Below are 120,186 nucleotides of genomic sequence, written 5' to 3'. Positions count from 1 at the left end.
CGGCGAGGCGCCATCGCGCGCCGATGCCCCGGCGACAGCCGGACGCCCGCGCCGGGGCCGCCCTCCTCCTGGAACTCGGCCCCGGGAAACCGCCACCAAAGCCTGTTCCTTGCTGCTGTCGCCGCCGAGCCTCCGGAGGGGACACGCTCTATAAAAGCGGCCGCCAGGTGGCACCCGACAACCGGCGCGAACGACAGCGGGACAGATCCGGGCGGCGAGGCCGTCAGGACGCCTCGGATCTCGCCTCTCGGCCCGGGGACGGGCGGAGGGCCCCGGGAGCACTCCTAGGACAGCAACGGATGCACTGTTTTTTCTCGTGTCCCTCCTTTTTCTTTTTAGGATTTAATTTGTATATTTAGAAGAGGAAGGAAGGAGGGAGGGAGGGAGGGGAGGGAGGGAGGGAGGCCACGAAGGAGGTCTGAACCAAAGGCGCTGGAGAGGACGGTGTGTGTCCCCCCCCCCCACCACCACCACCACCACCTTCACCTCCACCCTCTTGGTGTCTGGGACCTGACACACAACCACCCGCCCCCCACCCCCACCCCCCACCCTCACCCCCGAGGAGGAGGACGACCTTGACGGGCGGGGGCTGCGGACCCAGGAACCAACGGGGAGGAACCAACCGGGAGGCCGACTACATCAGTTGCCAGTCTGGGCTGAGGACTAGTCACATTCATGGTGAAAGTCCGGACCCAGAGTTGATCAGGGCAAGCCAAGAACCCAGACTAGGAAAAACTGGCTTCCCTGGGGCCTGCCTAAGAAGGTGCTCTCCCCTGATCCCGCCTCTCTAGGTCAGGAACAGACCAAGCTACATCAGCTTAGAGGAAACGCCATGCAGCCCACGCTCTGGTCTCTTCTGAGGCCCAACGTAGGTGATCTCGAGCAGCATTTGAGGTTCTGTCCCTCTGGGTTCTATCTGCAGTGGGGACGTTGGCGGACGACTCCATGGCATACTGATCTTCTAAAAGCTCCGAGTGGAGAGAAATGCTGGTGTTGCTCAGCTACTGGAATGTGTTGAAGTTGCCAATGCTCTGCCCCGCGTCCCAACCAACCAATGATATTTTGAAGCCTAGAACCTTTTTCTGTGTGGTCCCTGAAGTCCTTTGTCCTGCACAACTTCCCGAGGGGATGGGTGTCTCTGGGCTGAGCGCCAGACCCTGTTCTTCCCAGTGGCCCGTGGTTTGGAAGCCGACTACAGTGCCCATCCTCGTGTCTCTGGGGTGGAAAGGAATCATCCACCCTGACCCCGGGTGAGGCCTGCCTGGACCGTGCTGACGCCCCAGGAAGGCAGAACGGATACTTTTGTACAGTCCCCGCTGCGATCCTTCCGGGGTAGAAGCGTCTCAGACAACACAACCGTTTGTTTCCCGTCTCTACCTGTTGTTCAGCACGGGCCCGGAGGGTCCTGGGCCGGCAGTTCCACGGGTGACTCTCCGCCCCATACACAGCACAGGGCCCGAGGCTCGCCTCGACTACCGGCGTGTTTTGGGAATGTCACTGCTCCTCTCGGAGCTTCCTTTTCCTCCTCTGGGAAGGGCTGTGGAAGACGACGAACCTCAAGGGAGAGAGGGAGGGAGGGAGGGAGGGAGGGAGGGAGGGAGGGAGGGAGGCCACGAAGGAGGTCTGAACCAAAGGCACTGGAGAGGACGGTGTGTCCCCCCCTCCCCCGCACCACCTTCACCTCCACCCTCTCAGCGTCTGGGACCTGACCCCCCCCCTTCCCCAAATACTTGTCTATTGGGTTGAATGAGAAGAGGTTGTGGAAGAGGAACTCCATGGGGGGGGGGGGAGGCTCAAAGAACATAAGGATTTTCTCTTTTCTTTTCTTTTCTTTTCTTTTCTTTTCTTTTCTTTCTTTTCTTTTCTATAACACAATCTGTTTCTCCAGAATTCTCCTGCACTACCCTAACCCTAACCCGAACCCGAACCCTAAATCGTAACCTAACCCGAACACTAACCCTAATTCTAACCCGTAACCAACCCTAACCCTAACCCATACCCTAACCCTAACCATAACCCTAACCTTAACCCATACCCTAACCCTAACCCTAAAACTAACCAGTACCCTAACCCTAACCCGTACCCTAACTCTAACCCTAAACCTAACCCGTATCTTAAACTAACCCTAAACCTAAACCTAACCCTAACCTGTACCCTAACCATTACCCTAACCCTAACCCGTACCCTCACCCTAACCCTAATCGTAATCGTAACCCGTACCCTAACCGTAACGCTAACCCTAATCTGTACCCGAACTCTAACCCTAACCAGTACGCTAAACCTAACCCTAACCCGTACCGTAACCCGTACTCTAACCCTAACCCTAACCCGTAACCTAACCCTAACCCTCACCAGTACCCTAACTCTAACCCTAACCCTAACCCTAACCCTAACCCCCTAACCCTAACCCTAACCCTAACACGTACCCTATCCCTAACCCTAAATCGAAACCTGACCCTAACCCTAACCCTCACCCGTACCCTAACCCTAACCCTAACCCTCACCCATACCCTAATCCAAACCCTAACCCTAACCAGTACCCTAACCCTAAACCTATCGCTAACCCGTACCCCAACCCGTCCCCTAACCCTGATCCTAACCCGGACCCTAACCCTAACCCTAACCTGTACCTTAACCCTAACCTAACCCTAACCCGTACCCTAAACCTAACCCTAATCCTAACTCATACCCTAACCCTAACCCGTACCCTAACATATACCCAGCCCTAACCCTAACCTGTAACCTAACCCTAACCCTAACCCTACCCCTAATGCGTACACTCACCTTAACCCTAACACGTACCCTAACCGTAGCTCGTACCCTAACCCTAAACCTTACTCTAACCCTAACCCGTTCCCCATCCCTAACACTAACCTTAACCCTAACCCCTACACTAACCATAACCCTAAGCCTTAACAGTACCCTTACCCTAACCCTAACCTGTTACCGAACCCTAACCCGTACCCTAACCAATACCCAGCCCTAACCCTAACCCTAACCTAACCCTAACACTAACCCTACCCCTAACCCGTATACTCACCCTAACCGTAACCCGTACCCTAGCCCTAACCCGTACCCTAACCCTAACCCTTTTTGTAAACCTGACACGTACCCTAACCCTAACCCTAACCAGTACCATAACCCTAACCCTAACCTTAACCCTAACCCGTACCCTAACACTAACCCTACCCCTAACCCGTACACTAACCTAAACCTAACCCTAAACTTATTGCTAAGCCATACCCTAACCCTAACCCTAACCCTAACACTAAGCCTAACCCGTACCCTAACCATAACCCTAAACTGTAACCTAATTCTAACCCTAAACCTAACCCTATCCCTAACCTTAACACTAACCCGTACCCTAAACCTAACCCTAACCCTAAGCCTACGCTATCCCTAACCCTAACCAGTACCCTAACCCTAACCCTAACCCAGACACTAACACTAACCCTAACGCGTAACCTTACACTAACCCTAACACTAACACTAACCGTATCCTAACCCTAACCCTAACCCTAACCTGTATCCTAACCCTAAACCTAACCCTAACACGACCCCTAACCCTAACCCTAACCCTAACCCTAAAGCTAACCCTAACCTTAAACCAGTACCCTAACCCTAACCCTCCCCCTAAAACCTAACCCTAACCCAAACCCTAACCCTAACCCTAACCTGTAACCATAACCCTAACCCTAACCATACCCTAACCTTACCCTAACCCTAACCCAAATCCTAAACCCTATCCAAACCCTAACCAATACCCTAACCCTATCCCTAAACCGTACCGTAACCCATTCCCTATATCTAAATAAAACCCTAAACCCGTAACCTAACCCTTACCCTAACCCTACCCCTATGCGTAACTCTCACCTAACCCTAACACGCTACCCTAACCGTGTAGCTCTTACCCTTCACCTAATTCCTTACTCTAACCAATAATCCCGCGTCCCCATCCCTAACACTAACATTACACCCTCCTAACCCCTACACTATCACCATAACCCTAAGCCTTATACAGGTACATTACTCTAACCCTAACCTGTTACGAACCCCTAACCGTACCCTAACCAATACCACTGCCCTTACCCTAACCCTAACCTAACCCTAACACTAACCCTACCCCTAACCGTATACTCACCCTACCGTAACGTAACCTAGCCAAACCCGTACCCTAACCTAACCCTTTTTGTAAACCTGTCACGTACCCTAACCCTAACCCTAACCGTACCATAACCCTAAACCCTAACATTAAACCCTACACCGTACCCTAACACTAACCCTACCCTCCTAACCCGTACACTAAACCTAACCTAACCCTAAACTTATTGCTAAGCCATACCCTTAACCTAACCCTAACCTAACACTAAGCCTAAACCCGGTACCCTAACCATAACCTAAACTGTAACCTAATTCTATCCCTATAACTAACCTATCCCTATCCTTAACTCTATCCCGTACCCTAAATTTACCCTTACTAAGCCTACGCTATCCATACCCTAACCAGTACACAACCCTAACCCTAACCCAGGACACTAACACTACACCCTAACGCGTAACCTTACCCCCCCCACTAACCCCTAACACTAATCTCTAACGTATCTATACCTAACCTAACCCTAACTGTATCCTAACCCTAAACCTAAACCCTAACACGACCCTTACCCTAACCCTAACCCAACCCTAAAGCTAACCCTAACATTATACCAGTACCTAACCCTTACCCGTCCCCTAATACCTACCCTACCCTAACCCTAACCCTATCCCTAACCTGGACCATAACCCTAACCCTAACCAGTTCCCTAACCCTTACCATATCCCTAATCCTAACCTATCCTTACCATAACAATACCTAACCCTATCCTTAACCGTACCGTAACCCATACCCTTATAAATCTAACCCTAACCAGTAACATTTCCATTTCCCTTACATTTAAAGCCTAGTACAGTAACACATACCTTACCCTAACCCTAAACCTAACTCGTTCCCTACCCTAACTAACCCTCTCCACGTTACCTATCCCTAACTCTAACACATAACAGTACCCTTAAAAACTAATCCTAACCCTAACCGGAACAACTAACCCGTAACCTAACCCTATCCCTACGAGTACCCTAACCCTAACCCTAACCCTAAACCAAGCCAGTACCCTAATCCTAAACCTAACCCTAACCCTTTACCGCACCCTAACCCTAACCCTAACCCTAACACTCACCCTAACCGTAACCTAACCCTAACCCGTACCCTAACCCTAACCCTAACACAAACCATAACCTGTACCCTAACCCTAACACTAACCCTAACCAGTACCCTAACCCTAACCCTAACACAAACCCTAACCTTTACCCTAACCCTAACCCTAACCATAACCAGTACCCTAACCCTAACCCTAACCCTAACCCTAACCCGTAACCTAACGCTAACCCTAACCCTAACCCGTATCCTAACCCTCACCCTAACCCTATCCTGTACCCTAAACCTAACCCTAAAGTTAACCCGTACCCTAACCCGTACCCTAACCCTAACCCTAACCCTAAACCTATCCCGTACACTCACACTTACCCTAAGCCCTACCCTAACCCTTACCCGTACCCTAACCCTAACCCTTACACTAACCCTAAACCGTTCCTTAACCCTAACCTTAACCTTAACCTGTACCCTAAACCTAACACTAACCCTAAGCCTACTAGTACCCTTACCCTAACCCTAACCCTAATCATAACCCATACCCTAACCCTAACCCTAACCCTAATCCGAACCCTCACACTAAACATATCCCTAACAAGTACCCTAACCCTAACCCTAAACCTAACCCTAACCCGTACCCTAACCCTATCCCTAACCCATTCCCTAAACCATACCCTAACCGTAACCCTAACCTGTTCCCTAACCCGTACCTTAAACCTAACCCTAACCCATACCCTAACCTGTACCCTAACCATAACCCGTTTCCTAACCCGTACGCTAACCCTAACAATAACCCTAAGCCTAACCCTAACCCGTACCCCAATCCTAACACTACCCTAACCAGTACCCTAACCCTAACTCTAACCATAACCCGTACCATATCCCTAACCGAACCCTAACCCTAAATCCTATCCAAACCCGGATCCTAACCCTAAACCTAACCCTAACCTGTATCCTAACCCTAACCCTAATCCTAACCCTAACCCGAACCCTAATCGTAACCCTCAACCTAATCCTAAACTGTACCCTAACCCTAACCCTAACCCTAACCCTAACTCTTAACCTAACCCTAACCCTAACCATTACCCTAACCCTACCCCATACAGTAAAACGTACCCTAACCCTAACCCTAACACGTAACCTTACCCTAACCCTAACCCTAACTGAAACGTAACCAGTACCCTAACCCTAAACCTAACCCGTAACCTAAACCTAACCCTAACCCGAACCCGAACCCGAACCCTAACCCTAACCCTAAACTGAACCCGTACACTCAGCCTAACCCTAAACCGTACCCTAACCATAATCCGTACCCTAACACTAACCCTTACACTAAACCTAACCAGGAATCCTAAACCTAACCCGTACCCTAACCCGTACCCTAACCCATAACGTAACCCTAACCCTAATCCTAAACCTATACCGTACCCTAATCCTAACCTGTACACTGACCCGTACGCTAACCCATACCCAGCCCTAACCCAAACCCATAATGTAACCCTAACCCTAAACCTAACCGTAACCCGTAAACTCACCCTACACCTAACCCACCCTAACCCTAATCCACACACTAACCCTAACCAGTACCCTTACCCTAACCCTAAGCAGTATACTAACCCTAATCCTAACCCTACACCGTACCCTAACCCTAACCCTTACACTAACCCTAACCCGTACCCTAATCCTAACCCTAATCAGTACCCTAACCCTAACCCTAACCATAAACCTTACCCTAACCCTAACCCGAACCATAACCCTAACCCGTAACCTTACCCTAACCCTATCACTAACCCGTACACTAACCCTAACAATTCCCCTCACCCGTATCCTAACCCGTACCCAGCCCTAACCCGTCCACTAAACCTAAACCTAACCCTCACCCTATTGCTAACCCGTACCCTAACCCTAAACCTAACACTAACCCTAACCCATACCCTAACCCGTATCCTAAGCGTAACTCTAACCCGTACCCTAACGCTAACCCTAACAGTAACCCTAACCCTAACTTTAACACTAACCAGTACCCTAAACCTAACCCTAACTCTAACCCTAACCCCTACCCTAACCCTAACCCTAATCAGTACCCTAACCCTAACCCTAGCGCTAACCCTAACCCGTACCATAACCCTAACCCTAACGCGTTCCCGTACCCTAACCCTAAACCCAACCAGAACACTAACCCTAACCCTAACCCAAAACCGTACCCTAAACCTAACCTTAACCCTAACCCTAACACTAACCCGTATCCTAACCCTAACCCTAAACCGTACACTAACCATAACCCTAACCCTAACACTAACCCGAACCCTAACCCTACCATAACCAGTACCCTAACCCTAACATTAACCCTAACCCGTAACCTAACCCTAACCCTAACCCATACCCATACCCTAACACTAACCCTAACTCGTACACTAACACTAACCCTAACCCTAACCCCAACCAGTGACCTTAACCTACCCCTATCCCGTACCCTAACCCTAACCCTAACACGTTCTGTAACCCTAACCCTACCCGAACCAGTACCCTAACCCTAACCCTAACCCTAAACAGTACCCCAAACCTAAACCTAAACCTTACCCTAACAATAACCCTAACCCATACCCTACCCCGAACCTTAACCCTAACCCTCACCCGTACCCTAACCCTAACGCTAACCCTAAACCTAACCCTAAACACTGTCCTTACTCTAACCCTAAACCTATCCCGTACCCTAACCCGTACCCAGCCCTAACCCTAACCCGTAACCTAACCCTAACCTTAACCCTATGCTAACCGATACACTCACCCTAAACCTAACCCATATCCTAACCCTAATCCATACCCTACCCTTAAACCTTACTCTAACCCTAACCCGTACACTAACCCTAACCCTAACCAGTCCCGCAACCCTAAACTTAACCCTAATAGGTACCCTAACCCTTACCCTAACCCTAAACCTGACACGACCCTTACCCTGACCCTAACCCTTACCCATACCCTACCCCTAACTCTTACCCATACACTAAACCTAAACCTAACCCTATCCCTTTTGCTAACCCATACCCTAACCCTAACCCTAACCCAAACCCTAACCCGTACCCTAACCCGTACCCTAAAGGTAACCCTAAACCGTACCCTAAAGGTAACCCTAACCCTAAACCTAACCCTAAACTTAACCCTAACCCTAACCCTAACCCTAACGCTAACCCTAACCCTAACCTTAACCCCTACCCTAACCCTACCCCTAACCCTAACAGTACCCTAACGCTAACCCTAACCCTAACCCTAACCCTAACCCCTAACCCTAACCCTAACCCTAACCCTAACCCTAACCCCTAACCCTAACCCTAACCCTAACCCTAACCCTAACGAGTACCCTAACCCTAACCCTAACCCATACACTAAACCTAAACCTAACCCTAACCCTATTGCTAACCCGTACCCTAACCCTAACCCTAACACTAACCCTAAACCGTACCCTAACCCGTACCCTAACCGTAACCCAAACCCGTAACCTAACGCTACCCTAAACCTAACCCTAACCCTAACCTTAACCCTAACCCATACCCTAAACCTAACCCTAACCCTAACCCGAACCCTGACCCTAACCCTAACCCCTAACCCTAACCCTAACCCTAACCCCTAACCCTAACCCCTAACCCTAACCCCTAACCCTAACCCTAACCCTAACCCTAACCCCTAACCCTAACCCTAACCCTAACCCTAACCCCTAACCCTAACCCTAACCCTAACCCTAACCCTAACCCTAACCCTAACCCTAACCCTGCAGACCCGGGATCGAAACCCACGTCAGGCTCCCGGTGCATGGAGCCTGCTTCTCCCTCTGCCTTCTCTGTCTCTTGTAAGAAAAGTCATTGAACTTAAAGCCCACCTTAATTTGGTACAAACTCATCTTGATCCTTAATTTAATTAGCAAAGACCCTATTTCCAAATAAGGTCACATTCTGATGTTCTGGGTCTATATAGATTTTAGGGAGACAGTATTCAACCCGTTATAGTTGTGTTTCAATAAATCACTTTTTAAGAATATACTGTCAGGACGCATGGGTGGCTCAGCTTCGTTCAATGATGGTTGAACGTCTGCCTTCGGCTCAGGACGTGATCCTGGAGTCATGGGATCAAGTTCCCCATCGGGTCCTGCATGGAGCCTGCTTCTCCCTCTCCCTATGTCTCTGCTTCTCTGTCTTTCATGAATAAATAAATAAAATCTTTTTAAAAAAGAATATACTGTCAAAATAATATTTATTATTTAAGTTAATCAAGTTTTTAATACTCATGGGGGTGCAGTAGTTTTAAGCTAAATCTATTTAATGGGACAATGGAATTGTGTTTTGGGTCCTGTTTTATCATCTATAAGAATCATGTAAATAAGCATACGTATATATTTTTCTAATAAAAATGTTTCTACCATATTTGGAGGATATAAATATTTTCCAACATTTGTACTAGATTTTGCTTATCTTCTTTTGACTATGATACAATAGATTTATAATTTTAAATTTGTCAAAATGGAAAAACAAAACAAAACTGATTTCAGGATATTAACTTTTAGTACTACATTTATAAACTTAACATTAGCGATCATAAGAATGAATGTACTGATATTATACTGTTCATAATGCTATACCTTATTGTTCTACAAAACTGAATGTGATCTTTAAAGTTAAATTTGAAAACCAAAAAGGCTTTATTTCTAATATTGGCACACAATTTTAAAAACTATCTCAAACATACATCAAATTAAAGATACTTATCATATAAATATATAATTATAGCTATCTTACTGATAAAAATTGTTTTTTTTTTTATTTTTTATTTTTTATTTTATTTTTTTTTTACCCTATGAGTTTCTTTTTTTTTTTTTTATTTATGATAGTCACAGAGAGAGAGAGAGAGAGAGGCAGAGACATAGGCAGAGGGAGAAGCAGGCTCCATGCACCGGGAGCCTGATATGGGATTCGATCCCAGGGTCTTCAGGATCGCGCCCCAGGGCCAAAGGCAGGCGCCAAACTGCTGCGCCACCCAGGGATCCCTGTTTTTTTTTTTTTTTTTTTTTTAATTCTAGAGACAGTTTTAGATTTAGGTCTTACTTTTTCACAAACTAATTCCTTTCTCATTTTACATGCTATATGTTCATCATGATTTTCTATGTGGTATACTAGAATAACGAATTGTCTTTACTTAATTCATATAGCTTTTAAACTAAATCTCAATTTCCAAATTAAGAAAGGAGTGTCTTAGCATTGATTGTTTATATGCATGCCAAAATGCCTTATCTTGGTTTTATGATGTTGTTTGTAAACTCTGGAGACAATAATGCTAATTTCATCTTTGTTACATCTTGGATAATCTGTTCTGAGGCTTTGTGTATTGCTGACATACAATGTTCAGATTTTATTTTTCCTTAGTGAATCCTGTTTAGTCCTGCTATCACTAAAGCTTGTTATTGTTTATCCTATTCACACAGCTGCAAGGTTCAATCTCTGTCCATCATGTTCTTTGATGCCCAATGCTTGTACTTCCTTTTTGTTTTTCTTCATTGACATAAGCTTTTTCCTCTTTGAAAACATCATAGCTGCTCTAATGGTAAGAATAGCTTAAAGATATTCTTTCATTTTTAAAATATAGGTTAGTCTTTATATAGAGAAAGAGGGAGGGAGGGAGAAGGTAATGGTATTTTTCAATAATAATACATTTAAAATAGTAATTAATTAGAGATAGCTCCTGGAAAACAAATTTAGTCAGTATAGAATTATAGCATTAGGCCACCAATATATAAAAAAAGGAACATGAAACACCCCCCGCATAACATTGGCCTTTCAAATCATCTGGGAAAATAACTATTAAACAACAGAATTGTATTGGAAAAACTATGCCACTGGTTGTATGAAGACTAGTTAATAAAGTTATGAAATAGGATGGTAAACTTTGTCATCCCCAAATGCATGGATTAACAAAAATATTTGATAAAGCATCATACTTCAGATGGGGAAAATTTTTTCTATTCTATACCATTTGTATATAATTGAATTGATAAAAGACAGTTGTAAGGTGTGTGGCAGATGTTACAGGTGTCCCATTCCATATTATCTTGGCACAAAACATGCCAGGCATTCAGAAGTCTTGCTAATGCAAACTTCCGCAACTCTTCGCCTGATGACTTTCCCACAAGTATTTAGCTCAAAAGCAAACTGAAAAAGCCAGGCAAGATGCCCAAGGAGCAGCCCTCATCCATTGACAGACAATGGTAGGAAACAATTTTGGCATCTTCTCTGCCATGGGTGGGAAAACATATACATATAACTCTAATCCAGTTATCTTAGGTCTGTATACCATCAGCATCAGCTAGGAGGCTGTTGGAAATTCTAGGGCTCCAACCAAGCCCTACTATGTCAGAATCTTTGGGGACAAGCTTCAAAATCTGCTTTAACTGGATTTTTAGGTAGTACTTATATCTGTTAAAATTTAAGAAGAGTTATTTTACACCAGGAATAAGAAAACAGTTTTTCCTGTAAAGGGTCATGTATTAGTTTCTTATGTTGCCTCGCCAATTTATCACAAACTAAAGTGGTTTAAAACAATTAAATTTTATTATCTTATGGTTCTAGAGGTCAGAAGCTCAACATCAGTCTCACTGGGCTAAAGTCAAGGTGTTAGTAGGACTAGTTCCTTCTGGAGGCTCTACAAGAGAATCTGTTTCCTTGGCTTTGTTAGTCTTAGAGGCTATACGTTTTTTCTTGAAATGTGGTCCCCTTCTCTATTTTCAAATACCATATGATTTCACTCATGTGGAATTTAAGAAACAAAAGAGATGAACATAGGGAAAGGGAAGGAAAAATAAAATAAGATAAAAGCAGAGAGGAAGGCAAACTATGAGATGCCTAACTATAGGAAATAAACTGAGAGATACAGAAGGAGAGGTATATGGGGAATGGGGTAACTAGGTGATGGGCATTAAGGAGGGCATGTGATGCAATGAGCACAAGATGTTATAAGCAATTGATGAATCACTAAATTCTACCTCTGAAACGAATAATACACCATCTGTTAAATAAATTGAATTTAATTTTTAAAAAGTGCAGTGACATTATATTTCCTTCACTGACAATTTCTTTTGTTACATTGCCATCTTTTATTTGACTTTCCTGCATCTCTCTTATAAGGACCCTTGTAATTACATTGGGTACACAGGATAATCAGGATAATCTCAAGATCCTTAAATTAGTTACATCTATAAGGCCCCTTTTGCCAGGTAAGGTAACATATTCATAATTTCTGGGGATTAGGACATATGCATCTTTGGGGAGGATATTATTCAGCCCATCATAGGCCAGGTGATGATTATTTTTAGCATTTTCTGCCAAGAGGCAAGGTTGAGTATATTATGTAGATACTTATATAACAAGATAGAAAACACTTGTCCTGCCTCATTTTCCTGGGATGAGCCATCCCAGATGGTGGGCCTGTTTTGGCTCAAGTGGAAAAATTCTCCGGAAAAAGAACTGGTCAAGAGGGGTACCTGGTAGTGGGAAATGCTGGCTATCTCCTCATCAGTTTCATTCTCTATCCAAGGAATCCCTGCATTTCCTTCTCTTCTCCTAAAGAGTTTTCCAAACCCAATTTGGGCAGTTGGACAGAGATGAGGTGACATTCAGAGCTCCTGATACTCAGCCTGAGATTCCAAAGCTAGGTGTCCAAAAGTTGTCAACATGGAGAAGTGCCAAATGTGAAGGTGGCCACTGGCACAGACCCCATGCAGGACTATGGTGCAGCCATTGGCCAGGGTGACAGGTGCTGGGAGCATAGGGAGGGCATCTAAACTTGGTTTCTGTGGCTCACAGTGCCAGACTGCTGGAATGGTGCCCCTGACTGCAGGGGGTACCAAAATAGGTGATGTAGCAGGTTTTACCTGAAGGCTATAATTTCCTAACTTGTGTTGTACACCATATTTCAGAAGTTACTGTTGGATTTGAGCTCCAGTTGCCTATAGCAATGACCTGCTCATATCTGCATGCTCTATTTACTTCCTTCCCTTCCCTATCTCATTTTCTGCCCACCCCCAACCCCTGCAATGCTTCCTGAAATAACTTCCCAAATAAACTACTTGCACTTAAATCTTTCCTTCGGGAGCACTGCTGGGATAACACAACTAGAATATGCTATGACCAGAAATGGTAACGACAATGTTTTTAAAAGTCACTTCTTTTTATCAAATATATACCAATTATTAACTTAATTTTTCATGTAATATCAGGTTTTTAGTAGCTGGAAAAACATGTGCTTTCCCTCCAAACACCTTTGTGTTACCCACTTTTTCCCAGTGTGTTTGTTTGCTTATTGTCTTTGTACTGTATATAGATGAGAGAATACAGTAATATTAATAATGCAAAAATCTATGGAGGATTGCTAAATGAAGTAAACAATAGAGGGAGAAATTCTCTAGAAATACCAGAAAATTAATGATGACTAAAAGACCACTCTGCATTGCAATTTGTTGATTGACCTCTAATACTTGAAAATCATTCCAGAAGAATGAAGAGCTAGTTGTGTTTTGCCCACTTGGCAAGATATTTTCTAAGTTCACGAGTAGTGCTCTCCTGAAAGCCTGAATAATGTTTCTCCAGTACAAAGTCAAAATGCAAACTGGAGGTCAGAAAAAATGTTTGTTTCAATCAGATGAAAGGAGGTACTATTTTAAAACCACCTTCTTATTTATGAAGAAGGTATTTTCCTGTCCTAAGGCAAAAAAACAACAACAAAAAAAAAGAGGCCAGGGATGGAATATTCAGGAAAATAATTTATATATTTCAGGTATGATTTAATCTGTTTTGGTGAAAAAATAAAATCTAGATTTTTATCCAATGCCAAGGAACACTATATATACTTTTTTTTTCAAAAATATGTAGCTAAGTGCAAGAATAACATACATTTTACAAGTTTTATCTAGTCAAGCTAACAGTTTTCACAACATATCTTCTTCTAATATCATAATTAGAAGGAAACATTTCATGTAGTGTGATTGTCACTAGAAAGATTCCAATTTAACTATAATAGCATTAGTGAGTAACAGGGCATGGAAATGAGCTGTACAAACTAGCACAAGGAAAAGATGTTATATCCACACTCTATTTAGAATGTGATCTCTACTATCTTTGTGTCTCTGTGATTCCTAAGTTTCTCAGATAAGAATAAACTTAACATAGTTAAACAATTAACATTTAAAATGAAAAATTCAAGTTTCTATTGAGTCAGAATTTGAGGCAAAGATACAATTAATGTTTCCTTTACCTGCACTCTCCTCCATACACACATAACTAAAATCAATTAAGACCTATCATCTCAATTAATAATAAATTTCATGTAGACTAAAATATGCTCATCTATTTTAAGCTATTCTTTTGTCTCAGATTTTCAGCACACTTGGTTACATACAGGTATAGATATAGATTAAGACTACATAAGGTATCTGCAATATAGGGACTTAGGCAGATATGAACAAAGTGATGGAAGTACATTTTAATTGATTAATATTAATATTAATAATTAATTCTCATAACTTTTTGACGTATGACAAGGAGGTAATTCCCAAACTGGGAAACATTTCCATTATCTTTCCAACCCATGCATTCTGAGAGGTAGTTTTAATAACATTTACCACTAATAGAATACATTTGACTGTTTATTGATTGATTGATTTTTGTTTTATTTTATTTCTTATTAAGTAGGCTCCACACCCAGCATGGAGCCCAACACAGGGCTGGAACTCACAACCCTGAGATCAAAACCTAAACTGAGATCAAGAGTAGGTCGCTTAACTGACTAATCCACCCAGGTGCCCATAAGTTTGACTATAAAAAAATAAATGAAATATTGTTTCTCTAAATCAAACCATAATAATTGAAGGGTACTAAATTTCAGTCTGTAGTGAGCTATTTTTTTTTAATTTTTTTTTTATTTTTTTTTTTTTTGTAGTGAGCTATTAATTAAAGATGAACATATCTGTGTATTTCAACAGAGCAGAAGGTGTTGAATTTCAGGAAATTTGCAGGCCTAGGAGATATTTGCATTTTTAAAAGGAATCACAAGAAACACTATTCTATGAATTTTACACCCACGGATCTCCTAAATTTTAAAATGAAACCAATAATGTGTCTTGTTCCAAAAGTATGATTGATTTAATGTGTTGAAGTTTTTTTTTTTAAATATATATAGTTTTTCCATGACCAATTAGTTGATATACAATGGCCTGTGTCTTCTCCTACAGTATGTGATACATTTTTGGTGAACATGCACTATATTTGCTGCTTCCATAATAAATCTTCAAGTTATCTAACAGAAAGTTGTTTATACAATGGGTACAGATGGTACAGACTGACAAATTTTTAGACATTACTTCTTAACACAGTGTCTTTTATTTAACACAGCTTCTCTGGAATTTTGCATATAGGAATTCTAGTTAGAGAAAACATATGTAAACTATGTCTTATATTAAAAGGTAATTTTTTAATCTTTATATTTGTTGTTTAAATGGGATTGCTAATGTCTCTGTTTTAGCCTTTATGCTAGTTTTATTTTTTGAGATGTAATTAACTACAATAAAGTCTAATTTATAGTTAGAATTTGGTAAGTTGTGACAATATATCAACCTGTGAAACAATTAATACAATCAGGATATTGAACCCATCTCCATAACCTACAAAAATTTGTGTCTTCCCTTGGTAATCACAGTTCCCAACCAAGCTACCCCCAACCTTTCCTAGGCAATAACTGATTTTATTTCTGACATCTTTTATTGGTTTGAATTTTCTAAAATTTTCTTTTCTTTTTTTTTTAAAGATTTATTTATTTATTTATTTATTTATTTATTTATTTATTTATTTATTTATGATAGACATAGAGAGAGAGAGAGAGGCAGAGACACAGGCAGAGAGAGAAGCAGGCTCCATGCACTGGGAGCCCGACGTGGGATTCGATCCTGGATCTCCAGGATCGCGCCCTGGGCCAAAGGCAGGCACCAAACCGCTGCGCCACCCAGGGATCCCTAAAATTTTCTTTAGTTAGGTCCTATAGTATATGCTTTTTTGCATGTGTCTTATTTTTTTTTAAGATTTTATTTATTCATGGGAGACACACACAGAGAGAGAGAGAGGCAGAGACATGAGCAGAGGGAGAAGCAGATTCCCTGGGGGGACCCTGATGTGGGACTTGATCCCAAGAACCCAGGATCATGACCTCACCCAAAGGCAGATGCTCAACCACTGAGCCACCCAAGTGCCCCTCAGTTTTAAGATATTATGAATAATAATATTATGAATCTTATGAATAAAACTACAAATAATTTGCATATAAATCTTTGTATAGGTATTGCTTTTTTTTTTTTTTCCTCTCAGGTATATGTCTCAGATAATACAATAGTGTTATGTTTAACCATTCAAGGTTTAAATCTTACTATTTTTGTTTCCATTTTTCCATGTGTTCTTTGTTGCCTTTTTCTTCTCTTTAATTTATATTAATTGGATATTTTTATGAATTCACATATCACTTTTGTTCACCAATTAACTATAAATACTTATTTTAGTGATTGCAGGTTGATGGTATATACGTTTAACTTTTCAACACTTCAAGTAATATTAAACCATTTCATGTAAAGTGTGAGAACCTTATAATAGTATACTTCCATTTCTATCCTCATGGCCATTTGTTATTGTTGTCATACATTTATTTCCCCATATGTTAGAAACTCCACACCACATTGTTATTATTTTTGCTTTAACAGTAAATAATCATTTTTTCCAGTTTTTAAAATTGTGGTAAAATATACATGATATATTAAAATTGACCATCTTGAGGGGATCCCTGGGTGGCTCAGTGGTTTAGTGCCTGCCTTCGGTCCAGGGCAAGATCTCGGAGTCCTGGGATCAAGTCCTGCATCGGGCTCCCTGCATGGAGCCTGCGTCTCCCTCTGCCTGTGTCTCTGCCTCTCTCTCTCACTCTCTCTCTCTCTGTGTCTGTCATGAATAAATAAATAAAATCTTAAAACACACACACATACACACACACACACACACCTCCCTGTTTATCTACAAGGGCTGTGCAAATTTGCATTCTGATCAACAGTGCACAAGGGTTCCAATTTCCTGGAAAATATCCCATGTACACTTGAAAAGAATGATTGTTGTTGGGTAGAGAACTCTATATATATGTTTGTTAGATGTAACTGGTTTAGTTGTGTGGTTCAAGTCCTCTATTTCCTTCTTCCCTCTCCAGAGAAATCTCTTCTGATTTTTCTAATCATTATTGAGAGTGAAGTATTAAAGCATCAAACTATTATTGCAAAACTATTTCTTTAAGGTTTCTTCCAAGAAGAAAGATTAGATTACCAAGGGAAGACAACCTTGCTTTATATATTTTGATTGATATTAGGTATATAAATGTTTATAATTTTGTATCATGCCGTATGAACATTAATATATAATGTCCCTTAACTTTTATTACCTTTTTTTCATTTAAAGTTTATTTTTTCTAGTGTTACTATAGCCACCCTCTCCTCTTTTGGTTACTATTTGCAAGGGTTTTTTCCATCTTTTCACTTTCCACACATTCGTGTCTTGGATCTAAAGTGAGTCTCTTATAGACAGCAAATAGTTTAACCATGTTTTAACCCATTCAGCCATTCTCTATGTTTGGATTGGAGAATTTAATCAATTTATATTTAATGTAATTACTGATAAAGACTTCTGTCATTTTGCTATTTGATTTACATCAAATATGTCTTATAGCTTTTTTGTCCCTCATTTCTTGCATTACCATATTCTTTCATGTTTAGTTGATTCTTTTAGTGAAACATTTAAAGTCCTGTCTAACCCCCTTTTGTGTGTATTCTAAAGCTATTTTATTTGTGAATACTATGAGGATTATATTTAAAATTATACCTGAAACTATAATAATATGCTAATTTGAATTTGTCAATACTATATGAAAGCTCTGCTCCTTTATAGCTCTATCCCTATTCCTTTCAGGTGCTGATGTCACAAAATTACATCTTTATATGCTGTATATCCAAAACCGTAAGTTGATATTTTTTTTAATTCACCAGTTTTTTTAAATTATGTAGAAAACAAAATGTGGAATTACAAACCAAACTTCCAATGATACTTTTAGACTAATAATTGTATTTTAAAAAGTTTTCATTTCTTAATCATATAAAAAACAGAAAGTAAAGTTACCAACTATTGTTACAGTAATAATAGCTTTTGTAATTGCTTATATATTTATGTTTACTGAAATCCTTGTTTCTTCATACATCTTTCAGTTACCATCTATTATATTTTCCTTTTGACATTCAAGACTCTAGTATTTCTTGCAGAGCATGTGTAGTGGTAACAAATTCCCTCAGATTTTTATAAGACAAAAATCTTAATTTATGACATTTTTGAAGTACAATTTTGCTGGATATATTATTCTTGGTTTATACTTTTTCTTCTTTTAGAACTTGGAATATATCAGCTCACTTTCTTATGGCCTCCAAAATTTCTGGTGAGAAATCTGCTTATAATTTTAGTGAAGATCCCTTATATATGATAAGTCATTTCTCTTTTGTTACCTACAAGATTCTCTGGTTTTGGCTTTTGGCAGTTTGATTAAAATGGGTCTTGATGTGGGTCTTTGAGTTTATCCTGAATAGATTTGGTTGAGCCTCCTATACTGGCTTGAATAGTAATCTCCCAAAATATATATCCACTCAGAACCCATGCAGGTGACTTTATTTGAAAGTGGTGTCTTTGTAGATACAATCAAGTTAAGATGAAAACATAGTGGATTAAGGTGGAGCTTAAATCCAATATGACTGGTGTTCTCATAAGAAGAAAGAGATTTAGAAACAAATCCAAAAGGAGAGCACCATGTAAAGACAAAGGCAGAGAGTGGAGTGATCTATCTACAAGTCAAGTAATTTCAAGAATGGCCAGCAACCACCAGGAACAAGGAGAGAACCTCCAGTCACCACCAATCTTGTCAACACTTTAATTTGAACTTCCAATCTTCTGAATTATGAGAAAATAAATTTTTGTTGTTTTAAGCTACCCAATTTTTAGTAGTTTGTTACAGTGGCCCTAAGAAACTAATAAAACTCCCCTTAGTCTTTAGATGCATAAGGTTGCAGCTGAATTTGGAACTTCAGTTGTAGACGTATTGGAATATGTTTCTTTCACAAATTAGAATAGCAAATTAATGGAATCCTTATTTCCTAGTGATGAAGTTTAGGTAATGTGAGATTATATAGTGTCATGGTGTTTGAAAAATGTATGAAGAGTTTTAGGTTTATGTGGATGTAAACTCGGGGTCCTTGCTTTCTGTTGCCCTTTTAAGATGCGTCTAGGGTTACTGTACAAAAAGAAGGACTTTCCAGAGAGTGGAGACAAGGATAAAGAAGAAAAGATCTGAGAGCTATTTCTAAGGAGGAAAATATGGCCTACCCCAATATTGATTCCCTCCCTTATGTTTTCCAGAAATATTTCAGGATTTCTATGAGCCATTGTCTGCTATAAGCTTATCACTCTTACTCTTCCCTAAAATACTTACTTATTATGACTATCTGATATAAATTCACCATAATATTTTAGTTTAAGGAAATAAGTTCATTTTTTACTGTATTATTATTGTCACTGTTACTATTTTCAATAACAAGCTGTCAATTTAATTGGGAGCAGATATGACTTAACACACTTGAGTAGAAAAGATAACTCTAAGTTTCTACCAGCTATCTTGCTTTGTCTTTTTGCCAACAGAGATGTCCCAAGCAGAGATTGTTCTTTTAATCACAGTCCATAATGGAAAGGCATATAAAGCATACACACATACAGCTCCTGATTAAAAGTAAATGTACTTAAAATTACTAAAAGTAATGTTTTATGCCACTGAAGTTTGGGGGCTATTTGTTACCAAAGCAAATCTATCTAAAAACAGTCTTTAAAAATAAAAATGTAACAACTTTTACGAGACTAATTTTAATGGTTGGCAGATGATTAATGGGTAAAATGAAATTTTGTAAATTTCTTCATCTTTCACAGCTTAGATGGAATATATATTGTTGTAATTGAAATATCACAAAAAATAAAAACTAGAACTATTACCATTTAATATTTCTTTCTTAATTCTCTCTCCTATTAGTAGCCTTAAGTAACATTTATTAGATTTAGCAAATGTGTATGCATTGTAATAGGACTTTATGGAAACTCATATCATGGTTTGGAATCACTTTCCACATTTATGATTTGGAATCATTTTCCACATTCATGATTTTTCACATCCTTGTGATGTGCTCTGCGCAATAAAATATAAGGGAAATCACAGTGGATCAGTTATGCATTTAGGCCTCAAGTGTTATTGAATACCTCTGCCTATTTTCTGGAACTCCTTCTATGACTATGAGAGAAAGCCAAAGATCGCTTATTGGAAGATGAGAGACAGGGGGGATACTAGAGCCAGCTCTTATTGACTTGGAGGAGCCAATCATGTGTATCTTTTACGAACTTCACATTCAGCTAAATCACATCGTCGTTGCTAGACCAAAATTACCAAGGCTGAACACTGATCTGCCTTTCTGAGTCAAAATGTTTTCTCAATGTTATCTCTTTGTATTGGGGTCTTAATTCGGTAAATTTTTTCAACATTTGCTCACTTGCCGCAGCCGGCCCACGCTCCGCGTCCTCCCGCCGCTCGACTTCCACGTCCACGACCACCGCCTCCGCCGATTGCCATGGAAGAGGAGATCCTGCGCTCGTCATCGACAATGGCTCCGGCATGTGCAAGGCGGGCTTCGCCGGGGATGACGCCCCCCGAGCCGTGTTCCCGTCCATCGTCGGGCAACCCCGGCACCAGGGCGTGATGGTGGGCATGGGCCAGAAGGACTCCTACGTGGGCGACGAGGCCCAGAGCAAGCGGGGCATCCTGACCCTCAAGTACCCCATTGAGCACGGCATCGTCACCTACTGGGACGACATGGAGAAGATCTGGCACCACACCTTCTACAACGAGCTGCGCGTGGCCCCCGAGGAGCACCCCGTGCTGCTGACCGAGGCCCCCTGAACCCCAAGGCCAACGGTGAGAAGATGACTCAGATCATGTTTGAGACATTCAACACCCCAGCCATGTACGTGGCCATCCAGGCCGTGCTGTCCCTGTACGCCTCTGGCCGCACCACTGGTATTGTCATGGACTCTGGGGATGGCGTCACCCACACTGTGCCCATCTACTAGGGGTACGCCTTGCCCCACGCCATCCTGCGTCTGGACCTGGCTGGCCGGGACCTGACCGACTACCTCATGAAGATCCTCACGGAGCGTGGCTACAGCTTCACCACCACTGCAGAGCGGGAGATAGTGCATGACATCAAGGAGAAGCTCTGCTACGTCGCCCTGGACTTCAAGCAGGAGATGGCCACAGCCACGTCCTCGTCCTCCCTGGAGAAGAGCTACGAGCTGCCCAACGGGCAGGTGATCACCATCGGCAATGAGCGGTTCCGCTGTCCAGAGGCGCTCTTCCACCCTTCCTTCCTGGGTATGGAGTCCTGCGGCATCCACGAGACCACCTTCAACTCCATCATGAAGTGTGATGTGGACATCCGGAAGGACCTTTACGCCAACACGGTGCTGTCTGGCGGGACCACCATGTACCCCAGCATCGCTGACAGGATGCAGAAGGAGATCACAGCCCTGGCCCCCAGCATGATGAAGATCAAGATCATTGCTCCTCCTGAACGCAAGTACTCTGTGTGGATCGGAGGCTCACTGTCCACCTTCCAGCAGATGTGGATCAGCAAGCAGGAGTACGATGAGTCGGGCCCCTCCATCGTCCACCGCAAATGCTTCTAAATGGACTGAGAGCAGATGCGTAGCATTTGCTGCATGAGTGAATTCCGAAGTATAAATTTGCCCTGGCAAATGTATACACCTCATGCTAGCCTCATGAAACTGGAATAAACCTTTGAAAAGAAATTTGTCCTTGAAGCTTGTATCTGATATCAGCACTGGATTGTAGAACTTGTTGCTGATCTTGACCTTGTATCCAAGTTAACTGTTCCCTTGGTATATGTTTAATACCCTGTACATATCTTTGATTTAAACCCTTAGCACATGCGGCTCGGTCACTTCACGGCTGAGGTTGAGAACATGTTTATGGGAGAGAAATGAACTGATTTGGAGAATCCACAAGACCATCGGGTTCTTGATCTGTGCAGGGTATTCACGCATAAGAGCCGCCTATTCCAGGATTTCTCTAGAGGCTGGCAAGAGTCTGAACCAGTTGTCATTTCTGTCTTGCCGGTCTAACAGGGTTGGGAAGGTCCAAGCCTTAGTACCCACTTTCCTGTCTTACCCGATGTTTTCCTGCCAGAACACCGTGGGTGGTTAATTGCCTTGAGTTGGAAAACGGTTTGCATTTACAACTGTAATTTTATTCATCCTTTTAATTTATGTAAGGTTTTTTGTACACAATTCTCAATTCTTTAAGAGATGACAACATATTTTGGTTTTCTACTGTCATGTGAGAACATTAGGCCCCAGCAACGCGTCATTGTGTGAGGAAAATAAAGTGTTGCAGTAAAAAAAAAAAAAAAAAAAAAAAAAAAATTCAACATTTGAAATCACTGAGTTTCTGAAATCTCTATTTTATTTTTTATTCCTACTTGCAAACTGGCCACTTTTTTTCAGTTTGCCTCTTTTTTCAAAATACATTTCTTAAAGAAATCACCCCAAACTGAAACATACTACCAATGCCAATCTTTAGATCTAAACATTTCTTAGTTATCCAGTCTTCCTTGTAAATTATTTCAAAAAACAATTTTATCAAATATTTCACCAATGCAGTCTTTAACTTCTGATTAAAGTTGTCTTTTACAATCTGGAGAATTTATAAGCCAATGCCACATACTTTATTTTTTAAGGCACCACTTTACTTTTGATACTATGAACTGGGAGGTTTGTCTCAACATTATACTCCCTCAAGAATATAATTTGGTGACGATTCTACTGTCTGCAGTGATGTAGATTGCTGTGGTAGTGAAAGGGGACATTGCAAATTATGTCCTATTTCTTAGAGGTTTCTACTCTAAGAAGCACATGACTTCATATAATGTGTGGAGTGGCAAAGAATAATACTATCATTTTCTCAAAAAGAGGGAAAGCAAAAATCTACAATAGCATTAATGATTACTACGGTAGCTATTAAAAGAAGAAATAATAGAATATCACATATACCAGATCTAAAGAATGACATGATTTGAGGAAGAAAGACATGTGGCTATTTGTTTTGGAATACAATGATATAATCACATGCAGAGTGCAGGATGCAATATTGGATGTGAAAAGAGAGCCAGCATCTGGATGCTGCACAGAAACAGTATCAATGACCAGTTAGTCTTAACAAGAGCAGCAGGGTAAAGAAAAGAAAACTACAGCAATATTCATATGAGTAACTACATGTCCTGTTCCATTTTGGCACGGAAGGGGGCTCAGAATATCAAGATAGCAAAAAGTAAAAGATGTATGCCTCAGTTTCATTCTTGGGATAGCTATCTGGCTAGTTTTGTGGGAAAGAAGGAGGCAAGCATTAAAATGAATATGAAACTGAAGCTTTAAACTTGGCCAAATTTTTGTTTATAATTGAAATGACCATAAAATTGGAAATGTGCACAAGACAGGCACTACTGTGGAGTTAGAAGGGAGATTTTAAAATATTGCTGAAGGCAGTGTTTGTACACAAACAAGTGAGGTACAGCCATTTCTTATTATTGGTGGATAGTTATGTTCTATAAAGTGAACACATGCCAAAATAGCAAATACAGAACCACTTTTCCTAAGGATAATGCAGGGATATATTCCTGAGAACTGATCACAACATCTTTATGAACTGATCAATATATAAGTTTGTTTTATGTTTCTGTTTAAAAATACTTTCTTTAATATATATTGTTGACTGATTAACATTGAATTAATGGCAAATAGCACTATCACTCTTGTCTGAATGCAGCTTACCACATGTATTCTCTTGGTAAGACACATTGTACACTTTTGCACATAGGAACACTAGACAGCACTTCAGCATGATATTGGAGACCGAAAGAAGCTAAATCAATGATAAAAAGCTTAAATATGTAAAAACAAAACAAAGAATAAAAACCAAAGTATGACACCAAATAGACTAAGGGATATGGCAGGAAGAAGGATTATTAAGTTGAGACTATTTCACTTACACGTGAGAAACGTCGACCGTACCTTGATTCTAAGGTTTCGTAAAAATGCAAAAGTCTAAGACTCTGAGAAGTGTTGTGAGAACAGAGCAAATAAGATATTTCTGTGGTCGGAGTAGTGAGTTCTAGTTTGGAGTTCGAGAAGAACTTTTCAAAGTTCTTTTCAAGGATAATTTTGAATAAATAATAAATGTATACATATATATTTGTATGCAAATGTATTTATAATTGTAAGAAATCATGAAACGTCAGGAATATAAAAAATGAGCTATCTCTCTTACTCAAGTCCTCCTACTATTCAGAACTCCTTATTGGATGACACATAGTGTTACAAAGAGGGAAGGAATCTAGAAGGACATGGCATTTGAACAGGGCTTTAATAGGTCTTCTGGATTTGGAGAGATGAAGATGCATTATCAGTGCATTTATAGAGACATGCGAAAATCTTGATTGAGGGGATCCCTGGGTGGCTCAGCGGTTTAGCGCCTGCCTTTGGCCCAGGGCGGGATCCCGGAGTCCCGGGATCGAGTCCCACCTTGGGCTCCCTGCAGGGAGCCTGCTTCTCCCTCTGCCTGTGTCTCTGCCTCTCTCTCTCTCTCTCTCTGTGTGTGTCTCTCATGAATAAATAAATAAAATATTAAAAAAAAGAAAATTGCCAATTATAGATTTAGTGAGAAGTTCTAAGTTACATGATCATATTACAATTCTCTTTTGAATCATGAGTTAAATATGCCAAGAAGTAGAAATTATATCAGTGGATCTCAGAAGTATATTCTTAATTTCCCTTCACTGTTAAAATTGTTCCTTAATATCCCATGAAAATCTTTACCTATTAATTTCATCCTAGTGACTTATTTTAGTACGAAAAGGATTATATAAGACTACAAGAAAGCCAAATCAAACAGTAAAAAGAAATTAATAAAATACAACCTTGTTTGAATTAACTGTTATTTCTGATAGTTTCAAAAACCTTTGGGGTTTTAAACAAACTCAATTGAAATAGTTCTACAGTCCCATGAAGTAGGTGCAGGCATTATAATCTCTATATTACAGCTGGGAACCTTGAGGCACAAAGCCATTTAAGGGATATGTCAGAGGTCACTGAGCAAGTAAGTCACTGGTGAGGCCAAAAATAGAATCCCAATTCTTCAGCTAGTTCTTTGTTCAGAAGACCATATTGGTTTTTTTATTACCCCAAGGATAAAATTTAGCTTTATATCAGAGGATATTTCTTCTTACATGCCAACCAAAAAATCAACATTTAAAAAAATCATTAAATGGGGATCCCTCGTGGCGCAGTGGTTTGGTGCCTGCCTTTGGCCCAGGGCGTGATCCTGGAGACCCGGGATCGAATCCCACATCAGGCTCCCGGTGCATGGAGCCTGCTTCTCCCTCTGCCTGTGTCTCTGCCTCTCTCTCTCTCTCTGTGACTATCATAAATAAATACAAATATTAAAAAAATTAACATAAGATAAAATAAAATAAAATAATTAAAAAATCACTAAATGGATATTAAATCAAATCATATTTCATGCTTGAGATTTTCAAGTTACTCTCAGAAAAGTGTTTTCTTGTTGTTTAAGAGGAGAATACCCATACATAGTTTTTTGCTGTCATCATCTCAATTCATAAAACTTTTTTCCCTCCCCTAAATATTTAATGACTCTATTTAACTATGAGTATGTTCTGGTTTCTGCACAAGAAAATGCAAGCCATAGTAATTGGCTTTGCCTTCAGACAGCTGAGTCAGCAAGAAATCAGAGAGCCTATAGAAACTTTTTTATTTTCTATCAGTTTTTCAGAGTTTTAAGCCATTGAAATATATTGAAAAAATCTGGGAGGGAACTAAACCATGCAAATTAACCTTACATCTGCTGTATACAACTCTTGAACCTCCAGATTTGTAATTCCTTATCTGTGGCTGCTCAAACAATTTTCTGGTTCATAATGCTGTCAGTGCCATGGTAGGAAAGGAAAGTGGATTATAGTCTGAAGCACATGTTTGTCTCAAAGTGCTTCTATTTTTCCAGTCATGAAAAGAATATTTTCCCTCTCTTGTGGGAATCCTTGAGAGCTAGAAATTCTATGTTTGAAGTTTCATATCTACGCATATGGATTTTGTGGAAATGATTTTATAAAGTTCAAAGTTGTTAAATATCTTAAAAGAAATATATGCTCCTACACTCTAAAAAAGGACTATAGATATATTTATCTCTCTTTATACACTATATGCCTATCACATATAAACTCATATAGACATACATTTACACAAATGTAACATATGCCATTTTAGAATTACAAGCAATTATAATAATAGATAGCATTTACTAAGCAATCACTTTTACCAGACACTCTGTGAAAGTTTTTGTATATAATATCTTATTTGTCCTCATTACATTACAGAGTGACTATTATTATTACTTTGACTTACTAACAAGGAAACTGAGACACTGAGAGCATATGTCAATTGTCCAAAGTTACACAGCTTTTACGTGGGACAACAGTGTTGGAAACACAGGTGGTTTATTTTTCCTACACTGCGTGTGAATAGAAATTATTTGTGGACATGTGAGTAAATTAAAAATGTGTAAAGTCTAGAGCTTTAGTCAAAATTGACTAGATTCATAAACTAAGATCTAGAAAAGAGAAATGTCTTCCATAGGTTGTACAGTCAGTCACCCAGGTCCCAAATCTGGAAAATGGCTCAGATAGCATTGCATTATTGCTCTCACAGTTGTCATAATGAAATGTTGTCATAAATTGCAAAACAGTTAGGAACTATCTTTTATATAGATAGCCATTTTTTTACATTTTTCCGGCTGAGATAATTTTTAAAATTAGGTAGATGAAATATTTTCTACTTGTTTAGTTTTCTGTTAATGTTTATAAGACAATTGTAAAGGATATATATATATATATATATATATATATATATATATATATATATAGGGATTTCCACTTTCCTATGGCTAGTGTTCAACAACTTTTCTCCACAGCCATTTATTATTCAAATTCCTTCTCCATAAATGTCACAGAAATAGCTTAAGACACTCGGATATCTGAAATGCTACCATCAGTGCAACATCTTAGTATTTACCTTAGGGTAGTCTTTTTTGGTAGGTTTTACACTCTTTACTCTTCCCTTTCTCCTCTGAGTTTGTCTCCATGTTATTGTGGTCACACCTACAACTTTTAAATGTGCTTCCTCTCACTTCTGTGTGAACAGTTCTTTAACAAATATTGATGTTCTTAATTTTTATTCTATAGCCTACTATTCTTAGTATAAACCACCCCATGGTGGAGGGTGATCATATTTCCTATAATAAACATATTTGGATAATTCTGTATGTGAATGACATGCACACACATACACAACAGAGGACAGTGAACTTCAAATTCCACTTGTTTACTTTACTTTCTCAACCATCCACAATGAAGGGTACAAAACACATACCAATGATGGTCAGAGGTAGCCCCACAGGGATAGAACACCTATACTGAGGTCGAAAGCTCCAGAATGACTCAGTTATGTGACTGTATCTGGAATAATTTCTTGAAGTTCTATTTTTTAGTAACTATCTTCATGTGGTACTATGTTGATAAAATTTCCTGCTAAAGGTTCATTAAAACAAAACAAAACAAAATGAGAAACCAGATTCAAAAGCTTCTCTGATCTCCTTTGGTTTCTGGAAGGACCTCACTTTCCCATTTAAGGCTGACTTGCTACAATTTAGAAGTTTACTCTCAAACTCAACAGTAACATTTCCTCTCTCACCTTCCCAACTGTGTAGCACAGATTAGTCTTACCTTGAGCTAATGAAAGATGAAGTCAAGCAGAGAAAATTATGGTCTGTCTTTCCCAAACTTCCCTTCCCTCCTTTTGTGTACTGAGGCATGAGTTAAGAAAGGGAACTCCAATATTTTCTTACTCACTAGCGCGGGATTGTAGTCTTTTCTTTGCTTGATATAATTGTTATATTCCTTGTCTATGAGCTCCAACAAACCATGACAAAGTATTTGTGTGTGGCTCCCCTAGGCATTTTTACATTTGTGGGTTTGGCCCCATCTCTCAGCTGACCCTTAGCTGATGAATTCCTTTAATGTTTAATGTCCCTTTTGTCCCTTCATTCCTCAAATCTGTATGTGTAATGGCAAGGTTATATCCCTCAATTGTATTTGCCCTTCGAGGTCCCGTGGGACCCTGCAGAATGCTTCCCCTGTATACTTGGAGAAGGTGTTTCTGCTCCTTCTTGTGTCTGCAGCTTACCCATACGCACACTTACACACATTCTCTCCCCCCTCTCTTTCTTTTCTCTTTCCAATTCTCCTTCCTTCTGTTCATTTAGCACAGGAGAATTTCAGCAATCCTTGTTCCAAGCACATGTATAAACAAAGAATGAGAACTGTTTCCTCTTCTTGAAGCCTTTACCAAACTTTCAAAATAAAATTCATAGAGCCCCCTTCCATGTCTCCAAAGTGGGGAGGCTTTCCATGAACAGGAATCTCTCCAACATGTCAACCATAGTATTATTTTCCAATGTCCATTCTATAGTAATTGGTAGGGATGAATGAGCAGGGTTAACGTGTGTCGTTTCTCTAACTGGCACCTCTCAACAATTCCAATTTCTGGTGGGTCTCTGAATTTAGAATGTTAAGTACTTAAAAATTTTTTTTAATTTATTTATTTATGATAGTCACAGAGAGAGAGAGAGAGAGAGGCAGAGACATAGGCAGAGGGAGAAGCAGGCTCCATGCACTGGGAGCCCGACGTGGGATTCGATCCTGGGTCTCCAGGATCGCGCCCTGGGCCAAAGGCAGGCGCTAAACTGCTGCGCCACCCAGGGATCCCTAGAATGTTAAGTACTTAAAACAAGGTACCGTCAGCTTACACCATAAGTCCAGAATACAAGAAACCACCCACATTTTGTTACACTGGATCAAAGATGATTCATCGGAGAGAAAGCAGTGGTTGCAAAGGCCCTTAAGTGCCATTCTCTTCTGGCATCTTAACAAACTCTGACTTCATCTTTGACATTTAACTGCTGAAAGTTTTCAAGCCCTGTGTCTTCTGCCCCACAACTGGCTAAGCTGATAAGAAAGGCTGGGTGCTCCCTCCTTTGGCAAGAGTAGGAAATTCCAACCATGCAAATCCCAGGCCCATTCAAGGGAACATTCACTCAAGCAGATCCCCTAATTTCAAGAAAAGCCTAACTGGTCTCTTTTATCTGTTATCTCCAGGCTCTGCTTTTGGATCTGCTCGTGAGATAACCGTTTTTTTTTTCTTTTTCTTTTTTTTAAGAAGGCTTCATTATGTGAGTAATAAACCTTTCTGTATCCTCTCTCTCTGTTTTGTGGGGTTTTTTTGTTTGTTTGTAAAAAATCACTTTTTGTTTAGGTATCCATGACATATAGCGTCATGTTGCTTTCAGGTGCACACATAATGATTCAATATTTGTATATATCATGAAATGATCATAATGCAGACTCCTGACCGCACTCCTGCCAAGGAAGAGAACCTGCCCCTGAAGCAAGCCCGGGAATCATCCTTATGATGATCCTTTGAGAACGTACCTTGCAGAAACGTAGTAGGCCTGGAGGGAGCTGACTAGTTCCCGGTGAAGACGGCCGCCTTGGAGCACTCCCATCCCCAGCTGAGGAAGCTCAATGGGGAGTCAGTTGTCCAACGTGTCATGGAGGCCAAGCATCTGGGCAGGCAGCCCCAACTGGTCGAGGGTCTGACTAGGGGCCCAGTCACCCCACAGTGCAGCGCATCCCTGGACAATGGAGGGAGCCGGTCCTGTCACGGCAGGGAGGTGCACCCGGAGATCCGGCTGGAAGCCCTGGAGGAGGCTCCCCACATCCAGGACGGGCCCCGTCATCCTGTGCCATGGAGCCGTCCGGCAGGTGCATGTGCTCTGCCTGCCCAGGCCTCCCCATGCAAGCAGCGCGCGGCGGCCTCCCTGAGGAGAACACACATGCCACGAGGACCCGCCAGATCTGGCGTCTTCGGCCCACGGCCCAGACCCGGGTGCTCTCCCCCAGACTGCCAGGAGCGTCTCGTGTGTTGACGAGACCCAGGACAGGCGGCAACTCACGTCTAGGACACCGCCGAGGAGGGGCGCTGCGTGTGGCCAGCGTGTGTGACATGCGAGTGTGACGTGCGCCTGACGTCCCCGTACATCGTGCGCGCTGAGGTCACGCGGATGCCCACAGCAGAGCGCTGAGGGTGCGGCCGGGGTGTCGCCCCTGTGTCCTCTGCGGAGGGCTGAGAACCCAGCAGAGTGGTGGGGGCGTCTGTGGGACCCAGCTGGAGCGGGGCCGCGTGGTGGAGGAGGCCCAGGAGCGCGTCCCCGTGTGTGTGACGGAAGCCGACCCGCTCTTCAGCGAGGCCCAGGCCTCCATCCAGGCAGCGAGGCCTCCGCCGCGAGCACGTGGGAGCCCTGCAGGCCCTGCCCGGAGACCCCGTGGACAGACCTCGCCGCAGTTGGGCACAAAGGCTGCAGGACGGCGTCCAGCTCTGGGGAACGTCCTGGACCAGCTGCAGGCGGCCTCGGGAAGGGGAAGGCGGCCCTGGCGGAGCTGCGGTGGCCCCGGGGCCTGGCGCATGGCGGCCGCGGACCCTCCACGCCGTCAACCACGTGGCGCTGCACCTGTCAGGTGTGGGCCAGGTCCGTGCCAGCCACTGTGCAGCACTCACACTCGATGTCCTGCCCTGGATCCTGATTCCAGGACGTCAGAGGCCACAAAGGCCGTCACAGCAGGTACTGATTTGGGCAGTGGGGGAGGGGAGGGGACGGCGCACCAAACCCTTCTCCTTCGTTTTCTTTTTTCCTTTTCATTTCTTCAGAGGGAAACTCAAACACCTTTTCTTTTCTTTTCTTTTCTTTTCTTTTCTTTTCTTTTCTTTTCTTTTCTTTTCTTTTCTTTCTTCTCTTCTCTTCTCTTCTCTTCTCTTCTCTTCTCTTCTCTTCTCTTTTTTCTTTTCTTTTTTCCACCTTTTCTTTTTTAAATGCACCAAGAGGTTTATCTGTGTGAACAGCTCATATGCATTTCTCATACGGGAAGAGGATGAAGCAGGTGCACGTTTTCTTTGCACAGAGATTAAAAGGTAGAAACTCCTGTGTGGGGTCACCATAAGCACCCCCAGCTATCGTAGTACCATGGGAATAATAAGTTGGATGTGGTGAAGACTGTGAGGAAAATAAAAAAATAAAAAACCACTTGAATTGAATGTGGCATAATCGGGCTTAATATCCTAACCAAAGTTGAGGTGGCACCAGTGTGGGGGTACATCCCACTCCCACGGGGTGAGTGAAACTGGCTCTGTATGGAGGCTGGCGAGGGACCACTACCACAGGCTCTGGCGGCGGCCGGTTCCTTCTTCTAATTCCTTTTTTGGTAACTTGGTTCTGCTGCCTACTGGCAGGCTTTCACGTGAGCTGCTGAAGGACGGTTTGTGCTTTGAACTGTGTCGAATCGTGCTACATTGGCCGAGCACTGCAACATCTCCCTGACAGATTCAGCTGACCAACACGGGCAGGTTCTGTTAATTGACATTTAATGACAGGAGTATGCAATTAGGGGCCTCCTTAACACAGCTGTAGTTCACGTGTGTTGTCTGGGAACTATCCTGGTGTCTCAGGCACAATCCTCTGTCTTAATTCTAACATAAGCTGTAACTGCCTCTAACTCAAAGGAATGACTTTCATCCTGTGACCATGGATTGTGCGTCTCAACCTGGCACTGGTTGCCATCATAGGATGCGCTTAAAGGAAAGACTGTAAATGAATGTGGACCCATCAGTGGTTGCTGATGGGGAGCAAGAGTAGTCACTGTGTAGCATACGGAAGACCACACTCCTAAAACAAATAACACACTGTAACTTTTAAAAGTGCCTTTGTCTGTGTTGCAAAAAAAATCCATATAGTCTGGAATATAGGGAATAATACCCAGAGTGCCCTCATGACACAGCTAAGGGACTATTCCAAACCAATCTCAGGCGAGGGTTCTTAAACCCAATAAATTTAATATTGCCATGGAAAAGCCTCTAACTCTATGACACTGATTTGTTACTTTCTGGAGGAAGAAACTTATGTGAGCAGGGTATAGATTCTGGATTCCCTCAAAGTATATCCAGAAACCACAAAACAAAACATAAACCCAAAAACCAAACCAAAGGTCCGCAGTTTACTAAATTGGAGATCCAAACTTCACTGGAAATTCAAAATTTACTAAAAGAATTTCTACAACAAACAGATAAAAGAGTGCTAATTAAATATTATGCCTTTACAACACAGGTACTGAATTAATTTTAACATCTGCTCACATACACCAATTGAAACATTTCATGGCCTTTATCTGTACTGAAGCTCAAATTTCAGTTATCCTTGGGGATCCTACTAAATTTCAGTAAGGTATCCCTTTAAGGGAAGTTACAAAATATAAATGGGGGGGGGGGAGTAGTATGCTTCACTGTAACTGTCAGAGCTATTACTCTGCTTAATTCCCCATTGTCAGAATACCCATTAACCTAAAATATCCCGGAGTGGCGTGGGCTCCAAACCAAACAGTAATAAATTAAAATTAAGCTAAGTATTTGGCATTCACAATTAGATTTTTAAACTGGGCTCCGCATCAACCTTTCTACTCAATTTCTGACATTTTCTGGTTTGAGAAACAGAGGTTTCTGGTTCATTTGGTTGAGCAATGGCTTGAACAGTGTGCTTCTTTTTAATCCACACTGCCCATTCAGTGTCACTGACAAACTCAGAGTGGCAAAAGAGGAAGCCCCAAAACAGGCCATGAATGGAAGGTCTCACATGGATGAGGTGAAAAAGGATCAGGTCCGTCGTGCCTTTGGTTATTCTCCATCACCTCATTTCAACCATGGAGGATCTCACTCCTTTAGTTATAGCTACTGGTAGTCCAGATTTTGATGCGGCATGGATTTGATGAGAATATTTGAGGTGGCAAGTAGGATGTGCTGTAGAATGGAGGAAGAAGGAAGATGAGGATTCCCAGGAATACCATGGAAGTAAAGGATACTCAGTTTGAATTTATCTGTACAGAGAGTAATTCCTGAATCAGGACACTTAGGCTACTTTAAACTTTCTCTACCTAAAGGCAGAGTGTAGCTTTTAGCAAAGGTTGTGTTTGTGTTCAATTCTCCTCTCTGAGTAGCTTTTAGAGAAGGTTGTGTTTTTGTTCAGATGTCTGTGATCAACCTCTCTTTATTCAAAACCACTTGAGACTCAGTTTGATGAATTTAAGGTAAGGAAGATTTAATTTAAAAAAAGAAAATACAGTGCTAAAAAACTAGGTACAAAAGAAATCGCTACCAGGTGTAAGATTGAGGTGAGTTGTCGAATTGAAATAAAACAGCACATTTTCATGCAACTGTTTATTGGTTATTTCAAGATTCTAAATTTAAGATAGTAAATGATCCTTCTTGAGTCACTGTTTTTTATTAAATACGTAATACAGCAAATAAAGATCATTTTTAACAACATGCTTTTAATTTTACAAATAATGATTCTCAAATAGATAATCTTATTAATTTTATTTTTCTATTCTTAATAGAGCATATGGACATGATTTGGTTTTCAGTTACTCAGGAAGTGTTTATTGAGTCTCTACTATATTTCTATGCCAGGAAAAAGAAATAAAATAAAAAAGGTAACGTGAGGCAGAAAAATACTGAGGAAAATAAGAAAACACAAGCCATGGACTATGATCTATATTAAAATACTTTTAAACTATTTCTGTTTCCCCAGAGATGTTAGATATACACAAATAGTAGCTTGTGAACCTTTCTCAGAGCCATCATATTTAAATAAAATCAATTACTTTTTATCTGTCAGAAGTCTGACAGAGACACATACTATTGATTTCTTCTCTCTGTATCTCTAATGCCAACCTTGTCTGCTAAATGATGGGATCTGTAAAGATTTGATAAATTGGTGTTTAGTTAATGTGAGCCAATAAGGAAATAAACTCTTATAAAATGGAAACACATAGAAACATTTGTATGTGTTAAAAAAAGAAATTAAAAATAGTATATGTAGCTCTTTGTTTTAAAACCATTAAAGTTATCTTCTCTGGTAAGAAGAATATGATACCTAGATCATTTAGAGTTGAGAAGACCCAGCCTCTTCATTGATGGGATGCCTGAGGGACAGCTGGTGTTTCAGGAAAAATAAGATTACTTTAACACTGGTAATTTCAGCACAAGTGTCATCTGTTTGGAGAATGTTTAATCTCCAGAAGATATTGACTCCATTTTCCCAAAAAATAATAAGATGTTCTCACAAATGGAAGGATTTGGTAAGATACTTCAGGACAGGTAGAAAACAGGAAATTATCAGTGGGCGTCACAATGGCAACAATCTGAAGCTTCATCTTTACATGGAATTTACATCTTGAGTCCAGCTATCATTACAGAAACAGCTTTAAAATATCTGGATTATATCTTCACAGGAGTATTTTGTCCCTCGAAGTTTATCTATTTTTGTTCTTTGTGATTATTCTTTTTTTTTTTTTAATTAACTTTTATTGGTGTTTAATTTACCAACATACAGAAAAACACCCAGTGCTCATCCCGTCAAGTGTCCACCTCAGTGCCCGTCACCCATTCCCCTCCAACACCCGCCCTCCTCCCCTTCCACCACCCCTAGTTCGTTTCCCCGAGTTAGGAGTCTTTATGTTCTGTCTCCCTTCCTGATATTTCCCAACATTTCTTTTCCCTTCCTTTATATTCCCTTTCACTATTATTCATATTCCCCAAATGAATGAGAACATACACTGTTTGTCCTTCTCCGATTGACTTATTTCACTCAGCATAATACCCTCCAGTTCCATCCACGTTGAAGCAAATGGTGGGTATTTGTCGTTTCTAATTGCTGAGTAATATTCCATTGTATACATAAACCACATCTTCTTTATCCATTCATCTTTCGATGGACACCGAGGCTCCTTCCACAGTTTGGCTATTGTGGCCATTGCTGATAGAAACATCGGGGTGCAGGTGTCCCGACGTTTCATTGCATCTGAATCTTTGGGGTAAATCCCCAACAGTGCAATTGCTGGGTCGTAGGGCAGGTCTATTTTTAACTCTTTGAGGAACCTCCACACAGTTTTCCAGAGTGGCTGCACCAGTTCACATTCCCACCAACAGTGTAAGAGGGTTCCCTTTTCTCCGCATCCTCTCCAACATTTGTGGTTTCCTGCCTTGTTAATTTTCCCCATTCTCACTGGTGTGAGGTGGTATCTCATTGTGGTTTTGATTTGTATTTCCCTGATGGCAAGTGATGCAGAGCATTTTCTCATGTGCATGTTGGCCATGTCCATGTCTTCCTCTGTGAGATTTCTCTTCATGTCTTTTGCCCATTTCATGATTGGATTGTTTGTTTCTTTGGTGTTGAGTTTAATAAGTTCTTTATAGATTTTGGAAACTAGCCCTTTATCTGATATGTCATTTGCAAATATCTTCTCCCATTCTGTAGGTTGTCTTTTAGTTTTGTTGACTGTATCCTTTGCTGTGCAAAAGCTTCTTATCTTGATGAAGTCCCAATAGTTCATTTTTGCTTTTGTTTCTTTTGCCTTCATGGATGTATCTTGCAAGAAGTTACTGTGGCCAAGTTCAAAAAGGGTGTTGCCTGTGTTCTCCTCTAGGATTTTGATGGAATCTTGTCTCACATTTAGATCTCTCATCCATTTTGAGTTTATCTTTGTGTATGGTGAAAGACAGTGGTCCAGTTTCATTCTTCTGCATGTGGATGTCCAATTTTCCCAGCACCATTTATTGAAGAGGCTGTCTTTCTTCCAATGGATAGTCTTTCCTCCTTTATCGAATATTAGATGGCCGTACATTTCAGGGTCCACTTCTGGGTTCTCTATTCTGTTCCATTGATCTATGTGTCTGTTTTTGTGCCAGTACCACACTGTCTTGATGACCACAGCTTTGTAATACAACCTGAAATCTGGCATTGTGATGCCCCCAGCTAAGGTTTTCTTTTTTAAAATTCCCCTGGCTATTCGGGGTCTTTTCTGATTCCACACAAATCTTAAAATAATTTGTTCTAACTCTCTGAAGAAAGTCCATGGTATTTTGATAGGGATTGCATTAAACGTATAAATTGCCCTGGGTAACATTGACATTTTTACAATATTAATTCTGCCAATCCATGAGCATGGAATATTTTTCCATCTCTTTGTGTCTTCCTCAATTTCTTTCAGAAGTGTTCTATAGTTTTTAGGGTATAGATCTTTTACCTCTTTGGTTAGGTTTATTCCTAGGTATCTTATGCTTTTGGGTGCAATTGTAAATGGGATTGACTCCTTAATTTCTCTTTCTTCAGTCTCATTGTTAGTGTATAGAAATGCCATTGATTTCTGGGCATTGATTTTGTATCCTGCCACGCTACCAAATTGCTGTATGAGTTCTAGCAATCTTGGGGTGGAGGCTTTTGGGTTTTCTATGTAGAGTATCATGTCATCGGCGAAGAGGGAGAGTTTGACTTCTTCTTTGCCAATTTGAATGCCTTTAATGTCTTTTTGTTGTCTGATTGCTGAGGCGAGGACTTCCAGAACGATGTTGAACAGCAGTGGTGAGAGTGGACATCCCTGTCTTGTTCCTGATCTTAGGGGAAAGGCTCCCAGTGCTTCCCCATTGAGAATGATATTTGCTGTGGGCTTTTCGTAGATGGCTTTTAAGATGTCGAGGAAAGTTCCCTCTATCCCAACACTCTGAAGGGTTTTGATCAGGAATGGATGCTGTATTTTGTCAAATGCTTTCTCTGCATCCAATGAGAGTATCATATGGTTCTTGGTTTTTCTCTTGCTGATATGATGAATCACATTGATGGTTTTACGAGTGTTGAACCAGCCTTGTGTCCCAGGGATAAATCCTACTTGGTCATGGTGAATAATTTTCTTAATGTGTTGTTGGATCCTATTGGCTAGTATCTTGTTGAGAATTTTTGCATCCATGTTCATCAGGGATATTGGTCTGTAATTCTCCTTTTTGGTGGGGTCTTTGTCTGGTTTCGGAATTAAGGTGATGCTGGCCTCATAGAACGAATTTGGAAGTACTCCATCTCTTTCTATCTTTCCAAACAGCTTTAGTAGAATAGGTATGATTTCTTCTTTAAACGTTTGATAGAATTCCCCTGGGAAGCCATCTGGCCCTGGACTCTTGTGTCTTGGGAGGTTTTTGATGACTGCTTCAATTTCCTCCCTGGTTATTGGCCTGTTCAGGTTTTCTATTTCTTCCTGCTCCAGTTTTGGTAGTTTGTGGCTTTCCAGGAATGCGTCCATTTCTTCTAGATTGCCTAATTTATTGGCGTACAGCTGTTCATAATATGTTTTTAAAATCGTTTGTATTTCCTTGGTGTTGGTAGTGATGTCCCCTTTCTCATTCATGATTTTATTAATTTGAGTCTTCTCTCTCTTCTTTTTAATAAGGTTGGCTAATGGTTTATCTATCTTATTAATTCTTTCAAAGAACCAACTCCTGGTTCTGTTGATCTGTTCCACAGTTCTTTTGGTCTCGATATCATTGAGTTCTGCTCGAATTTTAATTAACTCTCTTCTTCTGCTGGGGGTGGGGTCTATTTGTTGCTTTTTCTCTAGTTCCTTTATGTGTAAGGTGAGCTTTTGAATTTGAGATCTTTCCAGTTTTTGAATGTATGCTTGTATTGCGATGTATTTCCCCCTCAGGACTGCTTTTGCTGCATCCCAAAGATTTTGAACGGTTGTATCTTCATTTTCATTAGTTTCCATGAATCTTTTTAATTCTTCCTTAATTTCCTGGTTGACCTTTTCATCTTTTAGCAGGATGGTCCTTAACCTCCACGTGTTTGTGGTCCTTCCATATTTCTTGTTGTGATTAAGTTCTAATTTCAAGGCATTATGGTCTGAGAATATACAGGGGACTATCCCGATCTTTTGGTATCGGTTCAGACCCGATTTGTGACCCAGTATGTGGTCTATTCTGGAGAAAGTTCCATGTGCACTGGAGAAGAATGTGTATTCAGTTGAGTTTGGATGTAAAGTTCTGTAGATATCTGTGAAATCCATCTGGTCCAGTGTATCATTTAAAGCTCTCGTTTCTTTGGAGATATTGTGCTTAGAAGACCTATCCAGGGTAGAAAGAGCTAGATTGAAGTCACCAAGTATAAGTGTATTATTATCAAGGTATTTCTTGAGTTTGGTCATTAATTGGTTTAAATATTTGGCAGCTCCCACATTCGGGGCATATATATTGAGGAGTGTTAAGTCCTCTTGTTGGATAGATCCTTTGAGTATGAGATAGTGTCCCTCTTCATCTCTCACTATAGTCTTCGGGGTAAATTTTAATTTATCTGATATAAGGATGGCAACCCCTGCTTTCTTTTGAGGACCATTTGAATGGTAAATGGTTCTCCAACCTTTTATTTTCAGGTTGTAGGTGTCCTTCTGTCTAAAATGAGTCTCTTGTAGACAGCAAATAGATGGGTCCTGCTTTTTTATCCAGTCTGAAACCCTGCGCCTTTTGATGGGGTCATTAAGCCCGTTCACATTCAGAGTTACTATTGATAGATATGAGTTTAGTGTCATCATATCTATTCAGTCCTTGTTTTTGTGGATTGTTCCACTGAACTTCTTCTTAAAGGGGAATTTTAAGAGTCCCCCTTAAAATTTCTTGCAGAGCTGGTTTGGAGGTTACATATTCTTTCAGTTCCTGCCTGTCTTGGAAGCTCTTTATCTCTCCTTCCATTTTGAATGAAAGCCTTGCGGGGTAAAGTATTCTTGGTTGCATGTTCTTTTCATTTAGGACCCTGAATATATCCTGCCAGCCCTTTCTGGCCTGCCAGGTCTCTGTGGAGAGGTCTGCTGTTACCCTAATATTCCTCCCCATAAAAGTCAGGGACTTTTTTTCTCTTGCTGCTTTAAGGATCTTCTCCTTATCTTTGGAATTTGCAAGCTTCACTATTAAATGTCGAGGTGTTGAACGGTTTTTGTTGATTTTAGGGGGGATCTCTCTATTTCCTGGATCTGAATGCCTGTTTCCCTTCCCAGATTCGGAAAGTTTTCAGCTAGGATTTGTTCAAATACATATTCTGGCCCTCTGTCCCTTTCCGCGCCCTCGGGAACCCCAATTAAACGTAGGTTTTTCTTCCTCAGGCTATCATTTATTTCCCTTAATCTATCTTCATGGTCTTTTAATTGCCTGTCTCTTTTTTCCTCAGTTTCCCTCTTTGCCATCAACTTGTCTTCTATGTCACTCACTCGTTCTTCCACCTCGTCAAGCCTCGTCGTTAGGACTTCTAGCTTGGATTGCATCTCATTTAATTGATTTTTAATTTCTGCCTGATTGGATCTAAATTCTGCAGTCATGAAGTCTCTTGAGTCCTTTATGGTTTTTTCTAGAGCCACCAGTAGCTGTAAAATAGTGCTTCTGAATTGGCTTTCTGACATTGAATTGTAATCCATATTTTGTAACTCTGTGGGAGAGTGGGCTGTTTCTGATTCTTTTTTTTGAGGGGTTTTCCTTCTAGTCATTTTGCTCAGTGCAGAGTGGCCAAAAACAAGTTGTATTGGGAAAAGGAGAAAAAGAGAGAGAAGGAAAGAAAAGAGAAAAAGAAAAAAGAGAAAGAAGAAAAAAATAGGGGAAAAAGAGAAGAAAAAGAAAGAAAAAGAAAGAAAGGAGAAAAAAGAAAAAAGGGGGGGTGGGGGAAGCAATCAGAAATCAAGAAGAAAGAGAGAAAAAAAAAGCGCAAAACAAAACAAAAAAAAAAAAAAAAAAAACCAAAAAAAAACCACGGGGGAGTATCTTCCGATTCTGTGTAGTTTAAGTCCCTTGACTTCCCTTGGAACTGGTCCGTCTCGCTGGTCTTCTGGGGGAGGGGCCTGCTGTGCTGATTCTCAGGTGTTGGCACTTGGGGGAGCTGCTCTGCCCCTGCCTGGTGCAGGGCTCGGTGGGGGTTGTTGACCCCGTGAGGCCCCGGGAGGAAGCCACAGTGGCGGGGGCAGCTCTGGGACCCTGGAGTCACCTCCCGCAGTAGCTCCGGGGCTCTCCTTCTGCAGGGCCTGGGGGCTCCGGGGCGGGGCCGCTGATCTGCTCAGTTCCAGGCAGGAGCGTCCTTGCTGTCCTGGGCCCTCCCGGCCTCTGCCTGTCCCGGGGGAGGCCGGATCCTGGGCTGTGTTCCGGCGCCCTGTGCTCCGGGGCCTGCGCTGTTGGATTCGCGCTCCCGGCGGTGCAGCCCCCTCCGCGGAGCCGCCGCCCGAGCCTCTCCGAGCTGTTCCCGGAGCCGCGCAGCCCCCTCCGCGCGGAGCTTCTTCCTCTGCGCGAGCCGCCCCCGCTGAGCTGTTCCCGGAGCCGCGCAGCCCCCTCCGCGGAGCCGCCGCCCGAGCCCCTCCGAGCTGTTCCCGGAGCCGCGCAGCCCCCTCCGCGCGGAGCTTCTTCCTCCGCCCCAGCCGCCGCCGCTGAGCTGTTCCCGGAGCCGCGCAGCCCCCTCCGCGGAGCCGCCGCCCGAGCCCCTCCGAGCTGTTCCCGGGGCCGCACCGCCCCCTCCGCGGAGCTTCTTCCTCCGCCCGAGCCGCCGCCGCTGAGCTGTTCCCGGAGCCCCGCAGCCCCCTCCGCGGAGCCGCCGCCCGAGCCCCTCCGAGCTGCTCCGGGTCCCGCCGAGCGCTGCAGCCCTTAGGGAGCTCGGCGCACTCTCCGGGGCGCAGTTCCTCTGTTACTGTCCCAGGGAGCCCGAGGGCGTCCCCGCCTTTCTGGGGATCCTGCTCCAATTCCCCGGGAGGCCTTTCCCCCGGGGAGGTCGGTGCAGCTCCTGCTCCTCCGGGACGGGGCTCTCCTGTCCTGGGGACACTCGCCCCGGCCTCAGCCCGGCTCCTCGCGGGGCCCCTCCCCCTTGGAGGCCTTTTGTTTCTTTCTTTCTTTTTCCCCGTCTTCCTACCTTGATAGAAGCGCGAACTCTTCTCACTGTAGCGTTCCAGCTGGTCTCTCTTTAAATCTCAGGCCGAATTCGTAGGTTTTCAGGATGATTGGATGGTTTTCTAGGTAATTTGCTGAGGACAGGTGACCTGGAGACCCTACTCCTCCGCCATCTTGCCCCTCCCTCTTTGTGATTATTCTTATTTTCAAAAATACACTGTCACTTTTATCAATTGTTCCCATTGAAAAAAATAAAATCATGACAATTGCCTCTACTTCATTTCTAAATAAAATTGTCTCCAAGATCTATCAATTCAACTCTACTTGCTGGTTTATTTGTTTCTACCCTATTTCAGAGTAACATCAACTATGGCCAGACTAAGACCCTCAGAGTAATGCTTCTTATAGTTAACTGTTCATTTAAGTGATCTGCAGATACTGGGAAAATGATAATGGGAGTGGGTCTGGAGTGGGTCTGAAATTCTTCATTTCTAATAAACTTGCAATTGTCGGTGCTGCTGAGTTCAGACTACATTTTAAAAAGGCTTTAGAGAGTTTACCAATGTCCCCACCACTGCTACAGATGCATCATTCCAAAGAAATAAACAAACAAACAAACAAACCGATACATGGAATAAATGTACAGAGATTAAAATTCTGATTTTTTTCATATTTTAAAAGTGTATTTTCTTGGAAATTGCAGAATTCACATTATAATTTACTCTGAATCTGCCTATAGAGCAATTTAGCTCATTTTCACCTCATGTTTGTATGTTTTTCTTGTTTTTCTATTTTTTTAAATAAATTAATGTTTATTGTTGTTCAATTTACCAACATACAGAATAACACCCAGTGCTCATCCCGTCAAGTGTCTCCCTCAGTGCCTGTCACCCATTCACCCCCACCCCCGGCCCTCCTCCCCTTCCACCACCCCTAGTTCATTTCCCAGAGTTAGGAGTCTTTATGTTCTGTCTCCCTTTCTGATATTTCCCACACGTTTCTTCTCCCTTCCCTTATATTCCCGTTCACTATTATTTATATTCCCCAAATGAATGAGGACATACACTGTTTGTCCTTCTCCGTTTGATTTACTTCACTCAGCCTAATACCCTCCAGTTCCTTCCACGTTGAAGCAAATAGTGGGTACTTGTCATTTCTAATGGCTGAGTAATATTCCATTGGATACATAAACCACTTCTTCTTTATCCATTCATCTTTCGATGGACACCAAGGCTGCTTCCACAGTTTGGCTATTGTGGACACTGCTGCTAGAAACATCGGGGTGCAGGTGTCCTGGCTTTTTATTGCATCTGAATCTCTGGGGTAAATCCCCAATAGTGCAATTGCTGGGTCGTAGGGCAGGTCTATTTTTAACTCTTTGAGGAACCTCCACACAGTTTTCCAGAGTGACTGCACCTGTTCACATTCCCACCAACAGTGTAAGAGGGTTCCCTTTACTCCAGATCCTCTCCAACATTTGTGATTTCCTGCCATGTTAATTTTCCCCATTCTCACTGGTGTGAGGTGGTATCTCATTGTGGTTTTGATTTGTATTTCCCTGATGGCAAGCGATGCAGAGCATTTTATCATGTGCGTGTTGGCCATGTCTATGTCTTCGTCTGTGAGATTTCTCTTCATGTCTTTTGCCCATTTCGTGATTGGATTGTTTGTTTCTTTGGTGTTGAGTTTAATAAGTTCTTTATAGATTTTGGAAACTAGCCCTTTATCTGATACAACATTTGCAAATATCTTCTCCCATTCTGTAGGTTGTCTTTTAGTTTTGTTGACTGTATCCTTTGCTGTGTAAAAGCTTCTTATCTTGATAAAGTCCCAATAGTTCATTTTTGCTTTTGTTTCTTTTGCCTTCGTGGATGTATCTTGCAAGATGTTACTGTGGCCAAGTTCAAAAAGGGTGTGGCCTGTGTTCTCCTCTAGGATTTTGATGGAATCTTGTCTCACATTTAGATCTCTCATCCATTTTGAGTTTATCTTTGTGTATGGTGCAAGGGAGTGGTCTAGTTTCATTCTTCTGCATGTGGATGTCCAATTTTCCCAGCACCATTTATTGAATAGACTTTCTTCCAATGGAAAGTCTTTCCTCCTTTATCGAATATTAGTTGACCATAAAGTTGAGGGTCCACTTCTGGGTTCTCTATTCTGTTCCATTGATCTATGTGTCTGTTTTTGTGCCAGTACCACACTGTCTTGATGACCACAGCTTTGTAGTACAACCGGAAATCTGGCATTGTGATGCCCCCAGCTATGGTTTTCTTTTTTAAAATTCCCCTGGCTATTCGGGGTCTGATTCCACACAAATCTTAAAATAATTTGTTCTAACTCTCTGAAAAAAGTCCATGGTATTTTGATAAGGATTGCATTAAACGTGTAAATTATCCTGGGTAACATTGACATTTTCACAATACTAATTCTGTCAATCCATGAGCATGGAATATTTTTCCATCTCTTTGTGTCTTCCTCAATTCCTTTCAGAAGCGTTCTGTAGTTCTTAGGGTATAGATCCTTTACGTCTTTGGTTAGGTTTATTCCTAGGTATCTTATGCTTTTGGGTGCAATTGTAAATGGGATTCACTCCTTAATTTCTCTTTCTTCAGTCTCATTGTTCGTGTGTAGAAATGCCATTGATTTCTGGGCACTGATTTTGTATCCTACCACGCTACCAAATTGCTCTATGAGTTCTAGCAATCTTGGGGTGGAGGCTTTTGGGTTTTCTATGTAGAGTATCATGTCATCAGCAAAGAGGGAGAGTTTGACTTCTTTGCCAATTTGAATGCCTTTAATGTCTTTTTGTTGTCTGATTGCTGAGGCGAAGACTTCCAGTACTATGTTGAATAGCAGTGGTGAGAGTGGACATCCCTGTCTTGTTCCTGATCGTAGGGGAAAGGCTCCCAGTGCTTCCCCATGGAGAATGATATTTGCTGTGGGCTTTTTATAGATGGCTTTTAAGATGTCGAGGAAAGTTCCCTCTGTCCCAACACTCTGAAGGGTTTTGATCAGGAATGGATGCTGTATTTTGTCAAATGCTTTCTCTGCATCTAATGAGAGGGTCATATGGTTCTTGGTTTTTCTCTTGCTGATATTATGAACCACATTGATTGTTCTACAGGTGTTGAACCAGCCTTGTGTCTGGGGATAAATCCTACTTGGTCATGGTGAATAATTTTCTTAATGTGTTGTTGGATCCTATTGGCTAGTATCTTGTTGAGAATTTTTGCATCCATGTTCATCAGGGATATTGGTCTGTAATTCTCCTTTTTGGTGGGGTCTTTGTCTGGTTTTGGAATTAAGGTGATGCTGGCCTCATAGAACGAATTTGAAAGTACTCCATCTCTTTCTATCTTTCCAAACAGCTTTAGTAGAATAGGTATGTTTTCTTCTTTAAATATTTGATAGAATTCCCCTGGAAAGTCATCTGGCCCTGGACTCTTGTGTCTTGGGAGGTTTTTGATGACTGCTTCAATTTCCTCCCTGGTTATTGGCCTGTTCAGGTTTTCTATTTCTTCCTGCTCCAGTTTTGGTAGTTTGTGGCTTTCCAGGAATGCGTCCATTTCTTCTAGATTGCCTAATTTATTGGCGTAGAGCTGTTTATAGTATGTTTTTAAAATCGTTTGTATTTCCTTGGTGTTGGTAGTGATCTCTCTGTTCTCATTCATGATTTTATTAATTTGAGTCTTCTCTCTCTTCTTTTTAATAAGGTTGGCTAATGGTTTATCTATCTTATTAATTCTTTCAAAGAGCCAACTCCTGGTTCTGTTGATGTGTTCCACAGTTCTTTTGGTCTCGATTCTTTGAGTTCTGCTCAAATTTTAATTGACTCTCTTCTTCTGCTGGGCGTAGGGTCCATTTCCTGTTTTTTCTCAAGCTCCTTTATGTGTAAGGTTAGCTTTTGCATTTGAGTTCTTTCCAGTTTTTGAATAGATGCTTGTATTGCGATGTATTTCCCCCTCAGGACTGCTTTTGCTGCATCCCAAAGATTTTGAATGGTTGTATCTTCATTCTCATTAGTTTCCATGAATCTTTTTAATTCTTCCTTAATTTCCTGGTTGACCTTTTCATCTTTTAGCAGGATGGTCCTTAACCTCCACGTGTTTGTGGTCCTTCCAAATTTTTTGTTGTGATTAAGTTCTAATTTCAAGGCATTATGGTCTGAGAATATACAGGGGACTATCTCGATCTTTTGGTATCGGTTCAGACCCGATTTGTGACCCAGTATGTGGTTATTCTGGAGAAAGTTCCATGTGCACTTGAGAAGAATGTGTATTCAGTTGAGTTTGGATGTAAAGTTCTGTAGATATCCGTGAAATCCATCTGGTCCAGTGTGTCATTTAAAGCTCTCGTTTCTTTGGAGATGTTGTGCTTAGAAGACCTATCTAGTATAGAGAGAGCTAGATTGAAGTCACCAAGTATATGTGTATTATTATCAAAGTATTTCTTCAGTTTGGTTATTAATTGGTTTAAATATTTGGCAGCTCCCAAATTCGGGGCATATATATTGAGGATTGTTAAGTCCTCTTGTTGGATAGATCCTTTGAGTATGAGATAGTGTCCCTCTTCATCTCTCACTATATTCTTCGGGGTAAATTTTAATTTGTCTGATATGAGGATGGCTACCCCTGCTTTCTTTTGAGGACCATTTGAATGGTAAATGGTTCTCCAACCTTTTATTCTCAGGTTGTAGGTGTCCTTCTGTCTAATATGAGTCTCTTGTAGACAGCAAATAGATGGGTCCTGCTTTTTTATCCAGTCTGAAACCCTGCGCCTTTTGATGGGGTCAAACAGTGAAGCCCTGCCTTCCCCAGGAGAAGCCTCAGGGTCCTGCCCACGAGGTGGCCCCTCCGACCCAAGCCCCTCTGGAGGAAGGTGCTCTCCGCCACGGCGATGGGGGTCCCCTGCTTCTTGGAGCCCACTATCTCACAGCAGAGCCTCAGGAGAAGAGGAAGATGAGGCTTGTAGTGGACGGCGTGGGGCGCTTCAGCAGGTCACTGAGGATAGGCCTGCAGATCTCCCTGGACTACTGGTGGTGTGCGAACGTCGTCCTGCGAGGGGTGGAGGAGAACAGCCAGGGGTACCTGGAGGTGATGTCAGCGTGTCACCAGCAGGCGGCTGACGCCCTGGTGGCAGGGGCCATCAGAAACGGGGGCCTCTACGTGAAGCTGGGCCAGGGGCTGTGCTCCTTCAACCACCTGCTACCCCCAGAGTATATAAGGACCCTGTGTGTGCTGGAGGACAGAGCCCTCACCCGGGGCTTCGAGGAGGTGGATGAGCTGTTCCTCGAAGACTTCCAGGCCCCGCCCCACAAGCTCTTCCAGGAGTTCGACTACCAGCCCATTGCTGCCGCAAGCCTGGCCCAGGTGCACCGCGCCAGGCTGCACGACGGCACTGCGGTGGCTGTGAAGGTGCAGTACATCGATCTGCGGGACCGCTTTGTCGGGGATATCCACACCCTGGAGCTCCTGCTGCAGCTTGTCGAGCTCATGCACCCCAGCTTCGGCTTCAGCTGGGTGCTGCAGGACCTGAAGGGCACCCTGGCCCAGGAGCTGGACTTCGAGAATGAGAGGTGGAATGCTGAGCGCTGTGCCCGGGAGCTGCAGCACTTCCGCTACATTGTGGTGCCCCACGTGCACTAGGACACGTCCAACAAGCGTGTGCTGACAGCTGAATTCTGTGAAGGCTGCATGGTCAACGACGTGGAGGCCATCAAGTCCATGGGGCTGGCGGTGAAGGATATAACAGAGAAACTCATCCAGGCCTTTGCGGAACAGATATTTTACACGGGTTTCATCCACTCTGACCCCCACCCTGGCAATGATCTGGTGCGGAAAGGCCCAGATGGCAAGGCACAGCTGGTGCTGCTCGACCACGGCTCTACCAGTTTCTGGATGAGAAGGACCGGACAGCCCTGTGCCAGCTGTGACGGGCCATCATCCTGAGGGATGATGCCGCCATGAAGACACATGCAGAGGCACTTGGGGTGCGAGACTACTTCCTCTTCTCCGAGGTGCTCATGGAGCGGCCCGTACGCCTGGGGCAGCTGTGGCGCTCGCACCTGCTGAGCCGCAAGGAGGCTACCTACATGCAGAACATGGCACAGGAGCACTTTGAGGACATCATGGGTGTGCTCAAGGCCCTGCCACGGCCCATGCTGCTCGTGCTGCACAACATCAACACCGTGCGCACCATCAACACCACCCTGGGCGCCCCCATCGACCGCTACTTCCTCATGACCAAGAGTGCGGTCAGGGGCTGGAGCCGCCTGGCAGGGGAAGTGTATCAGAACATCTATGGCGCCAGCCTCCTGCGCCACATCAAGGTCCTCTGGGAGACGTTCAAGTTTGAAGTGGCTCTAAGGCTGGAGACCCTGTCAATGCGGCTCACCGCCCTCCTGGTTCGGCTCCTGGTCCGCCTGGGCCTCCTGCCTGAGACCCAGGGGCTCTCGGAGTTCTTGGAGACCTAGGGAGTCCCGGGACAGGAGGGTGACCTCGGAGCTCATCCAGCATCGGACTGCCAGGGTGGCCACGGCTGGAGTGCACACCCCAAGACCAGGGGCGCTGGGGCGGCTGCGGCCTCAAGTGCGGGGATGCCGCAGGGCTCTGACCACAGCCTGGCCAGGACGCCCGACAATGACCACAAGTTCTTCTTAAATCAAAAAAAAATAATTAATTAATTTTTATTAATTTTAATTAATTTTTATTGGTGTTCAATTTACCAACATACAGAAAAACACCCAGTGCTCATCCTGTCAAGTGTCCACCTCAGTACCCGTCACCCATTCCCCTCCAACACCCGCCCTCCTCCCCCCTTCCACCACCCCTAGTTTGTTTCCCCGAGTTAGGAGTCTTTATGTTCTGTCTCCCTTCCTGATATTTCCCAACATTTCTTCTCCCTTCCTTTATATTCCCTTTCAGTATTATTTATATTCCCCAAATGAATGAGAACATAGACTGCTTGTCCTTCTCCAATTGACTTATTTCACTCACCATAATACCCTCCAGTTCCATCCACGTTGAAGCAAATGGTGGGTATTTGTAATTTCTAATTGCTGAGTAATATTCCATTTATACATAAACCACATCTTCTTTATCCATTCATCTTTCGATGGACACCGAGGCTCCTTCCACAGTTTGGCTATTGTGGCCATTGCTGATAGAAACATCGGGGTGCAGATGTCCCGACGTTTCATTGCATCTGAATCTTTGGGGTAAATCCCCAACGGTGCAATTGCTGGGTCGTAGGGCAGGTCTATTTTTAACTCTTTGAGGAACCTCCACACAGTTTTCCAGAGTGGCTGCACCAGTTCACATTAATAGCCCGTTCATGTTCAGAGTTACTATTGACAGATATGAGTTTAGTGTCATCATGATATCTATTCAGTCCTTGTTTTTGTGGATTGTTCCACTGAACTTCTTCTTAAAGGGGAATTTTAAGAGTCCCCCTTAAAATTTCTTGCAGAGCTGGTTTGGAGGTCACATATTCTTTCAGTTCCTGCCTGCCTTGGAAGGTCTTTATCTCTCCTTCCATTCTGAATGAGAGCCTTGCTGGATAAAGTATTCTTGGTTGCATGTTCTTCTCATTTAGGACCCTGAAGATATCCTGCCAGCCCTTTCTGGCCTGCCAGGTCTCTGTGGAGAGGTCTGCTGTTACCCTAATCCTCCTCCCCATAAAGGCCAGGGATTTCTTGTCTCTTGCTGCTTTAAGGATCTTCTCTTTATCTTTGAAATTTGCAAGCTTAACTATAAGATGTCGAATTCTTGTTCTCATGAAAATTATCAAAGCTAATGAAGTATGACAAAGACCTCTCAAAAATTGTTCTTTTATATTTTTACATTGTTTTACATTGTTTTACATTGTTTTTATTGATTTGGGGGGGGGGATCTATCTATTTCCTGGATCTGAATGCCTGTTTCCCTTCCCAGATTAGGAAAGTTTTCTGCTAGGATTTGTTCAAATACATATTCTGGCCCTCTGGCCCTTTCGGTGCCCTCGGGAACCCCAATTAAATGTAGGTTTTTCTTCCTCAGGCTGTTGTTTATTTCCCTTAATCTGTCTTCATGGTCTCTTAATTGTCTCTCTCTTTTCCTCAGTTTTCCTCTTTGCCATCAACTTGTCTTCTATGTCACTCACTCGTTCTTCCACCTCGTCAAGCCTCGTTGTTAGGACTTCTAGCTTGGATTGCATCTCATTTAATTGATTTTTAATTTCTGCCTGATTAGATCTAAATTCTGCAGTCATGAAGTCTCTTTAGTCCTTTATGCTTTTTTCTACACCCAGCAGTAGCTGTATAATAGTGCTTCTGAATTGGCCTTCTGACATTGAATTGTAATCCAGATTTTGTAACTCTGTGGGAGAGAGGACTGTTTCTGATTCTTTCTCTTGAGATGAGGTTTTCCTTCTAGTCATTTTTCTCAGTGCAGAGTGGCCAAAAACAAGTTGTTTTGGAAAAAGGAGAAAAAGAGAGAGAGAGAAGGAAAGAAAAGAGAAAAAGAAAAAAAGGGAAAAAAGAGAAGAAAAAGAGAAAGAAAAAGAAAGAAAGGTGAAAACAAAAAGTGGTTGGGGAAGCAATCAGAAATCAAAAAGAACGAAAACAAAACAAAACAAAGCAAAATAACAAAAAACACGGGGAGTATCTTCTGATTCTGTATACTTTAAGTCCCTTGCCCTCCCCTGGAACTTGTCCGTCTCACTGGTCTTCTGGGGGAGGGGCCTGTTGTGCTGATTTTCAGGTGTTAGCACTTGGGGGGGGCTGCTCTGCCCCCTGCCTGGTGCAGGGCTCAGTGGGGGTTGTTTACCCTGTGAGGCCCCAGGAGGAACAACCGCAGTGGCGGCGGCAGCTCTGTAGCCCTGGAGTCAGCTCCCGCAGTAGCTCCAGGGCTCTCCGTCTGCAGGGCCTGGAGGCTCCAGGGCAGGGTTGCTGATCTGCTCAGCTCGGGGCAGGAGCATCCTGGCTGTCCTGGGCCCTCCCAGCCTCTGCCTGTCCCGGGGAAGGCCGGATTCTGGCCTTGTCCCGGCGCCCTGTGCTCTGGGGCCTGTGCTGTTAGATTCGCTCCCGCCCCGCAGCCCCCTCCGCGGAGCCACCGCCCGAGCTCCTCCGAGCTGCTCCGGGTCCTGCCATGGGCGCTGCAGCCCTTAGGGAGCTCGGCGCACTCTCCGGGGGGTGCCGGTGCCTGTTAGTGTCCCAGGGAGCCCAAGGGCATCCCCGCCCTCCTGGGTCCTGGTCCACTTCCCTGCGGGCCCCTTTCCACCCGGGAAGGTTGGTGCAGCTCCTGCTTCTCCGGGACAGGGCTCTCCTGTCCTGGGGACACTCGCCCCAGCCTCAGCCCGGCTCCTCGTGGATCCCTCCCCCTTGGAGGCCTTTTGTTTCTTTATTTCTTTTTCCCCGTCTTCCTACCTTGATAGAAGCGTGAACTCTTCTCACTACAGCATTCCAGCTGGTCTTTCTTTAAATCTCAGGCCGAATTCGTAGATTTTCAGGATGATTTGAAGGTTATCTAGGTAATTTGGTGGAGACAGGTGATTTGGGGACCCTCCTCTTCCACCGTCTTGCCCCTCCTTCATCATGTTTGTATGTTTTTAAGAATACCCTATTTGGTGTTCAATCGTTATCCTTTCCAAAAAAAAAACCTTTCCTAGAACCTGCGTGACCATTATTATATAAATGCATATGAATCGAATGTGAGAGCTAAGAAACAAAAAAACAGAAAACTTAAACCTTTACTTTTTGTTGCAAAAAAGTTGTTACTTTTTTTATTTTAAAATATTTTATTACATAATCTTTTCATGGCACCATCAGGAGTAACAGAAAACATTATTCCCAGTTCCTAACCACATCCTGATTTTTTTTTCAAGTATCACAATGTTTATTGATAGATAGAAGCATATAAAATCAGGGCATGAACATGACTTGACAAATTAAGCAGACTTAATTTCAATACTGCAATAAGAGGGACCAATTCAAATTCTCACCATTTGTTTCACACCCACAAAATCACTTCAAGGACATTAACAATCTCCCAGAAGTGATCAGTTTTGTGCAAGTAAACCATGTTTCTTTTAAAAAGACTTGTGCACTTACCCAGGCTCAAGGATATTAAAATCTAGCACATAAAGCCCATTACTAGAGGTAGAAATACAGGCTATATACTATTACAGCAAGAACCATCAATTACAGTTAAGAATTTTTCTGTAACAACCAAGGGCCTACGCAAATAAGTTAGAGAAGCCAAACTGTCAACTGACTCCTTCTAATCTATTTTCTAACTTGAATATTTCTTTTGTCTAAGTTAGTTTCCACATGACTTCTGCAAAGATTGAAGACTTATTGCATACTCATGTACTCATTTATGTATCAGCAGTACACAATGTTGACTCTGATAGGTGCTATTTTATGTTTTTGGGCTATATTGATGTAGAAGACAGATACAGTTCTTATTCCTATGGGATTCATATCAGTAGGGGAACCAAAATGTTACACGGGTTACACAGGTAAGTTATTGTGATTATGTTTTTCAGAATTCAGTGAGATTTTAAATGAGTAGAAGCTACTATTGATGTAGGAAAAAAACATTAGGATTTGAAGCCAATGGCTAAGAAAGAATTCTTGAGACATCTTTGGTGCAAAAGGTGATTTAATTAAAACATGGGTACAGGTCTTGTGGGCAGGAAAAGTTGCACTGGGGGCATGAGAAGTGGCCCATTATATACTTTCAAGATGGGAAGGGATTAGGGAGAGCGTAAGTCTCTAAAGAATTTTGGAAGCAAGGTTTCCAGAACCTTGAGGGGGCTAGCTATTACTGAGAAAAGGTGATTTATTGTCATCTATTAAAACCTTAGTCATGAGGCCCTTCAGATGTGTATCGGTGGGCCATATGCTTGGGGGATGATTGCCAACATGTATCTGGGGAGGCTTAGAGATAAATTTTCTAAAGGAATTTTTACGTGTTAAAGTAGACTTAACAGGATCCCGGGGGTCAGGCTAAGGTTGTCTTTTGCCTTTAGCAAAGTTTTAACATTGAAACAGTTGAGTTCCTGGAGGAATGTTGGTCTGCCTTTTTCATGGACTTGTCAGTGTGCTGTAGATGGTAAGGAAGTTTAATAATTTTTCTTCTGCCTTTGTTTCCCACATCATTCAAATTGGGATGAGTGTCTATTTCAGTGAAGGTTTTCCTGAAGAAGAGACATTAAATTAAAACTTGAAGAATGAGCAGTTTTTAGGCAAATAAAAAGTAAAGAGTATGTGTGACAATCTGAAGGCGGGGATAATCAGAGCATGTTTAACAGAGTGAATGCCAGTGTAGCTAAATGACAATGAATGTAGTTGAGATGTCTTGAAAGGAGTTTAGAGAGGTAGGTAGCAACTAGATTATACAGGATGATGAAGGTTGTGTATTGAATTTCTTTTATGTAAGCCTTTACTCACACTCTCTCTATTAGCTGAAATGATTTTTCTTAGCTCCTCTATCTGTGCTAATTCTTCTCATCCTCCCAAGTTCCACTACCTGGAACCTAATCATGATGGCTAAAATTTATGAAATCTTTGTCATTTGTCAACTGCAATAGAAAATGCTTCAAGGACAGCACCTATTTATTTCCTAACTTTGTTATACATAGTGACTTTGTCATCCTCCTTTTCGAGATGTGATATGTGGAGAGATTGCATAAATTGTCCAGGATTATATGTGGCAGATCACATTACAAAGTCAGGCTGTCTGATCTAAAGATTGTTTAACCACTAAGCACTACTGGCTCTTTTAAAAGAAATTTAATTCTATTCACTGTGTTCTAACTCTTGACAATGCAACTGATATTCTTCTGGGGTTCTTAGTCTTTAAGGTACTTTATTGGTATATATGATCCTAGTGCCACCCACAACTTGGCATTAATTTCTGCCACTGAGACATTATGAAAATAACACGCAGGAGTGCCTGAGTGGCTCAGTTGGTTAAGCATCTGACTTTGGCTCAGGTTATGATCTCAAGGTCTGGGATCCCTGCTCAGTGGGAGTCCCTGCTCAGTGGGAGTCTGCTTGTCCCTCTCCCTTTGCCCCTCCCATGGCTCCTACTCTCTCTAAAATAAATAAATTCTTAAAAAAGAAAAGATTCCCCAATGATGCCTGGGTGGCTCAGCAGATGAGCATTTGCCTTTGGCTCAGTGCATGATCACCAGCCCTGGGATCGAATCCCACATTGGGCTCCTTGCGAGGTGTCTGCTTTTCCCTCTGACTGTGTCTCTACCTCTCTCTCTCTCATGAATAAATAAAATATTTTTTTAAAAAAGGTAAAGAAAAGATTTGTTGGAAAAGAATACTCAAACCAATCAACTTTGCCTACGATGGAGCTAGATCCACATAAGGCTTCCAATTAATATTTTGGAGTAGATGCCTCAGTGACCAAATTTCAGATTAATTTGCGGTTTGGCCTTGATATGACCATTCAGAGGGACAGTCTCCGTGAATCATTTTATTTTATTTTTTTAATTAATTAATTAATTAATTAATTTTTTTATTTATGATAGTCACAGAGAGATAGAGAGAGAGGCAGAGACACAGGCAGAGGGAGAAGCACGCTCCATGCACCGGCAGCCCGACGTGGGATTCGATCCCGGGTCTCCAGGATCGCGCCCTGGGCCAAAGGCAGGCGCCAAACCGCTGCGCCACCCAGGGATCCCTCCCTGAATCATTTTAAACCAGGCTGGGACACAAAGAAGATAGCCATTGTTTCTTCCAAAGGTAGTGAAATCGAGTTTTGCCCAAGAACCCTTGAGCACCTCCTAGTGAAGGAAACAGAGGCCTGAGAATGAGGCTCTTCATTTCAAACAATATTCAATGAGCTCAATTTTCCACCTAGAAAATGTAATACATTTAGGAATCAATGGAACTCAGAATTCTAATAACCTGGATCTTTCTGGCATAACAAAATGCACAGTATTAATGACAATTAATTATATATCCATTTAAGAATTGGGATAATACTATTGAGTCCAAGCTTGCCTGTGTGGTGTGTGTGTGTGTATTATGTAGTATATATATAATACATTTTCATATTAGTATATATATATATAACACAGTGTTATGTTAGTTTCATTTTATATATGTATAATAAGGCAAAATTAAATAAATATAAATATATAAATGCAAAATTATCAGTGCCCTAGTTGGGGTACCAGTTTCAAAGGAGAATCTATTGTGTATGTTAACCATTTCTTAAAAGAGCTCTTGCAAATTAAAATCATATTTATTAAAGTAATAGAAATGATTTAAGTATGAGTTAATATCTGGAGACTTTTGAATTGAGATTTCTCTCCAATTCTTGAAATGGCTTACAAGCAAGGGAGCTTAATTAACAGGAACACATGGCATAAATTTTCCTGTCTGCTATCATTGGTATTCTGTGAACATAAGGAGGAAAATCCATAGTTTGTTCAAAATCACAGTTTTCTGAACTAAAATGGTGGTAGTTTGTATCAGGTGAGGAATAGTTAAGATGTTTTAACATTCTATGTCCCAAGAATAGTTCTTCCATTAAATATAAATGTTCTTAGAACTAGGTTTATCCATTGATACATCATTAAATTTAGTTGCTTTATTGTTTATATGCATATTTGTGGTTGATATTCTGGGTCTTTTGAATTTATTTCACCTTTTTTATTAGAATATTTACTTGCTCACTTTCCCTCTTAAAATTCCCATAATGAACATTCTTTAAATATCAGGGTAATAATATCATAATCTTCTTACATGAAGAAAAATAAAAAACACTTTGTTGTAAGAACTTATTAAGAAAAGGTTGTAAAAATTTGTGATAGCATTTATTAGTAACACAATATATAAATATATATAGAGAGAATACACTATAGAAAGGTACTTATTTTTTATTTGTATATATGTATATTTAGAAATGTTTACCACAATAAGTTTAGCTAACATCCATCTTCTTACACAGTTGCAATCTTTTTTCTTATACTGAGAATTTTTAACAGATATCTTTGCAATTTTCAATCATGTAATACCTTATTAACCAAAGTCATCATATTATGTGAATATACATTTTCTTATTTTATTTCAATTCCAGGATAGTTCACATAAAGTGTTATATTAGTTTCAAGTGTACAATACAGTGATTCAACAATTCTATGCATCACTCTTCATCACAAGTGTATTCCTTAATCCCCATCTGCTGTTTCCCCATTGCCCCAGCCACCTCAACTCTGGTAGCTATCAATTTGTCTATTTAGTTAAAAATCTGTTCCTTAGTTTCTGCCACTCTCTTTTTTTTTTTTCCTTTGCTCATTTGTTTTGTTTCTTAAATTCCCCTGATGAGTGAAATCATGTGTTATCTATATGGTATTTGTCTTTGACTGACTTAATTCACTTACCATTTTTCTCTCTAGATCTATCCATGTCATTGCAAAAAACATGATTTCATTCTTTTTTATGGGTGAATAATATTCCATTACACACAGTGTGTGCCCGTGCAAGCATGCACACACACTACTTTTATATCTATTCATTATTAGTGGACACTGGGCTGCTTTCATAGTTTGGCTATTGTAAATAATGCTCCTACACACATTGGGGTGCCTGTATCCCTTTGAATTAGTGTTTTTGTATTTTGAGGGGTAAAAATCCAGTAGAGTGATTACTGGATCATAGGGTAGTTTTATTTTAAAGTTTTGAGGAAACTCCTTACTGTTTTCCACAGTGGCTGCACCAGTTTGCATTCCCATGAGCAGTACATGAGTGTTGCTTTTTCTCCACATCCTAACCAACACCTGTTGTTTCTTGTGTTTTTTATTTTTGCCATTCTGATAGGTATGGGGTGGAATCTCATTTTGGTTTTGATTTGCATTTCCCTGATGATCAGTGATGCTGAGCATCGTTTTATATGTCTGTTGACCATCTGGTTGTTTTCTTTGGAGAAATGTGCATTCAAGTGGTTTGCCCATTTTTAATTGGATTATTCATTTTTGGGGTGTTGAGTTGTGAAAGTATATATTCTGAACACTAACCCTTTATTGGACATGTTATTTGCAAAATATCTTCTCACATTCAGTAGGTTACCTTTTAGTTTTGTTGATTCTTTCCTTTGCCGTGCAGAAGCTTTTTATTTTGATGTAGTATCAATAGTTTACTTTTGATTTTGTTTCTCTTGCCTCAGGAGACATATCTAGAAAAATGTTGTTACAGTCAATGTCAGAAACATTATTGCCTGTGCTCTCCTCTAGGATTTTGATGGTTTCAGGACTCACAATTAGGTCTTTAATCTATCTGGAGTTTACTTTTATGTATGGTAAAAGAGAGTGATGCAGTTTCATAGTTTTGCATGCTGCTGTCCAGTTTTCCCAACACCATTCCTTGAAGAGATATTCTTTTTTACCATTTGATATTCTTTCCTACTTTGTCAAAGATTAATTGACCATATAATTGTGGTTTTATTTTTGGTCTTTCTATTCTATTAACCTATGTGTCTATTTTTGTGTGACTATCATATTGTTTTGATTATTATAGCTCTGCAATATAACCTGAAGCCTGGGATTGTGATGCCTTCAGCTTTTTTTCTTTTCAAGATTTTATTTATTTATTCATGAGAGACACACAGAGAGAGGCAGAGACATAGGCAGAGGGAGAAGCAGGCGGTGAGCCTGATGTAGAACTCAATCCCAGGACCCAGGGATCAGGTCCTGGATCAAAGTTAGATGTTCAACCACTGAGCCACCTAGGCGTCCCAGCTTTGCTTTTCTTTTTTCAAAATTGCTCTGGCTATTAAGAGTCTTTTGTGATTCTATGTAAATTTTATGATGGTTTTGTTCTAGCTCTGTGAAAAATGCTGTTGGTGTTTTGATAGGCATTGCATTAACTATGTAGATTGTTTTGCGTAATACAGACATTTTAATAATATTTGTTCTTTCAATCCATGAGCATGGGATGTCTTTCCATTTCCTTGTGGTCTCTTCAATTTCTTTCATCAATATTCTATAGTTTCCAAAGTACAGGTCTTTCACTTCTTTGGTTAGGGTTATTCCTGGGTAAGTTACCATTTTGGTGCAATTGTAAATGGCATTGTTTTACTAATTTCTCTTCTGCTTCATCATTAGTGCATGGAAATGTAACATATTTCCACCCATTGATTTTGTAGACTCCAACTTTACTGAATTTGTGTATTAGTTCTAGTAGTTTTTGGTGGAGTTTTTCGGTTTTCTATGTATAGTCTCGTGTCATTGGCAAATAGAGGAAGTTTTTCTTCTTCCTTACCAATTTTGATGCCTTTTTTTATCTTTTTGTTGTCTCATTGCTGTGCCTGGGACTTCCACTACTATGTTAAATAACTGTGGTAAGAGTGGACATCTTTGTCTTGTTCCTAACCTCAGGGGGGAAGCTCTCAGTTTTTCCCAGTTGAGTATGATTTATGCAGTAGGTTTTTCATATATGGCCTTTATTATGTTGAGGTGTGTTCCATCTAAACCTACTTGGTTAAGGGCTTTTATCATAACTAGTTGTTTCACTTTGTCAAATTCTTCATGTCTCATGAAATGATCCTATGGTTTTTATCCTTTTTCATATTGATGTGACATATCACGTTGATTGATTTGTGAATATTTGAACCACCCTTTCAGCCTGGGAATAAATCCTACCTGATCATGTTGAATGATTTTTTAAATGTGTTTCTGGATTCTGTTAGTATTTTGTTGAAGACTTTTACATCTATATTCATCAGAGATATTGTAATGAGTTCTTTTTTTCTGTGTGTCTTTATCTGGTTTTAGTATCAGGATGATAGTGGCCTCATGGAATGAATTTGGAAGTTTTCTTTTTCTGTTTTTTTGGGGATAGTTTTAGAAGAATAGATAATTAACTCTTTAAAAGTTTGATAGAATTCGCCTGTGAAGCTGTCTGGTCCCGGACTTTTGTTCGTTGGGAGATTTTTGATTACAGATTCAATCTCCCTGCTGGTAATTGACCCATTCAAAATTTCTATTTCTTCCTGCTTTGGTAGGTTTTGTTTCTAGGCATTCATCTATGTCTTCTAGGTTGTCAAATTTGTTGGCATATAGTTTTCATAATATTCTCTTACAGTTGTTTTCATTTTTGTGGTGTTGGTGGTTATTTCTCCTATTTGTGATTTTGTTTATTTGAGGCCTTCCCCCCTCAATGAGTCTGGCAAGACTCATTAATTTTGTTGACCTTTCTGGAGAACCAGCTCATGGTTTCATCAATCTGTTCTATTGTTTCTTGGTTTCTATATCCTTTGTTTCTGCTCAAATGTCTATTATTTCCTTCCTCCTACTGGTTTTGGGGTTTCTCTTATTCTTTTTCTAGCTCATTTAGGTGTAAGGTTAGATTGTTTACTTGAGAATGTTCTTGCTTCTTGAGGTAGCTATCAGCTGTCACCTTGGGAATGCTTTTGCTGCATCCCAAATGTTTTGGACCATTGTGTTTCATTTTCATTTGTTTCCATGTACTTTTTTTTTTTTTTTTAACTTTTATTGGTGTTTAATTTACCAACATACAGAAAAACACCCAGTGCTCATCCCGTCAATTGTCCACCTCAGTGCCCGTCACCCATTCCCCTCCAACACCCGCCCTCCTCCCCTTCCACCACCCCTAGTTCGTTTCCCAGAGTTAGGAGTCTTTATGTTCTGTCTCCCTTCCTGATATTTCCCAACATTTCTTTTCCCTTCCTTTATATTCCCTTTCACTATTATTCATATTCCCCAAATGAATGAGAACATACACTGTTTGTCCTTCTCCGATTGACTTATTTCACTCAGCATAATACCCTCCAGTTCCATCCACGTTGAAGCAAATGGTGGGTATTTGTCGTTTCTAATTGCTGAGTAAAATTCCATTGTATACATAAACCACATCTTCTTTATCCATTCATCTTTCGATGGACACCGAGGCTCCTTCCACAGTTTGGCTATTGTGGCCATTGCTGATAGAAACATCGGGGTGCAGGTGTCCCGACGTTTCATTGCATCTGAATCTTTGGGGTAAATCCCCAACAGTGCAATTGCTGGGTCGTAGGGCAGGTCTATTTTTAACTCTTTGAGGAACCTCCACACAGTTTTCCAGAGTGGCTGCACCAGTTCACATTCCCACCAACAGTGTAAGAGGGTTCCCTTTTCTCCGCATCCTCTCCAACATTTGTTGTTTCCTGCCTTGTTAATTTTCCCCATTCTCACTGGTGTGAGGTGGTATCTCATTGTGGTTTTGATTTGTATTTCCCTGATGGCAAGTGATGCAGAGCATTTTCTCATGTGCATGTTGGCCATGTCCATGTCTTCCTCTGTGAGATTTCTCTTCATGTCTTTTGCCCATTTCATGATTGGATTGTTTGTTTCTTTGGTGTTGAGTTTAATAAGTTCTTTATAGATTTTGGAAACTAGCCCTTTATCTGATATGTCATTTGCAAATATCTTCTCCCATTCTGTAGGTTGTCTTTTAGTTTTGTTGACTGTATCCTTTGCTGTGCAAAAGCTTCTTATCTTGATGAAGTCCCAATAGTTCATTTTTGCTTTTGTTTCTTTTGCCTTCGTGGATGTATCTTGCAAGAAGTTACTGTGGCCAAGTTCAAAAAGGGTGTTGCCTGTGTTCTCCTCTAGGATTTTGATGGAATCTTGTCTCACATTTAGATCTCTCATCCATTTTGAGTTTATCTTTGTGTATGGTGAAAGAGAGTGGTCCAGTTTCATTCTTCTGCATGTGGATGTCCAATTTTCCCAGCACCATTTATTGAAGAGACTGTCTTTCTTCCAATGGATAGTCTTTCCTCCTTTATCGAATATTAGATGGCCGTACATTTCAGGGTCCACTTCTGGGTTCTCTATTCTGTTCCATTGATCTATGTGTCTGTTTTTGTGCCAGTACCACACTGTCTTGATGACCACAGCTTTGTAATACAACCTGAAATCTGGCATTGTGATGCCCCCAGCTAAGGTTTTCTTATTTAAAATTCCCCTGGCTATTCGGGGTCTTTTCTGATTCCACACAAATCTAAAAATAATTTGTTCTAACTCTCTGAAGAAAGTCCATGGTATTTTGATAGGGATTGCATTAAACGTATAAATTGCCCTGGGTAACATTGACATTTTTACAATATTAATTCTGCCAATCCATGAGCATGGAATATTTTTCCATCTCTTTGTGTCTTCCTCAATTTCTTTCAGAAGTGTTCTATAGTTTTTAGGGTATAGATCTTTTACCTCTTTGGTTAGGTTTATTCCTAGGTATCTTATGCTTTTGGGTGCAATTGTAAATGGGATTGACTCCTTAATTTCTCTTTCTTCAGTCTCATTGTTAGTGTATAGAAATGCCATTGATTTCTGGGCATTGATTTTGTATCCTGCCACGCTACCAAATTGCTGTATGAGTTCTAGCAATCTGGGGGTGGAGGCTTTTGGGTTTTCTATGTAGAGTATCATGTCATCGGCGAAGAGGGAGAGTTTGACTTCTTCTTTGCCAATTTGAATGCCTTTAATGTCTTTTTGTTGTCTGATTGCTGAGGCGAGGACTTCCAGAACTATGTTGAACAGCAGTGGTGAGAGTGGACATCCCTGTCTTGTTCCTGATCTTAGGGGAAAGGCTCCCAGTGCTTCCCCATTGAGAATGATATTTGCTGTGGGCTTTTCGTAGATGGCTTTTAAGATGTCGAGGAAAGTTCCCTCTATCCCAACACTCTGAAGGGTTTTGATCAGGAATGGATGCTGTATTTTGTCAAATGCTTTCTCTGCATCTAATGAGAGTATCATATGGTTCTTGGTTTTTCTCTTGCTGATATGATGAATCACATTGATGGTTTTACGAGTGTTGAACCAGCCTTGTGTCCCAGGGATAAATCCTACTTGGTCATGGTGAATAATTTTCTTAATGTGTTGTTGGATCCTATTGGCTAGTATCTTGTTGAGAATTTTTGCATCCATGTTCATCAGGGATATTGGTCTGTAATTCTCCTTTTTGGTGGGGTCTTTGTCTGGTTTCGGAATTAAGGTGATGCTGGCCTCATAGAACGAATTTGGAAGTACTCCATCTCTTTCTATCTTTCCAAACAGCTTTAGTAGAATAGGTATGATTTCTTCTTTAAACGTTTGATAGAATTCCCCTGGGAAGCCATCTGGCCCTGGACTCTTGTGTCTTGGGAGGTTTTTGATGACTGCTTCAATTTCCTCCCTGGTTATTGGCCTGTTCAGGTTTTCTATTTCTTTTTTTTTTTTTTTTTTTTAATTAACTTTTATTGGTGTTTAATTTACCAACATACAGAAAAACACCCAGTGCTCATCCCGTCAAGTGACCACCTCAGTGCCCGTCACCCATTCCCCTCCAACACCCGCCCTCCTCCCCTTCCACCACCCCTAGTTCGTTTCCCCGAGTTAGGAGTCTTTATGTTCTGTCTCCCTTCCTGATATTTCCCAACATTTCTTTTCCCTTCCTTTATATTCCCTTTCACTATTATTCATATTCCCCAAATGAATGAGAACATACACTGTTTGTCCTTCTCCGATTGACTTATTTCACTCAGCATAATACCCTCCAGTTCCATCCACGTTGAAGCAAATGGTGGGTATTTGTCGTTTCTAATTGCTGAGTAATATTCCATTGTATACATAAACCACATCTTCTTTATCCATTCATCTTTCGATGGACACCGAGGCTCCTTCCACAGTTTGGCTATTGTGGCCATTGCTGATAGAAACATCGGGGTGCAGGTGTCCCGACGTTTCATTGCATCTGAATCTTTGGGGTAAATCCCCAACAGTGCAATTGCTGGGTCGTAGGGCAGGTCTATTTTTAACTCTTTGAGGAACCTCCACACAGTTTTCCAGAGTGGCTGCACCAGTTCACATTCCCACCAACAGTGTAAGAGGGTTCCCTTTTCTCCGCATCCTCTCCAACATTTGTTGTTTCCTGCCTTGTTAATTTTCCCCATTCTCACTGGTGTGAGGTGGTATCTCATTGTGGTTTTGATTTGTATTTCCCTGATGGCAAGTGATGCAGAGCATTTTCTCATGTGCATGTTGGCCATGTCCATGTCTTCCTCTGTGAGAGTTCTCTTCATGTCTTTTGCCCATTTCATGATTGGATTGTTTGTTTCTTTGGTGTTGAGTTTAATAAGTTCTTTATAGATTTTGGAAACTAGCCCTTTATCTGATATGTCATTTGCAAATATCTTCTCCCATTCTGTAGGTTGTCTTTTAGTTTTGTTGACTGTATCCTTTGCTGTGCAAAAGCTTCTTATCTTGATGAAGTCCCAATAGTTCATTTTTGCTTTTGTTTCTTTTGCCTTTGTGGATGTATCTTGCAAGAAGTTACTGTGGCCAAGTTCAAAAAGGGTGTGGCCTGTGTTCTCCTCTAGGATTTTGATGGAATCTTGTCTCACATTTAGATCTCTCATCCATTTTGAGTTTATCTTTGTGTATGGTGAAAGAGAGTGGTCCAGTTTCATTCTTCTGCATGTGGATGTCCAATTTTCCCAGCACCATTTATTGAAGAGACTGTCTTTCTTCCAATGGATAGTCTTTCCTCCTTTATCGAATATTAGATGGCCGTACATTTCAGGGTCCACTTCTGGGTTCTCTATTCTGTTCCATTGATCTATGTGTCTGTTTTTGTGCCAGTACCACACTCTCTTGATGACCACAGCTTTGTAATACAACCTGAAATCTGGCATTGTGATGCCCCCAGCTAAGGTTTTCTTTTTTAAAATTCCCCTGGCTATTCGGGGTCTTTTCTGATTCCACACAAATCTTAAAATAATTTGTTCTAACTCTCTGAAGAAAGTCCATGGTATTTTGATAGGGATTGCATTAAACGTATAAATTGCCCTGGGTAACATTGACATTTTTACAATATTAATTCTGCCAATCCATGAGCATGGAATATTTTTCCATCTCTTTGTGTCTTCCTCAATTTCTTTCAGAAGTGTTCTGTAGTTTTTAGGGTATAGATCTTTTACCTCTTTGGTTAGGTTTATTCCTAGGTATCTTATGCTTTTGGGTGCAATTGTAAATGGGATTGACTCCTTAATTTCTCTTTCTTCAGTCTCATTGTTAGTGTATAGAAATGCCATTGATTTCTGGGCATTGATTTTGTATCCTGCCACGCTACCAAATTGCTGTATGAGTTCTAGCAATCTGGGAGTGGAGGCTTTTGGGTTTTCTATGTAGAGTATCATGTCATCGGCGAAGAGGGAGAGTTTGACTTCTTCTTTGCCAATTTGAATGCCTTTAATGTCTTTTTGTTGTCTGATTGCTGAGGCGAGGACTTCCAGAACTATGTTGAACAGCAGTGGTGAGAGTGGACATCCCTGTCTTGTTCCTGATCTTAGGGGAAAGGCTCCCAGTGCTTCCCCATTGAGAATGATATTTGCTGTGGGCTTTTCGTAGATGGCTTTTAAGATGTCGAGGAAAGTTCCCTCTATCCCAACACTCTGAAGGGTTTTGATCAGGAATGGATGCTGTATTTTGTCAAATGCTTTCTCTGCATCTAATGAGAGTATCATATGGTTCTTGGTTTTTCTCTTGCTGATATGATGAATCACATTGATGGTTTTACGAGTGTTGAACCAGCCTTGTGTCCCAGGGATAAATCCTACTTGGTCATGGTGAATAATTTTCTTAATGTGTTGTTGGATCCTATTGGCTAATATCTTGTTGAGAATTTTTGCATCCATGTTCATCAGGGATATTGGTCTGTAATTCTCCTTTTTGGTGGGGTCTTTGTCTGGTTTCGGAATTAAGGTGATGCTGGCCTCATAGAACGAATTTGGAAGTACTCCATCTCTTTCTATCTTTCCAAACAGCTTTAGTAGAATAGGTATGATTTCTTCTTTAAACGTTTGATAGAATTCCCCTGGGAAGCCATCTGGCCCTGGACTCTTGTGTCTTGGGAGGTTTTTGATGACTGCTTCAATTTCCTCCCTGGTTATTGGCCTGTTCAGGTTTTCTATTTCTTCCTGCTCCAGTTTTGGTAGTTTGTGGCTTTCCAGGAATGCGTCCATTTCTTCTAGATTTCCTAATTTATTGGCGTACAGCTGTTCATAATATGTTTTTAAAATCGTTTGTATTTCCTTGGTGTTGGTAGTGATGTCCCCTTTCTCATTCATGATTTTATTAATTTGAGTCTTCTCTCTCTTCTTTTTAATAAGGTTGGCTAATGGTTTATCTATCTTATTAATTCTTTCAAAGAACCAACTCCTGGTTCTGTTGATCTGTTCCACAGTTCTTTTGGTCTCGATATCATTGAGTTCTGCTCGAATTTTAATTAACTCTCTTCTTCTGCTGGGGGTGGGGTCTATTTGTTGCTTTTTCTCTAGTTCCTTTATGTGTAAGGTGAGCTTTTGTATTTGAGATCTTTCCTGTTTTTGAATGTATGCTTGTATTGCGATGTATTTCCCCCTCAGGACTGCTTTTGCTGCATCCCAAAGATTTTGAACGGTTGTATCTTCATTTTCATTAGTTTCCATGAATCTTTTAATTCTTCCTTAATTTCCTGGTTGACCTTTTCATCTTTTAGCAGGATGGTCCTTAACCTCCACGTGTTTGTGGTCCTTCCATATTTCTTGTTGTGATTAAGTTCTAATTTCAAGGCATTATGGTCTGAGAATATACAGGGGACTATCCCGATCTTTTGGTATCGGTTCAGACCTGATTTGTGACCCAGTATGTGGTCTATTCTGGAGAAAGTTCCATGTGCACTTGAGAAGAATGTGTATTCAGTTGAGTTTGGATGTAAAGTTCTGTAGATATCTGTGAAATCCATCTGGTCCAGTGTATCATTTAAAGCTCTCGTTTCTTTGGAGATATTATGCTTAGAAGACCTATCCAGGGTAGAAAGAGCTAGATTGAAGTCACCAAGTATAAGTGTATTATTATCAAGGTATTTCTTGAGTTTGGTTATTAATTGGTTTAAATATTTGGCAGCTCCCACATTCGGGGCATATATATTGAGGAGTGTTAAGTCCTCTTGTTGGATAGATCCTTTGAGTATGAGATAGTGTCCCTCTTCATCTCTCACTATAGTCTTCGGGGTAAATTTTAATTTATCTGATATAAGGATGGCAACCCCTGCTTTCTTTTGAGGACCATTTGAATGGTAAATGGTTCTCCAACCTTTTATTTTCAGGTTGTAAGTGTCCTTCTGTCTAAAATGAGTCTCTTGTAGACAGCAAATAGATGGGTCCTGCTTTTTTATCCAGTCTGAAACCCTGCGCCTTTTGATGGGGTCATTAAGCCCGTTCACATTCAGAGTTACTATTGATAGATATGAGTTTAGTGTCATCATATCTATTCAGTCCTTGTTTTTGTGGATTGTTCCACTGAACTTCTTCTTAAAGGGGAATTTTAAGAGTCCCCCTTAAAATTTCTTGCAGAGCTGGTTTGGAGGTTACATATTCTTTCAGTTCCTGCCTGTCTTGGAAGCTCTTTATCTCTCCTTCCATTTTGAATGAAAGCCTTGCGGGATAAAGTATTCTTGGTTGCATGTTCTTTTCATTTAGGACCCTGAATATATCCTGCCAGCCCTTTCTGGCCTGCCAGGTCTCTGTGGAGAGGTCTGCTGTTACCCTAATATTCCTCCCCATAAAAGTCAGGGACTTTTTTTCTCTTGCTGCTTTAAGGATCTTCTCCTTATCTTTGGAATTTGCAAGCTTCACTATTAAATGTCGAGGTGTTGAACGGTTTTTGTTGATTTTAGGGGGGGATCTCTCTATTTCCTGGATCTGAATGCCTGTTTCCCTTCCCAGATTCGGAAAGTTTTCAGCTAGGATTTGTTCAAATACATATTCTGGCCCTCTGTCCCTTTCGGCGCCCTCGGGAACCCCAATTAAACGTAGGTTTTTCTTCCTCAGGCTATCATTTATTTCCCTTAATCTATCCTCATGGTCTTTTAATTGCCTGTCTCTTTTTTCCTCAGTTTCCCTCTTTGCCATCAACTTGTCTTCTATGTCACTCACTCGTTCTTCCACCTCGTCAAGCCTCGTTGTTAGGACTTCTAGCTTGGATTGCATCTCATTTAATTGATTTTTAATTTCTGCCTGATTAGATCTAAATTCTGCAGTCATGAAGTCTCTTGAGTCCTTTATGGTTTTTTCTAGAGCCACCAGTAGCTGTAAAATAGTGCTTCTGAATTGGCTTTCTGACATTGAATTGTAATCCATATTTTGTAACTCTGTGGGAGAGTGGGCTGTTTCTGATTCTTTTTTTTGAGGGGTTTTCCTTCTAGTCATTTTGTTCAGTGCAGAGTGGCCAAAAACAAGTTGTATTGGGAAAAGGAGAAAAAGAGAGAGAAGGAAAGAAAAGAGAAAAAGAAAAAAGAGAAAGAAGAAAAAAATAGGGGAAAAAGAGAAGAAAAAGAAAGAAAAAGAAAGAAAGGAGAAAAAAGAAAAAAGGGGGGGTGGGGGAAGCAATCAGAAATCAAGAAGAAAGAGAGAAAAAAAAAGCGCAAAACAAAACAAAACAAAACAAAAAAAAAAACAAAAACAAAAAAACAAAAAACAAAAAAAACCACGGGGGAGTATCTTCCGATTCTGTGTAGTTTAAGTCCCTTGACTTCCCTTGGAACTGGTCCGTCTCGCTGGTCTTCTGGGGGAGGGGCCTGCTGTGCTGATTCTCAGGTGTTGGCACTTGGGGGAGCTGCTCTGCCCCTGCCTGGTGCAGGGCTCGGTGGGGGTTGTTGACCCCGTGAGGCCCCGGGAGGAAGCCACAGTGGCGGGGGCAGCTCTGGGACCCTGGATCCAGCCCCCGCAGTAGCTCCGGGGCTCTCGGTCTGCAGGGCCTGGGGGCTCCGGGGCGGGGCCGCTGATCTGCTCAGTTCCAGGCAGGAGCGTCCTTGCTGTCGTGGGCCCTCCCGGCCTCTGCCTGTCCCGGGGGAGGCCGGATCCTGGGCTGTGTCCCGGCGCCCTGTGCTCCGGGGCCTGCGCAGTTGGATTCGCGCTCCCGGCGGTGCAGCCCCCTCCGCGGAGCCGCCGCCCGAGCCTCTCCGAGCTGTTCCCGGAGCCGCGCAGCCCCCTCCGCGCGGAGCTTCTTCCTCCGCCCGAGCCGCCGCCGCTGAGCTGTTCCCGGAGCCGCGCAGCCCCCTCCGCGGAGCCGCCGCCCGAGCCCCTCCGAGCTGTTCCCGGAGCCGCGCAGCCCCCTCCGCGCGGAGCTTCTTCCTCCGCCCGAGCCGCCGCCGCTGAGCTGTTCCCGGAGCCCCGCAGCCCCCTCCGCGGAGCCGCCGCCCGAGCCCTTCCGAGCTGCTCCGGGTCCCGCCGAGCGCTGCAGCCCTTAGGGAGCTCGGCGCACTCTCCCGGGCGCAGTTCCTCTGTTACTGTCCCAGGGAGCCCGAGGGCCTCCCCGCCTTTCTGGGGATCCTGCTCCAATTCCCGGGGAGCCCCTTTCCGCGGGGAAGGTCGGTGCAGCTCCTGCTCCTCCGGGACGGGGCTCTCCTGTCCTGGGGACACTCGCCCCGGCCTCAGCCCGGCTCCTCGCGGGGCCCCTCCCCCTCGGAGGCCTTTTGTTTCTTTATTTCTTTTTCCCGTCTTCCTACCTTGATAGAAGCGCGAACTCTTCTCACTGTAGCGTTCCAGCTGGTCTCTCTTTAAATCTCAGGTCGAATTCGTAGGTTTTCAGGATGATTGGATGGTTTTCTAGGTAATTTGCTGAGGACAGGTGACCTGGAGACCCTACTCCTCCGCCATCTTGCCCCTCCCCCCAGGTTTTCTATTTCTTCCTGCTCCAGTTTTGGTAGTTTGTGGCTTTCCAGGAATGCGTCCATTTCTTCTAGATTTCCTAATTTATTGGCATACAGCTGTTCATAATATGTTTTTAAAATCGTTTGTATTTCCTTGGTGTTGGTAGTGATGTCCCCTTTCTCATTCATGATTTTATTAATTTGAGTCTTCTCTCTCTTCTTTTTAATAAGGTTGGCTAATGGTTTATCTATCTTATTAATTCTTTCAAAGAACCAACTCCTGGTTCTGTTGATCTGTTCCACAGTTCTTTTGGTCTCGATATCATTGAGTTCTGCTCGAATTTTAATTAACTCTCTTCTTCTGCTGGGGGTGGGGTCTATTTGTTGCTTTTTCTCTAGTTCCTTTATGTGTAAGGTGAGCTTTTGTATTTGAGATCTTTCCTGTTTTTGAATGTATGCTTGTATTGCGATGTATTTCCCCCTCAGGACTGCTTTTGCTGCATCCCAAAGATTTTGAACGGTTGTATCTTCATTTTCATTAGTTTCCATGAATCTTTTTAATTCTTCCTTAATTTCCTGGTTGACCTTTTCATCTTTTAGCAGGATGGTCCTTAACCTCCACGTGTTTGTGGTCCTTCCATATTTCTTGTTGTGATTAAGTTCTAATTTCAAGGCATTATGGTCTGAGAATATACAGGGGACTATCCCGATCTTTTGGTATCGGTTCAGACCCGATTTGTGACCCAGTATGTGGTCTATTCTGGAGAAAGTTCCATGTGCACTTGAGAAGAATGTGTATTCAGTTGAGTTTGGATGTAAAGTTCTGTAGATATCTGTGAAATCCATCTGGTCCAGTGTATCATTTAAAGCTCTCGTTTCTTTGGAGATGTTGTGCTTAGAAGACCTATCCAGGGTAGAAAGAGCTAGATTGAAGTCACCAAGTATAAGTGTATTATTATCAAGGTATTTCTTGAGTTTGGTTATTAATTGGTTTAAATATTTGGCAGCTGCCACATTCGGGGCATATATATTGAGGAGTGTTAAGTCCTCTTGTTGGATAGATCCTTTGAGTATGAGATAGTGTCCCTCTTCATCTCTCACTATAGTCTTCGGGGTAAATTTTAATTTATCTGATATAAGGATGGCAACCCCTGCTTTCTTTTGAGGACCATTTGAATGGTAAATGGTTCTCCAACCTTTTATTTTCAGGTTGTAGGTGTCCTTCTGTCTAAAATGAGTCTCTTGTAGACAGCAAATAGATGGGTCCTGCTTTTTTATCCAGTCTGAAACCCTGCGCCTTTTGATGGGGTCATTAAGCCCGTTCACATTCAGAGTTACTATTGATAGATATGAGTTTAGTGTCATCATATCTATTCAGTCCTTGTTTTTGTGGATTGTTCCACTGAACTTCTTCTTAAAGGGGAATTTTAAGAGTCCCCCTTAAAATTTCTTGCAGAGCTGGTTTGGAGGTTACATATTCTTTCAGTTCCTGCCTGTCTTGGAAGCTCTTTATCTCTCCTTCCATTTTGAATGAAAGCCTTGCGGGGTAAAGTATTCTTGGTTGCATGTTCTTTTCATTTAGGACCCTGAATATATCCTGCCAGCCCTTTCTGGCCTGCCAGGTCTCTGTGGAGAGGTCTGCTGTTACCCTAATATTCCTCCCCATAAAAGTCAGGGACTTTTTTTCTCTTGCTGCTTTAAGGATCTTCTCCTTATCTTTGGAATTTGCAAGCTTCACTATTAAATGTCGAGGTGTTGAACGGTTTTTGTTGATTTTAGGGGGGGATCTCTCTATTTCTTGGATCTGAATGCCTGTTTCCCTTCCCAGATTCGGAAAGTTTTCAGCTAGGATTTGTTCAAATACATATTCTGGCCCTCTGTCCCTTTCCGCGCCCTCGGGAACCCCAATTAAATGTAGGTTTTTCTTCCTCAGGCTATCATTTATTTCCCTTAATCTATCCTCATGGTCTTTTAATTGCCTGTCTCTTTTTTCCTCAGTTTCCCTCTTTGCCATCAACTTGTCTTCTATGTCACTCACTCGTTCTTCCACCTCGTCAAGCCTCGTCGTTAGGACTTCTAGCTTGGATTGCATCTCATTTAATTGATTTTTAATTTCTGCCTGATTAGATCTAAATTCTGCAGTCATGAAGTCTCTTGAGTCCTTTATGGTTTTTTCTAGAGCCACCAGTAGCTGTAAAATAGTGCTTCTGAATTGGCTTTCTGACATTGAATTGTAATCCATATTTTGTAACTCTGTGGGAGAGTGGGCTGTTTCTGATTCCTTTTTTTGAGGGGTTTTCCTTCTAGTCATTTTGCTCAGTGCAGAGTGGCCAAAAACAAGTTGTATTGGGAAAAGGAGAAAAAGAGAGAGAAGGAAAGAAAAGAGAAAAAGAAAAAAGAGAAAGAAGAAAAAAATAGGGGAAAAGAGAAGAAAAAGAAAGAAAAAGAAAGAAAGGAGAAAAAAGAAAAAAGGGGGGGTGGGGGAAGCAATCAGAAATCAAGAAGAAAGAGAGAAAAAAAAAGCACAAAACAAAACAACAAAAAAAAAAACACAAAAAAAACAAAAACAAAAACAAAAAAACAAAAAACAAAAAAAAACCACGGGGGAGTATCTTCCGATTCTGTGTAGTTTAAGTCCCTTGACTTCCCTTGGAACTGGTCCGTCTCGCTGGTCTTCTGGGGGAGGGGCCTGCTGTGCTGATTCTCAGGTGTTGGCACTTGGGGGAGCTGCTCTGCCCCTGCCTGGTGCAGGGCTCGGTGGGGGTTGTTGACCCCGTGAGGCCCCGGGAGGAAGCCACAGTGGCGGGGGCAGCTCTGGGACCCTGGATCCAGCCCCCGCAGTAGCTCCGGGGCTCTCCTTCTGCAGGGCCTGGGGGCTCCGGGGCGGGGCCGCTGATCTGCTCAGTTCCAGGCAGGAGCGTCCTTGCTGTCCTGGGCCCTCCCGGCCTCTGCCTGTCCCGGGGGAGGCCGGATCCTGGGCTGTGTCCCGGCGCCCTGTGCTCCGGGGCCTGCGCTGTTGGATTCGCGCTCCCGGCGGTGCAGCCCCCTCCGCGGAGCCGCCGCCCGAGCCTCTCCGAGCTGTTCCCGGAGCCGCGCAGCCCCCTCCGCGCGGAGCTTCTTCCTCTGCGCGAGCCGCCGCCGCTGAGCTGTTCCCGGAGCCGCGCAGCCCCCTCCGCGGAGCCGCCGCCCGAGCCCCTCCGAGCTGTTCCCGGAGCCGCGCAGCCCCCTCCGCGCGGAGCTTCTTCCTCCGCCCGAGCCGCCGCCGCTGAGCTGTTCCCGGAGCCCCGCAGCCCCGCAGCCCCGCAGCCCCCTCCGCGGAGCCGCCGCCCGAGCCCCTCCGAGCTGCTCCGGGCCCCGCCGAGCGCTGCAGCCCTTAGGGAGCTCGGCGCATCTCCCGGGGCGCAGTTCCTCTGTTACTGTCCCAGGGAGCCCGAGGGCGTCCCCGCCTTTCTGGGGATCCTGCTCCAATTCCCCGGGAGCCCCTTTCTGCGGGGAAGGTTGGTGCAGCTCCTGCTCCTCCGGGACGGGGCTCTCCTGTCCTGGGGACACTCGCCCCGGCCTCAGCCCGGCTCCTCGCGGGGCCCCTCCCCCTTGGAGGCCTTTTGTTCCTTTATTTCTTTTTTCCCGTCTTCCTACCTTGAGAGAAGCGCGAACTCTTCTCACTGTAGCGTTCCAGCTGGTCTCTCTTTAAATCTCAGGCCGAATTCGTAGGTTTTCAGGATGATTGGATGGTTTTCTAGGTAATTTGCTGAGGACAGGTGACCTGGACACCCTACTCCTCCGCCATCTTGCCCCTCTCTCTCCATGTACTTTTGAATTATTTGTTTGGTTTCTTGGTTGACCCATTCATTGTTTGGTAGCATGTTCTTTAACATAGAGTATTTGTGGTTTTTCTAATTTTTTTCTTGTAGTTGACTTCTGGTTTCATAGTTTAAGGTCAGAAAAGATGCATGGTATGACTTTGATTTTATTGAATTTGTTGAGGGTTTATTTATGGCCTACTCTCCGATCTGTTCTGGAAAATGTTCTGTGTGTACTTGAAAAGAATGTATATTCTGCTGTTTCAGTATGAAATGATCCAGTGTGTCATTCAAACTCACTATTTCCTTATTGATTTTCTGTTTGAATTTTCTGTCCATTGATGTAAGTACGCTGTTAAAGTCTCCCACTATTTTGTATCACTATCAGTTAGTTCCTTTATGTCTGTTATTACTGTTTTATGTATGTGGGTGTTTCCATATTGGGTGCATTCATATTTATAATTATTATATCTTCTTATTGGAATGTCCCCTTTATTATTATAGAGTGTTCTTCTTTTTTTTTTTTTATAAACATTTGGAATTTTATTAAAAAAAAAAAAAAACATCACAACCATGAACATTGTTACAGTTAGAGGCCCTCTTGGTTCTCCACAATGATACCGAGCATGCTCACAAGGGGTTCCCATTGTTTAGTCTTTAGTTAAACAACCATCTTTAAAAGAAGGAAAAAAAAACTCAGCACACTACCATTTAACTTGTTTTAATGTTTCTTCACAAATGGTGAAAAATACTAAAGTACAGACAAGGAATAATCATAATGTTGTGGCCAGCATTATAAATATGGAATTATAAATTTAAAACATTTTCTGGTTTAAAAAATAAATCTGGTAGTCAATGCAGCTCTGCGGGGTCTCTGTGTCTAGTAGGGCCGGTCTCTGCACTCCTGACGGTGCTCGCCTTTATCCATTTTTCCAGGTCCTCCACGCCCGCCTCTTCTTCCTCCCATCTGTTCCATCAAAGGTCCAGGGGGCCCACCAGGACCGCCTTGTCTTCCTCCGCCAAAGCCACCTCGGTCCATGCCCCGGCCACCACGGAAGCCCCCTCTGTCTCCACCACGGCCACCTCTGAACATCCCACCGGGACCACCATGGTCCATGAGGCCACCTCTTCCTCCCCGCATGCCACCAGGGCCACCTCTGCCACGGTCACTGCCCGGGGGCGGGAAGGGTGGTGGAAGGAAGCCTTCAGGCTTCGGGGCCTTACACTGGTTGCATTCTGTTCTCCAGGCGAAGTTCTGGTTTCCACACCCCGGATTGGGGCACTGCCAGTCCCCAGCTCGGTGCTGGACGTTTCCTCCTCCAGATGGGTTCCCTCGGGAACCCCGGGGTCCTCTTGGGGGAAAGCCACCTCTGTCTCCTCCACGGCCTCCCATGTGACCCATGGGGCCCCCAGGACCTCCTGGGCCCCCTGGACCTCCACGGAGTGGCGGTGGCATCCCTCTGCCCTCACGGGGAGGCATACCACCCCGCATGCTGTTCATTGGAGGTTTCTTCCGAGCAAGAGAAACCTTATGTTTGCTTCCTTGAAAATCTTTCCCATCAAACCACTCCACAGCAGCCTTGGCAGTTGGTGGGTCTTCATAGGATACTGTAGCATCACCTTTGGGCTTTCCTGTTTCCTTGTCCAAGTAGATATGGATCATGGGTTGTTCGGTTCTCTTGTTCATCTTAACAACTCCACACTGCTTAAAGAAGTCACCCAGATCATCTAGAGTCACATTGTCATTTAAGCCTTGCACATAAATTGCACTGTTGTCAGAGTCTTCATCTAGATCTACAGGTGGGCCTAGATCAAGATCTGGTCCTTAATCCATGGGTCCACCAGGCTTATTGAAGCCACCTCGCTCTCCAGCGCCCATTCCACCGCGTCCTCCTCCCCGCCCACCTCTGCTCATGCCTCCACTATCAAATACCCCTCTTCCCCTGCCCCGGTTATCAGGGCCACTCATGCTCTGGTTCTCTCCTGGTCCGGAAAATCCTCCAGACTCCTGCCCATAAACACCCATGCTACTGGGGTGGTCCTGTCGGAATGAACTCTGCTGCCTGTAGCTGCTGCTCTGTTGGCTATATTGACCTGAAGCCTGGCTGTAGGATCCAGTTTGGGGGGGATAACTAGTGGGCGGCTGCTGCCCATAGCTGCTTTGTTGACCATAGCTACTCTGCTGTCCATAGCTGCTCGGCTGCCCATAGGTGTTCTGCTGAGAGTAACTGCTCTGATCATAACTAGTCGGCTGTGTAGAGGAGTAGCTGGTAGGAGGATAAGATGGTGGTTCTGTGACTGGCTGCATGGGGTAGCTCCCAGGTACCTGGGGATAACTGTAGTTACTCTGTCCATATCCTAGGCTGGGCTGGTTGTAACCCCCTGTGCTAGATTGAGGTTGACTAGTCTCAGCGGGTTTGTTACCATCCTGTGGTCTTGCAGGTGCGGTGGCTGCTGGCTGCTGCCCATAGGCTGGGTAAGCAGGTTGAGTGCCATATGCAGACTGAGCTGCATAGGAGGCCTGGGTGGTAGTGACCGTAGCAGTGGTGGTATCATAAGCACCAGTGCCGTACCCCTGGACAGGCTGACTGTATGCCTGGGGGGCAGTTGGAGTAGTATAACCAGCGGGAGGCTGTCCATAAGAAGTTGCATAGGCGGTCTGCCCATAAGTTGCAGTGGTCTGAGCCTGGGTATAGCTGACATCAGTGGGCTGTCCATAGGTTCCATAACTCTGCTGCCCATATGCCTGGGTGGTCTGTGCATATCCTTGAGTTGGTTGGGCGGTGTATGCACTGTAGCCCTGCTGGGCTGCAGCTTGGCTGTAGGTACTGTAATCCGTGGACGCCATTTTCTCTCCTTCCCTCTCGTTCTCTCAACGTCCGTCTCCCTCTCCTAGAGCGTTCTTGATCCCTTTTTACACACTCTATTTTAAAGTCTATTTTGTCCAATATAAATATTGTTACTCTAGCTTTCTTTTGACATCTTTTCACATGGTAGATATTTCTCTATCCCCTCACTTTTAATCTGCAGGTGTCGTTAGATCTGAAATGAGTCTCTTTTAGGGATCATATGGATGAGTCTTATTTTTTATCCACTTTGTCACCCTATGTCTGTTTTTTCATTCTATGTCTTTTGATTAGGGTGTTTCATCCATTGACTTTCCAAGTAATTATTGATAGACGTGTATTTATTTGCCGTTTTGTTATTTGTCTGTGGTTGTTTCTGTTTGTAGTTTTTCTCTGATCCTTTCCTCTCTTTCTCTCTTTCATGGGTTGCTCTTTCTTTAGTGATATATTCAGATTTCTTACTCTTTTAAATTTTTTTTTTGATTTGTGGTTGCCATTTGGTTTATATATGACATCCTTCATATAACAGTCTTTATTAAGCTGATGGTTGCTTAATTTTGAACTCATTTTTACTCCGATCCACATTTCAGATAGTTGGTATCATATTTTACATCCTTTTATCTTGTGCTTTCATTTGTATTTTTATATAACAGTTTTGCTTTCTTTTTCTTTCGAGCTTCTGTTTTTCTTAGTCTTACTTACAGTTTTGTTTTTCACTCACAGAGTCCCCCTTAACATTTCGTGGAGGACTAGTTTAATGGTTATGAATTCTTTTAATTTTTATTTGTCTGGAAAACTCTTTATCTCTCCTTCTATTCTGAATGACAGTTTTGCCAGTAAGACTATTCCTGGCTGCAGATTTTTCCCTTTCAGTGCTTTCACTATATCAGGCCACTTTCTTCTGGCCTACCAGGTTTTGATGAAATATCAGCTGATGGCCTTATAGGGTTTCCTTTATATGCAACTGTCTTCTTTTCTCTTGCAACCTTTAACATTCTTTATCACTTTTATTTCCACTTTAGTTACTGTGTCTTGGTGTGGACATCCTTACATTGAATTTGTTGGGGATCTCTGTACTTCCTGAATCTGTATCTCTGTTTCCCTCCCCAGCTTTGGAAAGTTTCCAGCAGTTATTGCTTCAAACACATTTTCTGCTTCCCTTTCTCTCTCTTCTTCTGGAATCCCTATAAAGTGGATGTTAATACACTTGATGGAGTCACTAAATTCTCTACATCTATTCTCATTATGCAGTATTTGTTTGTTGCTCACGTGGTCAGCTTGATGCTTTCCATTGCTTTATCATCCAGGTCACTGATACATTTCTCCATTTCCTGTATCCTACTATTTATTTCATCTAATGTATTTTTAGTTTTATTTATGGAGTTCTTCATCTTTGATATGTTATTTTTCATCTCTTTGTCAAGGGTCCCATGGATGCTATCGTTTTCTGAAGTCTAGTGAGTATCTTTATCATCATTGCTTTAAATTTTCTTTATGGCATATGAATTCTGTTTTGCTTAGATCTCCTTCTGTGATTTTGTCCTGTTCTTTCACGTGGGTCATATTTCTTTGTATCCTCATTTTTCTACCTCTCTGTGTCTCTTTCTCTGTGTGAGGAAAGTCAGTTATATCTTCTGCTCTTGAAAGTAGTGGCTTTATGAAGAAGAGGTCCTGCAGTGCCCTGCAGTCCAGTGTCTTCTGTTCACCTGAAACTGGCACTTTAGCGGAGTCTTCTATGTGGGTTTCTTGCATCCTTGTGCTGTAACTTAGTCATTTTTCCTTTCAGTCCAGAGGTCTTTACTGATTCTCTGCCTGTTGTGAGCTATGCTTGCTCTCTGTGATGTTAGTGAGACACAGGTAGGCCAGTTCAGGTGGGGCATGACTGAAGAATTGCAGGGAGTGAGTTGGTAGTGTTAGCAAAATTGTAGTGAGCACTAGTCTTATGTGGGATGCCCCCCCCCCCCCGTAGGCCAGTGGTCACTCAGGGCACAGCACACTGTGGTGGTAGTGGTGGCTGAGGATGCCCTGTCTGTATACAAGGTGAATGGGCAAGATGCCTGTGTGGGATTAGCAAAGTTTGCTCTGAGCCACTATTTCTGGGTTGGATATCTGAAGTGTGGTGGCTACAGGGGTACCAAGCACTGGGGTGGTGATTGGGCATGGTGCACACAGTATTAACAAAATTTGCCCAGAGTCGAAGGTTGAAGCCAGAAGGCTTGGAGTGGGTGGATCTTCAGGAGAATTCGTGGGTGGGGTACACTGCTAGTAGGTTAGGTAGCAACTGTCTGTGCTGCAGCACCTCCTGCAGGTGGCTCTGTGTTTATGTTGGGTGGAGGAGGAGCAAAATGGTGCCTACCAATTCCTTTGTTCTTGGAGAAGTCCTCCAATACACTCTGAAATGAGTATAAACAGATCTCCCTCCCCTTTGCCCCTGGTTTGTGCAAACTGTTGCTTATATGTTGCCTGTCTGTGGCTTGTTCTCTCTTTAAGGGTAGGAACTCATTATTACTTGTCTTCCCAGCTTTCTCAGTCCTGAGTCAGCTAACTTTTAAAGAACCAGGCCCCCTGGTTATACAAACTCAAAGATTTGGCCCCTCTGGTTTTCAAAGCCAGACATTACGGGGATTCATTTTCCCCTGGTAGGCTCCCTGGCATTTTCCCCTTTCAGTGCCCACAGGTCCCTCCCTCCTGCAGGCAGCTCCTGATCACCATTTCTACCCTTCCTAACCTCTCCAATGTGGCTTCTCTACACTAGTTGAGAAGTTTGTTATGCCAGTCTTAGCATCACTCTCTGGTTCATTTACTCAGCTAGTTGTAAACATGGGATGAGGTGAGCTTAGAGTCCTCCTACTCAACTCTCTTCCCAAGCCTTTTCCTCTCATCTATTCTTTCTTGGAAAGTTGCATTTATATATAACTTTTCTAAATCTAGGTTACTTTCTTATTTCTTCTGTCCTCCCTGTGTTGTACTTTTTCCCCTCTATCTATAGAAACAATGTCAAGGCATGTTCTCAGGTGCCTGTTCATTAACAGCTCTGCAGGTGATGCTCCTAGAGAGGTCTTATGTGTTGTGTGATGTTCTCACACAAACTATGTTAAGTTTTGATCAGTGATTATGAGTTTTTTTAAATTTTTATTTATTTACGATAGTCACAGAGAGAGAGAGAGAGGCAGAGACACAGTCAGAGGGAGAAGCAGGCTCCACGCACTGGGATCCCGACGTGGGATTCGATCCCGGGTCTCTGGGATTGCGCCCTGGGCCAAAGGCAGGCTTCAAACCGTTGCTCCACCCAGGGATCCCAGTGATTATGAGTTTTAATTGTGTTTAGGTAACTGGAGGTTTGGTAAATAGACCTCACTTTGAAATGCTAAATTGGAGCAGTGAATCTTAAAACCAAGGAATCCCCTAACTTCTTGTGCTTTATTTTTGCATGTTAATTCCTGAAGAAGAAAAACTGGTAGGTCGATAAGATGTTTATACAAGCCTGCAAATGTGAATATGACTATTACTTTAATTTTTTATGAGCATGATATTTACTGATGTGTGTGTGTGTGTGTTGCCTTGCAAACTTAATCTTTAACAAATAGTCCCAGGAGGATGGAGACAGAGGGGAAGGCATATTTATATTTTGGTCAAGTTTGCTTAGCTAGTATGATACAGAATTTGGATTCAAATACGGGCAGTCTGACTCCTATGCAGTCCCAAGTAGGACTGATTTGGAAATTCTGGGTCTTCTGTTACATATAAATATAGGCCCTTGCCATAGAAATAAACATAATTTGTTTCTTTTAACTTAAGTATTTTCATTTTTTTCAACATTTAGACTTCTTCACATCAAGGTTCTTAGTGACTGCTTGGCACTGATTTTATAGTATTTTTTATAATTTCTTACTGTTTCCATTGCTAGTAACTGTCTCTCTGCCTTTGCAGACAGATTACTCAGGACAAAGCACCTCTTTTTGCCTCTTCAAACTCTCTCACTGTAGTTTTCTTTTTCATGTATGTTGGAAGAAGAGAAAAGAACAGATATTGCTTTTACTTGAGATAAAATTATGCCTCTTTCTTTCTTCATTTCTTCCTTACTCCTTCTTATTGACTTTATTAGGAAGAATTGCTGAGTCCATTGATAAGTTATTTTTGTTTTAGCATTCAGTACCCTATTGCTATTTGAGATGGTTTGAGAATAGTGACTTAAGGTAGTCAAGAAAATTTATTTAATACAACTTTCTGTAATTTATTTTTAAATAAAGTATTATTTCTGTCTCTGAAGTTGTTTTTGACTACTTAAAAATGCTAATGCAGTTGCCCCTTGAATCATATTGAAGTTAGGGACACCAATCTCCTGCACAGTTAGAAGCTCACAGCTTTTGACTATCCAAAAACTTAACTGTTGATTAGAAGCCTTACTGATAACATAAACAGTCAATTAACATATATTTTATCTGTTACATGTATTCTGTACTGTATAATAAATAGCTAAATTAGTTTAATGGAATGGGTCAGAAGGTCAGAACCTGACAAGATGTTAATTTGTCCAAATTTTACCAAGCAGGTTTCCAATATTCAAGTTCATTCATCAGGACTGAGAAGGACTCTTTCGGGCTACAATGTAAAATACTTGCATATGTGAATTATGTAAAGATTCTAAAAAGTTTGGCTTCTGATCTTATATTTCCAGAATTTGAATAGATTTTAGGGAATGATATTGGTAAAAAAAAAATTTAGTGTTTTTATTTTTTTTAATTTATTTATTTATGATAGTCAGACAGAGAGAGAGAGAGAGAGGCAGAGACATAGGCAGAGGGAGAAGCAGACTCCATGCACCAGGAGCCCGACATGGGATTCAATCCCGGGTCTCCAGGATTGGGCCCTGGGCCAAAGGCAGGTGCTAAACCGCTGCACCACCCAGGGATCCCAATTAGTGTTTTTAGATTAGAAGTAGGGTGTAAAGGATTTTGCTGTTGCACTTAGAAAAGGTTAACTGGATGGTAAAAAACTGAAATATTCATAAACATCATATTTCAGGAGCTATCTTCCCCTTAAAAGGCATACTCTGTTAAGGTCAGTTAGTAGTTCTTACTACTTCTGTTGTTACCTAAATTTAATGTACCCTGATGGCCCCAGGCTTTCACTTGATGATCAGGTGTGGATTGACCTTTAGAAACCACAGCTGTATGCAATGATTTGGTTTCTTATAGATCAATATTAGCTTCTGTTTCTATATAACTTTGAGGTAGCTCTTTGAGGGATCCCAGGACTAGGTGAGGCTTCATGTATGATGACAAGGCAGTCTAATTAGGGTACTCTTATATTACCTAAAGTTAGAAATTTAGGTTGTAAGTGTAGGGACTGCTATGAAAAAAAAAAAGAAAGAAAGAAAAGAAAAGAAAAAAAAACAAGCAAACAAAATCCTTGAGGAAAATGAGATTCTAGCTTTCTAGCTTGTAAAACTACTATTTCAATATTTCTGTGCATATCCGTTCTAAAAATAAACTCAAGTCAGCATAGTAAGGCCCTGTCATTTACAAGCATGGTAAATTGAAGAGATACAAAAGAGAAAAGGCATAGTTCTTTACCTCAAGTTTTCAAAAATTTGGGTTTTTCTTTGTTCTTGGTAGCTCCTTGATTGGATTTCGACACTAAGTTTCTGGCCTTGTTTAAGAACAAAGCAAAAAGACAAAAAAAAGTGGAGAAAAAGGGGAAAGAAAGAAAAGAGGAAGAAGAAAAGAAAAGGAGAGAGGGAGGAAGAAAGGGAAGGAAATAGAAGAAAGGAAAAGATTAAAAACAAGTAAGAGGTGTATTCACATATACCTGAAAGTTGGTTGTGCTTGCAGAAAAGACAGGTGATAAAATATACTCCAATTACATCTGCTTAATTTTGAGCACAGCATAAAGACTAGACTTCTCTAGTTATTTAGTGATGAGCTTAATAAGAAAATGCATTGTTTACTTGCACAATAAAGTTTTAATAACTTAGGAGAGTGTACTGGTAATTTAGAGAAAAAGCAAATCTCATTAAAATCTGTTTTTAATAGAATTATCATGTACTTAAAATTAGATGATAGATTATCATCTTCACTAGTTTTGTTTTAAGTAAGAATTGTATACAACCAAAATATCAGTGACATTTATTTTCGGAGACCATAGGAAAACCAGGTCAATATCTCCATAGCTACATCATATTGATCATTCATTTGATTTAGGGAGAAAGAAGACAAATATGTTAGTGAAAGAGAGACAAATGAGTAGTATGCCTGGCTAATTCCTGACTCATTTACAAGGGAAGCTAATGCAACTCTCTTACTTATTTATGGGAAATATGATAGATCTGCTTGTATAATTTATGTCTTCTCTTAGACTTTATGTACCCCACTAATTGTTTCCCTTTCTTTTCTACACTTTTTGCTTTTAGGTATTTGGTACAATTGCACTTTTGGAAATTTGTTTGTTTTTGATTTGTTTTGTTTTAGGATGTTACTATCAATCTTTCACATATATCTAAACAGCATGCCTATGAATAAAATCTCATTTTTAGTCTTAATATTTGAAAATTACTTGAGAGGTAATATAAGGAAAAAGTTAAATATTCACCCATATATGTCACTATGGTTTTAACATTTTACTTAAAATTGCATAATCGAAGCCTATCACTATATTTTGCTCCAAAGTGTTAAAAATAGCAAATTGATTGCTTTAAATGGATTTTTCTTTATCTTGGAACTTTGGTGCAATAAATTATTTTATGTAATGTTAATTTGGACTGGAATTGTAAATCACAGTTTTCTGAGTTAAATACATTTTAAAACTTTAGTTTTAAATTTCAGGATGCATGAATAATATTCTAAAGTTTCTGGTATTAACATACACACACACAACTCTTGAAACTTTATAGACATCAAAAGTATGCTTTAAAAAATTTAAATGTAAATTAGTTCAAAATATATAGATTGAATTCCTTTGAAATACATTTGTGTTTAAAATTTAATATGAGTCATACGTAGTTTGAATGTGTCTTGGGTTTGCCTAGTACAAACATTTGAATTATCTTATTGAACTGAACTTAGCGCTTGTAACTAGGAAAGAATATGCAAATATAACTTCTAAATCCATTGAAATAAATGCACAGTTAGCACAAATTTCTAAGAAATTCACATGAAATATAATTTATATTTTTGGTGAAGGTTACCTACACCAGTGCTTCTCAAACTTTATTGTACATATATGATTTGCCTGGAGAATTTGATAAAAACAGAATCTAATTTAGAATGTGTGAGATAGGACCTGATAGTCTGCATTTCTAAGGTGCCTCCTAGGTCTTGATGCCACTGATGTTCCATAAACCATACTTAGGGTGGCAAGAATATTGTTCAGAGACAACAGTAGAGAGGTACTTTTTATTCTTTGTCTTAAAACTTCAAGAAAAATGTTTCTTTTGCATGATCTGATATGTGGGGTATATATTCTGAATCCTTCCTTCTAGACTTCCATTCAGAAAGTTTTAGAGATGGCATCCTTTGAAAGTCTAGAAGCAATGTACATGCACGGAGAAAATGCCCATGTCTATACTTTTCAAGACCAAAAACAAGATAACAAAGTAGAGGCAAAAAGTGTAGAGTTAATCTGATGATAGATTTTGAATTTAGGAGGCAATTGACCAGCATAATTAAAATAGCTGTCAGACATGGGCACAGGTTTCAACTTCAACTATATTTAAGCAAAGTGTAAACATTAAGAGAGTCATGGTAGTGGTTCCAGCCATATTAGAAATAAATTTTAGCAGTACCTCAGCAGAACTAAACTTGACAGGGAGACAGAACAGGCTTTGAAATTTTATGTTTTTGGTTATTCACAATCATAATTATTCTTAGGTCACACAATCATTTTAATAGGTATGTTAAGTATGAAGTTATTGTTGGATATTGTTACATCTTATTAAGATATAAGATTTTTGCATTTTTTGCTTTGTCATTTGATTTAATGAAGATACTAAATATAGAAAGATCTTAATACAAAGATTCTTGTTAAGAATGATGAGAATTTTCCACTTATGATACCTAACCAAAAATAATGCGTTCAATAAATTTAACTGAATTATAGTTCTATATTTACATTTATTGATTGGTCAAGTTAACCAAGACATACTGGGCCCTTTTGCCAGAATTCACAGACCTGTGCTATGAAACAAAAGAAATAGTTTGTCTAAATTAAGCATTTAAGCAAGTATTTTTTTCTTTTTTTAAAGATTTTATTTATTTGACAGAGAGAGAGCAAGCGAGAGAGCAAGAGAGCAAGCATGAGTGGTGGGGAGGAGGATAGAGGGGACATGGGGCTCAATCCTGGGATCATGACCTGAGCAGAAGGCAGACACTTAACCAACTGAGCCACTTAGGCATCCTGCATTGTATTTTCTTCTAATATGACTGGATTTAATGAGATCCTATATATTATATGAGTAGGGACTAATAAAACTTCTGGTGTATAAGAAATATTTAGCATAACATAAATATTGTTACTTAGGACTATAGTTAGGTTTTATTAAAAAATTTAGAAATAAGTGAAGTATAATAGTTCTTTGAGACATTAACTGTGACATTAACACAATAGAGCAAAGCAGGAGTATTCAGGTCATTGGAAGGGAAAAGAATACTTACCAGGTCTATGTGACCTAATTGTGACCTGAGTAAATTGTTACTAACAACTGGTAAAAGAATGGATGGTCATATGGGGAGTTGATCAGTGGCAAAAACAGATAAAGGAGAATAACAGGGATAATGTTTGACAGGATCTATCTATTTCTTATGGGTAAGGGCTTTGTATGCCTATATCCTTTTCCACATTCTCATTCCCACTTTTATGCCTGCCCTTTTTGTTAATGAGCTGTCTTAAATGTGAGATGGATGATTACTCTCTTAAGCTTCTTGTCACTGAACATTTGATACACCGAACTTTTTGTTTTGATTCCTTGAAAACAAGCTAATTTTTATCTAGCTTTCTCTTGTAAAGCTGATTAAAACAGGAAATACACAAATCACATGGATTTGAGTATCTCGGGTCTCATAACAAATTTAATTTTTTATTACAAAATAAGAAGGTATACTACAATGTCCTGTATGGAAATCCCAGATTAAGTGCGAGGGCTTGAATACTTGGATGAGGCTCAACACATGAACTGTCTTTGAGTTCCTTCTTCAAATTGGGCAATATATATAAGAAATGCAATTAAAATTATCCTTTTTGATAAGAAAGTCATTATGCTAACTCCTTGTACAAACCTATATTCTCTTTTTATAAAAGTAATGGAAATAGAAGATAATTCTTTGTAGAGTTCAAATTACCATTTCCAGGTGACTTTAATCCCAAGTATAAATACATAAGTCGAAATTGGCAAAGAAGTAGGATAAGTCTATAGGTATCTATTAATAAAATTCAGTTCTCAGAATAGTATAACTTTTCCTAGCAGGCTCTTTTAGAATATGTGGGACAAGCTGGCAGGACATGAAGAATGCGTACCGTGCCATGCACCCTTCAAATTCCATATTTGCTTTTTCTTCTTCTCCTCAGAGATGGACTTACAAGTGTAAAGAATACCAGCACAAAGTCCTTCCACAAATCAGAGTGGAAGGGCCTCCATTATTAGTCCTAATATGTTTTATCTTTCAGTTTTCTTAGAAGCAGTTGGGTGCTTTTGTAGTAGAATAAAAATAAATGAAAAGCAGAAAGCTAATTTGTAATTGGTTGAATAAGTGTTCCTAAATTCATTATGTCTCTTCATAAACTTTTGTTTGCCTGTTTATTCAATAGATACTATTAAAGGATAATACTATTCACCACATGGTAGTAGGTTCTGGAGACTTACAGTCTTCAAAAACTTGTCAGCTTTTGCTTTTATGGAGCTTTCAGTTTAGTAGAGATAACAAAAGCATATATAAGGGTCATAACTATATGTAAAAATGTAAATAGACATGACTGTGTTCATTGCACAATGGAGGTGAATAATAGGTAGATATGATTGGGTGATAGGTGAATAATAGGTGGATATTCAGTGAAGTCAAGGAAGACTTCCTAAATGACCATTGAGCTGGGATCTAAAGAATGTATACTTTTGAGCAAGAAACAACAGTCATTTAATGCAGTATTTACAAAGGCCATATGATGAGAGTAAACATGCCTTAGAAGAGACTACCAGAAAGCCACTATGGCTGGAGCTGCTTGCGTAAAGATAGGAATTGTACAAGATCTGGAAAAGATGACCTGAAATTGACTTTACAGGGAAAATATTTCCAAACAGGGACAATTTTAAAAGAACTGAGTATAATTAAGAATTATGCCAGGATTACAGAAAAAAATATAAGAGTTTCCTGGGCAAGCTGAGATAAATGATCTTTCCATCTATAGGAGATTCCAAGGATGGTCTCTAAATTGAGATAAACAGCTTTTTTTTTTAAAATTAATGGAAGTATAAATTGTTTGCATTCTTTGCTGGGGAGGTAAGTGGCATTGTATTCACTGGTGAATTTAGTCTCTCTGATTTGGCACCAGAGCATCAGGGATCTGATGTATCTCCTACTGACTGAGGTTTTATCACAGATGTTCTCTGTCCTTGGAAAAACTTTTGTGAATTGGTGTAGTCCTATATAGGCATTTGCCAGCCAATACCTTTGTTTTTATAAGTATCATGGGAGATGCAGTTTGAATACCATGGCTGGTAGGGGAAATATCTACTATTAAGCATCTGATGTCCTGGTTCTTATTAAAGTAATTGATAATAAGCTATCTGAAAACACCATTTGGGATCAAGTTTAGGGATAGCAAAGCAGTATTTTAGAAACATTTTGTTCAATGACCTATGAAGGCAGAGACCATGTATTCAGTGGAAGAGTAAAGCCAGTGAAGATTTAGCCAGTCATTAAACTTTTAGGGTTTGGAGAACTTTATAGTTTGCTTCATTCCTCTTATTGTTGTTTTTAAATATAAGGGGCTGGTCTCCTTTCCTTTCTGTCAAAATAAAATTGAGCATATGGTAAAAGTTCTAGAGAATTCTGCTCATAACTTCTGAAAACATTCTGAAAGAGGGTGAAAACTAAAATTGGGGAATGCTCTGATTCCATTCACCATTTCATAACATCTAGCAGACTCTGGTGTGAAAGGAACTGCACTTGTAGTAAGGTAGAAGGCATCATTTGATTAAAAGTGGAAAACAAACACCAAAGAGTAATAGCCAAAAGGAGGGTTTAAGAACCCATTGCACTCTATCCACAGAACAATTGACTTTCTGCTTTTATACATTAGTCCCATGAGCTTGGTCAATATCTGGTCCAGAGAGAAGGACACACTCTGTATGTGCTGACAAAATCAGGTTTATGTATCTGTAGTTCTGAAGGGCAGACCTTTGACCACAGCAGATTTGCTAAAGTAATGAATGCCACCCCAGAGGGCTCCTGGTAGCCATCTTGCTAGCCTGACATAGGAAACATACCTTCTGTGTATAAGTGCATTGGTTAAATTCTTATTTAAAATCTAGGCATTCACTCTGGGAGATGCCATTGATCTGGAGAGATATTGGCACCTTTGAATGTAAAGTATAGAACATTACATATAACTTGTGAATAATGCAGTATAACTAAATGCAGTTTAACCAAATTAAGAATGGGAATGTCAATGATTATCAGGATAGCTTAAATACAGAAAAAATACATAACTGACATTTGGAAGAATTTACTGCTTCTTAAAATCTATGAGGGCAGTTATAAGTATTTACTTGACAGGCTTAAGATTGTTGCAATAACAGTAAGTATAATTAACTAGACATATGACAAGAATTAGATAAGTGAGGCTAAGTAGAACCAGATAAATAAGTGGAATTTGGGATAAAGTAAAAGGTAAATTAAAAACAAAAACTTAGATTTTAAGAATTGCACATTTTGTGTGAATATGCATGTGTATGTGTCTAACATATATGTGTGTATAGTATTTATAAACACATTTTGTATTACATTATTAGGAAACCTAAAACTTTAGAAAAGTTTAAAGCTTTTTTTTTAAGACTTTTATATATTTGTTCATGACAGACAGAGAGAGAGACACAACACAGGCAGAGGGAGAAGCAGGCTCCGTGCAGGGAGCCTGACATGGGACTCGATCCCGGGTCTCCAGGATCACACCCCGGGCTGAAGGCGGCGCTAAACTGCTGGGTCACCAGGGCTGCCTGAAAAAGTTTAAAACTTTTAAAAAGTTTGAAAAAGTTTAATACCTTTATATATCTTTAATATCTATATATGTAAATTTATTCAAGGATCAGACCTCCAAGGAAGGTCTGATTGATTTTAAGCATGGCTAGTAATGACAGTAAGTGAAGGAGTTTTTTGAGAAGAAAAGATTTGAAATTGGAAAGAAAAGTGTAATAATTATACTTACATGTTTTTTGTTCCATTTGTTGATTCTAGATGTTCTTTTAAAACCTATGTTCTGAGGGAAATCATAGGGCTCAAAGTTTTGGTAAGGATGCAAAGTGGATAGTATTTGTCTTTCCTCATTTTCAACCCTATATGTCATCAGTATCTGAACTGATCTTAGGGAAAATTCTATTTCTCAATTTTAATGAGAAATATTAACCCTGTCTGACAACCAGTAAGTGTTTCAGAGAAAACATAGTGTAGCATTATATATTCTAGCTTGTCAGTCTTTGGCAACAAACAAAACAAAACAAAACAAAAAACAAGTAGATTCAACATGCGGTTTCTTAAATGTATTGTTTGTATGCTAGAGTAGTTGAAAGAAAGCTCTCTACCTTAAGTCTCAAGAATCTTTTGCTTCAAGTTTATCAATATGCTAAGAAAACTAAATACGGAGCATAAGAATCCCTCATAAGAGTCACCTCTGGAGGTATTTAGGGATGACATATATCCTATGGTCAGTTGACTGTACCAGTTAATAGAGATTCACTGGCAGTAGAGCTTAAGTAGAGGATGATTTTTAAAAAAAGAAAAAAAAATGATTTTGCACATAAGAAATCTGGCAGTAAGTGAACATCAGTAACCAAGGTAGCAAGATGGGTGACCTTGGAAGATGGCTAGCTGGCCAGTTCTTAGTGATAGCAAACAACAGAAACAACAACAAGAATAACAATAACATTGGCAGCACCATTTTTAGATCTATTAGATATAGCAATATACAAGCATTTTAATATTCTATTATATAATTCCCACCAGGAACATAGGAGTTAAGTATTATTATTTACAGTGAAAAAGAAAAAGAAGAAGAAAGAAAGAAAGAAAGAAAGAAAGAAAGAAAGAAAGAAAGAAAGAGAGAGAGAAAGGAAAGAAAGGAAAGAAAGAAAGGAAAGAAGAGGGATCCCTGGGTGGCACAGGGGCTTAGCACCTACCTTTGGCCCAGGGCGTGATCCTGGAGACCTGGGATCAAATCCCACGTCGGGGGAAGCAGAGCCTGCTTCTCCCTCTGCCTGTGTCTCTGCCTTCTCTCTTTCTCTCTCTGTGTGACTATCATGAATAAATAAATAAAATATTTAAAAAAAGAAAGAAAGAAGAAAGAGAAAAGGGAAAGAAAAGAAAGAAAAAGAAGAAAAGAGAAAAAGGCATCAAGTAGAATTAGTGATCTTGCCAAGTCAAGGGAATCCTAGTCAGTTTGAATACATAGCAGATCTGGGATTTGAACTCAGCTGAGTAAGATTCCAAAGCCTTTTTCTATTTATTTGTTTTACATCGTGGACTCCAGTGTCTTAAAAGCCAGAGCATAGTAAGTCTTTTATCATTTTATTTTAGGCATACATTTGAACCAAAGCTGATGTACTAGGTTTTTTTTTTTTTTTTTTTTTTTTTTACAAAACAAAACAAAACAACAAAGCCTAGGAATAGAAACTCTCAGACTAACAATTACATCTGAAACACTAATATGAAAAAATGAGACCATAAAAGGTAACAGAAAAATGCTATAGGATGTCAAAAAAAAAAACCTAAAAAATACAGTTTGAAAGAATACTTAATGAGGCATTTTCAATATTTTTAAGATTCCCCTATCCTGTTCATTAGATTTCAAACTAAAATTAGATTCACACAATTAAACATTACTGAGTAATTATAATGAGGCAATGTCTTTGGACTATTGATACTTCCACATCATCATATAAAAATATGGTTTCTTAGGATGGGTAGAGTATTGCAGCATTGAGGAACACAGGCTCTGGATTTTGTTTGCTCAGGTACAAATTAGGGCTTTGCAAACAAGCAAATGAATTTATCTATCCCTCAGTTTTTCCTCTTAATGAATAGAAGATTCACAGTACCTAGCTCAAAGGATGTTTTAAAAATTAAGTAGGGGCAACCCGGGTGGCTCAGTGGTTTAGCGCTGCCTTCAGCCCAGGGCGTGGTCCTGGAGACCCGGGATTGAGTCCCATGTCAGGCTGCCTACATGGAGCCTGCTTCTCTGCCTGTGTCTCTGCCTTTCTCTCTCTCTCTCTCTCGCTCTCTCCTCTCATGAATAAATAAATAAATAAATTCTTAAAAAAGAATAGGACAGGTACTTGCTCATCCAGTTGGCCCATAGTAAATGCACAATGAAATTATTTAGTTGTTTTTGTAATTGCATTTTAACTTGCTTATACAATAAAGCTCAGACTGCTTACCATGACACACAACTCCTGTATTTATCTCTACTTACAACATAATCTTCAAGGCGCCTGGGTGGTGCAATGGGTTAAGCATGCAACTCTTGGTTTCCACTTAGATCTTGATTTCAGTGTCCTTTTCTCCAGGTTGTGAGATCTAGCCCCACCTCAGGCATGCTCAGCATGGAGTTTACATGAGATTGTCTGTCTCCCTCTCCCTCTGCCCCTCCTGCTAGTGTTCTCTCTCTCTCTCTCAAAATCAGTCTTTTTAAAAAACCGACATAATATTCTGCCCTTATGAGTTATTTTGCATTTTTATGTTCCTTTGCAACAATACCCTCTCACGTCTTTTCTTTCTATTTGGGATGGCCTTTCTTTCTTTTTTTACTCTACAGACATCTACTCATTCTTTACCAGACTTAGATGCAACTTCTTAGTAATACTTCTGCATATTGTCTATAACTGCTTGAATTTTAATTTCTTCTCCTCTGTACCCACAGTATTGTATTTATCTCAATTATGATAGCTATTTAGAAAACTAAAATTTTGTCATGTTGGAAAAATAACATGGCAAGGATTTCCTTTTTTTTTTTCAATTAATTTAAGGCCAATGATAAAGTCGCCAACCTATTTTTCATAGTCCTTTATTTATTTTTTTTTTGCATTCTTTTTTTTTTTAATTTTTATTTATGATAGTCACAGAGAGAGAGAGAGAGAGAGAGAGAGAGAGAGAGAGAGGCAGAGACACAGGCAGAGGGAGAAACAGGCTCCATGCACCAGGAGCCCGATGTGGGATTCGATCCCAGGTCTCCAGGATCGCGCCCTGGGCCAAAGGCAGGCGCCAAACCGCTGCACCACCCAGGGATCCCTTCATAGTCCTTTAAAATAGATAAATTCAGGTCACCAAAACAGTAGATACATTGAGGATATAGAGGATATAAAGGATTTTTTCTGAGCTTTATTTAGTTCTTGATTTATTCTTATACAAGGCCTACCATATCTAAATTGGAAAGATTATTTTCCAAAAGTCTCTGTGAAATCTAAAGTATACCTACTAAATATGTTTTATTTGCATGTTGTCTGTATTCTGTAGAAAGAGTAGAAAACTAGCATAAAAGAGGTCAAGTTGATGTCTTTTAGCAGAATTCTTTAAAGAAAAAACTACACTTACAGCCAAATTTTCCATAGTATACGAGTTCATTTACTATGTAGATGAAAACCCACAAAAAAGCTCTGTACCATGTTTTTGTTGTTGTTAAATCCTCTTTGTGGTATTATATTTTTATAAGAGGTTGTGCCACATAAAGAGTAATGTTCTCCTTCACATGCCATAAAATGTAATGTTTGTAAGGCACATAAATACTAAAATAGAGTCAAAACAAAAGGACACTTTAATTAAGGTGGTGGTGATAGAAATTACTGTATAGAATTAGAAGTTTCTTATCACACATAAATTGACATAATTTATTATTTATTATTGGCTTGAAGGGAAAAATGTGATTTTTTGTTTTCTTAGTGAATGAAGAGAGAGGAAAGTCTCAGTACTTCTTCTAATAGGTTTTCAAGACTCAAATTGCAAAATGCAGTCTTGGGATGAATGATAGATCACTGGAATAGGTGCCTTGTTATACTGCAAACTAACCGTTTGACATTAACAATGAAATGTTGAAGATGTTACTTAACCTGGTTTCTATACACCATATTGTTAACTGATATACAAGAAGTTGTGCTAATTTGCAGAATTATTTTAATGATGTTTTTGTATTTTGGATGCCCAGTTCACCATCTAACTATCATTTTTACTTTTCATCTGGCTGGAAAATCAAGGAAAATTTCAGTGAAATTATGTAGCATTTATTGACGCATCTCTAATTTACATGTCACTATTGGGAATGTGGACTTGCTTACTGATGTATGTAAGTTTACCACATATGGTTTAAAATTGTTGAAACTAAATTCACAAAATTTTGAATTATGATTTTTTTATTTTTAATACCACATGTCCTCTAGAATTTCTTATTTCCTTGAGATTTGCTATTTTTTCAAGATTTTATGCTTTTGTCCCTGAAGAAAACCAAGTTATTTATAATGTCAAAGTCTCTCCTGTTGGGGGAAAAATATGCAACAAATATGCATGTTCTTTAGGCTCATTGCTACTACTCTTTCGCCCTCTCTTCCACTGGCCTATGTTATTGCAAAAGAGATTTTGGACTCTTATGTCTCCATCTCCTATTTCCCTATCAGTAGTATTTCATCTCCAGGTAGAAAATATGACTATGACTCCACTGTAGTATATTTTCAAAAGTAGATAATATGTAAGTAGTTTTCTCTAACATTTTCTGTTTCTTATATTTTTTTATTTCTTTATTTTTTTGTTTTTTTTTGTTTCTTCTATTTTTTGCGCAATAATTTTTATTCCTATTTCCATCTCATTTTTTCACTAAAATTACGTTTGTTATTGATGTTGATATCAGATGATACATATTAGAAGATGATGAATGTTGGAGTTTTTTCAGTGGATATTTTATTAATGTACATATTAATTGAGTATTAAGTTATTCATAATTTTCTGTGTAAATTTTCTACATGCAGTATGACCCACATGAGGAAAAGGTAAGTTTAATTTTTTGACACTATCTATGGACATTTTCAAAATGGCCAAGTCTTTAATACTAACTTGAGGAATTTATATTTTAATGATTGTCCTTCCTTTTATATTTTACTCTACCTCATATCTTTGCTTTGTGTTTTTATGTTTTACAAATAGAGTATGGTATTTATTAATCAGTTTTGTTTTGTTTTGTTTTGTTTTAGAAAGAGTGTATAATGGGGGAGAGGGACAAAGAGAGAGAGAGTGAGAGAGAGACAAGGAGAGAATTGTAAGCAGTCTCCACACCCATAATGGAGCCTGATATGGGGCTTGATTTCATGACTCTGAGATCATGACCTGAGCTGAAACCAAGAGTTGGAGGCTTAAATGACTGAGCCACCCAGATGCCCCGGTTTGTCAGTTTTTATTCATAAACTCTACCATCTCCTCCGGTGTTACTTTTATCTTTATCTCATAAGTTATGTACTCTTATAGTCAACCAGTTACAAAGACCATGATTCTCATTTTAAAGTGCTAAATACCATGCTTCCATAACTAAAATGTCAAAACCTTGTTGTTTTCCCATGTGCTCTAATTCATCTTTTTTAAGTTTTCCTGATTCTATTAAAATGCAATATAAAATGTGACTTTATTAGAATATCTCATATATTGAGTATATCTTTGCTAAAGTTTAGTTATGCTAACTTCTCTCTCCATTACTATGTATTCGTAAAGCAGGATATAATTTTAGTTTTCAATAAAATGTTTAGGGAAATAAACCAAAACTTAAGCAATTTGTGCATATATTAAAATCTTGCATATTAAACTTTTTGATTAGATTATTTTAGCTAGTTTTGCAATAGTATTCTGGATGCCCCTTATAAAACTGTCCTTAAGTTGGTGGTTTTATATTATACAAATAAAACCATTATAGAAAAAAGTGTTTTTAATTTCCTATATATTAAGATGGAAGAGATATTATTAAATGCGGATGAGAAGATGGGAGATAAGGCAAAAAGAGTTATTTAAAAAGTAGAGGTCCAACTTTGCAATATTTACCATTTAAATGAGAAAGTTTGTAATACGAGTCACCAGACACAGTGTTGACTGGCATTGCTTATTACTAAGTAATAATTCCAGTCAACAATACATAGTTTCTATGGCCGTTTCCAGGTGCTATTCTCTTGAGTGTTACGCTGCAGGCAGCCATACTGAGATGGTTGGCAGTTAGGACAGCTCCATTAATGATGTGAAAGAGGGAAGCCTGGTGGCTCAGTGGTTGAGCATCTGCCTTCAGCTCAGGGAGTGATCCCAGGTCTGGGAATCAACTCCCACATCAAGCTTGCTGCATGGAACCTGCTTCTCCCTCTTCCTATGTCTCTGCCTCTCTCTCTCTGTCTCTCATGAATAAATAAATAAAATCTTTAAAAAATAAAAATAAGAAAAATAACAATGTGAGAGAGAAAGGAAAGAATATTTTGAAAAATAAGAGAAATAACAATGTGAGAGAGAAAGGAAAGAATATTTTGGCACACTGCCCAAGTTTCTTAGGAATGACTATTTAAATATTAAATTATTGTTTACATCAATTTATTTTTGTCTTTCTGGTACCAAGGGGATATTTCTTAGCAAAGTGTCCCCAGTTACAAATACCAGTTCCCCCTCTCATGATATAGTTTCAATTTTTTTTCCATTTTCCACATCTGTAAGCAAAACCACTATTTTTCCCAATCCCTATGTTTACAGATGAGACCTGGCAAGTGATTTCTGCCCAGAGGAATGTTGGTGAAAATGCTTTGTGCCACATGCATGCTCCACCATATAATCCCTCACGCCTCTCTCAGGTGTTCTCTTACCCACACTCCTAGACATGAAGGAGTGAGAAAAAAGTTGTGTGAGGGAAAGAGCCTAGATTCTAAGGGCACTGTGTAGAATAAGCTTGCCTACCATACACCTGATCAAAAATATCTGCAATGGATTTGCTTGAAAGAAATAAAATTCATGTATTACACTAAGACATTTGGGATTGGTTTATTTTATTAAGACAATTTCTAACACCATGTCTCAGGAGGTGGTAGCAGTGAAAACTAGGCCTTCTACTCTGTTTGACCTGTGCAGGAGAGTGGTGTCCCACCCCCACCCACCCCACCCCCCCGCCCATGTCACAAGCCCAGTACATCATGGCATCTTACCTTGGCTCAGTATGTATTACGTTGAGAAGACTGAGGAAATAGACTTCAAGAAAGGCCACTCTGCTTAGGCTATTTGATGCTCACTCTGATATGAGCTGATAAAGATTAGGCCTTCAGTTTGGTTATAACACAAATCAGAGAAGGGCAGAAATCACAGTGAATGATAGAATCAAGATTCATAGAAGTCTTGTCATAGCTGGAGCAATGGAAAACTCTAACAAGAGGAAATTTAATAGAGATAAACCAACTCTTCACACATGCCCTCTACGTAGCAGGTGAAGGGTCTTGCCTTAGTAGCAGATTGTTTGAAAAGACTTAGGAGATTTAGTTCACAATATGCTGAAGCAATCTCACAGTGACTGTGACATAAACTTGTGAACTGGGGATACCTGGTGGCTCAGAGGGTTTAGCACCTGCCTTCGGCCTGGAGCATGATCCTGGAGACCCAGGATCGAGTCCCACGTTGGGCTCCCTGTGTGGAGCCTGCTTCTCCCTCTGTCTGTGTCTCTGCCTCTCTCTCTCTCTCTCTTGTCTCTCATGAATAAACAAATAAAATCTTTAAAAAAATAAACTTGTGAACTGTAAAATATAAGATGAAGGACAGGGAGAAGGGGGTGGGAGGTTGATGGTATAGCATAATTCTATGGTGGTCAGCCTACCTCTGAAGAATGGAGACAGAAGTTGGAACCATACTGGTGAGCCAAATTTGGAAGACTTGGAATATTTTTTTCTGAAATAAAAAGATACTATATCTTGAAATATTTGAATGGTTGTGATATGAAAGAGCTATCAGTAGACTTGCTTTGGGTGGAAGTTAAAGGAGAGTAGGCTTTTGTTGACCTGAAAGTAGAACTTTAAAGCTTTAAAAGTTTTATAAGTTTAAAACTCTGAGCCTACTGGTAATGAAATAAGCTAATTCCAGAAGGTATATGCTGCTCATCATTAAGTGTTCAAATAGAATGTAAAGGAAATTCATGCATTAGAAGAGGTGTTGGACGAGATGACTTTTAGGCCTGCTTGTGGCCCTGCAAGTCCATGATTCTTTGATTCAGATATAATTTACTGGGACCTTCATTTAAACAAAATTTCCTTTGCTGCTCCATTATTAGGTGACAGAACTAATTTAATTCAATAAACATTAACTAAAACTTATAGTGTATAACATCTTATACTAAATTTTGGAAGTACAGACACAATCCCTAACTTTTTGGAGCTAAATTTGAGAAACTTACGAGCTGTATCACTGTAGAATAGAATAACTAGTGTGATAGAGGGGAGAAAGGAGGATTAGGGAAAGGAAAAAAGAAAGGCTCACCTAGGAAGGAATATTTGATGGGTTATATGTGAATGAAACCAATGTCAAGAAAACATGTTTGTATTAGAATTGGAAATTGAATTTATAGAGACACACTGGATACAGTGACATTCACCCCATATGCTTCAGCTCTTCTACTTCCATTTCAACTTTGACTCCTTATGACACTAAGGTCCCAAAAAATTCCTCAAGCACTGCGTTCATGAATTAGGTGTTCTGAACAGAGAGATAGATTCCAGAATATTGGCAAACAATACTGGCTTTCTGCTACTTATTAAGGAAACATCAGATTCATTTTGTCCGAGAGTCTCTCAAGCAGTACATTTGACTAGCTGTTGATGAAGACTATTAAGATCTTTCTATTGGAGAAATATTTCTTTTCTCAGTATTATCTCAAAGTTTCTGGAGAGATGTTTAAAATCTTTTTTCTAGTTTTGCTAGCTGTGAAATCATTGATCATTGTAGGACACTGAGGAGGTCCGAGCTTGGTGTTTAGAGATCCAGACTTGGAGTATATCCATTCCATAGGAGTCCTCTTCCACTTTCTCAGTTTTGCATAACAGTAACTCTCTCCTTATTCATAATTCAAAAACAGTTATTAGGTGCTTTCTTGTTTCTAGGAATAAATAGCAAGATAAACGGACATAGCCCCTGACTGCTTACAAAGCCAGAGTATTGAAATCTATGTGGTATAGTAGTGAGTGTACATAAAGAGATTAGTACAATAGAGGTAATAAATGGAGATATAAAGCAATAGGAAAATGAAGGATTATTCGGTAACTTATTTTCTAGCAATTGGGCAACCATTTGGAGAAAAATAAAATGAGATTCACTTTATGATATACTCCAAAAATAATTCTTTCAGAATTGTATAATTATATAATAATTTCTCAGAATGGAGAAAGGCTGCTAATTATTACATGGTTAAATAGATAAAATAATTATAAGAAAATATGGCCACAAATGATCACATAAATGTCAACACTTAAACAAAATTCAAATGGTAAACTTGGAAAGAATGTTTGCAAAAATATTTGCAATGTTTCCAAAATAAAAGATAGGGAAGATGATGCACAACTCTTTAGAATAAAATGAGCAGTGATGAAGGGAGATCACAAAATACACAATAATATCCAAAAATAAAACCTGTCCAATATCATTAACACTGGGAAATGAGGGAGAAAGTGAGTTTGTTATCTCTTATAAAGTCCTTTTGTTTTTGCATTTATTTTCATGGATAGTGCAATGAGTTGTCCCAGAATGGATGAGATTTGCATTTTAATATTATTTTCATGGGAGAAAAATTAATATATATTTCTTGGTGGGTGTTTGGTAGTATTTGTCAAGTCTTTAAAATGTTCAAATTCTTGACTAATAATTCACTTCTTAGAATTTATAGAATTAAATGGTTGAGATGTTTATGAATATCTATTTACACTACAGCTAAGCATAGTAACAAAAAAGCTATAAACAATTTAAATATTCAACAATATAGGAAGTGTATATCAAATGATTTCAAAGTTGTACTAAAATCCTATTTTTAAAAAATATCATCTTTGCTTCCGTAGTGAAATGGCTTCTTCATATTTTTATGAAAGTCTCCTTACTCATTGCCCAATGAATCTCCTTACTCATTGCTCAAAGTTCATTGAACTTATAGCTGATAGCCCAGATAAATGCAATATTCATTCCTTGGTGCATTTCACAAGGATTGATTTCTGGTTTTCTATGTTACTGTTTTATTATTGTGTACAAAGTCATTGTTCTGGGACACCAGAGATATTGCAGTTGAAAAAAAGTTTTGACTTGGTGCAGCTTGCATTTTAGAGGATAAGACATAGTAAACAAATAATTCCAGGTAATCATATATTATGGAAAACAAATCATGACTAATAGGGTAGACAGAGTTTGGAGTTGTGTGATATTTTATATATAGTTTTCAGGGACAGTCTCTGTAACCTGACATTTGAACAGAGACTTGGAATGAATGTGGAAATGGGTCATGCTGATCTCTGAGTGATGAAATGTTTAATAGAAGTGACAGCACTTGCAAAGGTCCTAGGATAATAAGGAACCATGTGGAAACCAATGAAAGCAGAGTGGTATGAACTATGAAATAGTGGTCAGAAATGAGTATTGAGAGAAGTGAGGTGGGGATGAGGGTTGGATCTATAGGACTCTGTAATGCCATGCTAAGAGTTCTGGTGTTTTGGGAGGAGTGGAGTCTGGATTTTTGTTCTATTTTGTTTTTTTGAGTTGTATGGAAAAATCATCAGAGCATTTCACCAGATGAATGACTATAAATGGCCTATGCTTTCAAAGGAACATTCTGACTATTGTCTAGAAAATATTTTAGAAAGAGGCACAACTGGAACTAGGGAAATAATAGATTATTTCAGCAGCTCGGGCAAGACATAATGGTTCCTGGTAAAAGGCCAAAGGTGATGAGAAGTGGTTGAGTTTGGCATTTCTTTTGAGTTTTGCCAACAAGATTTAGGTAATAAATTAAATTTAAAGTGTGAACAATAAACAGAAGTCATAGATAATTCTACAGGTAGCTTGAACAACTGGATGAGAGGATTGTTTTCATCAAAGTGCACAAGTTTTAAGACTAACATTTAGGATGTTTCAAAGTCAGTTAAGTCTGAATTATCAAGTAGATATCCATAGGGAGATTTTGAGTGGGGATTTGTATACTTAAGTCTGTAGTTAAGGAAGGAGGTCATTTTTGCAAACATATATTTGGAAAGTTGTCTAAAGATATATTAAATATTAAAATTAAATAAATAAAGCCATGAGACTAAGATCACTTGAGGAGTAAGTATAATGAAAAAGTGTATAGTCTAAGTCCCAAGTTAATTCAACATTCAGAGTTTAGATAAATTACAAAGATTCAGAAGTGACATTTTGGTCAGAAACTTGATCAGAGAGGCTGAGGGCTAACCAGATATATGAGATCTCACGTAGTCAAGTGAAGAAGATAGCTCATGACTGAGTGATCAAGTGTCATGGTTGATAGAGATAAAGATTCAGGAGTGACTATTGGATTTGACAACATGGCAGTCATCTGAGATTTGATAAAATCAATTAGGGGCAAGGTCTGGAAAAAAGCTAAACTAGAAAGAATGCAAACTGAGAGTACAGGCAGCAAGGAGAAACAACTATTTGGACAACTTTTGATAAATCAGTCAGTCAATCATAGTGGCTAGAAGGGCATGTGGAAAATTTTTTGTTGTTGTTTGTGTGTGTGTGTTTAAATGAATATAAAATAGCATGTTCTATCCTAATGGAGTCATTCAGAAGAGAAAAATTGATGACTCAAAAGAAAGAGGGAGATAATCAAGCTTGGCTTATTACCATCTACAATGGCAAAGTCACACTTTTATTTCTCTAAAAGAGGGGATCTTTTGAAAATTTTTGCATTTCATATCTCTAACATTCCAAGCAGAGAAACAGAGGCCCAGAGCTTTTATGCTCTGTCTTACCAATCAAGAATTCCCTGTTGAGATAAGAGCCACAGCAGTATCAACACTCTTAACTGTCTGCCTCTTACTTTAAAAAATAACCACATCTAGCCCTATTTTTACTTTCCATCATCTCTTTTCAGTAGAGTGTCTCTCCTTTTACCTAAGGTAATCCCTTTGTTTTGTGGATATATTCACAAAGGCTAACTCAAATTGTTTTCTATGTTTTTCAACCAAAGTAGCACTGATAAGGACACACTGAAGATATATTTTATAATGGAAGAAAGGTTGAATCTAAGCAAATTTCTTACAATGTATTATATGTGCTAGAGATAGTAAAATAATGATATCAAAATATGAAGAAATCATATAGGTGCACATCCACCATTTAAAAAATAAAATCTGGGATCCCTGGGTGGCGCAGTGGTTTGGCGCCTGCCTTTGGCCCAGGGCGCGATCCTGGAGACCCGGGATCGAATCCCACGTCAGGCTCCCGGTGCATGGAACCTGCTTCTCCCTCTGCCTGTGTCTCTGCCTCTCTCTCTCTCTCACTGTGTGCCTATCATAAATAAATAAAAATTAAAAAAAAAATTTAAAAAAAAAAAAAATAAAAAAATAAAAAATAAAAAAAATAAAAAATAAAATCTGGGGGGATTCCTGGGTGGCTCAGTGGTTCAGTGCCTGCCTTTGGCCCAGAGCGTGATCCTGGAGTCACGTGTCAGGCTCCTGGCATGGAGCCTGCTTCTCCCTCTGCTGTGTCTCTGTCTCTGTCTCTCTCTCTCTCTCTCTCTCTGTCAATCATTACTAAATAAATAAAATCTTTTAAAAAATAAATTAAAAAATAAAATCTGTGCAAATATTATATGTCATTATTTTTGAAAAGTTATGTGTAATTCTTCAGACAGATTAGCTTTAGAAAGCAACGTTAGGGAGCACTGGATGGGTCAGTTGGTTAAGAGTCTGACTCAGTTTCAGCTCAGGTTATGATCCCAGGGATCATGAAATAGAACCCTACATGAAGCCCTTTGATGGTCTCTACATTCAGTGGGGAGTCAGCTTGAGATTTTTTTCCTCTCTCTTTCTCCCTCTACTCTCTCTCTCTCTCTCTCCCCAAAACGTAAATAAAAAAATCTTTGAGGAAAAGAAAGCAATGTTAGATTATAGGAAAAACTTAACAGTTTTTTTCATTGGCACAGATTATTTAACAAAAAAGGACTCTAATTTGAGAAATATACTTAATGGGATAAATATGTTTTCTTCATTATCTGATTTTGATTTTACCCTCAACAGTCTTCTATTTCCATTACAAATTCTATGTTAATAAAGAATGGAAATAGCTATCTACTGGTCACTTAATGTTATAGAATCTTCCTAGGAGGGAAAAGTACACTTTCCAATAGGGTTTAAAATCATGTCACTGAATGCTGTGAGAGCTCCATGAGTACTTTATGATAATTCAAGAGGCCACATGTCTAAATCCACAGTCATTGATACCTTTTGTCTTGCATATCAAAGAGTGGCAATATTGACAGCTTTGGATACTGAACTGATGCTAGGGATTGTTTGTTTTAATTCAGAGTTGGAGTATCTTGGCATGAAGTGCTGAGAGCAGCCTATGAATATGAATAAGGAATTGGAAAATTTGGGTTCTAGATCTAGTTTTGCATTATTGCCTTAAATTTATATATTTATATCTCTCTTAACATACGAAGAGATGATAAGAAATGCAATAAAATGCTAAAGTAAAACTCAAAGGTGCATTTTTCAAGCTAAAAATATTCCAGTGTTAAAATATTTATGCCGTGGTATAATCCATCAACCTTTATATATTCAGTTTTAAAGTCTATAAATGCCATGGACTTGTGGGGATCAAATAAGATAATAAATATGTAATCTCTTTGAAAACTCTAAAGCATTATGGAAATGTGAAGTATTGTACTTCTGGTTATTTTTTTTATTTCAAGTTTTTCCTTAAATTCTAGTTAGTTAACGTATTTGGTAAAATTGGTTTTAGATGTAGAATTTAGTGATTCATCGCTTACATACAATACACAGTGCTCATCACAAGTGCCCTCCTTAATACCCATCACTCATTTAGCCCATCCCCTGTGCACCTCCCTCCATCAACCCTCAGTTTGCTCTCTATAGTCAAGAATCTCTTAGGAAGAGGAATCCTCTCACACTGTGGTGGGAATGCAAACTGGTGCAGCTACTCTTGAAAACAGTACTGAGGTTCCTCAAGAAGTTACAAGTAGAGCTATCCTGTGGCCCACCAATTGTACTACTAGGTATTTATCCAAAGGATACAAAACTAGTGATTCAAAGGGGCACAGCGCAGGCCCCGGAGCACAGGGCGCCGGAACACAGCCCAGGATCCGGCCTCCCCCGGGACAGGCAGAGGCCGGGAGGGCCCAGGACAGCAAGGACGCTCCTGCCTGGAACTGAGCAGATCAGCGGCCCCGCCCCGGAGCCCCCAGGCCCTGCAGAAGGAGAGCCCCGGAGCTACTGCGGGGGCTGGATCCAGGGTCCCAGAGCTGCCCCCGCCACTGTGGCTTCTTCCGGGGCCTCACGGGGTCAACAACCCCCACCGAGCCCTGCACCAGGCAGGGGCAGAGCAGCTCCCCCAAGTGCCAACACCTGAGAATCAGCACAGCAGGCCCCTCCCCCAGAAGACCAGCGAGACGGACCAGTTCCAAGGGAAGTCAAGGGACTTAAACTACACAGAATCGGAAGATACTCCCCCGTGGTTTTTTTTGTTTTTTGTTTTTTTGTTTTTGTTTTTGTTTTTTTTGTTTGTTTGTTTGTTTTTGTTTTGTTTTGCGCTTTTTTTTTCTCTCTTCTTGATTTCTGATTGCTTCCCCCACCCCCCCTTTTTTCTTTTTTCTCCTTTCTTTCTTTTTCTTTCTTTTTCTTCTCTTTTTCCCCTATTTTTTTCTTCTTTCTCTTTTTTCTTTTTCTCTTTTCTTTCCTTCTCTCTCTTTTTCTCCTTTTCCCAATACAACTTGTTTTTGGCCACTCTGCACTGAGCAAAATGACTAGAAGGAAAACCCCTCAAAAAAAAGAATCAGAAACAGCCCACTCTCCCACAGAGTTACAAAATATGGATTACAATTCAATGTCAGAAAGCCAATTCAGAAGCACTATTTTACAGCTACTGGTGGCTCTAGAAAAAACCATAAAGGACTCAAGAGACTTCATGACTGCAGAATTTAGATCTAATCAGGCAGAAATTAAAAATCAATTAAATGAGATGCAATCCAAGCTAGAAGTCCTAACGACGAGGCTTGACGAGGTGGAAGAACGAGTGAGTGACATAGAAGACAAGTTGATGGCAAAGAGGGAAACTGAGGAAAAAAGAGACAGGCAATTAAAAGACCATGAGGATAGATTAAGGGAAATAAATGATAGCCTGAGGAAGAAAAACCTACGTTTAATTGGGGTTCCCGAGGGCGCGGAAAGGGACAGAGGGCCAGAATATGTATTTGAACAAATCCTAGCTGAAAACTTTCCGAATCTGGGAAGGGAAACAGGCATTCAGATCCAGGAAATAGAGAGATCCCCCCCTAAAATCAACAAAAACCGTTCAACACCTCGACATTTAATAGTGAAGCTTGCAAATCCCAAAGATAAGGAGAAGATCCTTAAAGCAGCAAGAGAAAAAAAGTCCCTGACTTTTATGGGGAGGAATATTAGGGTAACAGCAGACCTCTCCACAGAGACCTGGCAGGCCAGAAAGGGCTGGCAGGATATATTCAGGGTCCTAAATGAAAAGAACATGCAACCAAGAATACTTTACCCCGCAAGGCTTTCATTCAAAATGGAAGGAGAGATAAAGAGCTTCCAAGACAGGCAGGAACTGAAAGAATATGTAACCTCCAAACCAGCTCTGCAAGAAATTTTAAGGGGGACTCTTAAAATTCCCCTTTAAGAAGAAGTTCAGTGGAACAATCCACAAAAACAAAGACTGAATAGATATGATGACACTAAACTCATATCTATCAATAGTAACTCTGAATGTGAACGGGCTTAATGACCCCATCAAAAGGCGCAGGGTTTCAGACTGGATAAAAAAGCAGGACCCATCTATTTGCTGTCTACAAGAGACTCATTTTAGACAGAAGGACACCTACAACCTGAAAATAAAAGGTTGGAGAACCATTTACCATTCAAATGGTCCTCAAAAGAAAGCAGGGGTTGCCATCCTTATATCAGATAAATTAAAATTTACCCCGAAGACTATAGTGAGAGATGAAGAGGGACACTATCTCATACTCAAAGGATCTATCCAACAAGAGGACTTAACACTCCTCAATATATATGCCCCGAATGTGGGAGCTGCCAAATATTTAAACCAATTAATAACCAAACTCAAGAAATACCTTGATAATAATACACTTATACTTGGTGACTTCAATCTAGCTCTTTCTACCCTGGATAGGTCTTCTAAGCACAACATCTCCAAAGAAACGAGAGCTTTAAATGATACACTGGACCAGATGGATTTCACAGATATCTACAGAACTTTACATCCAAACTCAACTGAATACACATTCTTCTCAAGTGCACATGGAACTTTCTCCAGAATAGACCACATACTGGGTCACAAATCGGGTCTGAACCGATACCAAAAGATCGGGATAGTCCCCTGTATATTCTCAGACCATAATGCCTTGAAATTAGAACTTAATCACAACAAGAAATATGGAAGGACCACAAACACGTGGAGGTTAAGGACCATCCTGCTAAAAGATGAAAAGGTCAACCAGGAAATTAAGGAAGAATTAAAAAGATTCATGGAAACTAATGAAAATGAAGATACAACCGTTCAAAATCTTTGGGATGCAGCAAAAGCAGTCCTGAGGGGGAAATACATCGCAATACAAGCATACATTCAAAAACTGGAAAGATCTCAAATTCAAAAGCTCACCTTACACATAAAGGAACTAGAGAAAAAGCAACAAATAGACCCCACCCCCAGCAGAAGAAGAGAGTTAATTAAAATTCGAGCAGAACTCAATGATATCGAGACCAAAAGAACTGTGGAACAGATCAACAGAACCAGGAGTTGGTTCTTTGAAAGAATTAATAAGATAGATAAACCATTAGCCAACCTTATTAAAAAGAAGAGAGAGAAGACTCAAATTAATAAAATCGTGAATGAGAAAGGGGACATCACTACCAACACCAAGGAAATACAAACGATTTTAAAAACATATTATGAACAGCTGTACGCCAATAAATTAGGAAATCTAGAAGAAATGGACGCATTCCTGGAAAGCCACAAACTACCAAAACTGGAGCAGGAAGAAATAGAAAACCTGAACAGGCCAATAACCAGGGAGGAAATTGAAGCAGTCATCAAAAACCTCCCAAGACACAAGAGTCCAGGGCCAGATGGCTTCCCAGGGGAATTCTATCAAACGTTTAAAGAAGAAATCATACCTATTCTACTAAAGCTGTTTGGAAAGATAGAAAGAGATGGAGTACTTCCAAATTCGTTCTATGAGGCCAGCATCACCTTAATTCCGAAACCAGACAAAGACCCCACCAAAAAGGAGAATTACAGACCAATATCCCTGATGAACATGGATGCAAAAATTCTCAACAAGATACTAGCCAATAGGATCCAACAACACATTAAGAAAATTATTCACCATGACCAAGTAGGATTTATCCCTGGGACACAAGGCTGGTTCAACACTCGTAAAACCATCAATGTGATTCATCATATCAGCAAGAGAAAAACCAAGAACCATATGATACTCTCATTAGATGCAGAGAAAGCATTTGACAAAATACAGCATCCATTCCTGATCAAAACCCTTCAGAGTGTTGGGATAGAGGGAACTTTCCTCGACATCTTAAAAGCCATCTACGAAAAGCCCACAGCAAATATCATTCTCAATGGGGAAGCACTGGGAGCCTTTCCCCTAAGATCAGGAACAAGACAGGGATGTCCACTCTCACCACTGCTGTTCAACATAGTTCTGGAAGTCCTCGCCTCAGCAATCAGACAACAAAAAGACATTAAAGGCATTCAAATTGGCAAAGAAGAAGTCAAACTCTCCCTCTTCGCCGATGACATGATACTCTACATAGAAAACCCAAAAGCCTCCATCCCCAGATTGCTAGAACTCATACAGCAATTTGGTAGCGTGGCAGGATACAAAATCAATGCCCAGAAATCAATGGCATTTCTATACACTAACAATGAGACTGAAGAAAGAGAAATTAAGGAGTCAATCCCATTTACAATTGCACCCAAAAGCATAAGATACCTAGGAATAAACCTAACCAAAGAGGTAAAAGATCTATACCCTAAAAACTATAGAACACTTCTGAAAGAAATTGAGGAAGACACAAAGAGATGGAAAAATATTCCATGCTCATGGATTGGCAGAATTAATATTGTAAAAATGTCAATGTTACCCAGGGCAATTTATACGTTTAATGCAATCCCTATCAAAATACCATGGACTTTCTTCAGAGAGTTAGAACAAATTATTTTAAGATTTGTGTGGAATCAGAAAAGACCCCGAATAGCCAGGGGAATTTTAAAAAAGAAAACCTTAGCTGGGGGCATCACAATGCCAGATTTCAGGTTGTATTACAAAGCTGTGGTCATCAAGACAGTGTGGTACTGGCACAAAAACAGACACATAGATCAATGGAACAGAATAGAGAACCCAGAAGTGGACCCTGAAATGTACGGCCATCTAATATTCGATAAAGGAGGAAAGACTATCCATTGGAAGAAAGACAGTCTCTTCAATAAATGGTGCTGGGAAAATTGGACATCCACATGCAGAAGAATGAAACTGGACCACTCTCTTTCACCATACACAAAGATAAACTCAAAATGGATGAGAGATCTAAATGTGAGACAAGATTCCATCAAAATCCTAGAGGAGAACACAGGCAACACCCTTTTTGAACTTGGCCACAGTAACTTCTTGCAAGATACATCCACAAAGGCAAAAGAAACAAAAGCAAAAATGAACTATTGGGACTTCATCAAGATAAGAAGCTTTTGCACAGCAAAGGATACAGTCAACAAAACTAAAAGACAACCTACAGAATGGGAGAAGATATTTGCAAATGACATATCAGATAAAGGGCTAGTTTCCAAAATCTATAAAGAACTTATTAAACTCAACACCAAAGAAACAAACAATCCAATCATGAAATGGGCAAAAGACATGAAGAGAAATCTCACAGAGGAAGACATGGACATGGCCAACATGCACATGAGAAAATGCTCTGCATCACTTGCCATCAGGGAAATACAAATCAAAACCACAATGAGATACCACCTCACACCAGTGAGAATGGGGAAAATTAACAAGGCAGGAAACAACAAATGTTGGAGAGGATGCGGAGAAAAGGGAACCCTCTTACACTGTTGGTGGGAATGTGAACTGGTGCAGCCACTCTGGAAAACTGTGTGGAGGTTCCTCAAAGAGTTAAAAATAGACCTGCCCTACGACCCAGCAATTGCACTGTTGGGGATTTACCCCAAAGATTCAGATGCAATGAAACGTCGGGACACCTGCACCCCGATGTTTCTATCAGCAATGGCCACAATAGCCAAACTGTGGAAGGAGCCTCGGTGTCCATCGAAAGATGAATGGATAAAGAAGATGTGGTTTATGTATACAATGGAATATTCCTCAGCAATTAGAAACGACAAATACCCACCATTTGCTTCAACGTGGATGGAACTGGAGGGTATTATGCTGAGTGAAATAAGTCAATCGGAGAGGGACAAACAGTGTATGTTCTCATTCATTTGGGGAATATGAATAATAGTGAAAGGGAATATAAAGGAAGGGAAAAGAAATGTTGGGAAATATCAGGAAGGGAGACAGAACATAAAGACTCCTAACTCGGGGAAACGAACTAGGGGTGGTGGAAGGGGAGGAGGGCGGGTGTTGGAGGGGAATGGGTGACGGGCACTGAGGTGGACACTTGACGGGATGAGCACTGGGTGTTTTTCTGTATGTTGGTAAATTAAACACCAATAAAAGTTAATTAAAAAAAAATCATGAATGAGAAAGGGGACATCACTACCAACACCAAGGAAATACAAACGATTTTAAAAACATATTATGAACAGCTGTACGCCAATAAATTAGGAAATCTAGAAGAAATGGACGCATTCCTGGAAAGCCACAAACTACCAAAACTGGAGCAGGAAGAAATAGAAAACCTGAACAGGCCAATAACCAGGGAGGAAATTGAAGCAGTCATCAAAAACCTCCCAAGACACAAGAGTCCAGGGCCAGATGGCTTCCCAGGGGAATTCTATCAAACGTTTAAAGAAGAAATCATACCTATTCTACTAAAGCTGTTTGGAAAGATAGAAAGAGATGGAGTACTTCCAAATTCGTTCTATGAGGCCAGCATCACCTTAATTCCGAAACCAGACAAAGACCCCACCAAAAAGGAGAATTACAGACCAATATCCCTGATGAACATGGATGCAAAAATTCTCAACAAGATACTAGCCAATAGGATCCAACAACACATTAAGAAAATTATTCACCATGACCAAGTAGGATTTATCCCTGGGACACAAGACTGGTTCAACACTCGTAAAACCATCAATGTGATTCATCATATCAGCAAGACAAAAACCAAGAACCATATGATACTCTCATTAGATGCAGAGAAAGCATTTGACAAAATACAGCATCCATTCCTGATCAAAACCCTTCAGAGTGTTGGGATAGAGGGAACTTTCCTCGACATCTTAAAAGCCATCTACGAAAAGCACACAGCAAATATCATTCTCAATGGGGAAGCACTGGGAGCCTTTCCCCTAAGATCAGGAACAAGACAGGATGTCCACTCTCACCACTGCTGTTCAACATAGTTCTGGAAGTCCTCGCCTCAGCAATCAGACAACAAAAAGACATTAAAGGCATTCAAATTGGCAAAGAAGAAGTCAAACTCTCCCTCTTCGCCGATGACATGATACTCTACATAGAAAACCCAAAAGCCTCCATCCCCAGATTGCTAGAACTCATACAGCAATTTGGTAGCGTGGCAGGATACAAAATCAATGCCCAGAAATCAATGGCATTTCTATACACTAACAATGAGACTGAAGAAAGAGAAATTAAGGAGTCAATCCCATTTACAATTGCACCCAAAAGCATAAGATACCTAGGAATAAACCTAACCAAAGAGGTAAAAGATCTATACCCTAAAAACTATAGAACACTTCTGAAAGAAATTGAGGAAGACACAAAGAGATGGAAAAATATTCCATGCTCATGGATTGGCAGAATTAATATTGTAAAAATGTCAATGTTACCCAGGGCAACTTATACGTTTAATGCAATCCCTATCAAAATACCATGGACTTTCTTCAGAGAGTTAGAACAAATTATTTTAAGATTTGTGTGGAATCAGAAAAGACCCCGAATAGCCAGGGGAATTTTAAAAAAGAAAACCTTAGCTGGGGGCATCACAATGCCAGATTTCAGGTTGTATTACAAAGCTATGGTCATCAAGACAGTGTGGTACTGGCACAAAAACAGACACATAGATCAATGGAACAGAATAGAGAACCCAGAAGTGGACCCTGAAATGTACGGCCATCTAATATTCGATAAAGGAGGAAAGACTATCCATTGGAAGAAAGACAGTCTCTTCAATAAATGGTGCTGGGAAAATTGGACATCCACATGCAGAAGAATGAAACTGGACCACTCTCTTTCACCATACACAAAGATAAACTCAAAATGGATCAGAGATCTAAATGTGAGACAAGATTCCATCAAAATCCTAGAGGAGAACACAGGCAACACCCTTTTTGAACTTGGCCACAGTAACTTCTTGCAAGATACATCCACGAAGGCAAAAGAAACAAAAGCAAAAATGAACTATTGGGACTTCATCAAGATAAGAAGCTTTTGCACAGCAAAGGATACAGTCAACAAAACTAAAAGACAACCTACAGAATGGGAGAAGATATTTGCAAATGACATATCAGATAAAGGGCTAGTTTCCAAAATCTATAAAGAACTTATTAAACTCAACACCAAAGAAACAAACAATCCAATCATGAAATGGGCAAAAGACATGAAGAGAAATCTCACAGAGGAAGACATGGACATGGCCAACATGCACATGAGAAAATGCTCTGCATCACTTGCCATCAGGGAAATACAAATCAAAACCACAATGAGATACCACCTCACACCAGTGAGAATGGGGAAAATTAACAAGGCAGGAAACAACAAATGTTGGAGAGGATGCGGAGAAAAGGGAACCCTCTTACACTGTTGGTGGGAATGTGAACTGGTGCAGCCACTCTGGAAAACTGTGTGGAGGTTCCTCAAAGAGTTAAAAATAGACCTGCCCTACGACCCAGCAATTGCACTGTTGGGGATTTACCCCAAAGATTCAGATGCAATGAAACGTCGGGACACCTGCACCCCGATGTTTCTATCAGCAATGGCCACAATAGCCAAACTGTGGAAGGAGCCTCGGTGTCCATCGAAAGATGAATGGATAAAGAAGATGTGGTTTATGTATACAATGGAATATTACTCAGCAATTAGAAACGACAAATACCCACCATTTGCTTCAACGTGGATGGAACTGGAGGGTATTATGCTGAGTGAAATAAGTCAATCGGAGAAGGACAAACAGTGTATGTTCTCATTCATTTGGGGAATATGAATAATAGTGAAAGGGAATATAAAGGAAGGGAAAAGAAATGTTGGGAAATATCAGGAAGGGAGACAGAACATAAAGACTCCTAACTCGGGGAAACGAACTAGGGGTGGTGGAAGGGGAGGAGGGCGGGTGTTGGAGGGGAATGGGTGACGGGCACTGAGGTGGACACTTGACGGGATGAGCACTGGGTGTTTTTCTGTATGTTGGTAAATTAAACACCAATTAAAGTTAATTAAAAAAAAATACCAATATGTATGGAACCACAAAACCCTAAAAGCCAAAGCCACCTTGAAAAACAAAAGAAAAACAGATCTGGAGGCACCACAGTTCTGGACTTCAACTTTTTTTACCAAGCTGTAGTGATCAAAACAGTAAGGTACTGCCACAAAAACAGACACACAGATCAGTGGAACAGAACAGAAAGCAGGCACAAAATATATAATGAACAATCTTTGAAAAAGGAAAGAATATACGATGGAAAAAATACAATCACTTGAAAAAATTATGTTGGGAAAACTGGACAGCCACATGCAGAAGAATGAAACTGGACCACTTTCTTACATCAAACACAAACTCAAAATAGATTAAAGACCTAAATGTGAGAAAGGAAACAATCAAAATACTAGAGGAAAACACAGACGGCAACCTCTTTGACATTGGCCATAGCAACTTCTTATTAGACATGTCTCTGGAGGCAAGGGAAACAAAAGCAAAAATGAACTATTGGGACGTAATCAAGATAAAAAGCTTCTGCACAGCAAAGGAAACAACAAATCTAAAAGGCAACTTATGGAATGGGAGATTTGCAAATGGCATACTTGATAAAGGGTTAGTATCCAGAATCTATAAAGAACTTATCAAACACAACAGCCGAAAAGGAAATAATCCAATTAAGAAATAGGCAGAGGACATGAATAGACATTTTTCCAAAGAAGACATCCAAATGGCTAATAGACACATGGAAAGATGTTCAACATCACTCATCACTAGGAAATACATTTCAAAACCATAATGAGACACCACCTCACACCTGTCAGAATGGCTAAAATTAACAACATAAAACAACAGATTTTGGTGAGGATATGGAGAAAGGGGAACCCTCTTACACTATTGGTAGGAATGCAAACTGGTGTAGCCACTTGCAAAAACAGCATGGAGGTTCCTCAAAAAGTTAAAAATAGAGCTACCCTACAGCCCAGTAATTGCATTATTGAATATTTACCCAAAAGATACAAAAATACTGATTCAAAAGGGCACATGCATCTGGTGCTTATAGCAGCATTATTAATAATAGACTATGGAAAGAGCTGAAATGCCCACTGACTGATGAGTGGATAAAGAAGAGATTGTATGTATACACAATGGACTATTATTCAGCCATCAAAAGAAATGAAATTTTGGCATTTGCAGAGATGTGTATGGAGCTAGGGAGTATTATGTTAAGAGAAATAAGTCAAAGTCTGACAAATGCATATACTCATTGTTAAAACTGTATTGGTATCATTTGCAATGGTGGCTTAGGGTGAGGGGGAACATTTTCGTGACAAGTACCAAGCTGATTTTTGTAATAATGGGCATTTGTCTCAGTGATATTTAAGAAGTCTCTGGTGCAGTGAATAGAGGTGGCATGAAGAAGTTGCAGTCATCTGTGCACCACATCTAACATTATGCTAGTAAATCAGGGTTAAGTGTGAAGTAAGGTGGCCTTTAGAAGGTCCATCTATAAGTCGATGGTCTAGATCTCTTAGCATTATTATAAAAATAACATTTGCTAGAGATAACCACAAAGAAGATTCTGAAAAAAATATATATAATGAAACAAAAGCAGTTGTTTGAATTAGTACTGTTCATTCTTTTAGGCAAATTTTCTGATATCTTGCCTTATGCTAGAAAGAAAATCCAACTTCACCCAATGTGTGTAATCCTGTTACCATGTACCACATTTTACCACCAGAGATGAAATGCTGTAGTCAGTCCTTAAGGGACTACAATATAGGCCCCAGGAGAATTGTCCTCGTCTCTTTGGGATGTGTGTTGTTTCCATAAACTGCTTTTAAGAGAGTGCTCTTGAGAGTGCTATTTCAAGTAAGAGAACAATACACGTCCTTTAGGATGTGGTAATATTTGAAGAGTGTAAAAGAGAATATAGTGCCTCAATATATAGTGCTTTGATTTTTTTTTTTTATCATTTTGAGGTAGGATTTTTGTTCCTGGGAAGGATTATCTATCATCAATAACTTACTTTAAATGGCTCAATCTGTTGAACCTGATGGAAGACTACTGGAAGTGAGGCTTTTATACTAGATAGGTTGAAAATCAAGATCCAGCATATACCTGGGAAGGAAAGAGCTCAGGAGTTAGAGAGAGGGAAAAAGCCTTGGCTTTGAGAACAGTGAAGATAACATTGAGTAGGTGATGGATCATGAAGAAGAGAAACATGGTATAGAATGACTTCCGAAAGAATTTCTGTGAGATTGCTCTTGTAAAGGGACATACAAGGAAAGCGGCAATTCTTTGCTTTAGCTTTCACTGAGGTAAATCTGATTTATAAATTTTTTTGTGCCTCATGCTTTGTCTCTAATAACCTGTATCCCTGGTATTTGGCATTTGCCCAATGAGTATTCAGCCAGTGCCAACTTGGGTAATCAAACAGATATGAAGGCATTGGTAAGAAATGCTAATTGTTTTATTGCTTGGTTCTTACCCTTCTTTACAAGTCTCACCGCTTCAGTCTCTAGTAATTTTAGGCCTCAATTCTTCTGATCCTGGAAGAAATACTCTGTGATAATGATATGAAATGAATATTTGACACGGGGAAATCTGCAAATTAACTCTTTACATTACTTAGTGTTACAACAATTTATTGCAGGGGTGCCATTTCCTAGGCAAATCATATATAACCATTATTCCATAGCAAAGCACAAGAGAAAGAAACGCTGAGTCTGGAAAACAGGAGTGCATTTTGTGAATTCTGTAGAGGAAGGCTCCACAGAAAAGAGAATCGGAAAACAGTTTTTCTCTGTAGGAGAGTCACTAGCTGCAAGGTACTGCAAATCCCACACATGTACATACTGATAGAATATGGTGTGAAAATCAACAGTTATACCAGGGCCCTAAATGCTGTTTCAACATCCCAAACTGCTATATTCTTCCTTCGTCCCTGATTTGAAGCAGGAGGTCTTCTCTAAGCATTATTTTTTTTCTTTTCATTTGTCTTTTTTAAAATTTCATTTTGCTTCCAGTAAATTCTGTGGGGATGGTAACTGACAGAAAGCAAAAAGACACAGTGAGAAAAGAAGCTGTGTGTTGGTTTAATTGTGTGCTTCAGAGTCATATTCCAGTATTATCATCATTTTAGTCACAGTCCATCCTGCATTTCAGATGAAATCTAAGAGGATAAACTATTTAAAATAAGTTTTGTGTGCTATTTGTGGAGAGCAGAGAGATCATTGCATCCGTCAAATCCCTGTTTACATCAATAGAGACTGGCATGATCTTAAGCTAGCAAAAACTGTTCTTGCTCTGCTGCTATTAGTATTCTCAGCTGCTTCATGGTCCAAGGCCAGCAGCAGGAGATCACTTAGACGTCCATCACCCATAGTGGTTCTTACAGAATATAATCCCTAACTCACTTTAGCACAAAGAAGTGTCTTTCATTCTGAAGTGCAGAAACTGGTAAAGAGAACAAGTACAGATATTGACAGTGTGGCTGATAAACTCTTGATAATTTGGTAAAAGGCTCAGGGTGTTATCATTCAATTAGAAATCTTTAAAATGAAAGAAAAAAGAATTCTTTAAAATGTATGGGTGTTTTGACTGCTTTAGTTTCTTGGGTTCAAGGAGATTGTTACTGAACTATGTGTCAGATAATGACAAAAGGGCAGAGGTAAATATTCAATATATGTGGGCACAAATGGATTAGAATGCAGAATTCATGGGGTGCAAATATGATTATTTTCTCAACTGTTTGTAAAAGGAATAGAGTTCTTAAAATCACATAGTCCAATTCTAATCTTTACCTAAATGATGTTATGTGTGGGTGCAATTTCATTGCTATCACATCTTTGTAGGGATGCAAACACAAATTAAATTAAAAACCATCCTAGATTAAACAATTTGAGAAACCTGCAAATTGCTGTTTTAAGAATCATTGATTTTTGGGCTCCTGGGTGGCTCCGTTGGTTGAGTGACTCTTGATTTTGACTCAGGACACAATCTCAGAGTTGTGAGATTGAGCCCCACTACACTCAGAAGGGAGTAAGCTTGAGATGTTCTCTCTCCCTCTCCCTCTACCCTTCTCCCTGCTTGCACTCTGTCTCTCCTCTCTCTCTCTGTCTCTTTCTCTTTCATAGATAGATAGATAGATGATAGGTAGATAGATATAAAGAATCATTGACTTCATTCTTCAATAATTTTTATCACCTATTACAAGATAGATGTTATCATTCATATTATCCATATGAGTTGATTGCTTAATTTTTTATAACAGCTATTTCATGATGATAATAAAATAGAGGCTTATATTAATGAAAAGTTGAAGATATAAATTACATTCACTTAGTCACTTTAATTTTCCTGAAGTGGTAATAAAAATGAATGTAAATTTCTGATATGAAAATACTATTTTTTAAAAGGTTTATTTAAAGTGTTAATGATAGTTCAACTTGAAGTCAACTGTTGATAAATCATGGACTTTTACTTTGGTTAGTCCAAAGCTGATTGAATTTCTTTATATGGCCTTTCTCGTCCACCCCAGTAGTGAAAGGTATATCCATTTTCTGTATATGCTAGGGCTAAGACAAAGAATTAAAATTACTGTATCTTTGCAGCTATAATTTGAGATGTTGTTCTGTCCCTTTTGACATCAGAATTATCTTAAAATTATGCTGCGATATAGATTGATGTATACTCACCCATTACTCTTAGTCTTTATCAAAATTAAAGCAATAATAGTTATTTTCAAAACCATAAACAGAATTGGTATAAAATGCTTAGTTGATATTTCTTAAATGAATTTACTTTGAAGGATTTGTTTTATTACTAATGTCATTGACAGAATTAGTTTAAAATTGACCATATATGATTATATTTTGGAGAGAAATTACATAAATTTTCACCATGGTAAGGACAAATGATAGTCTTCAATGGAACATGAAATAGAAAACATTCACCTATTCAGATAATTTTTACATCACCATCTGAAATAGTTGTTTAATTCTTCAACCATTAGCAAATATGTTACTCTAAGTATCTTTTTCTTCCCTCCAAGTTTCTGAGATGGAATCTATTTTGATTAAATAGGGCCTTAAAAATTTTATTTATTTATTCATATGAAAGAGAGAGAGAGAGAGAGAGAGAGAGAGAGAGAAGTAAGCTCCATGCAGGGAGCCCGACGTGGGACTCAGTCCTGGATTTCCAGGATCACACCCCGGGCTGAGGGCGGTGCTAAACCACTAAGCCACCGGGGCTGCCCCTAAATAGGGCCTTTTAAAAGAAACTTTTGCTTTTAAAAGAAACTTATGGGCTTTATAATCCTAAATATAAATTAAGATGACTTTCTATAAGACAGAAGTATGTTGTGTATTAGGATATGATTATCTTCAACAAACTACATAAATATGTTCCATTGACATAAGATAAATCACCAGAACATTTTTGAATTATATGATACTCTAAAGAATATGGGCAGGTGATCAGGTAAGAATAGGATGCCTTTGGCAGAAAACCCTCCAAAATACAAAAAACACATTGTTCAAGCTTGTTAAAATGTTATAATACAGGGTAGGTTAAATAATCCATATCCATCAGAAAGTAGAACCAATGGAGTTAATTTTTTTTTGTATGCTGCATAAACATTTGAGGATATATAAATCATATCAAAATATTTGGATTCTGAAAAAGCATTGAGGCTTTCTTTTTCTTTTTTTTTTTTAAAGATTTATTTACTCATGAGAGACACAGACTGAGACAGACAGAGACAGAGACACAGGCAGAGGGAGAAGCAGGCTCCTCGCAGGGAGCCCAATATGGGACTCAATCCCAGATCCCGGGATCATGACCTGAGCCAAAGGCAGGCACACAACTGCTCAGCCACCCAGGCATCCTGCATTGAGGCTTTCTTGACATTTGATCATGTCAGTGAAGGGACTTTAAGAGTAAAAATCACGTTTATTAGAAGCCCTGAGATTGCTGTACCGGTCCCAGGAAAATAACTTAGCGTTCCATAAACTTTTTAAAAAGTCATAAATTACATATGAAAAAGAAAAGTACATTTTATGGAGCTCATTATTTATGATGAAATTATTGGTATAAAATGGAATTACTGTGCTGAACTTATTCTTGTCATCTTGGAGTTCTATTCCTACAGTATAAAGAAAATACTTATCTATTCTTGGAGTATATTACTTTTCTTAGAATAGTCTTTAGAAAACCTACAGAAAATATTTGTTAATCACTGAAATTTCTATGTGTACAATTATCAAATGGAACAAAACTTCATTTCTCAAACTATCATATATTTTAAGTTTAAATAAATCTTCCATCCAAGAATTATGCGTGAAAAAGACCATAGTGCTTATGTGAAAGGATAATAGGGGAATAGAATACACATGTCATAGAGAGGGCATCTAGGCATGAGTTTGAAGGGAACCTAATATCAGAGTAATAGACCAAGGAAGTGGTGGCAGAGGTGTCATGAGTCAGATCAAAGTGAATGGATGCCTTTGACTCTAAGTGAAACAAATATTAGAGGAGCTATAGTAAAGATTAGTGAAAAAATCTGGAGGATAATGGACTAGGGTGTTCCTATTAAAAGTAAATTCCAAGTCCTATTCTACGTCACATTTACCTGGTTACATAGACTTTCTTATCTGTGGGCATGGGCTAATCTAGTAAATAGGATGATACTCTTTCTTCTCATTCATTCTATTCTAATGTGAAAGTAGTATCCTTGTCAAAGTGTCTATGTTCTAAAGTCATAGCTACTATATAAATTTTTAAACAAATAATAAATATTAATCTGTGTGATGCATTTTATACAACTATCTTCTGGGCGTTACAAAACATTTTGCAAACAGTACTTACAAAGCCCCTTCCTTTAATTAAAATTAGTGGCAGGAATGATCAAACTAAACATTTATTGAGGGTCGTAAGTGGGAAACATTTCATAGATATTGATTTGATCTAATAAAGCAGACAAGTTAATAAACGTATGAAAATAGGTGATTTATCCAGGAGGGACTTATCTGGCATTCACTCTGTTTTATATTGCTGTGGGTTATGGACCCTTTGAAAGGACTGCAGGATTAAAAAGGAGAAAGTGACATGATTAAATAAAAGTGAATATTAAAAATAGATTTTAAAAAGGAAATGGATATGTCTGACAGTTCAGGGGAAGGTTTTAAAAAGTCAAAAGAATACCATGGAATCAGATCTGTGGGAAACAAAAAATGATCAAGATCTTTCTAGAAAGCATTAATAATTCCAAAAGAATGGATAATTTCTTCCTTTTTCTCTTCTTCTGTCCTTCTCTAAATTCTTCAAATTTTCAGATTCCCAATAAAGCATGTTGTCTTAAACTTCAACCCCTGATATCTCTTGAGATGAATATATGTGCGTGTGTCTATATTAAAGGCAATAATGTATATGTGTATAAATATATATACATATTGATAAGTGTGTATGTATACACACACACACACATTTCTCATCTTAAATGGTAGATTTTCCCCCTCTACAAATATTCAACTAAAATTCCATCTCTGATAACTATCAGTTTATCCTCTACAGTTAAGAGGCTTTATTGTTTGGTTTGTCTTTTTTCTTTATTTCTTAAATTCCACATATGAGTGACATCATAGAGTATATATCTTTCTGACTTCTTTTAGCATTATACTCTCTGGGTCTATTCATGTGGTTGCAATGGCAAGATTTCATTTGTTATAGCAAAATATGTATATATATATATATATATATATAAATTTTTCTTTACCGTTCATATATCAATGGGCATCCCATAATTTTACTTGTAAATAATGCTGCAGTAAACATAGGGATACATATATCTTCTTGAGTAGTGTTTTTGTATTCTTTGGGTAAATACTTTGCAGTGGAATTACTAGATTATATGCTAATTCTATTTTTAATTTTTTGAGAAACTTCCATACCGCCTTCCATACTGGCTGCCCCAGTTTGCATTCCCACCAACACTGCAAGAGGGTTCCTTTTCCTCCATGTCCTCTCCAACATCTGCTTTTTCTTGCGTTTTTGATTTTAGCTATTCTGACAGGTATGTGGTGGTATCTCGTTATGGTTTTCATTTGTATTTCCCTGATGATCACTGATGCTGAGCATTTTTTTCATGTGTCTGTTGGCCATATAGATGTCTTTGAAGAAATATCTGTTCATGTCTTCTGCCCATTTTTTAATTGGATTATTTGTTTTTTTGTGTTGATTGTATAAATTCTTTATGTATTTTGGATACTAACCCCTTGTCAAATGTCATTTGAAATATTTTTATTTCTTATATTGTTTAGATATGGTAAATTTGGGTACAATATCAATTAACATTTATTTAGTGAACTCCTATTGATTAGAAATCATTGGATAAATTGGAGAATTAAAGAAACCAAAAAAATAATTAGACCTAATTCCTGTCCAACAGGCAGACACTGTATGTAATATTGATGGTAAATTAAGTTTAATTTTAAATATCAAACAAGATATTTAGTGATACAAACTAGAAAGCTTTTAAGTAAAGGATTGCTTTTATTTTTTTTAAGTATTTCTTTTTTTTTAAAAGATTTTATTTATTTACTCATAGAGACAGAGAGAGAGAGGCAGAGACACAGGCAGAGGGAGAAGCAGGCTCCATGCAGAGAGCCACATCAGGGACTCAATCCAGGGTCTCCAGGATCACGCCCTGGGCTACAGGCGATGCTAAACCACTGAGCCACCGGGGCTACCCACAAGGATTGCTTTTTAAAAATTTTTTAAAATTTTTATTTATTTATGATAGTCACACACACACACACACACAGAGAGAGAGAGAGAGAGAGGCAGAGACATAGGCAGAGGGAGAAGCAGCAGGCTCCATGCACTGGGAGCCCAATGTGGGGATTCGATCCTGGATCTCCAGGATTGCGCCCTGGGCCAAATGCAGGCGCCAAACCACTGCACCACGCAGGGATCCCCAAAGGATTGCTTTTAATTTAAATGATCAGAGAAGGGTTCATGGAGAAGGTGAAAGTGCAATTTATATTATTTAGAAAAGATAAAGTACAATATATATTTTAAATTGTTTCAATTTTAAAATGTTAGTCAAAAAGTGAGAAAAATATTAAAAAGTAGATTAAAAGAAATCCAATAAGAATAGAAAAGGTTGTTTTTCTTTTTTTTTTCCTTTGCTCCCTGTTCTGTTCTATGAGTAAAACTTAAAAGTATACTTGGATAATTTAAAGTATTCAAAAAAGAGTTCTCCAAACTTTACCAATATTTTAACATTCTGAATATAAAAATATACTGAGTAGGTAGCATATGTTTTTGTTGTTTTACTGTATCAATTAAGGGTATTTTTCGAATAAAATAGTTATTTAGCTTGTTTTTCTGATAATGTGTGATTGATTTATGTGTGAAAACTTAAAGAATCAAGTTATCCTTCTGATTTATCAGTTATGAAATAGGCCTCTTTTAAAGAATGTACCTGAAAAATAGAATTTCAGGGAAAAAAGTAAATAAACGCAAACACATCATATGATATTTAATAAAATATATTATATATTTGGTAAAGTTACAAGCTGCTCCATTCAAGTCAGAAGCTACTTTGTTCCAGAAAGGATTAAAAATGGCTTACAAATGTGTCTCTAGTATTTACCTGCCTATAATTTTACAATGAAGTTACATTCCTGTTACTGCCTACATGACAAATACATGCTCCTATCTGTTTTTTTTTTTCATTAAAGATGCAGAAAGTGTTTTTTTTTTTTTTTAACTGATAATTGAGATAATGGCAGATTCACATATAGTTTTAGGATATCATTTAGATTCTTGTACATTTTGCTTAGTTTTTCCTAGTGGTAACCTTTTGCAAAACTGTAGTATAGTATCACAACCAGAATATTGACACTGAATCATTCCACCCATCTTATTCAACATGTCTCTTATTTTTGTCCCTTGAGTGTGTATGTTAAGTTTTATACCACTTTAAAGGATCTGTTACTCTGTATAAGTTATATATCAAGATAGTAGATAGTTTCAACACTCAACAGCCTTTTGTAACCACATCCATCTCCCTATAGTCCCTTAACCCTCACCTGGTCCCTCATCCTGTTAACTACTAATCTATCCTACATTTTTAATATTTGTCAATTCAAAAATGCTATGAGTGGAATCATATTGTATGGAAAGTTTGAGAATATCATTTTTCTGGGATGCCTGGGTAGCTCAGCATTTGGGCGCCTGCCTTTGGCTCAGGTCGTGATCCCAGAGTCCAGGATCAAGTCCCACATCGGGCTCCCTGTGAAGGAGCTTGCTTTTGCCTCTGCCTATGTATCTGCCTCTATCTCTCAGTCTGTATCTCTCATGAATAAATAAATCTTAAAAAAAAAAGATAATAGCATTTTTCACTCAGCATAAGTCTCTGGAGGT

At 40.1% G+C, this 120,186-nt stretch overlaps 1 protein-coding gene and 2 pseudogenes across 1 annotated transcript; 2 read left to right on the top strand and 1 right to left on the bottom strand.

Moving 5' to 3' along the window:
- Positions 1–20,948: 20,948 nt before the first annotated feature.
- LOC121483852 lies at positions 20,949–22,755 on the top strand (annotated as a pseudogene).
- Positions 22,756–30,127: 7,372 nt separating this feature from the next.
- LOC121483850 (uncharacterized aarF domain-containing protein kinase 5-like) lies at positions 30,128–48,128 on the top strand. The gene is given in 5 exon segments (XM_041742366.1): positions 30,128–30,341; positions 30,632–31,094; positions 46,158–46,255; positions 46,258–47,235; positions 47,238–48,128. Coding segments are annotated over 5 exon segments (2,343 nt in total). The 3' UTR covers positions 47,828–48,128.
- A 24,578-nt stretch (positions 48,129–72,706) lies between these two features.
- Positions 72,707–74,713, bottom strand: LOC121483851 (annotated as a pseudogene).
- Positions 74,714–120,186: the final 45,473 nt, after the last annotated feature.

Source organism: Vulpes lagopus, unplaced genomic scaffold (genome assembly GCF_018345385.1).
Source record: "Vulpes lagopus strain Blue_001 unplaced genomic scaffold, ASM1834538v1 ctg186, whole genome shotgun sequence".
Lineage (NCBI taxonomy): Eukaryota > Metazoa > Chordata > Mammalia > Carnivora > Canidae > Vulpes > Vulpes lagopus.
The sequence above is the reverse complement of the archived record's forward strand: the minus strand, read 5'-3'. Positions and strand labels throughout refer to the sequence as shown.